Source organism: Oncorhynchus tshawytscha, unplaced genomic scaffold, assembly GCF_018296145.1.
Source record: "Oncorhynchus tshawytscha isolate Ot180627B unplaced genomic scaffold, Otsh_v2.0 Un_contig_11611_pilon_pilon, whole genome shotgun sequence".
In the NCBI taxonomy this organism is placed as follows: Eukaryota; Metazoa; Chordata; class Actinopteri; order Salmoniformes; family Salmonidae; genus Oncorhynchus; species Oncorhynchus tshawytscha.
In genome coordinates this window covers 953-145,131 of record NW_024609344.1, presented here as the reverse complement: position 1 = coordinate 145,131, position 144,179 = coordinate 953, and the positions used below count along the sequence as shown (strand labels likewise).

At 47.1% G+C, this 144,179-nt stretch overlaps 5 protein-coding genes across 10 annotated transcripts; 3 read left to right on the top strand and 2 right to left on the bottom strand.

Annotated features, from left to right (window-relative positions):
• Nucleotides 1-3,062: 3,062 nt before the first annotated feature.
• Nucleotides 3,063-24,485, top strand: LOC121844635 (C-terminal-binding protein 2-like; the record flags this gene model as incomplete). Its single annotated transcript, XM_042314933.1, has 5 exons — nucleotides 3,063-3,313; nucleotides 9,471-9,601; nucleotides 13,269-13,396; nucleotides 15,318-15,435; nucleotides 23,661-24,485. Coding segments are annotated over 5 exons (818 nt in total), but the record flags the coding sequence as incomplete, so codon positions are not given.
• A 17,925-nt stretch (nucleotides 24,486-42,410) lies between these two features.
• LOC112237088 (ubiquitin thioesterase ZRANB1-like) lies at nucleotides 42,411-85,900 on the bottom strand. 5 transcript variants are annotated; one of them, XM_042314936.1, is made up of 10 exons: nucleotides 85,608-85,900; nucleotides 83,387-84,419; nucleotides 63,434-63,621; nucleotides 61,681-61,834; nucleotides 57,259-57,330; nucleotides 53,876-54,074; nucleotides 52,472-52,592; nucleotides 51,753-51,882; nucleotides 45,723-45,952; nucleotides 42,411-43,119 (listed from the first exon to the last, which is right to left on the bottom strand). In XM_042314936.1, the coding sequence occupies exons 2-10, from the start codon at nucleotides 84,354-84,356 to the stop codon at nucleotides 42,904-42,906; spliced, it is 2,280 nt and encodes a 759-aa protein (XP_042170870.1). In that variant the 5' UTR covers nucleotides 84,357-84,419; nucleotides 85,608-85,900; the 3' UTR covers nucleotides 42,411-42,903. The 5 variants fall into 5 exon arrangements, with proteins under 5 accessions (XP_042170870.1, XP_042170869.1, XP_042170873.1 ...); XM_042314935.1 differs by having other exon boundaries at nucleotides 85,679-85,900; XM_042314939.1 differs by having other exon boundaries at nucleotides 85,592-85,671.
• Nucleotides 85,901-92,977: 7,077 nt separating this feature from the next.
• Nucleotides 92,978-102,168, top strand: LOC112241316 (4-hydroxyphenylpyruvate dioxygenase-like protein). Its single transcript, XM_042314934.1, is given in 6 exon segments — nucleotides 92,978-93,487; nucleotides 93,490-93,937; nucleotides 94,328-94,494; nucleotides 99,380-99,531; nucleotides 100,677-100,813; nucleotides 101,783-102,168. Coding segments are annotated over 6 exon segments (1,353 nt in total). The 5' UTR covers nucleotides 92,978-93,231; the 3' UTR covers nucleotides 101,976-102,168.
• Nucleotides 102,169-111,245: 9,077 nt separating this feature from the next.
• LOC112242695 (protein FAM53B-like) lies at nucleotides 111,246-128,651 on the top strand. Of its 2 annotated transcripts, none has more exons than XM_042314931.1 (5): nucleotides 111,246-111,408; nucleotides 120,634-120,849; nucleotides 125,218-125,275; nucleotides 126,271-127,121; nucleotides 127,506-128,651. In XM_042314931.1, the coding sequence occupies exons 2-5, from the start codon at nucleotides 120,745-120,747 to the stop codon at nucleotides 127,845-127,847; spliced, it is 1,356 nt and encodes a 451-aa protein (XP_042170865.1). In that variant the 5' UTR covers nucleotides 111,246-111,408; nucleotides 120,634-120,744; the 3' UTR covers nucleotides 127,848-128,651. The 2 variants fall into 2 exon arrangements, with proteins under 2 accessions (XP_042170865.1, XP_042170864.1); XM_042314930.1 differs by having other exon boundaries at nucleotides 111,246-111,469.
• A 12,995-nt stretch (nucleotides 128,652-141,646) lies between these two features.
• LOC121844634 (fibropellin-1-like) lies at nucleotides 141,647-142,460 on the bottom strand. Its single transcript, XM_042314932.1, has 2 exons — nucleotides 142,048-142,460; nucleotides 141,647-142,003 (listed from the first exon to the last, which is right to left on the bottom strand). The coding sequence occupies exons 1-2, from the start codon at nucleotides 142,231-142,233 to the stop codon at nucleotides 141,647-141,649; spliced, it is 543 nt and encodes a 180-aa protein (XP_042170866.1). The 5' UTR covers nucleotides 142,234-142,460.
• Between the last annotated feature and the right edge of the window lie 1,719 nt (nucleotides 142,461-144,179).

Genomic DNA, 144,179 nt, shown 5'->3' with positions numbered 1-144,179 from the left:
TGTGCTTATACAGAAACCCAGTCTAAAAACCCAAACAAATCAAATCAAATGTATTTATAAAGCCCTTCTTACATCAGCTGATATCTCAAAGTGCTGTACAGAAACCCAGCCTAAAACCCCAAACAGCAAGCAATGCAGGTGTAGAAGCACGGTGGCTAGGAAAAACTCCCTAGAAAGGCCAAAACCTAGGAAGAAACCTAGAGAGGAACCAGGCTATGTGGGGTGGCCAGTCCTCTTCTGGCTGTGCCGGGTGGAGATTAGAAACCTAGAGAGGAACCAGGCTATGTGGGGTGGCCAGTCCTCTTCTGGCTGTGCCGGGTGGAGATTATAACAGAACATGGCCAAGATGTTCAAATGTTCATAGATGACCAGCAGGGTCAAATAATAATAATCACAGTGGATGTCGAGGGAGCAACAGGTCAGCACCTCAGGAGTAAATGTCAGTTGGCTTTTCAACGATGATCGTTCTGAGTTAGGTGCGGTAGAAAGAGAGAGTCCAAAACAGCCGGTCTGGGACAGGTAGCACGTCTGGTGAACAGGTCAGGGTTCCATAGCCGCAGGCAGAACAGTTGAAACTGGAGCAGCAGCACGACCAGTGTCCCTGTCTCTCCCTCCGTCTCTCTATCCTTCGCTTTCTCCATTTGTTGTGGTGTCTGTAGAGTAGAGTCCAGCCCAGCCCAGTCCAGTAGGAGTGATAACATAGATTTTATTTATTTTTATTTCTCCTTTATTTAACCAGGTAGGCTAGTTGAGAACACCTTTATTTAACCAGGTAGGCCAGTTGAGAACAAGTTCTCATTTACATCTGAGACCTGGTCAAGATGAAGCAAAGCAGTTCGACACAAACAACAACACAGAGTTACACATGGAGTAAAACAAACATACAGTCAATAATACAGTAGAAACAAGTCTATATACGATGTGAGCAAATGAGGTAAGGCAATAAATAGGCCATGGTGGTGAAGTAATTACAATATAGCAATTAAACACTGGAATGGTAGATGTGCAGAAGATGAATGTGCAAGTAGAGGTACTGAGATAAAGATAATTAAATAAATACAGTCTGGGGATGAAGTAGTTGGACCACAGACCTTAGGGACAGGGACAGGGACACACACAGACCCTAGGGACAGGGACACACACAGACCCTAGGGACAGGGACACACACAGACCCTAGGGACAGGGACACACACAGACCCTAGGGACAGGGACACACACAGACCCTAGGGACAGGGACACACACAGACCCTAGGGACAGGGACAGGGACACACACAGACCCTAGGGACAGGGACACACAGACCCTAGGGACAGGGACACACACAGACCCTAGGGACAGGGACAGGGACACACACAGACCCTAGGGACAGGGACAGGGACACACACAGACCCTAGGGACAGGGACAGGGACACACACAGACCCTAGGGACAGGGACAGGGACACACACAGACCCTAGGGACAGGGACAGGGACACACACAGACCCTAGGGACAGGGACAGGGACACACACAGACCCTAGGGACAGGGACACACACAGACCCTAGGGACAGGGACAGGGACACACACAGACCCTAGGGACAGGGACACACACAGACCCTAGGGACAGGGACACACACAGACCCTAGGGACAGGGACACACACAGACCCTAGGGACAGGGACAGGGACACACACAGACCCTAGGGACAGGGACACACACAGACCCTAGGGACAGGGACACACACAGACCCTAGGGACAGGGACACACACAGACCCTAGGGACAGGGACAGGGACACACACAGACCCTAGGGACAGGGACACACACAGACCCTAGGGACAGGGACACACACAGACCCTAGGGACAGGGACACACACAGACCCTAGGGACAGGGACACACACAGACCCTAGGGACAGGGACACACACAGACCCTAGGGACAGGGACACACACAGACCCTAGGGACAGGGACACACACAGACCCTAGGGACAGGGACACACACAGACCCTAGGGACAGGGACACACACAGACCCTAGGGACAGGGACACACACAGACCCTAGGGACAGGGACACACACAGACCCTAGGGACAGGGACACACACAGACCCTAGGGACAGGGACACACACAGACCCTAGGGACAGGGACAGGGACACACACAGACCCTAGGGACAGGGACACACACAGACCCTAGGGACAGGGACACACACAGACCCTAGGGACAGGGACACACACAGACCCTAGGGACAGGGACACACACAGACCCTAGGGACAGGGACACACACAGACCCTATGGACAGGGACAGGGACACACACAGACCCTAGGGACAGGGACAGGGACACACAGACCCTATGGACAGGGACAGGGACAGGAACACACAGACCCTATGGACAGGGACACACACAGACCCTATGGACAGGGACACACAGACCCTATGGACAGGGACACACACACAGACCCTATGGACAGGGACAGGGACACACACAGACCGTATGGACAGGGACAGGGACACACACAGACCGTCTGGACAGGGACAGGGACACACACAGACCGTATGGACAGGGACAGGAACACACACAGACCCTATGGACAGGGACAGGGACAGACACAGGCCCTATGGACAGGGACACACACAGACCCTATGGACAGGGACACACACAGACCCTATGGCCAGGGTCAGGGACAGGGACAGACACAGGCCCTATGGCCAGGGACACGGACACACACAGGCCCTATGGCCAGGGACACGGACACACACAGGCCCTATGGCCAGGGACACGGACACACACAGGCCGTGTGACCAGGTCTTTCATTCTCTCTGTCTGCTCCGGCGTCAGTGAGAGCTGCAGCTGTGTCTGTTCCTCTCAGAGAGAACAGAGAGGAGAGAACCGAGAGAGAGGGAACAGAGAGCTCCTCCATCTGGCTGCCCATCCCACACTGAGATGAGACAGGACACACACACTATGGCTTGGCTATTTGTAAGGTGATGTGTGTGTGTGTGTGTGTGTGTGTGTGTGTGTGTGTGTGTGTGTGTGTGTGTGTGTGTGTGTGTGTGTGTGTGTGTGTGTGTGTGATGTTGATGTTGTGACTAAACCATTCTCTCTCCTCTGTCTCTGTGCGTGTAGGTCGTTCGGGTCAGGCGGTGGCTGTGCGAGCCAAGGTGTTTGGCTTCAACGTGATCTTCTACGACCCCTACCTGCAGGACGGCTTGGAGCGTTCCCTGGGCGTCCAGCGCGTCTACACCCTACAAGACCTGCTCTACCAGTCAGACTGCGTGTCTCTGCACTGCAACCTCAACGAACACAACCACCATCTCATCAACGACTTCACCATCAAACAGGTAGAGAGGACAGCTGACCTTTGACCTTTATGGTATAACTCACTGACTCCCAGTCAGTTATTAATATGAGTTATGAATTCATATATGTATTACTGTGTCATTCATTCATATAGTTATTAATATGGGTTATAAATTCATAGAGTTATTAATATGGGTTATTAATTCATACGGTTATTAATATGGGTTATTAATTCATGTAGTTATTAATATGAGTTATTACTTCATACTGTTACTAATGAGTTATTAATTCATATAGTTATTAATACGGGTAATTCATTTGTATAGATTACTATGGGTTATTAATTCATTCATATAGTTATTAATATGAGTTATTAATTAATATAGTTATTAATATGGGTTATTAATTCATATAGTTATTAATGAGTTATTAATTCATATAGTTATTAATGAGTAATTCATTCATATAGTTATTAATATGAGTTATTCATTCATATAGTTATTCCTCAGACTGTCCTGAACACCTCATCATCCTTATATATATTATATATTATCATTATAAACTACCAACTCTGCCTAGAAGGCCAGCATCCCGGAGTCACCTCTTCACTGTTGACGTTGAGACTGGTGTTTTGCGGGTACTATTTCATGAAGACTTGTGAGGCATCTGTTTCTCAAACTAGACACTAATGTACTCGTCCTCTTGCTCAGTTGTGCACCGGGGCCTCCCACTCCTCTTTCTATTCGGGTTAGAGCCAGTTTGCTCTGTTCTGTGAAGGGAGTAGTACACAGCGTTGTACCAGATCTTCAGTTTCTTGGCAATTTCTCACATGGAATAGCCTTCATTTCTCAGAACAAGAAGAGACTGACGGATTTCAGAAGAAAAGTCTTTGTTTCTGGCCAGTTTGAGCCTGACATCGAACCCACAAATGCTGATGCTCCAGATACTCAACTAGTCTAAAGAAGGACAGTTTTATTGCTTCTTTAATCAGAACAACAGTTTTCAGCTGTGCTAATATAATTGCAAAAGTGTTTTCTAATGATCAATTAGCCTTTTAAAATGATAAACTTGTATTAGCTAACACAACGTGCCATTGGAACACAGGAGTGATGGTTGCTGATAATGGGCCTCTGTACACCTATGTAGATATTCCATTAAAAGTCAGCTGTTTCCAGCGACAATAGTCATTTACAACATTAACAATGTCTACACTGTATTTCTGATCAGTTTGATGTTATTTTAATGGACAAACAATGTGCTTTTCTTTCAAAAACAAGGTGACCTCAAACTTTTGAACGGTAGTGTACATATGATATGAGTAATGTAAGACATGTAAACATTATTAAAGTGGCATTTTATAAAGTGACTAGTGATCCATTTATTAAAGTGGCCAGTGATTTGGTCTCAGTGTAGGCAGCAGCCTCTCTGAGTTAGTGATGGTTGTTTATCAGTCTGGTATTTAACAGTCTGATGGCCTTGAGATAGAAGCTGTTTTTCAGTGTCTCGGTCCCAGCTTTGATGCACCTGTACTGACCTCGCCTTCTGGATGACAGCGGGGTGAACAGGCAGTGGCTCGGGTGGTTGTTGTCCTTGATGATCTTTATGGCCTTCCTGTGCATCGGGTGGTGTAGGTGTCCTGGAGGGCAGGTAGTTTGCCCCCGGTGATGCGTTGTGCAGACCTCACTACCCTCTGGAGAGCCTTACGGTTGTGGGAGGAGCAGTTGCCGTACCAGGCGGTGATACAGCCCGCCAGGATGCTCTCGATTGTGCATCTGTAAAAGTTTGTGAGGGTCTTAGGTGACAAGCCATATTTCTTCAGTATCTTGAGGTTGAAGAGGCGCTGCTGCACCTTCTTCACCACACTGTCTCTGTGGATGGACCACTTCAGTTTGTCTGTGATGTGTATGCCCAGGAACTTAAAACTTGCTACCCTCTCCACTACTGTTCCATCGATGTGGATGGGGGTGTTCCCTCTGCTGTTTCCTGAAGTCCACAATCATCTCCTTTGTTTTGTTGACATTGAGTGTGAGGTTATTTTCCTGACACCACACTCCGAGGGCCCTCACCTCCTCCCTGTAGGCCGTCTCGTCGTTGTTGGTAATCAAGCCCACTACTGTAGTGTTGTCTGCAAACTTGATGATTGAGTTGGAGGCGTGCGTGGCCACGCAGTCGTGGGTGAACAGGGAGTACAGGAGAGGGCTCAGAACGCACCCTTGTGGGGCCCCAGTGTTGAGGGTCAGCAAAGTAGAGATGTTGTTTCCTACCTTCACCACCTGGGGGCGGCCCGTCAGGAAGTCCAGTACCCAGTTGCACAGGGCGGGGTCGAGACCCAGGGTCTCGAGCTTGATGATGAGCTTGGAGGGTACTATGGTGTTAAATGCTGAGCTGTAGTCGATGAACAGCATTCTCACATAGGTATTCCTCTTGTCCATATGGGTTAGGGCAGTGTGCAGTGTGGTTGAGATTGCATCGTCTGAGGACCTACTTGGGCGGTAAGCAAATTGGAGTGGGTCTAGGGTGTCAGGTAGGGTGGAGGTGATATGATCCTTGTCTAGTCTCTCAAAGCACTTCATGATGACAGAAGTGAGTGCTACGGGGCGATAACTGAACTAAATGACTATCTTTGCCTTCTTGGGTACAGGAACAATGGTGGCCCTCTTGAAGCATGTGGGAACAGCAGACTGGGATAGGGAGAGATTGAATATGTCCGTAAAACACACCAGCCAGCTGGTCTGTGCATGCTCTGAGGACACGGCTAGGGATGCCGTCTGGGCCGGCAGCCTTGCGAGGGTTAACACGTTTAAATGTTTTCCTCACGTCGGGCCACGGAGAAGGAGAGGAGGGGGGGGCAGTCCTTGTTAGGGTTAGGAGAAGGAGAGGAGGGGGGGGCAGTCCTTGTTAGGGTTAGGAGAAGGAGAGGAGGGGGGGGCAGTCCTTGTTAGGGTTAGGAGAAGGAGAGGAGGGGGGCAGTCCTTGTTAGGGTTAGGAGAAGGAGAGGAGGGGGGGGGCAGTCCTTTTTAGCAGGCCGCGACAGTGGCACTGTATTATCCTCATATGTCGTGATGTAAACGTTGTCAAAAATATCAATAGTAAAGTACAGATCCCCAGAAAACGACTTAAGTAGTACTTTAAAGTATTTTTACTTAAGTACTTACTTAAGGAAATGTTATTGCTGTGTTAATACAATAACACCAGACCCTGTCTAGTCTGCCACCTGGTGGAAGAGAGGAGAATTACACCTCTTATCTCAGTTTACTCTGACTCTCAGGGTGACTTCACTGCTCAGAGCTGCTGTCAAAACAACAATACCCCATCTGGTCTGTCTGGTCTGCCACCTGGTGGAGGAGAGGAGAATTACACCTCTTATCTCAGTTTCCTCTTATTTTCTGTGTTTCTATTCTTTCTGGTTGACTTCACATCTGAGACAGAGAGAGAGACAGAGAGAGAGAGAGACAGAGAGAGAGAGAGAGAGAGACAGAGAGAGAGAGAGAGAGAGCATTGAAGAGCTGTCTGAAGGAGAACAACAGAATAGAGAAGGCTCTATCTCTTAACCCAGTTCTTAACTCCTCTCCTGTGTCTGTGTCTCTTCTTCGTTGTTCTCTCAAGCCTGCATCTTCTTATCGTGTGTGTGTGTGTGTGTGTGTGTGTGTGTGTGTGTGTGTGTGTGTCAAGTGTGTGTGTGTCTGTGTGTGTGTGTGTGTGTGTGTGTGTGTGTGTGTGTGTGTGTGTGTGTGTGTGTGTGTGTGTGTGTAATAAAAGGATGACTGACAGTGCGAGGGCTTTTCATGTCGTGGATTCCGTATTGTGTCTAGATTTAAGGGATTACAGTTTCTTAAAACTTAGTGAGTTTCTTCCAAGAATATTAATTGGATTTTTCTGGAGCTGTTGTTTTTCTCGCTAGCAGTTTTTTATTTATTTTTGTTGTGTCTAGTATAGTTATCAACTGTCATCTTGTCCTCAACGTAGTGCCCTATCAAGGGAATAGGGTCCCATTTGGGACTAGGGTTCATTTGGGATGTCCCCATCTACAGCCAACTCTGTGAGCTGAGTCAAGTAGTGCACTATCAAAGGAAATAGGGTCCCATTTGGGATGTCCCCATCTACAGCCAACTATGTGAGCTGAGCCAAGTAGTGCACTATCAAGGGAATAGGGTCCCATTTGGGATGTCCCCATCTACAGCCAACTATGTGAGCTGAGCCAAGTAGTGCACTATCAAGGGAATAGGGTCCCATTTGGGATGTCCCCATCTACAGCCAACTATGTGAGCTGAGTCAAGTAGTGCACTATCAAGGGAATAGGGTCCCATTTGGGATGTCCCCATCTACAGCCAACTATGTGAGCTGAGCCAAGTAGTGCACTATCAAGGGAATAGGGTCCCATTTGGGATGTCCCCATCTACAGCCAACTATGTGAGCTGAGCCAAGTAGTGCACTATCAAGGGAATAGGGTCCCATTTGGGATGTCCCCATCTACAGCCAACTATGTGAGCTGAGCCAAGTAGTGCACTATCAAGGGAATAGGGTCCCATTTGGGATGTCCCCATCTACAGCCAACTATGTGAGCTGAGCCAAGTAGTGCACTATCAAGGGAATAGGGTCCCATTTGGGATGTCCCCATCTACAGCCAACTATGTGAGCTGAGCCAAGTAGTGCACTATCAAGGGAATAGGGTCCCATTTGGGATGTCCCCATCTACAGCCAACTATGTGAGCTGAGCCAAGTAGTGCACTATCAAGGGAATAGGGTCCCATTTGGGATGTCCCCATCTACAGCCAACTATGTGAGCTGAGCCAAGTAGTGCACTATCAAGGGAATAGGGTCCCATTTGGGATGTCCCCACACACACACAACTCTTAAAGCACTTTTGACAGTCATCCTTCAGAGCTGATTTCCCTCAGGTGTAGATGTGTCTCCATGGGGATGAGACAGACATATTTGCGTGTGCATGTGTCTCCATGGGGATGAGACAGACATATTTGCGTGTGCATGTGTCTCCATGGGGATAAGACAGACATATTTGCGTGTGCATGTGTCTCCATGGGGATGAGACAGACATATTTGCATGTGCATGTGTTGCCCAGGTGCTCGGCTCGTCATGTCTTCAGTAGAGCATTTAGTGGAGCGTCAAATATATTCTAGTCTCTTCTCCAGCTCTATCAGTAGGTCATCTCTATTATAGTCTCTCTTCTCCAGCTCTATCAGTAGGTCATCTCTATTCTAGTCTCTCTTCTCCAGCTCTATCAGTAGGTCATCTCTATTCTAGTCTCTCTTCTCCAGCTCTATCAGTAGGTCATCTCTATTCTAGTCTCTCTTCTCCAGCTCTATCAGTAGGTCATCTCTATTCTAGTCTCTCTTCTCCAGCTCTATCAGTAGGTCATCTCTATTCTAGTCTCTCTTCTCCAGCTCTATCAGTAGGTCATCTATATTCTAGTCTCTCTTCTCCAGCTCTATCAGTAGGTCATCTCTATTCTCTCTTCTCCAGCTCTATCAGTAGGTCATCTCTCTCTCTTCTCCAGCTCTATCAGTTTGTCATCTATATTATAGTCTCTCTTCTCCTGCTCTATCAGTAGGTCATCTCTATTCTAGTCTAGCTCTATCAGTCATCTCTATTCTAGTCTCTCAGCTCTATCAGTTTGTCATCTATATTATAGTCTCTCTTCTCCAGCTCTATCAGTAGGTCATCTCTATTCTAGTCTCTCTTCTCCAGCTCTATCAGTAGGTCATCTCTATTATAGTCTCTCTTCTCCAGCTCTATCAGTAGGTCATCTATATTATAGTCTCTCTTCTCCAGCTCTATCAGTAGGTCATCTCTATTATAGTCTCTCTTCTCCAGCTCTATCAGTAGGTCATCTCTATTCTAGTCTCTCTTCTCCAGCTCTATCAGTAGGTCATCTCTATTCTAGTCTCTCTTCTCCAGCTCTATCAGTAGGTCATCTCTATTCTAGTCTCTCTTCTCCAGCTCTATCAGTAGGTCATCTCTATTCTAGTCTCTCTTCTCCAGCTCTATCAGTAGGTCATCTCTATTCTAGTCTCTCTTCTCCTGCTCTATCAGTAGGTCATCTGTATTAAGATACTTAAAAGAAGGACGCAAACAAATTCTTTGTAAAAACTACATGTTGATGGCGCCCCTCTTTAGACAAAATCAATCCCCCCCCCTCTTCTCTCTCTCTTATCTTTCTCTCCCCCCGATCCTTCTAGATGCGTCAAGGAGCGTTCCTGGTGAATGCAGCGCGGGGAGGGCTGGTGGATGAGAAGGCCCTGGCTCAGGCCCTGAAGGAGGGGAGGATACGTGGTGCTGCCCTGGACGTGCACGAGATAGAACCCTTCAGGTGAGACACAGTGCATGAATGTACGAGCACACACACACACACACACACACACAAGTGGACGTCCTCTCTACAGAACCATTGAAGTGAGACACACAGTGGATGAGGATATAGTTAACCTGATAGTACCACCTCAGTATAGTTTACCTGACAGTAACACCTCAGTATAGTTTACCTGACAGTAACACCTCAGTAAACAAAGTAGAATCTCAATTCAACGGCTCAGACACAAGAGGTATGTGGCAGGGTCTACAGTCAATCACGGACTCAGGAAGAAACCCAGCCCAGTCACGGACCAGGATGTCTTGCTCCCAGGCAGACTAAATAACTTTTTGCCCGATTTGAGGACAATACAGTGCCACTGACACGGCCTGCAACGGAAACATGCGGTCTATCCTTCAGTATGAGTAAGACATTTAAACGTGTTAACCCTCGCAAGGCTGCAGGCCCAGACGGTTTCCCCAGCCGCGCCCTCAGAGCATGCGCAGACCAGCTGGCCGGTGTGTTACGGACATATTCAATCAATCCCTATACCAGTCTGCTGTTCCCACATGCTTCAAGAGGGCCACCATTGTTCCTGTTCCCAAGAAAGCTAAGGTAACTGAGCTAAACGACTATGCCCGTCAGCACTTACATCCGTCATCATGAAGTGCTTTGAGAGACTAGTCAAGGACCATATCACCTCCACCCTACCTGTTGTCACCCTTGACCCACTCCAATTTGCTTACCGCCCAAATAGGTCCACAGACGATGCAATCTCAACCACACTGCACACTGCCCTAACCCATCTGGACAAGAGGAATACCTATGTGAGAATGCTGTTCATCGATACAGCTCGGCATTCAACACCATAGTACCCTCCAAGATATGTCATCAAGCTCGAGACCCTGGGTCTCGACCCCGCCCTGTGCAGGGGTACTGGACTTCAGACGGACCGCCCCCAGGTGGTGAGGGTAGAACATCTCCTCCCCGCTGATCCTCAACACTGGGGCCCCACAAGGGTGCGTTCTGAGCCCTTCCTGTACTCCCTGTTCACCCACGACTGCGTGGCCATGCACGTCCAACTCAATCATCAAGTTTGGTTCGGACGACACAACAGTGGTAGGCTTGATTACCAACAACGACGAGACGGCCTACAGGGAGGGTGAGGAGGTGAGGGCCCTCGGAGTGTGGTGTCAGGAAAATAACCTCACACTCAACGTCAACAAAACTAAGGAGATGATTGTGGACTTCAGGAAACAGCAGAGGGAACACCCCCCATCCACATCGATGGAACAGTAGTGGAGAGGGTAGCAAGTTTTAAGTTCCTCGGCATACACATCACAGACAAACTGAATTGGTCCACTCACACAGACAGCATCGTGAGGAAGGCGCAGCAGCGCCTCTTCAACCTCAGGAGGCTGAAGAAATTTGGCTTGTCACCAAAAGCACTCACAAACTTCTACAGATGCACAATCGAGAGCATCCTGGCGGGCTGTATCACCGCCTGGTATGGCAACTGCACCGCCCTCAACCGTAAGGCTCTCCAGAGGGTAGTGAGGTCTGCACAACGCATCACCGGGGCAAACTACCTGCCCTCCAGGACACCTACACCACCCGATGCTACAGGAAGGTCATAAAGATCATCAGGACATCAACCACCCGAGCCACTGCCTGTTCACCCCGCTGCCATCCAGAAGGAGGTCAGTACAGGTGCATCAAAGCTGGGACCGAGAGACTGAAAAACAGCTTCTATCTCAAGGCCATCAGACTGTTAAACAGCCACCACTAACATTGAGTGGCTACTGCCAACACACTGTCAATGACACTGACTCTACTCCAGCCACTTTAATCATGGGAATTGATGGGAAATGATGTAAATATATCACTACCCACTTTAAACAATGCTACCTTATATAATGTTACTTACCCTACATTGTTCATCTCATATGCATACGTTGATACTGTACTCTATATCATCGACTGCATCCTTATGTAATACATGTATCACTAGCCACTTTAACTATGCCACTTGGTTTACATACTCATCTCATATGTATATACTGTACTCGATATCATCTACTGTATCTTGCCTAGCTGCTCTGTACCATCACTCATTCATATATCCTTATGTACATATTCTTTATCCCCTTACACTGTGTATGACAGTAGTTTTTTTTTGAATTGTTAGTTAGATTACTTGCTCGTTATTACTGCATTGTCGGAACTAGAAGCACAAGCATTTCGCTACACTCGCATTAACATCTGCTAACCATGTGTATGTGACAAATCAAATTTGATTTGATTTCAGTATAGTTTACCTGACAGTAACACCTCAGTATAGTTTACCTGACAGTAACACCTGCTACCACCATATGGTGTCAGGGAGTTCTGGTGTCAGGGAGATATGTTGTCAGGGAGATATGTTGTCAGGGAGATATGGTGTCAGGGAGATATGTTGTCAGGGAGATATCGTGTCAGGGAGATATGGTGTCAGGGAGTTCTGGTGTCAGGGAGATATGGTGTCAGGGAGATATGGTGTCAGGGAGATATGCTGTCAGGGAGATATGTTGTCAGGGAGTTATGTTGTCAGGGAGATGTGGTTTCAGGGAGATGTGGTTTCAGGGAGATATGGTGTCAGGGAGATATGTTGTCAGGGAGTTATGTTGTCAGGGAGATATGTTGTCAGGGAGTTATGTTGTCAGGCGATATGTTGTCAGGGAGATCTGGTGTCAGGGAGATATGTTGTCAGGGAGATATGTTGTCAGGGAGTTATGTTGTCAGGGAGATATGTTGTCAGGGAGTTATGTTGTCAGGGAGATATGTTGTCAGGGAGATATGTTGTCAGGGAGTTATGTTGTCAGGGAGATATGTTGTCAGGGAGATATGTTGTCAGGGAGATATGTTGTCAGGGAGATATGTTGTCAGGGAGATATGTTGTCAGGGAGATATGTTGTCAGGGAGATATGTTGTCAGGGAGATATGTTGTCAGGGAGTTATGTTGTCAGGGAGATATGTGTCAGGGAGATATGTTGTCAGGGAGATATGTTGTCAGGGAGATATGTTGTCAGGGAGTTATGTTGTCAGGCGATATGTTGTCAGGGAGATCTGTTGTCAGGGAGTTATGTTGTCAGGGAGATATGTTGTCAGGGAGTTATGTTGTCAGGGAGATATGTTGTCAGGGAGTTATGTTGTCAGGGAGATATGTTGTCAGGGAGATATGTTGTCAGGGAGATATGTTGTCAGGGAGATATGTTGTCAGGGAGATATGTTGTCAGGGAGTTATGTTGTCAGGGAGATATGTTGTCAGGGAGATATGTTGTCAGGGAGATATGTTGTCAGGGAGATATGGTTCTACTGTGAACACACATCAACAAGACGTCAACAGAGGACCTGTAATCCCACACTACAGTGGCTCATATCAGTGACACCTTCACACACAACCCTAGGACCAGGAGGGTGAGTTGGGAGGACTGAGGGAAGAAGAAGGAGAGGAAGTCTCAGCATCTCAGGGATGGAGAGGAGATGAGGAGATGAGATGAGGAGATGAAGAGAGGAGGAAATGAAGGGAGGAGATGAAAGGAGGAGATGAGGAAAGGAGATTAGATGAAGAGGCCACTGCCTGATTTGGGTCTGATACTTGTTCTCTCTACAACCACCCCTCCACCCCCCAACCTTCCCCTCTCTCTAGTTTTGCTACAGGCCCTCTGAAGGATGCTCCCAACCTGATCTGTACACCACACACAGCCTGGTACAGTGAACAGGCTTCTCTGGAGATGAGAGAGGCAGCTGCCACCGAGATACGAAGAGCCATCAGCGGTACACCTGTTCCCCAGCACCTCACTAGTCAGGAACCCTGTTCCCCAGCACCTCACTAGTCAGGAACCCTGTTCCCCAGCACCTCACTAGTCAGGGACCCTGTTCCCCAGCACCTCACTAGTCAGGAACCCTGTTCCCCAGCACCTCACTAGTCAGGAACCCTGTTCCCCAGCACCTCACTAGTCAGGAACCCTGTTCCCCAGCACCTCACTAGTCAGGAACCCTGTTCCCCAGCACCTCACTAGTCAGGAACCCTGTTCCCCAGCACCTCACTAGTCAGGAACCCTGTTCCCCAGCAGGGTTGTAGTACACAACTTCAAACCAGACTTCATGTCAATAGTAGTGCACTATATAGGGAATAGGGCTGTAGTATAAAGTAGTGCACTATATAGGGAATAGGGCTGCAGTATAAAGTAGTGCACTATATAGGGAATAGGGCTGTAGTATAAAGTAGTGCACTATATAGGGAATAGGGCTGTAGTATAAAGTAGTGCACTATATAGGGAATAGGGCTGTAGTATAAAGTAGTGCACTATATAGGGAATAGGGCTGCAGTATAAATTAGTGCACTATATAGGGAATAGGGCTTCCCAGTAGTATAAAGTATTGTGCACTATATCAGGGAATAGGGCTGTAGTATAAAGTAGTTTTCACTATTGTAGGGAATAGGGCTGTAAACCAGTTTATAAAGTAGTGCACTATATAGGGAATAGGGCTGTAGTATAAATTAGTGCACTATATAGGGAATAGGGCTGTAGTATAAAGTAGTGCACTATATAGGGAATAGGGCTGCAGTATAAATTAGTGCACTATATAGGGAATAGGGCTGTAGTATAAAGTAGTGCACTATATAGGGAATAGGGTGCCATTTGGGATCCAGCCCTTGCTTCCCAGATAACATCCACATTGTGAAATAACAACTTTAATTAGTGATTGTGTTGCCAGGCCACACTACCGGTCAAAGGTTTTACAACACCTTCTCATTCAAGGGTTTTTATTAAATGTTTTACTAATTTTCTACATTGTAGAATAATAGTGAAAACAATAAAACTATGAAATAAACACATATGGAATCATTTAGTAACCAAACGAAAGTGTTAAAAATATATTTTATATTTATTTGAGATTCTTCAAAGTAGCCACCCCTTTGCCTTGATGACAGCTTTGCACACTCTTGGCATTCTCTCAACCAGCTGCATGAGCTAGTCACCTGGAATGCATTTCAATTAACATGTGTGCCTTGTTAAAAGTTAATTTGTGGAATTTCTATCCTTCTTAAGCTAACATCTCTCCATCCCATAGCTAACATCTACCCATCCCATAGCTAACATCTACCCATCCCATAGCTAACATCTACCCATCCCATAGCTAACATCTACCCATCCCATAGCTAACATCTCTCCATCCCATAGCTAACATCTCTCCATCCCATAGCTAACATCTACCCATCCCATAGCTAACATCTACCCATCCCATAGCTAACATCTACCCATCCCATAGCTAACATATCTCCATCCCATAGTTAACATCTAATGTTAAATGTTTAATCCCACTCTATTCCATAGTTATGGCATCTAATCCCATTAACATCTACCCATCCCATAGCTAACATCTACCCATTCCATAGCTAACATATCTCCATCCCATAGTTAACATCTAATGTTAAATGTTTAATCACTCTACAAGTTATGGCTTAATTTTACCTCTCTCTGTCTTTACCTCTCTCTGTCTCTCTCTTTACCTCTCTCTGTCTCTCTCTCTCTTTACCTCTCTCTGTCTTTACCTCTCTCTTTACCTCTCTCTTTACCTCTCTCTGTCTCTGTCTTTACCTCTCTCTCTCTCCACATTTCTTAAATCTATCTCCCTCTCCTCCCTCCATCTCCCCACTTTCTCTCTCTCTCCCTCCCTCTCTTCATCGCAGGCCGCATCCCTGACAGCCTAAGAAACTGTGTGAATAAGGAGTTCTTTGTGACCACAGGACCGTGGGCAGTAATGGACCAGCAAGGTGTCCACCCAGAGCTCAATGGCACCGCCTACAGGTAGGCTGAGGAAGCACAGCGACAAGTGTGACATCTACTGTGTGACACACACACACACACATCATCATCTTATTTTATTGCTCATTTCACCACTTGACATATAGGTTTCTAAAGTTATTTTCATAGTCCTGGATATCTTGACTAGTTCCTTACAGCAGTCAGATACATTTCTGAAATACATGGACATTTACAGGCACATAAAGACGGTTTGAGATAATGAAACTCTCAGTTAAAAAAAAACATGAATAGAGATGTCAATGTTATGTTTTTCTTAGAATGTAGTAGAACCCTGTTCCTGGAGAGATACCCTCCTTCCTGTAGGTTTTAACTCCAACCCTGTTCCCTGTTCCTGGAGAGATACCCTCCTTCCTGTAGGTTTTAACTCCAACCCTGTTCCCTGTTCCTGGAGAGATACCCTCCTTCCTGTAGGTTTTAACTCCAACCCTGTTCCCTGTTCCTGGAGAGATACCCTCCTTCCTGTAGGTTTTAACTCCAACCCTGTTCCCTGTTCCTGGAGAGATACCCTCCTTCCTGTAGGTTTTAACTCCAACCCTGTTCCTGGAGAGATACCCTCCTTCCTGTAGGTTTTAACTCCAACCCTGTTCCCTGTTCCTGGAGAGATACCCTCCTTCCTGTAGGTTTTAACTCCAACCCTGTTCCTGGAGAGATACCCTCCTTCCTGTAGGTTTTAACTCCAACCCTGTTCCCTGTTCCTGGAGAGATACCCTCCTTCCTGTAGGTTTTATTTCCAACCCTGTTCCTGGAGAGAGACCCTCCTGTAGGTTTTAATTCCAACCCTGTTCCTGGAGAGAAACCCTCCTGTAGGTTGTAACTCCAACCCTGTTCCTGGAGAGATACCCTCCTGTAGGTTTTAACTCCAACCCTGTTCCTGGAGAGATACCCTCCTGTAGGTTTTAACTCTAACCCTGTTCCTGGAGTGATACCCTCCTGTAGGTTTTAACTCCAACCCTGTTCCTGGAGAGTGACCCTCCTGTAGGTTGTAACTCCAACCCTGTTCCTGGAGAGAGACCCTCCTGTAGGTTTTAACTCCAACCCTGTTCCTGGAGAGATACCATTTTAACAGGACAGCTCTAGTAACAGGACAGCTGTAGTAACAGGGTCTAGTAACAGGGTAACAGGGTCTAGTAACAGGGTCTAGTAACAGGGTCTAGTAACTGGGTCTAGTAACAGGGTCTAGTAACAGGGTCTAGTAACAGGGTCTAGTAACAGGGTATAGTAACAGGGTCTAGTAACAGGGTCTAGTAACATAGTCTAGTAACAGGGTAACAGGGTCTAGTAACAGGGTAACAGGGTCTAGTAACAGGGTCTAGTAACAGGGTAACAGGGTCTAGTAACAGGGTAACATGGTCTAGTAACAGGGTCTAGTAACAGGGTCTAGTAACAGGACAGCTCTAGTAACAGCGTCTAGTAACATGGTCTAGTAACAGGGTCTAGTAACATGGTCTAGTAACAGGGTAACAGGGTCTAGTAAAAGGGTCTAGTAACAGGGTCTAGTAACAGGGTCAGGTAATAGGGTCTAGTAACAGGTTCGAGTAACAGGGTCTAGTAATAGGGTCTATTAACAGGGTCTTGTAACAGGGTCTAGTAACAGGGTCTAGTAACAGGGTCTAGTAACAGGGTCTAGTAACAGGGTCTAGTAACAGGGTCTAGTAACAGGGTCTAGTAACAGGGTCTAGTAACAGGGTCTAGTAACAGTGTAGAAGGGTCTAGTAACAGGGTCTAGTAACAGGACATCTCTAGTAACAGGGTCTAGTAACAGTATAGAAGGGTCTAGTAACAGGGTCTAGTAACAGGGTAACAGGGTCTAGTAACAGGGTCTAGTAACATGGTCTAGTAACAGGGTAACTGGGTCTAGTAAAAGGGTCTAGTAACAGGGTCTAGTAACAGGGTCTAGTAACAGGGTCTAGTAACAGGGTCTAGTAACAGGGTCTAGTAACAGGGTCTAGTAACAGGGTCTAGTAACAGGGTCTAGTAACAGGGTCTAGTAACAGGGTCTAGTAACAGGGTCTAGTAACAGGGTCTAGTAACAGGGCTCTAGTAACAGGACAGCTCTAGTAACAGGGTCTAGTAACAGGGTCTAGTAACAGGGTCTAGTAACAGGGTCTAGTAACAGTGTAGAAGGGTCTAGTAACAGGGTCTAGTAACAGGGTAACAGGGTCTAGTAACAGGGTAACAGGGTCTAGTAACAGGGTAACAGGGTCTAGTAACAGGGTCTAGTAACAGGGTCTATTAACAGGGTAGTAAGGGGTCTAGTAACAGGGTAAACAGGGTCTAGTAACAGGGTCTAGTAACAGGGTCTAGTAACAGGGTCTAGTAACAGGGTAACAGGGTCTAGTAACAGGGTCTAGTAACAGGGTCTAGTAACAGGGTCTAGTAACAGGGTAACAGGGTCTAGTAACAGGGTAACAGGGTCTAGTAACAGGGTCTAGTAACAGGGTAACAGGGTCTAGTAACAGGGTCTAGTAACAGGGTAACAGGGTCTAGTAACAGGGTCTAGTAACAGGGTAACAGGGTCTAGTAACAGGGTAACAGGGTCTAGTAACAGGGTAACAGGGTCTAGTAACAGGGTAACAGGGTCTAGTAACAGGGTAACAGGGTCTAGTAACAGGGTAACAGGGTCTAGTAACAGGGTAACAGGGTCTAGTAACAGGGTCTAGTAACAGGGTAACAGGGTCTAGTAACAGGGTAACAGGGTCTAGTAACAGGGTCTAGTAACAGGGTAACAGGGTAACAGGGTTGGAGAGCCCTGATACAGCGTTACCTCTTACTCCTTCACCATGTGACCTCCCTGGATGTTGATCTGATCTCAGTCTGTCCACCTCCGTGTGCTTCTCTCACACAGCCAAGCCAACCAAACTCTGCACGCCCTAACAACCGGTGTTCCTCAAGACAAAATGTAGTACCTATTGGCGCTCAGGTAAATACTGTGTGATGATGCGGTGCCTCTTTCTGCCAGGCCTGGATATACTACAACCGTAGAAATATAATCTATAGAACTTGTCTTCCCATTCATTCTACAGAATGTATTTCTATGATTAGAACCTCCCTGTTTCTCACCTTTTTGCTGTGGACTGTGATGTTGTTACGGCCCTCTGGTCTGTTCTCTTAAAACATCCCTTTAGTGTAGAAATAAACCAACTTCTGTGTAGATTTGACTTCGTTCCGCAGGGCTCTATTCAACCATTACTCCTCTGTGACCAACCCCCTCTACCATTAGACAGACCGACCCCCTCTACCATTAACAGGGTCTAACCCCCTCTACCATTAGACAGGGACCCCCTCTACCATTAACAGGGTCTAGTAGACAGACCGACCCCCTCTACCATTAGACAGATCAACCCCTCTACCATTAACAGGGTCTACCATTAGACAGACCTACCCCTCTCTAACATTAGACAGACCGTCTACCATTAGACAGACCGTCTACCATTAACAGACCGTACCCCCTCTTCCATCAGACAGACCAACCCCTCTACCATTAGACAGACCGACCCCCTCTAGTTAACAGACCAACCCCCTCTACCATTAGACAGACCAACCCCCTCTACCATTAGGTCAGACCAACCCCCTCTAGTTAGACAGACCAACCCCTCTACCATTAGACAGATCTACCCACTCTTCCAGTAACAGACCAACCCCTCTACCATTAGACAGACCACAGGGTACCATTAGACAGACCAACAGGGTCTACCATTAGACAGACCGACACCCTCTACCATTAGACAGACCGACCCCCTCTACCATTAGACAGACCGACCCCCTCTACCATTAGACAGACCGACCCCCTCTACCATTAGACAGACCGTAACCATTAGACAGACCGACCCCCCCTCTACCATTAGACAGACCGTACCATTAGACAGACCGACCCCCTCTACCATTAGACAGACCGAACCCCTCTACCATTAGACAGACCGAACCCCTCTAGTTAGACAGACCGTCTACCATTAGACAGACCGACCCCCTCTACCATTAGACAGACCAACCCCCTCTACCATTAGACAGACCAACCCCCTCTACCATTAGACAGACCAACCCCTCTCCATTAGACAGACCGACCCCTCTAACCATCTAGAACAGACCAACCCCCTCTACCATTAGACAGACCAACCCCTCTACCATTAGACAGACCAACCCCTCTACCATTAGACAGACCGACCCCCTCTACCATTAGACAGACCAACCCCTCTACCATTAGACAGACCAACCCCCTCTACCATTAACAGACCATCCCCCTACCATTAGACAGACCAACCCCTCTACCATTAGACAGACCCCCTCTACCCCCCCCTCTACCATTAGACAGACCAACCCCCTCTACCATTAGACAGACCAACCCCCTCTACCATTAGACAGACCAACCCCCTCTACCATTAGACAGACCGACCCCCTCTACCATTAGACAGACCCGACCCCATCTACCATTAGACAGACCAACCCCCTCTACCATTAGACAGACAGACAGACCAACCCCTCTACCATTAGACAGACCGACCCCCTTAACATTAGACAGACCGACCCCCTCTACCATAGTAACATTAGACAGACCCCCTCTTCCATTAGACCCCCCCTCTACCATTAGACAGACCGACCCCTCTTCCATTAGACAGACCGACCCCCTCTACCATTAGACAGACCTACCCCCTCTACCATTAGAACAGAGATAGACCGACCCCCTCTACCATTAGACAGACCTAGAACAGACCGACCCCCTCTTCCATTAGACAGACCTACCCCTACCATCTACAGACCAACCCCTCTACCATTAGACAGACCAACAGACCAACCCCTCTACCATTATACAGACCATCCCCCTCTACCATTAGACAGACCGACCCCCTCTACCATTAGACAGACCAACCCCTCTACCATTAGCCAGTCCAACCCCTCTACCATTAGACAGACCAACCCCTCTACCATTAGACAGACCAACCCCCTCTACCATTAGATAGACCGACCCCCTCTACCATTAGACAGACAGACCGACCCCATCTACCATTAGACAGACCGACCCCCTCTACCATTAGACAGACCGACCCCCTCTTCCATTAGACAGACCAACCCCCTCTACCATTAGACAGACCGACCCCTCTTCCATTAGACAGACCGACCCCCTCTACCATTAGACAGACCGACCCCTACCATTAGACAGACCGACCCCCTCTTCCATTAGACAGACCAACCCCTCTACCATTAGACAGACCGACCCCCTCTTCCATTAGACAGACCGACCCCCTCTACCATTAGACAGACTAACCCCCTCTACCATTAGAGACCGACCCCCTCCACCATTAGATGCCAGGCCCCTCTGGATTAGACAGACCTACCCCCTCTACCATTAGAGAGACTTGTCCCCCTTCCATTAGACAGACCTACCCCTCTACCATTAGACAGACCTCCCCTCTTCCATTAGATAGACCTACCCCCATTAGACTACCATTAGATAGACCTACCCCCTCTACCATTAGATAGACCTCCCCTCTACCATTAGACAGACCGACCCCCTCTACCATTAGATAGACCTACCCCCTCTACCATTAGATAGACCTACCCCTCTACCATTAGACAGACAGACCGACCCCCTCTTCCATTAGATAGACCTACCCCCTCTACCATTAGACAGACAGACCGACCCCCTCTACCATTAGACAGACCAACCCCTCTACCATTAGACAGACCGACCCCCTCTACCATTAGACAGACAGACCGACCCCATCTACCATTAGACAGACCAACCCCTCTACCATTAGACAGACCGACCCCCTCTTCCATTAGACAGACCAACCCCTCTACCATTAGACAGACCGACCCCCTCTTCCATTAGACAGACCGACCCCCTCTACCATTAGACAGACCGACCCCCTCTACCATTAGACAGACCGACCCCCTCTTCCATTAGACAGACCAACCCCCTCTACCATTAGACAGACCGACCCCTCTTCCATTAGACAGACCAACCCCCTCTACCATTAGACAGACCGACCCCCTCTACCATTAGACAGACCGACCCCCTCTACCATTAGACAGACCGACCCCCTCTACCATTAGACAGACCGACCCCTCTACCATTAGACAGACCGACCCCCTCTACCATTAGACAGACCGACCCCCTCTACCATTAGACAGACCGACCCCCTCTACCATTAGACAGACCGACCCCCTCTACCATTAGACAGACCGACCCCCCCCTCTACCATTAGACAGACCGACCCCTCTCTACCATTAGACAGACCGACCCCCTCTACCATTAGACAGACCGACCCCCATCTACCATTAGACAGACCGACCCCCTCTACCATTAGACAGACCTACCCCCTCTACCATTAGACAGACCGACCCCCTCTACCATTAGATAGACCTACCCCCTCTACCATTAGATATACCTACCCCCTCTACCATTAGACAGACAGACCGACCCCCTCTTCCATTAGACAGACCAACCCCTCTACCATTAGACAGACCGACCCACTCTACCATTAGACAGACCGACCCCCTCTACCATTAGACAGACCGACCCCTCTACCATTAGACAGACCTACCCACTCTTCCATTAGACAGACCAACCCCCTCTACCATTAGACAGACCAACCCCTCTACCATTAGACAGACAGACCGACCCCCTCTACCATTAGACAGACCAACCCCATTAGACAGACCGACCCCCTCTACCATTAGACAGACCGACCCACTCTACCATTAGACAGACCGACCCCCTCTACCATTAGACAGACCGACCCCCTCTACCATTAGACAGACCTACCCCTCTTCCATTAGACAGACCAACCCCCTCTACCATTAGACAGACCAACCCCCTCTACCATTAGACAGACCGACCCCCTCTACCATTAGACAGACCGACCCCCTCTACCATTAGACAGACCAACCCCTCTTCCATTAGACAGACCTACCCACTCTTCCATTAGACAGACCAACCCCTCTACCATTAGACAGACCTACCCCCTCTACCATTAGACAGACCGACCCCCTCTACCATTAGACAGACCTACCCTCTCTTCCATTAGACAGACCGACCCCCTCTACCATTATACAGACCAACCCCTCTACCATTAGACAGACCTACCCACTCTTCCATTAGACAGACCAACCCCTCTACCATTAGACAGACCAACCCCTCTACCATTAGACAGACCGACCCCCTCTACCATTAGACAGACCAACCCCCTCTACCATTAGACAGACCGACCCCCTCTACCATTAGATAGACCAACCCCTCTACCATTAGACAGACCAACCCCCTCTACCATTAGACAGACCGACCCCCTCTACCATTAGACAGACCTACCCCTCTTCCATTAGACAGACCAACCCCTCTACCATTAGACAGACCGACCCCCTCTACCATTAGACAGACCAACCCCTCTTCCATTAGACAGACCAACCCCTCTACCATTAGACAGACCGACCCCCTCTACCATTAGACAGACAACCCCCTCTACCATTAGACAGACCAACCCCCTCTACCATTAGACAGACCGACCACCTCTACCATTCGACAGACCGACCCCCTCTACCATTAGACAGACCGACCCCATCTACCATTAGACAGACCAACCCCCTCTACCATTAGACAGACCGACCCCCTCTTCCACTAAGCAGATCTAGATGTTGACACTAGGAGGAGGTGTGTGGTTCAGGAAGCATGACGTCACCTACATGACTTCCAATCGTTCACATGGACAGTCTGCTTCTTGCTTGTTGATCTCCAGACTGATGTGTGTTAGCACTGAACATATTTGTTTCAGTGTTATGTGGTAGAGAGAAGGAGAGGAAGAGAGAGAGAGAGAGAGAGAGAGAGAGAGAGAGAGAGAGAGAGAGAGAGAGAGAGAGAGAGAGAGAGAGAGAGAGAGAGAGAGAGAGAGAGAGGAGGGGGAGGGAGAGAGAGAGAGAGAGAGAGAGAGAGAGAGAGAGAGAGAGAGAGAGAGAGGAGAGAGAGAGGGAGAGAGAGAGAGAGAGAGAGAGAGAGAGAGAGAGAGAGAGAGAGGGAGAGAGACAGAGAGAGAGAGAGAGGGAGAGAGGGAGAGAGAGAGAGAGAGAGAGAGAGAGAGAGAGAGAGAGAGAGAGAGAGAGAGAGAGAGAGAGAGAGAGAGAGAGAGAGACAGAGAGAGAGACAGAGAGAGAGAAGTGTGTCTCTGGGTGAAGTACAGATGACCTTTGACCCTGACTTCTAACCTCCTTCTCCCTAGGTACCCGCCGGGCATGATGGGCATGGCTCCAGGGATGATCCCGGGTGGCTTAGAGGGGATGGTGCCAGGGGGGGTACCAATCGCCCATACCCTGCCCTCTGGTACCCATCTGTCCCAGGCCCCCTCGCCCAACCAGCCAGCCTCCAAACACTGTCACGGAGAGACCAGAGAGCACCTTACCGAGCAATAGCATCCTGACCGCCAGCATAGCAGCCAGCCAACCAGCCAGCAGAGAGGACAATAACAACAGTGCCACAGGAAGAGGAGCTGCTGCCTTGGCAGCAGAGGAAGAGCATCATGCACCTCCTCAAACTCAACCAGTAGAGAGGACAACAACAACAGGAAGAGCAACATGCTCCTCAAACTCAACCAGTAGAGAGGACAACAACAACAACAACAACAGGAAGAGCATCATGCACCTCCTCAAACTCAACCAGTAGAGAGGACAACAACAACAACAACAGGAAGAGCATCATGCTCCTCAAACTCAACCAGTAGAGAGGACAACAACAACAACAACAGGAAGAGCAACATGCTCCTCAAACTCAACCAGTAGAGAGGACAACAACAACAACAACAGGAAGAGCAACATGCTCCTCAAACTCAACCAGTTGAGAGGACAACAACAACAACAACAGGAAGAGCATCATGCTCCTCAACACCTCCTCAAACTCAACCAGTAGAGAGGACAACAACAACAACAACAGGAAGAGCATCATGCTCCTCAACACCTCCTCAAACTCAACCAGTAGAGAGGACAACAACAACAACAACAGGAAGAGCATCATGCTCCTCAAACTCAACCAGTAGAGAGGACAACAACAACAGGAAGAGCAACATGCTCCTCAACACCTCCTCAAACTCAACCAGTAGAGAGGACAACAACAACAGGAAGCTGAAGCTACACTCACAACCAACTCAAGTAAACAAACACACAAACAAAAGCGTCCATCTGAAGTTTGGACCGATCAGACACAGAACACAACGATATTTACCGTCAGTCCTGGGAATAAACCCACCGAACTGTGAATGAAGAAGCAGTTCCTTTACAGATTTGTACTCAACGTTTTAGTTTTGACGGTCCCGTTGGTCGGTACGGTCGGTACGGTCTCTTTAGGTTCACTACCAACTACTACAGTACTCATTTTATTTTGGAACGTGCCCATGTGGTCCGTTGTGAGTCCAGTGTTAGCTGTCTATCTCCGTCGTATGGTGGCAAGCAGAGAGGAGACTGACAGTCCCGTCCACACCTCAGAGCATCATGGGAAGACTTCCTGCACAATGGGAGAACATGAGAGAAACCTTTGACATCACCCCACCCCCTAATCCTTTGACCCCTTGACCCCTTTGACCCCCCTGCCTTCTCCTGCCCTCCTTATGTAACATGTAGCAGGTCTCCTCTGGGTCTTGCTTAGACAACAACAAAAGAAGATAATTAACTATATATATTTATCATCAAACAGAAAGGAAAATACATGACAGATGACTTTATCATCAGTAATTGTAACCTGAGTGAACTTTAACCTCTTTCCCGAACCTATACGTCCTGCTATCATCATCATCATCATCAATGTTCCAAGGTGTTTACCACCGAAGAGCGCCTATTATACTGCAGCGGATTGGTGGAAATGCCCTTTCCTCCCTCAGCCACGGAGTATCATACACCACAAAGTGTTGCGTTACCAAGAGGGCATGTGTTGGCCGAACACTAGCGTAATATATTATAGATGGGGCCCCTGTGAGAACAGAGGACAACTGTAATATATTATAGATGGGGCCCCTGTGAGAACAGAGGACAACTGTAATATATTATAGATGGGGCCCCTGGGAGAACAGAGGACAACTGTAATATATTATAGATGGGGCCCCTGGGAGAACAGAGGACAACTGTAATATATTATAGATGGGGCCCCTGTGAGAACAGAGGACAACTGATGTAATATATTATAGATGGGGCCCCTGTGAGAACAGAGGACAACTGTAATATATTATAGATGGGGCCCCTGTGAGAACAGAGGACAACTGTAATATATTATAGATGGGGCCCCTGGGAGAACAGAGGACAACTGTAATATATTATAGATGGGGCCCCTGGGAGAACAGAGGACAACTGTAATATATTATAGATGGGGCCCCTGTGAGAACAGAGGACAACTGATGTAATATATTATAGATGGGGCCCCTGTGAGAACAGAGGACAACTGTAATATATTATAGATGGAGCCCCTGTGAGAACAGAGGACAACTGTAATATATTATAGATGGGGCCCCTGTGAGAACAGAGGACAACTGTAATATATTATAGATGGGGCCCCTGTGAGAACAGAGGACAACTGATGTAATATATTATAGATGGAGCCCCTGTGAGAACAGAGGACAACTGATGTAATATATTATAGATGGGGCCCCTGTGAGAACAGAGGACAACTGATGTAATATATTATAGATGGGGCCCCTGTGAGAACAGAGGACAACTGTAATATATTATAGATGGGGCCCCTGTGAGAACAGAGGACAACTGTAATATATTATAGATGGGGCCCCTGTGAGAACAGAGGACAACTGATGTAATATATTATAGATGGGGCCCCTGTGAGAACAGAGGACAACCGATGTAATATATTATAGATGGGGCCCCTGTGAGAACAGAGGACAACTGATGTAATATATTACAGATGGAGCCCCTGTGAGAACAGAGGACAAACATAGCTGGTCCAACAGGCCTCACAACCGCAGTCCACGCGTAACCACAGCAGCCCAGGACACCACAGCAGCCCAGGACCTCCACATCTGGCTTCTTCACCTGCGGGATCGTCTGAGACCCCCCATCCAGAGACAGCTGATGAAGCTGAGGAGTATTTCTGTCTTTAATAAAGCCCTTTTGTGGGGAAAAACTCACTCTGATTGGCTGGGCCTGGCTCCCCACTGGGTGGGCCTGGCTCCCCAGTGGCTGGGCCCGGCTCCCCAGTGGGTGGGCCTTTGCCCTCCCATGCCCGACCATGGCTGCGCCCCTGCCTATTCATGTGAAATTATATGAACTGTAACTCAGCAAAATCGTTTAAATTGTTGCGTTTATAGTTTTGTTGGTCAAACCGTTTGTTTTTCTTGAGAAGACCCATTTTCGGGACGTCTCTTGGTCTGACAAACACCCAGCAGCTCGGCCACCTTCCAGATGCAGAAGGCTGCCACAGGTGGATGCTGTGGATTGAGACACAGCCCATGCAAAAATAAATAAATATATATATATATATCTATATATATATATCTCTTAAACAGACAGATTTGATGGGGATATATTTTTATTGATTTTGCAAATTGAATTTCCGTGGGGGTCACGGACATCGACTCAAGGGGTTAAAAATTGCACAGCCGACAGAAGCGCGATGGGATTGAATCCCGAGTCATGGTTAAAAACCGTCAGAGAACATCAGATTTTGAGGTTTAATCCAAAGGGCAGCTAACCCAATAACACATTAAAAACACATTAAAAATACAACTTTAATACATTATTTTGGCAATTGTAGTTAATCGTATCAGACTCATTGAGAGTTGAGTTGCACACGGCGTCCAGAGACAACAGTCTGATTGTAGTTAATCGTATCAGACTCATTGAGAGTTGAGTTGCACACGGCGTCCAGAGACAACAGTCTGATTGTAGGTAATCGTATCAGACTCATTGAGAGTTGAGTTGCACACGGCGCTCCAGAGACAACAGTCTGATTGTAGTTAATCGTATCAGACTCATTGAGAGTTGAGTTGCACACGGCGCTCCAGAGACAACAGTCTGATTGTAGTTAATCGTTATCAGACTCATTGGGAGTTGAGTTGCACACGGCGCTCCAGAGACAACAGTCTGATGGTAGTTAATCGTATCAGACTCATTGAGAGTTGAGTTGCACACGGCGCTCCAGAGACAACAGTCTGATGGTAGTTAATCGTATCAGACTCATTGAGAGTTGAGTTGCACACGGCACTCCAGAGACAACAGGAGTCAGTTCAGTTTTATTACGGAGGGACTCCACTCCTCTCAGAGATTTAGGATTCAATCTGATCGTGAATTATAAGCATTGTGGGTTTTTAAAAGCCATTTCTGAGCCGACACATGCAGCGTTTATATTTATTAACAAGCTGTCAACAGCGTTTATACAGATTGAATCCCAGCCCTACTCTCTCTCTCTCCCTTCATCTGTCTCTCTCTCTCTCTCTCCCTTCATCTGCCTCTCTCTCTCTCCCTGTCTCTCTCTCTCTCTCCCTTCATCTGCCTCTCTCTCTCTCTCTCTCCTTCATCTTCTCTCTCTCTCTCTCTCTCCCTTCATCTGTCTCTGTCTCTCTCTCTCTCTCTCTCTCTCTCCCTTCATCTGTCTCTCTCTCTGTCTCTCTCCCTTCATCTGTCGCTCTCTCTCCCTTCATCTGTCTCTCTGTCTCTCTCTCTCTGTCATTCTCTCCCTTCATCTGCCTCTCTCTCTCTTTCATTTCTCTCTCTCTCTCTCTGAACCTCAACATGAAACTGGACTATTCCCTCAGATAGCCCTGTGTCTATCCTGAAAGACAGTGTGTGTGACACATCTCACTGTCAGCAAAAGGAGAGGATGTCATTTGTTGTTCATTATTGGATAAGAATACATTTTGTGCAGCTGTCAAGATAAACAATGTTTATTATTCACTAAGGAGGATGTTTGTGATTTTAACTGTTTTGCAAGAGGACACCGTGTCTGTTTTTCTCTCTGTTTGGCAAAATAACATTTTTTATGGGTCTCCTTGCAAATGGACAAGCAAGTCTGACTAACTCTCTCTCTACTGACGGCGAAAGGAAACCGCTTGTGACTCTCCCAGCGAGGCGATTTAGTTGTGTCGAGCCCCACTACACATCTCTGATTGATTGATCTCTTGTGATCAGGAAAAGGGTTCAAGCTCAACTTTCATTTCCTTTTATGACTCAGGAAAACACCCTTTTTTTTTTGCAGATATCGTTTCCCCAAAATTGCTTCCAATAATGTGGGTAGTTCAGGATATTCTCTTCTCTTTACTCCATTGTGGTATTTTTATATAATGAGGCACATCCCCCCCCATTTTTTGGTGTTTAAAAGAGTTTTGCTAGATTTGTCCTGTTAGATTTGTATCGCCTAGTTCAATGTTCCTATAACCCATTAGTCCCCATGTGATCCCTCCATCCTTCTCCTCTCTTCTTCGTGCTATTGAAGGACGTTGCTATTTACTCTACTATAAAACGGGTAGTTTGGATCCTGGATGCTGATTGGTTGATAGCCGTTAGTTATTCACGATAATACATAAATGCCTGTTAAAAATTCCATTGGAATTAACTCTGTACTCGGTCAGAGTACTAGGAAACTGTGTCCCAGCAATAGCAAAAGAAGAGACAGTCAGCCAGCAGTAGGTTTTATTTTAGTGTGAATATTTGTTACTTGTGCAAGGTGATCATTTATCATTCAGTGCGGCTCAAATAAAATAAAAATGATTGAGATTTAGCTGTGTGTGTGTGATTGTTTAAAAGCATATGACTCCGTCATCTAACATCTTCCTGGGGTTAGAGTGTTGGGCCAGTAACCGAAAGGTTGCTGGATTGAATCCCCGAGTTGACAAGGTAAAAATCTGTCGTTCTGCCGCTGAACAAGGAAGTTAACCCCACTGTTCCCCAGTAGGCCGTCATTGTAAATAAGAAGAATTTGTTCTGATTTAAATAAAGGTTACACACCATACTGACCCAAAAGTTATTTTGTTGGCATTTCCGTATGTCCCCATTACCAGTAAAATATAATCCAAACCTATTTATTTCACTTACTTGCTGTGCTGTTTCATTGTTCATTTGTTCAGTCGTTTCATTCTCAACCAGGAATTCTATGGAACGCCGTTTGGGTCTTTGCGTATCAAAAAAAGGATGTTTGGATCTTTGCGTGTCAAAAAAAGATACACGTCAAATAACACTATTGGACGTGTCAAATAATCTTGTGGACCGAACAGGACCTGAATATGACCGTCTCAGGGAAGCTCATCTGCGTGTTTGTCCTCCTCACCAGGGTCTTGAACAGACTGCAAAATGCTCACCTCCGATGGCCACTGGCATGCTGGAGAAGTGTGGTCTTCACGAATGAATCCCGTTTTCAACTGTACCGGGCAGAGTGTATATTTAGGAAACGTATTCCTTGCCACCCATTCTAAAATTAACTGCAGCTCTTTGTTAAGCGTGGCAGTAATTTCAGTCGCTGTAGTAGCTGACGTGTATAGTGTTGAGTCACCCACATACATATACACACTGGCTTTACTCAAAGCCAGTGGCATGTCGTTAGTAAAGATTTTAAAAAGTAAAGGGGCCTAGACAGCTGCCCTGGGGAATTCCTGATTCTACCTGGATTATGTTGGAGAGACTTCCATTAAAGAACACTCTCTGTGTTCTGTTAGACAGGTAACTTCTTTATTCACAATATAGCAGGGGGTGAAAAGCCATAACGCATTTTTCCAGCAAGAGACTGGTCGATAATGTCAAAAGCCGCCCTGAAGTCTAACAAAACATCCCCCACATTCCGTCAATTGTGTAAGTGCTGTGCTTGTTGAATGTCCTTCCCTATAAACGTGCTGAAAGTATGTTGTCAATTTGTTTACTGTAAAATAGTAATGTATCTGGTCAAACACAATTTTTTCCAGAGGTTTACTAAGGGTTGGTAACAGGCTGATTGGTTGTCTATTTGAGTCAGTAAAGGGGGCTTTACTATTCTTAGGTAGCGGAATTACTTTTGCTTCCCTCCAGGCCTGAGGGCACAGACTTTCTAGTAGGGTTAGATTGAAGATATCACAAAAAGGAGTGGCAATATCGTCCACTATTATCCTCAGTATTTTTCCATACAAATTGTTAGACCCCGGTGGCTTGTCATTGTTGATAGACAATGGTTTTCACCTCTTCCACATTCACATAACAGAATTCTAAATTACAACTTGTCTTTCATAATTTTGTCAGATATACTTGGATGTGTAGGGTCAGCGTTGGTTGCTGACATGTCATGCCTAAGTTTGCTAATCTTGCCAATGAAAAAATCATTAAAGTAGTTGGCAATATCAGTTGGTTTTGTGATGAATGAGCCATCTGATTCAATGAATGATGGAGCTGAGTTTGCCCTTTTCCCCAAAATGTCATTTAAGGTGCTCCAAATCTTTTTACTATCATTCTTTATATAATTTATCTTTTGTTTCATAGTGTAGTTTCTTCGTTTTATTCAGTTTAATCACATGATTTCAAAATTTGCAATACGTTGTGCCGCCAAACCATACAATTTTTAAATTCCTCATCAATCCACAGTTTTGACAGTTATTTTTTTAATGGGTGCATGCTTATTAGTAACTGAAATAAGCAATTTCAATCAATGTGTCAAGTACAGTGTCAATTTGCTCCTCATTAAGCACCAACAAATTTTCTTTACATCAACAACATAGGAATCACCACAAAACGTGTTGTATGACCTCGTATACACTATATTAGGCCCCGCCTTTGGAACTTTGGTTTTCCTACATATGGCCGCCATATTGTGATCACTACATCCGATGGATCTGGATACTGCTTTCAAGCACATTTGCGTTTGAGTAAAAACATTTACAGGGACAGTGCACATTAAATAAACTTTTCAATAAAAGTGACGGTTTTAGCCAGCTGGCTCATTTCCCTGGGCAGCTTATTAAAAAACAATTACAGTCACAATACAAACAAACAATGAGAAGAGAGCACATGCAGAGCAACATAGGACAAGCAACATGTAGCATGCTGTCAAGACGTTGTATTAGTTAATGTGACGACTGTTGCACATCGAATGATTAAAGGTTTCTAAATTGCGTGATTAACTGAATCAAGCGATTATTAACTCATTAACCTGGGGCACCATGGGAAATTAGTTTTATTGAGTTTCTATTTTCCAAATTAACTCAAAGAATATCAGAATATTGATTTTACAACAGCGGCTAATTAACCAGTTTCCTCTACAGTCTCATTCTGAACGTCGCATAATCCGGGAGCTGCACGGACCCGGGTCTCACCAATGAGTTCGGACCCGGGTCTCACCAATGAGTTCGGACCCGGGTCTCACCAATGAGTTCGGACCCGGATCTCACCAATGAGTTCGGACCCGGATCTCACCAATGAGTTCGGACCCGGGTCTCACCAATGAGTTCGTACCACACCAATCTTAGTTGAGTCTTTATTTACTAGAAAGCTAAAATGATGATAAGAAATATACATACACAAAAACACATTTTAGGCTATTGATTAGAACTTAGTATAACGGACAGACACACTATGGCGCATGTCACCCAAAATGGGGATTTAAAAGAGAGAGAAAAAGAGAAAGTATACATTTGGATGAATTTGTCAGCTATGCTTATTCTAACCCTAGCCTTGCCCCAAACTGCCGCTCTTATGGGTCAGAATATAATTTATTTTACCTTTATTTAACTAGGCAGTTAAGAACAAATTCTTATTTTCAATGACAGCTTAGGAACAGTGGGTTAACTGCCTGTTCAGGGGCAGAACGACAGATTTGTACCTTGTCAGCTCGGGGGTTTGAACTTGCAACCTTCCGGTTACTAGTCCAACAATCTAACCACTAGGCTACCATTACGTGGGGAAAGTCTCCGTTGGTTCTCCATGTGGACCGTTCAGGCTGCTCTATGGCGCACTTCTCCGGCGCAACTCTTTGGTCGTCCTCACGATGTCAGTGTCCTTTTGGCTTAGGAGTCTGTTCCCTCGCCCTTGCTCTGGAAGGGCTCATCTGAGGACAGACAGCTCTGTAGCTCAGAGCTCACAGCGTAAGAATGAAACCGTGTAGATACCCCGATTCGATGAGGAGTGGAGGCTAGGTGGTTCGACTTGAATTCACCCGTAGCTTGGGTAGAAAAATATTTCTTTGTCTTTAAACTTGTGTTGCGTTTTGGGTTTGTTGACTTTTTTAGACCTCGGCTGCAGGCAGCTTGGGTCACGTAGTATGTAAATTCTTCACTCACAGGTTTTATACCCTGTCAGAAGTGGGCGTAACTGCCTTTAGGGCAATTCTCTGGGCGTACCAAGTTAAGAGGTAAGGTCGAGATTTTACTCAAATCCAATTTTAGACAACTAACTTCACATTTCATCTTTACCAAAACATTCTCTTTGATTTGGACATTTTCCATACAACGTACAATGTATAAACATCAAGCATATACTAGGAAAACTCTTAAACGTTACAATATTTTCGTAATAACGTCATCTATTAACCTTTAATAACAAAACAAAAATGACATACATTTTCATATTCCATCTATCATCATGACCACCATTGTGGCTAACGGAAACCATTGTTCCAAAGTCCCTTTAGTTCATGTTTAATGTTCTGATGTTCTCCATAGTAACAAGACAAAAGGAATTTGTCTGTGGCCTAAGACTTACCATGGGCGTGAGGGGTCATAAACCCCCCACATCTTCAGACCCCTGGATCTCTCCTCCTCTGTTGGGGGTTGAGAGATAATCTGTAGAGTTGTGGTCTCCTGTAACCTGACCTGATCAGGACAGTCATGACAATGCAGACAGAGAAACATTGGACAAGCAACACGTAGCAAACAGAGCAATAGCACAAATAGCAACAACAAAGAATACATCAAAGAAACAGTGTTAACAAGCTACAGACAACATGGAAAGTGGCAACACACAGGATTATGTTCACAAGGTCAAACGTTTTGGGTAGCCTTCCACAAGCTTCCCACAATAAGTTGGGTGCATTTTGGCCCAATCCTCCTGACAGAGCTGGTGTAAAAAAGTTAGGTTTGTAGGCCTCCTTGCGCACACACTTTTTCAGTTCTGCCCACACATTTTCTATCGGATTGAGGTCAGGGCTTTGTGATGCCCACTCCAATACCTTGACTTTGTTGTCCTTAAGCCATTTTGCCACAACTTTGGAAGTATGCTTGGGGTCATTGTCCATTTGGAAGGCCCATTTGCAACCAAGCTTTAACTTCCTGACTGATGTCTTGAGATGTTGCTTCAATATATCCACCTAATTTCCCCTTCCTCATGACACCATCTATTTTGTGAAGTGCACCAGTCCCTACTGTAGCAAAGCATCCCCACAACATGATGCTGCCACCCCCGTGCTTCACGGTTGGGATGGTGTTCTTCGGCTTGCAAGCATCCCCTTTTTCCTCCAAACATAACGATGGTCATTATGGCCAAACAGTTCTATTTTTGTTTCATCAGACCAGAGGACATTTCTCCAAAAAGTACGATCTTTGTCCCCATGTGTTCCCATGTGCAAACCGTACTCTGGCTTTTTTATGGCGGCTTTGGAGCAGTGGCTTCTTCCTTGCTGAGCGGCCTTTCAGTTTATGTCGATATAGGACTTGTTTTACTGTGGATATAGATACTTCTGTACCTGTTTCCTCCAGCATCTTGACAAGGTCCTTTGCTGTTGTTCTGGGATTGATTTGCACTTTTCGCACCAAAGTACGTTCATCTCTAGGAGACAGAATGCATCTCCTTCCTGAGCGGTATGTCGGCTGCTTGGTCCCATGGTGTTTATATTTGCATACTATTGTTTGTACAGATGAACGTGGCACATTCAGGCATTTGGAAATTGCTCCCAAGGATGAAACAGACTTTCTGAGGTCTACAATTCTTTTTCTGAGGTCTTGGCTGATTTCTTTGATTTTCCCATCTTTCCATTATTAGTTATGTAGGCCAAACCGTTCAGATGCTACAGATGGTTTTGTGAGAAGACAGGTTCTTTTTTCGGGGCGGGGGCAACATGACTCAATGTCTGACAAACACCACCGTAGTTCTGCCGCTGTGGATGCACAGAGCTAACATCGGCAGATACAGTGGATTGAGATGCAGCCCATGCAGATATCTCTATCTTAAACAGATGGATTTTTGACAGGGGATTTTTCTATTATGCTAATTAGATTTAGCGGACATCGCCTCCTAAAGGTTTTTTTTAAAGTCCATCTCTCCTCTCCAGGTGGCACCACGCTGTTCATCGAGACGTCCCTGAGACGGCCGCGGGACACTGGGGGTAAGGATAAGGACGGCCCCAGGGACGGGTCCCTGGAGGTCACAGGGCAGCTGGGAGATGTGATGAAGGAGAGCTCTAAGATCGCCAGTACCTTCGCCAGGACCTTCCTCATGAAGCAACAGCCGGACAACGACTTTTTCTCTGGCGCCCACCATGATGTCAAGCAAAGAAGTCCACGATCACCTCCTTTTTTTTGTTGATGCGTTATACTTATCTTATAAAAAACAATCAATCTTCACATAATCCCTAGTTAACTACACATGGTTGATGATATTACGAGGTTAACTAGCTTGACCTGCGTTGCATATAATCAATGCGGTGCCTGTTAATTTATCCTCGAATCACAGCCTACTTCAACTTCGCCAAACGGGTGATAATTTAACAAAAACGCATTCGCGAAAAAAGTACAATCGTTGCACGAATATACCTAACCATAAACATCAACACCTTTCTTAAAATCAACACACAGAAGTATATTTTTTTAAACCTGCATATTTAGTGAAAAGAAATTAATGTTTGCAGGCAATATTAACTAGGGAAATTGTGTCACTTCTCTTGCGTTCAGTGCAAGTAGAGTCAGGGAATATGTAACAGTTTGGGTCGCCTGGCTCATTGAACTGTGTGAAGACCATTTATTCCTAACAAAGGCCGTAAATAATTTGCCAGAATTTTACATTGAAGGTTGTGCATGGTAACAGCAATATTTACACTTAGGGTTGCCACCCGTTCGATAACAAACAGAACGGTTCCGTATTTCACTGAAAGAATAAACGTTTTGTTTTCAAAATTATAGTTTCCGGATTTGACCATATTAATGACCAAAGGCTGGTATTTCTGTGTTTATTATATTATAATTAAGTCTATGATTGGATATTTAATAGAGCAGTCTGACTGAGCGGTGGTAGGCAGCAGCAGGCTCGTAAGCATTCATTCAAACAGCACTTTACTGCGTTTGCCAGCAGCTGTTTAAGCCTATCAACTCCCTATCAACTCCTAAGATTAGGCTGGCAATACTAAAGTGCCTATTAGAACATCCAATAGTCAAAGGTCTATGAAATACAAATGGTATAGAGAGAACTAGTCCTATAATTCCTATAATAACTTCAACCTAAAACTTCTTAACTGGGAATATTGAAGACTCATGTTAAAAGGAACCACCAGCTTTCATATGTTCTCATGTTCTGAGCAAGGAACTTAAACGTAAACTTAAGCTTTTTTACATGACACATATTGCACTTTTACTTTCTTCTCCAACACGCATTATTTAAACCAAATTGAGCATGTTTCATTATTTATTTGAGACTAAATTGATTTTATTAATGTATTATATTAAGCTAAAATAAAACTGTTCGTTGTTCCTTAAGCTTGATGATGGGCTTGGAGGGTACTATGGTGTTGAATGCTGAGCTGTAGTCAATGAACAGCCTTCTTACATAGGTATTCCTCTTGTCCAGATGGGATAGGGCAGTGGGCAGTGTGATGGCGTTTACATCGTCTGTGGACCTGTTGGGTGGTTCTAGGGTGGCAGTGATATGATCCTTGACTAGTCTCTCAAAGCACTTCATGATGACAGAAGTGAGAGCTACGGGGCGATAACTGAACTAAATGACTGACTATCTTTGCCTTACAGGAACAATGGTGGTCATCTTGAAGCATGTGGAGATATGCCCGTAAAACACACCAGCCAGCTGTTCTGCTCATGCTCTGAGGACGCGGCTAGGGATGCCGTCTGGGCCAGCAGCCTTGCGAGGGTTAACACGTCTAAATGTCTTACACTCGTCGGCCATGGAGAAGGATAGGGGGGGCCCGCAGTCCTTGGTAGGGGGCCGCGTCGGTGGCACTGAATGATCCTCAAAGCGGGCAAAAAATATTTTTTAATTTTCTGGAAGCAAGATGTCGATTTCCGTAACGTGGCTGGTTTTCTTTTTGTAGTCCGTATTTGCCTGTAGGCCCGGCCACATACGTCTCGTGCCTGGGCTGTTGAATTGCGACTTCATTTTGTCCCTATACCGACATTTCACTTGTTTGATTGCCTTGCGGAGGGAATAAATACACTGTTTATATTCCACCCTGGAGGTTCAATCCCCCTCACTCACCGACACCATACCAGAGGAGGTTCAATCCCCCACACCATACCAGAGGAGGTTCAATCCCCCCCCCACACCATACCAGAGGATCAATCCCCCCACACCATACCAGAGGAGGTTCAATACCCCCACACCATACCAGAGGAGGTTCAATCCCCCACACCATACCAGAGGAGGTTCAATCCCCACACCAGAGGAGGTACCAGAGGAGGTTCAATCCCCCACACCATACAGAGGAGGTTCAATCCCCCACACTACCAGAGGAGGTTCAATCCCCCCAGAGGAGGTTCACCCCCACACTGTACCAGAGGAGGTTCAATCCCCCCACACTGTACCAGAGGAGGTTCAATCCCCCCACACCATACCAGAGGTTCAATCCGCCCACACCGTACCAGAGGAGGTTCAATCCCCCCCACACCGTACCAGAGGAGGTTCAATCCCCCCACACCGTACCAGAGGAGGTACAATAACCCCATTTGGTTTTAATCCAGAGAGGTTAGAAAACGTTTCTAGATCCTCTATGAGGCTGTGGAGAGATTCTAATTGTGGATTGAAAAGAAAACGTGAATCATCAGTGTACAATGACACCTTTGTTTTTAGTCCCTGGATAATCCCTTAATATTATTGTTGGATCTGATTTTAACAGCTGACATTTCGATGGCAATAATAAATAGATATGCTGATAGTGGACAACCTTGTTTTACTCCTCTTGACAGATTAAAACTTTGAGATGTAGCCATTATTTGTTATTTTAAACCTACTATACATAACTTTAAACCATTTTATAAGAGATTATTTTCCAGGCATTTATATATAAACTCGTCGTACTTTATCAAAAGCCTTTTCAAAGTTAACTCTGAAAACCAGACCTGGTGTCCCCGATATTTCATAGTATTCTATTGTTTCCAGTACTTGTCTTATATCATCTCCAATGTATCGTCCATGTAAAAAAAAAACTGTCTGATTAGGATGAATAATATCTGACAAAACCTTTTAAATTTTATGCTCCAAGCATTTTAGCTAGAATTTTTGCATCACAACACTGAAGTGTAAGAGTCCTCCAATTTTTTAAAACGGACTAGAGTTTACAATTGGCTCATTCATCTCCCTCCTTTTCCCTGTAACTATTGCCCAGGTCATTGCTGCAAATGAGAACGCGTTCTCAGTCAACTTACCTGGTAAAATAACGGATAATGAAATAAATCGATCTTTATATATACACCACTTGGATCCCGTTTCAGTAATAATGAAATCAGACCTTATTGAGTGTCTGATAATCTACCATTCATATAGGAGTGGTTAAAACATGCTAATAACGGACCTCCTCAGTATATCAAAAAAAGTTTGGTATACCTCCACTGATATGTCATCCAGCCCTGGAGTTTTCCCTGGCCTTGCCATCCAGCCCTGGAGTTTTCCCTGGCCTCGTCATCCAGCCCTGGAGTTTTCCCAGAATTAAAGGCTTTAATCGCATCAAGAAGTTCCTCCTCCGTAATTTGGCCTTCACATGAGTCTTTCTGTACAGATGTTAATTTCATTAATGGTAAAAAATCCATACAATTAGCTTCGATTAGTGGAGATGGAGGAAACTGAAACGAAAACATTTGCTTAAAGTACTTTACTTCCTCTTTCAAAATATCGTTTGGTGAATCATGGGCAATTACATCATTTGTAGTTTCAGTCAATTATTTTTGGTAGCATTTCTATGTTGAAGATTAAAAAGGAATTTGGTGCATTTTTTGCCCCATATTCCATCCAGTTTGCTTTATTTTTTATAATATATTACACTGGATCTTTCTTCAATAAGTTCCTCCGTTTCTTTGACCTGGCACTGTTTCCCAATGCTAACGTTTTAGCATTTGTGTCACACATCTCATTCGAGTCATGGTACCGATGTTAGCATTACGGTATGTACCAATCATCTAGCAGAAGAGAAGATGCAAAACGAGAGGGTTTACTTCGCCCCGAAATCTCTCAATAAGTGTCGGATTGTAAAACAAAAAAGTGAACTGCTAATTTGCTACGTGAGGTTTATATGCAGACTAGGGCGTGCGTCATCGCCCGCATGTTGATTTGGTACATCCACACCAGACGCAAATCTGGACTCGTAGGTTGAAATACCAAAACAAACTGAACCAACTAACACAGTAATGGACATTTGGCTAGCTAGCTCGCGGTTGCTAGCTAACATTAGTCCTGGGATATAAACATTGGGTTGTTATTTTACCTGAAATGCACAAGCACCTTTTTTTTCCCCCTGGATCTTTCTCGAATTTTGACCCATTGTGTGTTCTCTACTCGGACAATTAATCCACAGATAAAAGGGGAAACCGAGTTGGTTTATAGTGATCATTATCTTCTTCTTCTGTGGACTTTATATGGCGGTTGGTAACCAACTTTAAGGTGCATTACCACCACCAACTGGACTGGAGTGTGGACTTCAGTTCATCTTTCAATCATGGGTATATGCTCCTAAAAAAACAATGAGTAGATGGGAGTGGCGGGACTTGCAGCATGTCATCTAAACTACTTGTGCAAATTAATGAGCGTCTGTTTGGCTACTTGGCTCTATTTCCAAACTGCCAAACGCGCATCTGCATCGGTCTAGTCAGCATGTGAGGTTGTTACAAATGCACTGTTATAAATGGACGCCATGGCAACTGTGAAAAACAACAACAACAACAAAATGTATATGGGAGTTGTGCCTGTTGTTTACACGCATATCTGCCCTCTCATTGGCTAGAATGGTCCCACTCAATTATCTTGTCAATATAATAGAACACCTTTGCTGTAAAGTGACTTTGTTGAGATTCACAATCCATTTGAGATACTTTCCAGATGATTTGGACACGATGCCGGAAAATGCTAACAACGTGAATGGGATTTGTGCCAAAAAATGCTAACAACGTGAATGGGATTTGTGCCAAAAAAATGCTAACAACGTGAATGGGATTTGTGCCAAAAAAATGCTAAAACAGTGTCAGGAAATTAAAACCAAATCATGGAATGCCGTCATACCTTTTTCCATTAGACTGCTTACAGGGTAAGGCAAATCAATTGTGTGATTTTGTCATTTGGGTGAACTGTCCCTTTAATGGACTCCTTTTAGAAAATCAGCTGAGTTATTTAAGGCCCATCTCTTCTCCCACCATGATATCGATCCTCCGCTGGAACATCAATGACTTCACACTAACAAATGGCACCCAACTCGTACAGGTTTTCTCCAATGACTTCACACTAACAAATGGCACCCAACTCGTACAGGTTTTCTCCAATGACTTCACACTAACAAATGGCACCCAACTCGTACAGGTTTTCTCCAATGACTTCACACTAACAAATGGCACCCAACTCGTACAGGTTTTCTCCAATGACTTCACACTAACAAATGGCACCCAACTTTTTTCTCCTCACAGAAAGGATGGAAATAATCAAACAAAAACACAGGAAAAACCAAGAGCAGAATAAAGTATAAAACTGCTCTCTCTCCCCCCCCTCCCCCGCCCTCTCTCTGCCCCCCGCTCTCACTCTGCCCCCCTCTCCCCCTCTGCCCCCCCGACTCTCGCCCCCACTCCCCTCACTCTGCCCTCTCTCTCTGCCCCCACCGCCCTCACTCTGCCCCCCCTCACGCACCCTCGCCCTCTCTCTGCCCCCCCCCCTCTCTGCTGCCCCCTGCCCCCCTCACGCCCTCTCATTGCCTCTCATTGCTCTCCTAAACAAATAAATAGTTTTACGATCCAACTTCTCTCGACTCTCCCTGTGCCCCTCTCTCTCTCTCTCTCTCTCTCTCTGTGCCCCTCTCTCTCTCGCTCTCCCTGTGCCCCTCTCTCTCCCCTCCCTGTGCCCCTCTCTCTCTCTCTCTCCCTGTGCCCCTCTCTCTCTCTCTCTCCCTGTGCCCCTCTCTCTCTCTCTCCCCTGTGCCCCTCTCTCTCTCTCCCTGTGCCCCTCTCTCTCTCTCCCTGTGCCCCTCTCTCTCTCCTCTCTCCCCTGTGCCCCTCTCTCTCTCCCTGTGCCCCTCTCTCTCTCTCCCCTGCTCCCCTCTCTCTCCTCTCTCTCCCTGTGCCCATCTCTCTCACTCTCCCTGTGCTCCTCTCTCTCTCCCTCTGTGCCTCTCTCGCTCTCTCCCTGTGCCCCTCTCTCTCCCTGTGCCCCTCTCTTTCTCTCACTCTCCCTGTGCCCATCTCTCTCTCTCACTCTCCCTGTGCCCATCTCTCTCTCTCTCCCCTGTGCCCCTCTCTCTCTCTCCCTGTGCCCCTCTCTCTCTCTCTCTCTCCCTGTGCCCCCTCTCTCTCTCTCTCCCTGTGCCCCTCTCTCTCTCTCCCTGTGCCCCTCTCTCTGCCCCCCCTCTCCTCGCTCTCCCTGTGCCCCTCTCTCTCTCTCCCTGTGCCCCTCTCTCTCTCTCCCTCCCTGTGCCCCCTCTCTCTCTCCCCTGTGCCCCCTCTCTCTCTCTCCCTGTGCCCCCTCTCTCTCTCACTCTCCCTGTGCCCATCTCTCTCTCTCTCTCTCTCTCTCCCCCCCCGCTCTCCATCGCTCTCCCTGTGCCCCTCTCTCTCCTAAACACAGTTTTAACCATCCAACTTTTTAAAGGATTTTTGCAGAAGGGATAAATGATCCAGAAAAACAGATGCTCTTCCTGGTTAACCTTGTAGACACATTTGTGGGATGAGAAGTCTCTTTAATAACTCTGCTTTAGCTTTAAGCTAAATTCTGTTCGCATTTACAAATCTTCTAAATAGAACAGTTTAATGTCATGAGTGCGGCGTCCTTTAAGTTTCTTTAAATATAACTACGGCTTCCTAAATATAGCGCTTACGTCTCTCCGGTGGATGGGGGATTGAAAACGGCAAGTATTCTCAATAACAAAATAGGCAACGGGAAAACGTTAAGAGAAAAATATGTATTAAGTAATGTGGTTTCGTAGGTAGATGTCCATAGTAGTGATAGTCAATGAGGATTCCTGTCTTCCACTTTTGATGCTGGTAATCACTTTGTTTCCTAGTACATCATTTACACAAATCATGCATTATTATCAATGATGGATAAATAATTACACTGGGGGAAATGGGGAGAAAAAACCCACTAAATATTTTAAAGACGATTAACATTTCACAAACTATAGTTCTTTATTTGAAATAATATGGGTCGCTACTTGGTGGTAGTTGTTTGTCCTTGGGTGCGTTCGTAAAGTCCCTCTGGCTGTCTACTCCCATTTCAGAACAGAATGTCGTCCGTGTGAGAGAGGGCAGAATAACTGATTCATTTATAAACACGCAACACACCCGTTGAATATGACCGATGTCAGTAAACCGCTGCAAAAAGAAAACGTAATTAAATAGTTGCCAGCAGCACAGTTACAGTCACCGACGCTCTGGATAACATGCAAACAGCCTAACCAGCTCTGCTTGGGAGAGTAAAATGGTCAGAGTGAGGTGTTCTCTCATTATGTGTCTGGAAGTAGCTAGCAAGCTAAACCCACTTTAGCCAGTTAGCTTGTGTGCTTGATTGCCGTTGTGAGGTCAGGACGTTCAGATCAACCCTACTCCTCGGCCAGAGCGTTCCAGTGTACGCTCTGAATTTACGAACTGACAACGCATTCCAGAGTGAATTTACGAACTGACAACGCACTCCAGAGTGAATTTACGAACTGACAACGCACTCCAGAGTGAATTTACGAACTGACAACGCACTCCAGAGTGAATTTACGAACTGACAACGCACTCCAGAGTGAATTTACGAACGCACCCATTGTTGTTGCCATGGTTTTGTTGAGGAGATTCTAGAATGTGTTCCAAGAGTTCTTTCAGAACCAGAGCAGGTCTCCTCTCTTCAGTGCTTCTGAGACGGCAGAGTGAAAGACCATCGATCGCTCCGCCTGCATCCCAAATGCCAACCTATTCCCCTATATAGTGCGCACTACTTTTTTGACCAGAACCCTATGTGCTTTGGGATACAGCCTCAGATGGCAGCGCAGAAGACCGTGGATCCTCTCTCTCTTGAGGTGAGGAGGCGTATGGTACCGTATGAAGGATGCTAGTGGTCTCGAGTCCCATCCAGTGACGCCACATCCTCCTCTTGGTCACCCTCTCCTGTGTCTGTGTCACTGTGTCCTTCCCTCCTTCACTCATCTTCCTCCTCCTCCTCCTCCCCGTCGGAGAGAGAGGCGCAGGGACAGATCTGTCGATATCCATCCAGCCAGTTCTCCACCATTTGTGTGACCAGTGGGTGGTTGCGTCGACGGGACGACTTTTGCATTGCGGCCAACATGCCTCCCTCCGTTACACAGCAGTCCAGCCACTCCCTCAACAACTTCTCCTGCTGCTCCTCGTTACCCATCTAGACAGAGAGAGAGAGAGAGAGAGACACACATTGGAAATAATTACAATCTTTGTCTTGCCCATAAACCCTCTGAATGTCACACATACACAATCCATGTCTCAAGGTCTAACAATCCTTATTTAACCACCTGTCTCCTCCTCCTTCATCTACACTGATAGAAGTGGATTTAACAGGTGACATCAATAAGGGATCATAGCTTTCACCTGGATTCACCTGGTCAGTCTGTCATGGAAAGATCAGGTGTTACTAATGTTTAATAGATTTAGTGGATTTTTACCTTCTGATCGCTGGAGACCAATAAGAAACCAGCCACATGGCAGCGAACTGAAGCACGTCACCATTTCCACAGTGACGTTTATGAAATGCTGGCCTTTATAACTTTGCAGGAATGAAATGTGGAGAGCCAAGCTGTAGGCTTCTGTAGCCATGCCCAAATGACAGTACAGCACCAAACCTACCGAGTTAATTTGAGATTTCTAGAATGTTCTCATTATATGTCCAGACTTTTCACTGTATTTTTATATAATTTATATCGTGTTAAATATTAGCCACTATCGGTAGCCACCGTCAGTTATACCCATATATATTAATATCTGTCTCTTTACTGTCAGTTATACCCACAGACATTAATATCTGTCACTTTACTGTCAGTTATACCCACATACATTAATAACTGTCACTTTACTGTCAGTTATACCCACAGACATTAATATCTGTCACTTTACTGTCAGTTATACCCACATACATTAATAACTGTCAGTTATACCCACATACATTAATAACTGTCAGTTATACCCACATACATTAATAACTGTCAGTTATACCCACATTAATAACATTAATAACTGTCAGTTATACCCACATACATTAATAACTGTCAGTTATACCCACATTTAATAACTGTCAGTTATACCCACATACATTAATAACTGTCAGTTTATACCCACATACATTAATAACTGTCAGTTATACCCACATACATTAATAACTGTCAGTTATACCCACATACATTAATAACTGTCAGTTATACCCACATACATTAATAACTGTGTTATACCCACTTTACTGTCAGTTATACCCACATTAATAACTGTCAGTTATATCCACATTAATAACTGTCAGTTATACCCACATACATTAATAACTGTCAGTTATACCCACATACATTAATAACTAATACCCATACATTAATAACTGTCATTTTTACTGTCAGTTATACCCACATACATTAATAACTGTCAGTCAGTTATACCATTACATACATTAATAACTTTACTGTCAGTTATACCCACATACATTAATAACTGTCAGTTATACCCAGTTATACATTAATAACTGTCAGTTATACCCACATACATTAATAACTGTCAGTTATACCCACATACATTAATAACTGTCTCACTGTTTATACCCAGTTATACCCACATACATTAATAACTGTCAGTTATACCCACATACATTAATAACTGTCAGTTATACCCACATACATTAATAACTGTCATTAATAAATAACTGTCAGTTTACTAGTTATATACCCACATACATTAATAACTGTCAGTTATACCCACATACATTAATAACTGCCAGTTATACCCACATACATTAATAACTGTCACTTTACTGTGTTATACCCACATACATTAATAACTGTCAGTTATACCCACATACATTAATAACTGTCACTTTACTGTCAGTTATACCCACATACATTAATAACTGTCAGTTATACCCACATACATTAATAACTGTCAGTTATACCCACATACATTAATAACTGTCAGTTATACCCACATACATTAATAACTGTCAGTTATACCCACATACATTAATAACTGTCAGTTATACCCACATACATTAATAACTGTCAGTTATACCCACATACATTAATAACTGTCAGTTATACCCTTTTAATAACTGTCAGTTATACCCACATACATTAATAACTGTCAGTTTATACCCACATACATTAATAACTGTCAGTTATACCCATTAATAACTGTCAGTTATACCCACATTTAATAACTGTCAGTTATACCCACATACATTAATAACTGTCAGTTATACCCACATACATTAATAACTGTCAGTTATACATTAATAACTGTCAGTTCAGTTATACCCACATACATTAATAACTGTCAGTTATACCCACATACATTAATAACTGTCAGTTATACCCACCATACATTAATAACTGTCAGTTATACATTAATAACTGTCAGTTATACCCACATAATAACTAATTAATAACTGTCAGTTATACCCACATACATTGATAACTGTCAGTTATACCCACATACATTAATAACTGTCAGTTATACCCACATACATTAATAACTGTCAGTTATACCCACATACATTAATAACTGTCAGTTATACCCACATACATTAATAACTGTCACTTTACTGTCAGTTATACCCACATACATTAATAACTGTCACTTTACTGTCCCACTTTTCACTGTAGATGCGGAAGGTCGATATCGGCGGGTTGAGACGGCAAAAAAACAACATCTCTCTAGTTTAAACAGATGGATTTTAATATTATGTAATTAGATTTCCTCTGGGGGGGGGAAATGTAGGCTAAGAGTTAATGTTACCTCTTGTGCAGACAGGAAATGTACGTGCAGCAGTTTTCTCTCGCTGTCCACCAGCGGCAGGAAGGTTACGGTGACGTCATCGTCAGTGTTGAGGTTGGCGCCCGCGCCGCGATTGTCGTAGCCGTCGTTCTCCATGGCGACCAGGGCAGAGAAGTGTCCGCGTGTGTAACCCAGGGCGATGGGACTCTTCCAACAGAAGCTCTGCTCCCACAACAGGGGCAGGTACACACCTGTACAGGTAGAGAGACAGGTCAGTCTCAGACAGGAACACATCTAGAGGTTGAAAAGATTTGTCATGGGCCCTCAGTAAGTTCTACAGCTGCACCCTTGAGAGCATATTGACTGGTTACATCACCGCTTGGTATGCCACCTGCTCGGCATCCGACCGCAAGGCGCTACAGAGGGTAGTGTGTACGTCCCAGTACATCACTGGTACAGAGGTCCCAGTCATCCAGGACCTCTATACCAGGCGGTGTCAAAGACTCCAGCCACCCAAGTCACAGTCTGTTCCCTCTGTTACCGCACGGCAATCGGTACAGAGGCGTCAAGTCTAGGTCCAAAAGGCTCCTGAACAGCTTCTACCCCAAAGCCATTCGACTGCTGAACAGTTAATCAAATGGCTACCTGGACTTTATGCCTTTCTCTCCTACCTATGTACATAGTACTAAAAAATAACCTAACCAAACCTACACGTACATATTACCTCAATCAATCTCCCAACTACCTCGTACCCCAGTACCCCGACTCACGACTACCTCGTACCCCAGTACGCCGACTCACTACTAACTCGTACCCCACTACGCCGACTCAGTACTACCTCGTACCCCAGTACCCCGACTCACTACTACCTCGTACCCCAGTACCCCGACTCACTACTACCTCGTACCCCAGTACCCCGACTCACTACTACCTCGTACCCCAGTACCCCGACTCACTACTACCTCGTACCCCAGTACCCCGACTCACTACTACCTCGTACCCCAGTACCCCGACTCACTACTACCTCGTACCCCAGTACCCCGACTCACTACCTCGTACCCCTCGTCAGTACTCACTACTACCTCGTACCCCAGTACCCCGACTCACTACTACCTCATACCCCACTACGCCGACTCACTACTACCTCGTACCCCACTATGCCGACTCACTACTACCTCGTACCCCAACTCATTACTACCTCGTACCCCAGTACCCCGACTCACTACTACCCCCGTACCCCACTACGCCGACTCACTACTACCTCGTACCCCAGTACGCCGATGCACTACTACCTCGTTCCCCAGGACCCTGACTCACTACTACCTCGTTCCCCAGGACCCTGACCCACTACTACCTCGTTCCCCAGGACCCTGACTCACTACTACCTCGTACCTCAGTACCTTGCCTCGGGAACGGCTACTCCTTGTATATAGACTGTATATCGCCTCGTTGTTATTTTATTGTGTTACAAATGTCTTTTTATCAATTAGCTAATTTTCTTACTTTTTAACTGCACTGTTGGGAAAGGGCTCGTAGGTAAGCATTCCACGGACTCTCTCTCTCTCTACAGGTCTGGGGTCAGACTGACTGGTCTACTTATATAGATGTGGTCTACTTATATAGATGTGAGCTGCCCATTAGTCTCTCTCTCTCTCTCTACAGGTCTGGGGTCAGACTGACTGGTCTACTTATATAGATGTGAGCTGCCCATTAGTCTCTCTCTCTCTCTCTACAGGTCTGGGGTCAGACTGACTGGTCTACTTATATAGATGTGAGCTGCCCATTAGTCTCTCTCTCTCTCTCTCTCTCTCTCTCTCTCTCTACAGGTCTGGGGTCAGACTGACTGGTCTACTTATATAGATGTGAGCTCCCATTAGTCTCTCTCTCTCTTCTACAGGTCTGGGGTCAGACTGACTGGTCTACTTATATAGATGTGAGCTGCCCATTAGTCTCTCTCTCTCTCTCTACAGGTCTGGGGTCAGACTGACTGGTCTACTTATATAGATGTGAGTTCTAGCTAGCCCAGCTGCCCATTAGTCTCTCTCTCTCTCTCTACAGGTCTGGGGTCAGACTGACTGGTCTACTTATATAGATGTGAGCTGCCCATTAGTCTCTCTCTCTCTCTACAGGTCTGGGGTCAGACTGACTGGTCTACTTATATAGATGTGAGTTCTAGCTAGAACCGTTACCTAGCTGCCCATTAGTCTCTATCTCTCTCTCTACAGGTCTGGGGTCAGACTGACTGGTCTACTTATATAGATGTGAGCTGCCCATTAGTCTCTCTCTCTCTCTCTCTCTACAGGTCTGGGGTCAGACTGACTGGTCTACTCATATAGATGTGAGCTGCCCATTAGTCTCTCTCTCTCTCTCTACAGGTCTGGGGTCAGACTGACTGGTCTACTTATATAGATGTGAGCTGCCCATTAGTCTCTCTATCTCTCTCTACAGGTCTGGGGTCAGACTGACTGGTCTACTTATATAGATGTGAGCTGCCCATTAGTCTCTCTCTCTCTCTCTACGGGTCTGGGGTCAGACTGACTGGTCTACTTATATAGATGTGAGCTGCCCATTAGTCTCTCTCTCTCTCTACAGGTCTGGGGTCAGACTGACTGGTCTACTCATATAGATGTGAGCTGCCCATTAGTCTCTCTCTCTCTCTCTACAGGTCTGGGGTCAGACTGACTGGTCTACTTATATAGATGTGAGCTTTAGCATTCCACGGTAAAGTCTACATATAAAATTTGATTTTATTTGATCCCAAAATAATAGCAAATGAAAACACTTATTCCCCCAACGAGGTCCTTGATTGGTCCTTTCATGATCTAGTGTTGCCTGCATTGGTTGCTAGGGCCTTTCTATTCATTGTAGTCGGTTTTGAACATGAAAGGAAATGGATTTACATGGAGAGCTACGTTGTTTTAATGTTACCCAGCGACCATGCATGGCAACCCCACTCCTGGGCCCCTCGCGCCCACAACGCACATACAACTCTGCTATGGGCTGATATGTTGGTCCTATATGGTTTCATATGTAGGCTCAGTTTAGACAGAGACAGAGACAGAGACAGAGACACACCTCATGATACAGCTTCCTCTGGTCTAATAACACACAGTCTCTATCTACAGCTTCCTCTGGTCTAATAACACAGTCTCTATCTACAGCTTCCTCTGGTCTAATAACACACAGTCTCTATCTACAGCTTCCTCTGGTCTAATAACACACAGTCTCTATCTACAGCTTCCTCTGGTCTAATAACACACAGTCTCTATCTACAGCTTCCTCTGGTCTAATAACACACAGTCTCTATCTACAGCTTCCTCTGGTCTAATAACACACAGTCTCTATCTACAGCTTCCTCTGGTCTAATAACACACAGTCTCTATCTACAGCTTCCTCTGGTCTAATAACAACACACACAGTCTCTATCTACAGCTTCCTCTGGTCTGATAACACACAGTCTCTATCTACAGCTTCTTCTGGTCTAATAACAACACACAGTCTCTATCTACAGCTTCCTCTGGTCTAATAACAACACACACAGTCTCTATCTACAGCTTCCTCTGGTCTAATAACAACACACACAGTCTCTATCTACAGCTTCCTCTGGTCTGATAACAACACAGTCTCTATCTACAGCTTCCTCTGGTCTGTAACACACAGTCTCTATCTACAGCTTTCTCTGGTCTAATAACACACAGTCTCTATCTACAGCTTCCTCTGGTCTAATAACACACAGTCTCTATCTACAGCTTCCTCTGGTCTAATAACAACACACACCGTCTCTATCTACAGCTTCCTCTGGTCTAATAACACACAGTCTCTATCTACAGCTTCCTCTGGTCTGATAACACACAGTCTCTATCTACAGCTTCTCTGGTCTAATAACAACACAGTCTCTATCTACAGCTTCCTCTGGTCTAATAACAACACAGTCTCTATCTACAGCTTCCTCTGGTCTAATAACACACACAGTCTCTATCTACAGCTTCCTCTGGTCTAATAACACACAGTCTCTATCTACAGCTTCCTCTGGTCTAATAACACACAGTCTCTATCTACAGCTTCCTCTGGTCTAATAACAACACAGTCTCTATCTACAGCTTCCTCCGGTCTGATAACACACAGTCTCTATCTACAGCTTCCTCCGGTCTGATAACAACACACTATTTCACATGCAGGGTCCAGGTTGTTAAAATCCTGCCACCCACTCTATAATGACATGACGTGTGTGTCTCTCTCTCTCTCTACAGGTCTGGGGTCAGACTGACTGGTCTACTTATATAGATGTGAGCTGCCCATTAGTCTCTCTCTCTCTCTCTACAGGTCTGGGGTCAGACTGACTGGTCTACTTATATAGATGTGAGCTGCCCATTAGTCTCTCTCTCTCTCTCTCTACAGGTCTGGGGTCAGACTGACTGGTCTACTTATATAGATGTGAGTTATAGCTAGAACCCGTTACGTAGCTGCCCATTATGTTTGAAAGACTGAAGTGTTTGGGTCCTTGTTAAACCTGCTTATTATCACAATAGACTCCCGAGATAATAATTCTGCCGTTCCACTCACCTTGGAAACGAGTGTAGCCTAACGTTTCTCCAATCACCTTGGAAACGAGCGTAGCCTAACGTCTCTCCACTCACCTTGGAAACGAGTGTAGCCTAACGTTTCTCCAATCACCTTGGAAACAGCTTCCTCGTGGTCTCCAATCACCTTGGAAACAGTGTCGCCTAACGTTTTCTCCACTCACCTTGGAAACGAGTGTAGCCTAACGTCTCTCCAATCACCTTGGAAACGGTCTAGCCTAACGTTTCTCCAATCACCTTGGAAACGAGCGTAGCCTAACGTCTCTCCAATCACCTTGGAAACGACGTAGCCTAACGTTTCTCCAATCACCTTGAAACGAGCGTAGCCTAACGTCTCTCCAATCACCTTGGAAACAGCCCTAACGTTTCTCCACTCACCTTGGAAACGAGTGTAGCCTAACGTCTCTCCAATCACCTTGGAAACGGGTAGCCTAACGTTTCTCCAATCACCTTGGAAACGAGCGTAGCCTAACGTCTCTCCAATCACCTTGGAAACGAGCGTAGCCTAACGTCTCTCCAATCACCTTGGAAACGAGCGTGCCTAACGTTTCTCCAATCACCTTGAAACGAGTGTCGCCTAACGTTTTCTCCACTCACCTTGGAAACGAGTGTAGCCTAACGTCTCTCCACTCACCTTGGAAACGGGTAGCCTAACGTCTCTCCACTCACCTTGGAAACGAGTGTAGCCTAACGTTTCTCCAATCACCTTGGAAACGAGCGTAGCCTAACGTCTCTCCACTCACCTTGGAAACGAGTGTAGCCTAACGTTTCTCCAATCACCTTGGAAACGAGTGTAGCCTAACGTCTCTCCAATTACCTTGGAAACGAGTGTAGCCTAACATCTCTCCAATCACCTTGGAAACGAGCGTGCCTAACGTTTCTCCAACCTTGAAACGAGTGTGCCTAACGTCTCTTACCTTGGAAACGAGCGTAGCCTAACGTTTCTCCAATCACCTTGGAAACGAGCGTAGCCTAACGTCTCTCAATCACCTTGGAAACGAGCGTAGCCTAACGTCTCTCCAATCACCTTGGAAACGAGCGTAGCCTAACGTTTCTCCAATCACCTTGGAAACGAGTGTAGCCTAACGTCTCTCCAATCACCTTGGAAACGAGCGTAGCCTAACGTTTCTCCACTCACCTTGAAACGAGCGTAGCCTAACGTCTCTCCACTCACCTTGGAAACGAGCGTAGCCTAACGTCTCTCCAATCACCTTGGAAACGAGTGTAGCCTAACGTCTCTCCAATCACCTTGGAAACGAGTGTAGCCTAACGTCTCTCCAATCACCTTGGAAACGAGCGTAGCCTAACGTCTCTCCACTCACCTTGGAAACGAGTGTAGCCTAACGTCTCTCCAATCACCTTGGAAACGAGTGTAGCCTAACGTTTTCTCCACTCACCTTGGAAACGAGTGTAGCCTAACGTCTCTCCAATCACCTTGGAAACGAGCGTAGCCTAACGTCTCTCCACTCACCTTGGAAACGAGTGTAGCCTAACGTTTCTCCACGGAAACTCTTGTAATACTTCACTCCGTACACAATGATTGGTCGACGAAGAATGTGTGCTAGAACAAAGATGTGAGTCTGTTCCAGGCTGGCACCAGGCTGTGGGGAAGACAGACAGACAGACAGACAGACAGACAGACAGACAGGCAGACAGACAGACAGGCAAACAGGCAGACAGGTAGACAGATAGTTAGACAGACAGGCAAACAGGCAGACAGGCATGAGATTGGCGATTAGGAGATATTCAATGTACTACAGTACTTCAGTCTCCTCACAATGGAAGGCTTAAAGGGATAGTCTACCCAAATTACACTGGTTTCCTTATCTTGTCAGCAGTCCATGGACAAGGTACGACAGCAATCCGTGCTGCGGTTTAGTTTCCATGGCACTTTTCACACATGCTAATGTTTTTAGCATTGGTGGCACAAATCCCATTCAAGTCACTGGACTGCCATTAGCATTTCAATCCATTTGAGGTGCTTTCACATGATTTGGTCATGATAGTGACAGCTGCATATTGTAGAACTCTGATCAGATAAACCAAGTACCTCAAATAATAATATTGCATTTTATAATACAGGGGATAGAAAGACTGGTGTGTGTGTGTGTGTGTGTGTGTGTGTGTGTGTGTGTGAGTGAGTGAGTGAGTGAGTGAGTGAGTGAGTGAGTGAGTGAGTGAGTGAGTTACCTGGCTGGCCAGAGAGAGTATGAAGGCCCAGTCCTCCTGCCACTGTTCTTCTCGGAGGGAGAAGTGGAGACCAAAGCTCTGAGAATACCACGACTCCCACTCCTTCCATCGTGTGTAGAACCTGGAACACAGAACAAACACCTCAATACCACGACTCCCACTCGGGGCCAGAGCCCAGCCAGTGTGTGGATAGGGGGCCAGAGCCCAGCCACAGTGTGTGGAGACGGGGCCAGAGCCCAGCCACAGTGTGTGGATAGGGGCCAGAGCCCAGCGTGTGTGGATAGGGGCCAGAGCCCAGCCAGTGTGTGGATAGGGGCCAGAGCCCAGCCACAGTGTGTGGATAGGGGCCAGAGCCCAGCCACAGTGTGTGGATAGGGGGCCAGAGCCCAGCCACAGTGTGTGGAGAGGGGCCAGAGCCCAGCCACAGTGTGTGGATAGGGGGCCAGAGCCCAGCCACAGTGTGTGGATAGGGGGCCAGAGCCAGCCACAGTGTGTGGATAGGGGGCCAGAGCTGGCCACAGTGTGTGGATAGGGGCCAGAGCCCAGGCCAGTGTGTGGATAGGGGCCAGAGCCCAGCCACAGTGTGTGGATAGGGGGCCAGAGCCCAGCCACAGTGTGTGGATAGGGGGCCAGAGCCCAGCCACAGTGTGTGGATAGGGGCCAGAGCCCAGCCACAGTGTGTGGATAGGGGGCCAGAGCCCAGCCACAGTGTGTGGATAGGGGGCCAGAGCCCAGCCACAGTGTGTGGATAGGGGCCAGAGCCCAGCCACAGTGTGTGGATAGGGGCCAGAGCCCAGCCACAGTGTGTGGATAGGGGGCCAGAGCCCGGCCACAGTGTGTGGAGACGGGGCCAGAGCCCGGCCACAGTGTGTGGAGAGGGGGCCAGAGCTGGCCACAGTGTGTGGATAGGGGGCAGAGCCCGGCCACAGTGTGTGGAGACGGGGCCAGAGCCCAGCCACAGTGTGTGGAGACGGGGCCAGAGCCCGGCCACAGTGTGTGGAGAGGGGGCCAGAGCTGGCCACAGTGTGTGGATAGGGGGCCAGAGCCCGGCCACAGTGTGTGGATAGGGGGCCAGAGCCCAGCCACAGTGTGTGGAGACGGGGCCAGAGCCCAGCCACAGTGTGTGGAGACGGGGCCAGAGCCCAGCCACAGTGTGTGGAGGGGCCAGAGCCCAGTCACAGTGTGGGGATACGGGGCCAGAGCCCAGTCACAGTGTGTGGATAGGGGGCCAGAGCCCAGCCACAGTGTGTGGATAGGGGGCCAGAGCCCACACTGTGTCTCAACAGGGAGAGCAGTCGTGCAGTCTGTCCTGTAAATCTGCAGGGGACAGTGTGTGTGTGTGTGTGTGTGTGTGTGTGTGTGTGTGTGTGTATGTGTGTGTGTCCATATCCGTGTGTTTCTTACCAGTGAGAGCAGTCATGCAGGCTGTCGTGGAGGGTCTTGCGGAGGACTGAGTCCTTGTCATATATCCCCCAGGTAGCCTGCAGTACTGAGTCTAACAGGCAGTCTCCCTGTGTACGGTTCCACAGGGCATACAGTCTGCTGTCCAGCCTGGTACCCAGCTCCAAGGACCAGTTGATGATGGGAGACTCCTCCTCTAGCTCTGTAGAGACACACACAGAGAGAGAAAGGACACACACACCCAGACAGAGAGAAAGGACACACACACAGACAGAGAGAAAGGACACACACACAGACAGAGAGAAAGGACACACACACAGAGAGAGAAAGGACACACACACACACACACACACACAGAGAAAGGACACACACACACACAGAGAGAGAAAGGACACAAGGACACTGACACACACAGAGAAAGGACACACACACAGACAGAGAGAAAGGACACACACACACACACACACACAAGGAGAGAAAGGACACACACACACACACACAGAGAAAGGACACACACACAGACAGAGAAAGGACACACACACACACACAAAGAGAAAGGACACACACACACACACACACACAGAGAGAAAGGACACACACACACACAGAGAAAGGACACACACACACACACAGAGAAAGGACACACACACACACACACAGAGAAAGGACACACACACACACAGAGAGAAAGGACACACACACACACAGAGAGAAAGGACACACACACACACACACACACAGAGAAAGGACACACACACACACAGAAAGGACACACACAGACAGAGAGAAAGGACACACACACACACACACACACAGACAGAGAGAAAGGACACACACACACACAGAGAGAAAGGACACACACACACACACAGAGAGAAAGGACACACACACACACAGAGAAAGGACACAAACACACACAGAGAGGGACACACACCACACACAGGGAGAGAGAGGACACACACACACACACTTCCCTCAGAGAAAGGACACACACACACACAGGGAGAAAGGACACACACACACACAGAGAAAGGACACACACACACACACAGGGAGAAAGGACACACACACACAGACAGAGAAAGGACACAGCTGGGGACACACACACACACACACAGACAGCAGAGAGAAAGGACACACACACACACACACAGACAGAGAGAAAGGACACACACACACAGAGAGAGGGCGGTGAGGACACAAACAGACACAGAGAGGACACATACATTGTTATCCATTTAGAGAGGGAGGGAGAGAGAGGACACAGCAACTCAATTACTTAATTCTTCCCTCATCTCCCCTTGGCCCTGCAACAACCAACTGGAGCATCCTATTTCTCCCATGTAACCCAATTACACGACTAGCTGAAATAGGTCACAAGACACCTCCGAGACCTAGACACAACTGGGAGAATCATTGGGGTGAGTGAACAGTCAATAAGAATGTAGAGCTGAAACGTCTGTGTACCCTGATGGTAACTAGCTAGCTGGGGAGAGAGCAGTGAGGTATCTAGCTAGCTGGTGAGAAGAGAGGGCGGTAAGGTAACTAGCTAGATGGGGAGAGAGCGGTGAGGTAACGAGCTAGCTGGGGAGAAGAGAGGGCGGTGAGGTAACTAGCTAGCTGGGGAGAGGGCGGTGAGGTAACTAGCTAGCTGGTGAGAGGAGAGGGCGGTGAGGTAACTAGCTAGCTGGGGAGAGGGCGGTGAGGTAACTAGCTAGCTGGGGAGAGGAGAGGGCGGTGAGGTAACTAGCTAGCTGGGGAGAGGGGAGGTGAGGTAACTAGCTAGCTGAGGAGAGGGTGGTGAGGTAACTAGCTAGCTGGGGAGAGGGTAGGGCGGTGAGGTAACTAGCTAGCTGGGGAGAGCTGAGAGGGCGGTGAGGTAACTAGCTAGCTGGGGAGAGGGGGCGGTGAGGTAACTAGCTAGCTGAGGAGAGGGGCGGTGAGGTAACTAGCTAGCTGAGGAGAGGGTAGTGAGGTAACTAGCTAGCTGAGGAGAGGGTAGTGAGGTAACTAGCTAGCTGGGGAGAGGGTAGAGCTAGCTGGGAGAGGTGAGGTAACTAGCTAGCTGGGGAGAGGAGAGGGCGGTGAGGTAACTAGCTAGCTGGGGAGAGGAGAGGGCGGTGAGGTAACTAGCTAGCTGGGGAGAGGAGGGCTGAGGTAACTAGCTAGCTGGTGAGAGGAGAGGGCGGTGAGGTAACTAGCTAGCTGGGGAGAGGAGAGGGCGGTGAGGTAACTAGCTAGCTGGGGAGGCGGTGAGGTAACTAGCTAGCTGGGGAGAGGGCGGTGAGGTAACTAGCTAGCTGGGGAGAGGAGAGGGCGGGGAGATAACTAGCTAGCTGGGGAGAGGAGGTAACTAGGCTGGTGAGAGTAACTAGCTAGCTGGGGAGAGGAGAGGGCGGTGAGGTAACTAGCTAGCTGGGGAGAGAGGGCGGTGAGGTAACAGTGAGGTAACTAGCTAGCTGGGGAGAGTGAGGTAACTAGCTAGCTGGTGAGGTAACTAGCTAGCTGGGGAGAGGAGAGGGCGGTGAGGTAACTAGCTAGCTGGGGAGAGGGAGAGGGAGGGGCGAGGTAACTAGCTAGCTGGGGAGAGGAGAGGGCTAGCTAGTGAGGTAACTAGCTAGCTGGGGAGAGGAGGGGTGGTGAGGTAACTAGCTAGCTGGGGAGAGACAGGTGAGGTAACTAGCTAGCTGGGGAGAGGGGGGGTGAGGTAACTAGGTGAGGTAACTAGCTAGCTGGGGAGAGGAGAGGGCGGTGAGGTAACTAGCTAGCTGGGGAGAGGGCGGTGAGGTAACTAGCTAGCTGGGGAGAGGAGAGGGCGGTGAGGTAACTAGCTAGCTGGTGAGAGAGCAGTGAGGTAACTAGCTAGCTGGTGAGAGGGTAGTGAGGTAACTAGCTAGCTGGTGAGAGGGTAGTGAGGTAACTAGCTAGCTGGTGAGAGGAGAGGGCGGTGAGGTAACTAGCTAGCTGGGGAGAGGAGGGGTGGTGAGGTAACTAGCTAGCTGGGGAGAGGAGAGGGCAGTGAGGTAACTAGCTAGCTGAGGAGAGGTAAATAGCTAGCTGAGGAGAGGTAAATAACTAGCTGAGGAGAGGAGCAGATTGGGGCTCCTAAAAGGAGGACTCTTCGCTTTTCTACCTGCTCATCTGAGACGGACGCAAAAGGATCAAAACACACACACACACACACACACACACACACACACACACACACACACACACACACACACACACACACACACACACACACACACACACACACACACACACACACACACACACGCGATTCTAATTGTAAATCTACAACATGCAGTACGCACCCCTGGCATGGGGTTGATGGGAGATATTGAGAAATATCCAGAGATATCAATAATCCTCTGAGATCTTTTTACCTTTCTGTACATCTCGATCTAACACCTCATCAAACAGCTTCTCCTGGACTGCAGTGGGCAGGTCTTCGATGTCTGCAGAAACACACAACGAGAGAGCGAGAGAGAGCGAGAGAGAGAGAGAGAGAGAGAGAGAGAGAGAGAGAGACAGAGAGAGACAGAGAGAGAGAGAGAGAGAGGAATTAGGTGACTTTTAAAAAAACTGCAAATATTATTATCAGCTAGATTACAAAATTCCCCCTGTTCACATTTGCCTATACTGACTGCCTAACACCCCCCACAAATCAAAATGGTCATAGTGAAAACAGAAAACAACACGGAGAAAAGATGCTTGTAATAAACCTTCATAAAATGATCTACATTTTGCCAATTGGTGACTGAACAGTAAACATGCTGTTCATAAACTGCTGCCTTCACATATAATTCATAACCCCTTGACCTATGACCTATTGTGTTGGTGTTACAGCCAAAATTCTAAAAGGATTAAATAAATAAAAAAACGTCACCCGTCGACACACAAAACACCATAATGACAAACATGTTTTTAGACATTTTTTACTAATTTAGTGAAAATGAAATACAGAAATATCACATTTTCCAAAAGTATTCACATCCCATAGTCAATACTAATCTGTTTCAGCTTTGAGTCGTCTTGGGTACGTCTGTTTCAGCTTTGAGTCGTCTTGGGTACGTCTGTTTCAGCTTAGAGTCGTCTTGGGTACGTCTGTTTCAGCTTAGAGTCGTCTTGGGTACGTCTGTTTCAGCTTAGAGTCATCTTGGGTACGTCTGTAACAGCTTAGAGTCATCTTGGGTATGTCTGTATCAGCTTTGAGTCATCTTGCGTACGTCTGTTTCAGCTTAGAGTCGTCTTGGGTACGTCTGTTTCAGCTTAGAGTCATCTTGGGTACGTCTGTAACAGCTTAGAGTCATCTTGGGTACGTCTATAACAGCTTAGAGTCATCTTGGGTATGTCTGTATCAGCTTTGCAAATCAGGATTTGGGGATTTTCTCCAATTCTTCCTTGCAGATTTTCTCAAGCTCTGTTAAATTAGATGGGGAGTGGCAGTGAACAGCAATCTTCAAGTCTTTCCACAGATTTTCAATTGGGATTCAGGTCGGGGATTTGTCTGGACCACTCAAGGACTTTCACATTCTTGTTCTGGAGTCATTTCAGCATTGCTTTGGCTGTATGCTTGGGGTCATTGTCCTGTTGAAATGTAAATCTCCAGTTTAAGGTTGTTTGCACTCTGGAGCAGGTTCTCATTAAGGCTCTGCCTGTATTTGGCTCTATTCATTGTTCCCTCCATCCTTACCAGTCTCCCAGTCCCCTCGCCGCTGAAAAGCATCCCCCATAGCATGATGCTGCCACCTCCATCCTTACCAGTCTCCCAGTCCCTACTGCTGAAAACCATCCCCATAGCATTAAAAAACCCACTTTTGTCCTGTTTGTCCTTCTGGAAGGTTTTCCCATCTCAGCCAAGGAACTCTGTAGTCATTGGTGGTCATTGGGATCTTGTTCACCTCCTTGACCAAGGTCCTTCTCGCCCGATAGCTCAGTTTGGTCAGACAGCCAGCTCTAGGCAGAGTCTGGGTAGTTCAAAATGTTTTCCATTTCCCAATGATGGAAGCTTCCAAGACTCTAGTAATGGTTTTATACCCTTCCCCAGATATAGGCCTCGTCACATATCTCAGGGATCTACGGAGAGTTCCTTGGACTTCCCGGTATAGGTTCTACACAAACATGCGCTGTCACCTGTGGGACCCTGTACAGACAGATGTGTTTCTTTCTAAATCATGTCCAAACCATTTCAAATTGGCCACAGGTGGACTCCAAAACAAGCTGCAGTGACATCAAGAACGACGAAAGGAAACTGGAAGAACCCGAGCTCAATTTGGAGTGTCATAGCAAAGGGGTGTGAATACATATGTAAATGAGATTTCATTTTTCAATATATTAGCACAATTTGGTTTTTTAAACATGTCTTCACTTTGTCATTATGGAGTATTGTGTTTAGATGGTTGGGGGGGACCAATCCATTCTGAATTCAGGCTGTAACAACAATAGATGGAATAAATCAAGGGGGTGTGAATACATTCTGAAGGCACAGTAGCTGCACGGCTAACTGCATACACGGAAGAGAACACTGGTGACCATTCTCTGGCTCAATAGTGAATACACTGGGGGAGAGAGAGAGAGAGAGAGACAGAGAGAGCGAGAGAGACAGAGAGAGAGAGAGAGAGAGAGGGAGAGAGAGAGAGAGAGAGAGAGAGAGAGAGAGAGCGAGAGAGACCTCTCACTGTAATGGCCTGAAGCCAAGCTCTGCCTGCACAGAAATACTAGCCTGTTCTGTGTGTACAGTTAAGTGCACATCTCTGAAATCTCAATGACGATATTATGCAGGCGGGAAAAGACTGGATACAGTCTCTCTCTCCCTCAATAACACTAGCTACTGTACTACAAGACTGGATGCAGTCTCTCCCTCACTAAGACTAGCTACTGTACTACAAGACTGGATGCAGTCTCTCCCTCACTAAGACTAGCTACTGTTCTATAAGACTGGATGCAGTCTCTCCCTCACTAAGACTAGCTACTGTACTACAAGACTGGATACAGTCTCTCTCTCCCTCACTAAGACTAGCTACTGTTCTATAAGACTGGATGCAGTCTCTCTCTCCCTCACTAAGACTAGCTACTGTTCTATAAGACTGGATGCAGTCTCTCTCTCCCTCACTAAGACTAGCTACTGTACTACAAGACTGGATGCAGTCTCTCCCTCAATAACACTAGCTACTGTACTACAAGACTGGATGCAGTCTCTCTCTCCCTCTCTCCCTCACTAAGGCTAGCTACTGTACTACAAGACTGGATGCAGTCTCTCTCTCCCTCAATAACACTAGCTACTGTACTACAAGACTGGATGCGGTCTCTCCCTCAATAACACTAGCTACTGTACTACAAGACTGGATGCAGTCTCTCTCTCCCTCTCTCCCTCACTAAGGCTAGCTACTGTACTACAAGACTGGATGCAGTCTCTCTCTCCCTCTCTCCCTCACTAAGGCTAGCTACTGTACTACAAGACTGGATGCAGTCTCTCTCTCCCTCACTAAGACTATCTACTGTACTACAAGACTGGATGCAGTCTCTCTCTCCCTCACTAAGACTAGCTACTGTACTACAAGACTGGATACAGTCTCTCTCTCCCTCACTAAGACTAGCTACTGTTCTATAAGACTGGATGCAGTCTCTCTCTCCCTCACTAAGACTAGCTACTGTTCTATAAGACTGGATGCAGTCTCTCTCTCCCTCACTAAGACTAGCTACTGTACTACAAGACTGGATGCAGTCTCTCCCTCAATAACACTAGCTACTGTACTACAAGACTGGATGCAGTCTCTCTCTCCCTCTCTCCCTCACTAAGGCTAGCTACTGTACTACAAGACTGGATGCAGTCTCTCTCTCCCTCAATAACACTAGCTACTGTACTACAAGACTGGATGCGGTCTCTCCCTCAATAACACTAGCTACTGTACTACAAGACTGGATGCAGTCTCTCTCTCCCTCACTAAGACTAGCTACTGTACTACAAGACTGGATGCAGTCTCTCTCACCCTCACTAAGACTAGCTACTGTACTACAAGACTGGATGCAGTCTCTCTCTCCCTCACTAAGGCCAGCTACTGTACTACAAGACTGGATGCAGTCTCTCTCTCCCTCACTAAGACTAGCTACTGTACTACAAGACTGGATGCAGTCTCTCTCTCCCTCTCTCCCTCACTAAGGCTAGCTACTGTACTACAAGACTGGATGCAGTCTCTCCCTCACTAAGGCTAGCTACTGTACTACAAGACTGGATGCAGTCTCTCTCTCCCTCTCTCCCTCACTAAGGCTAGCTACTGTACTACAAGGATAGATGCAGTCTCTCTCTCCCTCACAAAGACTAGCTACTGTACTACAAGACTGGATGCAGTCTCTCCCTCACTAAGGCTAGCTACTGCACTACAAGACTGGATGCAGTCTCTCCCTCACTAAGACTAGCTACTGTACTACAAGACTGGATGCAGTCTCTCTCTCCCTCACTAAGACTAGCTACTGTTCTACAAGACTGGATGCAGTCTCTCCCTCACTAAGACTAGCTACTGTACTACAAGACTGGATACAGTCTCTCTCTCCCTCACTAAGGCTAGCTACTTTACTACAAGGATAACCTACATTGTTAATTCATACACTTAAACATACTTCCTAAATGTATTTTATATACAGAACAACTTGAAATTGGATGAAACATTTCAGTCATTTTGCAAATTTTTATCATGATGAACAAATCTCCCTCGGACATTTAGCTTGTTAACCATCCATTCATCATCCCTGGGGAACACTGAGGACAAAGAGCAAGATGTACAGTAAGGACAGGGAAGGTTGGTCACCTGCGGGCAGTGTGAAGGTCACCAGGTCAGAGAGGAAGTAGCAGTTGAAGTCTCCTTTACGTTGGTGCAGAGAGGCAGCGATCTCCCTGCGGATCTGTTCTGTCAGCTCACCACACACCATGGCAGGGATACACTTAGCTGCCTGCTGGGACACCTGCACGGGGATGGAGGGAGGACAGACTCATTATGACAAGACAGCTTTTCATTTCAGTAATTTCAGTCGCTGTAGTAGCTGAAGTGTATAGTGTTGAGTCATTACTCAAAGCCAGTGGCATGTCATTAGTAAAAATTGAAAAAGGTAAGGGGCCTAGACAGCTGCCCTGGGGAATTCCTGATTCTACCTGGACTTTGTTGAGAGGCTTCCATTAAAGAACACTTCCACTGTACACACACTTACACAAGGGTTTTGTGTTGTAGATATGTGGTAGTAGAGTAGGGGCTTGAGGGCACACACTTAATGCATTTTGAAATATGTTGTGAATGTATTGTAATGTTTTTAAAATTGTATAACTGCATTAATTTTGCTACACCCCAGGATCAGTAGCTGCTGCTTTTGGCAGGAACTAATAGGGATCCATAATAAACCCCAGGGAGAGTAGCTGCTGCCTTGGCAGGAACTAATAGGGATCCATAATAAACCCCAGGATCAGTAGCTGCTGCTTTTGGCAGGAACTAATAGGGATCCATAATAAACCCCAGGGAGAGTAGCTGCTGCCTTGGCAGGAACTAATGGGGATCCATAATAAACCCCAGGAAGAGTAGCTGCCATGGAAGAGTAGCTGCTGCCTTGGCAGGAACTAATGGGGATCCATAATAAACCCCAGGAAGAGTAGCTGCTGCCTTGGCAGGAACTAATGGGGATCCATAATAAACCCCAGGAAGAGTAGCTGCTGCCTTGGCAGGAACTAATGGGGATCCACAATAAACCCCAGGAAGAGTAGCTGCTGCCTTGACAGGAACTAATGGGGATCCATAATAAACCCCAGGAAGAGTAGCTGCTGCCTTGGCAGGAACTAATGGGGATCCACAATAAACCCCAGGAAGAGTAGCTGCTGCCTTGGCAGGAACTAATGGGGACCCATAATAAATACAAACCAAAATGGTTCTCATATTCTATGCTAGTTGTACCCATGATATCATCTTTAGATCTCCCCTTCCTTCATTTCTAACAGATATTTTCATCTGTCACATGAAACCGCTCACACATGCGGTGCGCTTTAGAGAACAATGTTTCCCCGCTAATTGCAAATTTAGAAGATTCGCTCATACAGCCATGTGCATATTGTTGAGCTTATAATATGAATAAATAAAACTTGATCAACATTTTAAGCTAAACGATCTGATATGTTGCATCAGCCTCATTGCTTTAAAAAATATATATATATAAGAGTACTTGGATTAGTAAAAAAATACAAATAAATCTGTCCTACTTGCAAAAAAATATTAAATGTGACACGTTTCAGGAAACTTGTGTTGGATTTCAAGATGTCTGATTCGGGAAACGAATGAGTACAGTTGCTTGCTTATATGTGAATTACTGTTGTGATAAGTCTGACTGTGAGTCAGACGCCATTTTGTTTTTTTCCCTTTCTGGATTCTTTGTCTCCCTGACTTGTAATCACTTTACGTTCGAGCCATTCGGATAATTGGTACTGTTCCAAATAGCTAGGCGGTCCATGCGAGGGACAAAATTGATTCGAATCTGGACATTCACCCTAACTCTTATGTATTTCAAAAACAAATGTAACTTTACCTCAGTGAGAAGGATAGCCAACATGTCTTGTCTCTGGAAGCGGATGGCCAGGTGAACTAGTGTAAAGCCATCGTTGAAGGCAGTGGCACGGTTCAGGAGACGGACCTCGTCTGAAGTCAGCTGACGGGCGATGTCACCGCCGGACGACTTGTAGGCCTCGACAGCAGCCATGTTCCCCTCCACCACACCTGCAGCACAGACATTTTTTTTTTTTACCATTTAGGCTACATTTTTTAAATCATAAGCAGACACCTAGGCTACATTTAGACAGAATTCTGATTTAAAAAATATATATATACAGTGGGGCAAAAACATATTTTCTTTGCAAATAAATTCATTAAAAATCCTACAATGTGATTTTCTGGAGAAAAAAAAATCTCATTTTGTCTGTCATAGTTGAAGTGTACCTATGATGAAAATTACAGGCCTCTCTCATCTTTTTAAGTGGGAGAACTTGCACAATTGGTGGCTGACTAAATACTTTTTTGCCCCACTGTATGTTTTGCTTTGAAAAGAGCTGATGTGATTGGTCAAAAGAAGATCAGAATTGGGCTGCCAGGGGGCCTCCCGGGTGGCACAGTGGTTTAGGGCGCTGTACTGCAGCGCCAGCTGTGCCATCAGAGACTCTGGGTTCGCGCCCAGGCTCTGTCGTAACCGGCCGCGACCGGGAGGTCCGTGGGGCGACGCACAATTGGCCTAGCGTCTCCCGGGTTAGGGAGGGGTTGGCCGGTAGGGATGTCCTTGTCTCATCGCGCACCAGCGACTCCTGTGGCGGGCTGGGCACAGTGCACGCTAACCAAGGTCGCCAGGTGCACGGTGTTTCCTCTGACACATTGGTGCGGCTGGCTTCCGGGTTGGATGCGCGCGCTGTTAAAGAAGCAGTGCGGCTTGGTTGGGTTGTGTATCGGAGGACGCATGACTTTCAACCTTCGTCTCTCCCGAGCCCGTACAGGTGTTGTAGCGATGAGATAAGCTAGTAGCTACTAAAAACAATTGGAAACCACGAAATTGGGGAGAAAACAGGGTAAAAAAAAAATAATAATAATAATTGGGCTGCCTGTCTAAAGGTAGCCAGATAGACAGAGACAGGGAGGGAGGAACTCATTACTGGGGATGACCCGTAACACGTTATATTAAATTGAAACTTTACTTGTCTCTGCAGAGAAATTGATTGTACAGCCAGGAGACACAAAACAACAAATAGTACTAAAGTTTACACGTTTAAAACAAAACAACAAAACAAACAAATCCACTGAACACAACACACTGTGTATCTGCCACTGTGAGACTGTCAAGATAAATACAAATGCTGTACAGACATTGTGTTCCTCCCTCGCTTCTACAAACACTGTTCTACTGTCAGATCCTCTCTCTCCCTACTCTTGTCATCCACAGAAAGGGAAATATTAGAGCTGGCAGTGAACAGTCAAGCTGTCAGGCTGGTCATTGTTCAGAGATATACTGTAGGTCGAGGCCTGTGGAGCTGGCAGTGAACAGTCAGGCTGGTCATTGTTCAGAGATATATTGTAGGTCGAGGCCTGTGGAGCTGGCAGTGAACAGTCAGGCTGGTCATTGTTCAGAGATATACTGTAGGTCGAGGCCTGTAGAGCTGGCAGTGAACAGTCAGGCTGGTCATTGTTAAGAGATATACGTTAAGAGATATACTGTAGGTCGAGGCCTGTGGAGCTGGCAGTGAACAGTCAGGCTGGTCATTGTTCAGAGATATATTGTAGGTCGAGGCCTGTGGAGCTGGCAGTGAACAGTCAGGCTGGTCATTGTTCAGAGATATACTGTAGGTCGAGGCCTGTAGAGCTGGCAGTGAACAGTCAGGCTGGTCATTGTTAAGAGATATACCGTAGGTCGAGGCCTGTATGCTTGCTTCGCTTTGTGTAGGCCTTAAGCCAAGATAACGTCCCTCAATGTACTTTGACATACATCCAACCCGTGAACCAAGTTTCTATCAACAACATTCATGTCATTACAGACAGATACATGAGCTTTCCATTTGAAATATGATGTCTAACGTGGCCATTAAAGAACCGATATTGTACATGGACAGTGTTAAGAGATACAGTCCTACTACCTTGCTTTGTGTGTAGCCTAGGTAATAAAAAAAAAATATATATCCCTTGATGTTGAAATACCATCTGTAAGGAAAGTTTAAAATCGTCAAACATTCATATCATTGCTGACAGGATGTCGAAGCGTTCCCATTTTAAATAGTATATCCCAAATGTGCTGCTTCTTCAACTGTATCTGAATGGATTAAAGCTCAGATCGGCTCCAGAGGTACGTCCCCATACAGACAGCTGGTTATAAAACGCTAGACGTAATGGACCGGCTGTGGTGTTCATTAAAAGACCTCCACATCATTATCCATCACATACTGAATGGGCTCCATGCTGTTCCTACTCACTGCTAATGAATCTACAGCCCCCACGGGGCATTGGGCATTATGTAGGTTAGTATGCATTATGAAGTCATTATGTAGGTTAGTATGCATTATGAAGTCATTAAGTAGGTTATAAGGCATTATGAAGCCATTATGTAGGTTAGTAGGCATTATGAAGCCATTATGTAGGTTAGTATGCATTATGAAGTCATTAAGTAGGTTATAAGGCATTATGAAGCCATTATGTAGGTTAGTATGCATTATGAAGCCATTATGTAGGTTAGTATGCATTATGAAGCCATTATGTAGGTTAGTATGCATTATGAAGCCATTATGTAGCTTAGTAGGCATTATGAAACCATTATGTAGGTTAGTATGCACTATGAAGCCATTATGTAGGTTAGTATGCATTATGAAGCCATTATGTAGGTTAGTATGCATTATGAAGTCATTAAGTAGGTTAGTGTTCCTAGTCCCCCGTAGGACTTTTGTTGTAAGTCATTATGTAGGTTAGTAGGCTTTATGAAGCCATTATGTAGGTTACTGTTCCTAGTCCCCCATAGGGCTTTGGTCAAGAGTAGTGCACTATATAGAGAGTCGTTTGGGAGGTATCCTTAATCTCATTTGAGTAAGGAGGAAGAGGAGGAGGACGAAGACAACTCTGATATGACAGCAGGGGTGGAAAAGGACCTCAATTATCATACTTGAGTCAAAGTAAAAAGATACCTTACTAGAAAATGACTCAGTAAAATACTACTTAAGTAAAAGTCTACAAGTTTTTGGTTTTAAAGATACTTAAGGATCAAAAGTATAAAACCATTTCAAATTTCTTATATGAAGCAAATCAGACGGCACAATTTTATTTTTATTGACGGATAGCCAGAGGCGCACTCCAACACCCAGACATAATTTACAAACAAAGCATTTGTGTTTAGTGAGTCCTCCAGATCAGAGGCAGTAGGGATGACCAGGGATGTTCTCTGTTTAGTGAGTCCTCCAGATCAGAGGCAGTAGGGATGATCAGGGATGTTCTCTGTTTAGTGAGTCCTCCAGATCAGAGGCAGTAGGGATGACCAGGGATGTTCTCTGTTTAGTGAGTCCTCCAGATCAGAGGCAGTAGGGATGACCAGGGATGTTCTCTGTTTAGTGAGTCCTCCAGATCAGAGGCAGTAGGGATGACCAGGGATGTTCTCTGTTTAGTGAGTCCTCCAGATCAGAGGCAGTAGGGATGACCAGGGATGTTCTCTGTTTAGTGAGTCCTCCAGATCAGAGGCAGTAGGGATGACCAGGGATGTTCTCTGTTTAGTGAGTCCAGATCAGAGGCAGTGAGTCCTCAGATCAGAGGCCTCCAGATCAGTAGGGATGACCAGGGATGTTCTCTGTTTAGTGAGTCCTCCAGATCAGAGGCAGTAGGGATGACCAGGGATGTTCTCTGTTTAGTGAGTCCTCCAGATCAGAGGCAGTAGGGATGACCAGGGATGTTCTCTGTTTAGTGAGTCCTCCAGATCAGAGGCAGTAGGGATGACCAGGGATGTTCTCTGTTTAGTGAGTCCTCCAGATCAGAGGCAGTAGGGATGACCAGGGATGTTCTGTTTAGTGAGTCCTCCAGATCAGAGGCAGTAGGGATGTCCAGGGATGTTCTCTGTTTAGTGAGTCCTCCAGATCAGAGGCAGTAGGGATGTCCAGGGATGTTCTCTGTTTAGTGAGTCCTCCAGATCAGAGGCAGCCAAGCATATCCCAAATGTTTATGAAGTGATAAAAAGTAGGGATGACCAGGGATTTTCTGTTTAAATAAACTGACAGGGATGTTCTCTGTTTAGTGTTGTTGGGTTATGAGTAAAATAGGGATGACCAGATTTAACAGATGAGGCAGTAAACCAGGGATGTTCTCTGTTTAGTGAGTCCCTAGGGATGACCAGGCTGTGAGTCCTACAGGCTGGGATGACCAGGGATGTTCTCTGTTTGTGAGTCCTCCAGATCAGAGGCAGTAGGGATGACCAGGGATGTTCTCTGTTTACCTCTAGAGGCAGTAGGGATGACCAGGGATGTTCTCTGTTTAGTGAGTCCTCTGTTGAGTCCTCCAGATCAGAGGCAGTAGGGATGACCAGGGATGTTCTCTGTTTAGTGAGTCCATCAGATCAGAGGCAGTAGGGATGACCAGGGATGTTCTCTGTTTAGTGAGTCCTCCAGATCAGAGGCAGTAGGGATGACCAGGGATGTTCTCTGTTTAGTGAGTCCTCCAGATCAGAGGCAGTAGGGATGACCAGGGATGTTCTCTGTTTAGTGAGTCCTCAGATCAGAGGCAGTAGGGATGACCAGGGATGTTCTCTGTTTAGTGAGTCCTCAGATCAGAGGCAGTAGGGATGACCAGGGATGTTCTCTGTTTAGTGAGTCCATCAGATCAGAGGCTAGGGATGACCAGGGATGTTCTCTGTTTAGGAGTCCTGATCAGAGGCAGTAGAGATGACCAGGGATGTTCTCTGTTTAGTGAGTCTGTAGGGATGTTCTCTGTTTAGTGAGTCCCAAGCATATCCCAAATGTTTATAGAACTAAAAATGTTTTTAAATAAACTACCCGTTGTTGGGTTATGAGTAAAATAGGCGGGGAGTGTGTACCCTATGGCTGTACCCTACGGCTGTACCCTACGGCTGTACCCTACGGCTGTACCCTACTCGGGGGTGTGGTCACGTTAAGCCACGCCTCACCGTGTACATCCATCGGTTCAGTATGAATAAATGTATTACGCTCAGTGCCATGTTAAATCCTATTTCCCCATCCTCTCTATTCAGTTGACAAACAGGCTAATAGTATTGTATTATACTCAGTGCCATGTTGAATCCTATTTCCCCATCCTCTCTATTCAGTTGACAAACAGGCTAATAGTATTGTATTATACTCAGTGCCATGTTGAATCCTATTTCCCCATCCTCTCTATTCAGTTGACAAACAGGCTAATAGTATTGTATTATACTCAGTGCCATGTTGACCCCATCCTCTCTATTCAGTTGACAAACAGGCTAATAGTATTGTATTATACTCAGTGCCATGTTGAATCCTATTTCCCCATCCTCTCTATTCAGTTGACAAACAGGCTAATAGTATTGTATTATACTCAGTGCCATGTTGAATCCTATTTCCCCATCCTCTCTATTCAGTTGACAAACAGGCTAATAGTATTGTATTATACTCAGTGCCATGTTGAATCCTATTTCCCCATCCTCTCTATTCAGTTGACAAACAGGCTAATAGTATTGTATTACGCTGCATTGTATAACATTGTTTTCCCAACTTCACTCAATTCAACACATCAACGTGTTCAAATGTAATGACTTGACACAATGGACTCGTTCTTTCCAACAGGAAAACATGAACAAAAGTTACTGTTGTTGGCTTTACTGAAACGGAGCAATATTACACAAACACCGTCTGCTTCCTGCTATGGAAAACCAATGAGATCCTCCGATCAGCTTCCTTCAGAATAACCAGTACTGAAACTAAAACCAATGAGATCCTCCGATCAGCTTCCTTCAGAATAACCAGTACTGAAACTAAAACCAATGAGATCCTCCGATCAGCTTCCTTCAGAATAACCAGTACTGAAACTAAAACCAATGAGATCCTCCGATCAGCTTCCTTCAGAATAACCAGTACTGAAACTAAAACCAATGAGATCCTCCGATCAGCTTCCTTCAGAATAACCAGTACTGAAACTAAAACCAATGAGATCCTCCGAGAATCAGCTTCCTTCAGAATAACCAGTACTGAAACTAAAACCAATGAGATCCTCCGATCAGCTTCCTTCAGAATAACCAGTACTGAAACTAAAACCAATGAGATCCTCCGATCAGCTTCCTTCAGAATAACCAGTACTGAAACTAAAACCAATGAGATCCTCCGATCAGCTTCCTTCAGAATAACCAGTACTGAAACTAAAACCAATGAGATCCTCCGATCAGCTTCCTTCAGAATAACCAGTACTGAAACTAAAACCAATGAGATCCTCCGATCAGCTTCCTTCAGAATAACCAGTACTGAAACTAAAACCAATGAGATCCTCCGATCAGCTTCCTTCAGAATAACCAGTACTGAAACTAAAACCAATGAGATCATTGGATCAGAGTTTTTCTTCAACCTGTGCTCTAATATTAGTCACTAAGTCAGATAATAAACTGTAAAGTGATGTCTGGTGTTTGGTTGGCCTCATTTGCACCTGAGTGGCGCAGTGGTCTAAGACACTACATCTCAGTGCAAGACTCGTCACTGCAGTACCTGGTTCGAATCCAGGCTGCATCACACCTGGCCGTAGTTGGGAGTCCCCACACAAACGGCTCAGGTTTGGGTAGGCCGTCATCGTAAAAAAAAAAATTTGTTCTTAACTGACTTGCCTAGTTAAATAAATACAAAAAGAAACCCTAACCTAATAACCCAAACAATATCACATTCATTGGTCAATATGCATGTCCCAAGACAATATTGTGTCTCAACAAACTCTCTGGCCAGACTTATGACAGTATTGTATCTCAACAACAAACTCTCTAGCCAGACATTATGTAGGCTATTATGAAGTCATTATGTAGGTTAGTAGGTGTTATGAAGTCATTATGTAGGCTATTATGAAGTCATTATGTAGGTTAGTAGGTGTTATGAAGTCATTATGTAGGTTAGTAGGTGTTATGAAGTCATTATGTAGGTTAGTAGGTGGTATGAAGTCATTATGTAGGTTAGTAGGTGTTATGAAGTCATTATGTAGGTTAGCAGGTGGTATGATAGGGCAGTCAAATGATTGTGGTCACCGTAATAGCTGTTCGAATAGCATTTTATTGTATTAAAAAAAAAGGTTTTATTGATGTACATTTTATCCAATCCCCTGCCTCCTCTCATTTTATTGATGTACATTTTATCCAATCCCCCGCCTCCTCTCATTTTATTGATGTACATTTTCTCCAATCCCCCGCCTCCTCTCATTTTATCCAATCCCCCGCCTCCTCTCATTTTATTGATGCACATTTCTCCAATCCCCCGCCTCCTCTCATTTTATCCAATCCCCCTCCTCTCATTTTATTGATGCACATTTTCTCCAATCCCCCTCCTCTCATTTTATTGATGCACATTTCTCCTCCTCATTTTATTGATGTACATTTTCTCCAATCCCCCGCCTCCTCTCATTTTCTCCAATCCCCTGCCTCCTCTCATTTTATTGATGTACATTTTCTCCAATCCCCCGCCTCTGACTGCATGTGCTGCCATAGAAATATAATGAATAGAATGGGAATCCTCATTCAGGAGCAAAAAGCAGGAAGTAAAATACGAGCCATGTGATTTGTTGATTCAACTCAACTGACATTACAAAAAAAACTCCATGAGGGTGGTACGAGGGCCCGACGTCCACAGGTGGGGGTTGTGCTTACAGCCCAACACCGTGCAGGACGTTTGGTATTTGCCAGAGAACACCAAGATTGGCAAATTCGCCACTGGCGCCCTGTGCTCTTCACAGATGAAAGCAGGTTCACACTGAGCACATGTGACAGACGTGACAGTCTGGAGACGCCGTGGAGAACGTTCTGCTGCCTGCAACATCCTCCAGCATGACCGGTTTGGCGGTGGGTCAGTCATGGTGTGGGGTGGCATTTCTTTGGGGGGCCGCACAGCCCTCCATGTGCTCGCCAGAGGTAGCCTGACTGCCATTAGGTACCAAGATGAGATCCTCAGACCCCTTGTGAGACCATATGCTGGTGCGGTTGGCCCTGGGTTCCTCCTAATGCTAGACAATGCTAGACCTCATGTGGCTGGAGTGTGTCAGCAGTTCCTGCAAGAGGAAGGCATTGATGCTATGGACTGGCACGCCCGTTCCCCAGACCTGAATCCAATTGAGCACATCTGGGACATCATGTCTCGCTCCATCCACCAACGCCACGTTGCACCACAGACTGTCCAGGAGTTGGCGGATGCTTTAGTCCAGCTCTGGGAGGAGATCCCTCAGGAGACCATCCGCCACCTCATCAGGAGCATGCCCAGGCGTTGTCGGGAGGTCATACAGGCACGTGGAGGCCACACACACTACTGAGCCTCATTTTGACTTGTTTTAAGGACATTACATCAAAGTTGGATCGGCCTGTAGTGTGGTTTTCCACTTTAATTTTGAGTGTATTTCTGTTTATGACGTTATTTTATTTCATGACAGTCTTCATCCATAACTGTCAGTTAGTAGGTAATGGTACCAGCCCCTAGCCATTAGGTCAGTTAGTAGGTAATAGTACCAGCCCCTAGTCATGAAGTCATTAGGTCAGTTAGTAGGTAATAGTACCGGCCCCTAGTCATGAAGTCATTAGGTCAGTTAGTAGGTAATAGTACCGGCCCCTAGTCATGAAGTCATTAGGTCAGTTAGTAGGTAATAGTACCAGCCCCTAGTCATGAAGTCATTAGGTCAGTTAGTAGGTAATAGTACCAGCCCCTAGTCATTAGGTCAGTTAGTAGGTAATTGTACCAGCCCCTAGTCATGAAGTCATTAGGTCAGTCATGAAGTCATTAGGTCAGTTAGTAGGTAATAGTACCAGCCCCTAGTCATGAAGTCATTAGGTCAGTTAGTAGGTAATAGTACCAGCCCCTAGTCATGAAGTCATTAGGTCAGTTAGTAGGTAATAGTACCAGCCCCTAGTCATGAAGTCATTAGGTCAGTTATACGGTAATTGAACCAGCCCCTAGTCATGAAGTCATTAGGTCAGTTAGTAGGTAATTATACCAGCTCCTAGTCATGAAGACATTAGGTCAGTTAGTAGGTAATAGTACCAGCCCCTAGTCATGAAGTCATTAGGTCAGTTAGTAGGTAATAGTACCAGCCCCTAGTCATGAAGTCATTAGGTCAGTTAGTAGGTAATTGTACCAGCCCCTAGTCATGAAGTCATTAGGTCAGTTAGTAGGTAATAGTACCAGCCCCTAGTCATGAAGTCATTAGGTCAGTTAGTAGGTAATAGTACCAGCCCCTAGTCATGAAGTCATTAGGTCAGTTAGTAGCTAATAGTACCAGTCCCTAGTCATTAGGTCAGTTAGTAGGTAATAGTACCAGTCCCTAGTCATGAAGTCATTAGGTCAGTTATACGGTAATTGAAACAGCCCCTAGTCATGAAGTCATTAGGTCAGTTAGTAGGTAATAGTACCAGCCCCTAGTCATGAAGTCATTAGGTCAGTTAGTAGGTAATAGTACCAGTCCCTAGTCATGAAGTCATTAGGTCAGTTAGTAGGTAATAGTACCAGCCCCTAGTCATGAAGTCATTAGGTCAGTTAGTAGGTAATAGTACCGGCCCCTAGTCATGAAGTCATTAGGTCAGTTAGTAGGTAATAGTACCAGCCCCTAGTCATGAAGTCATTAGGTCAGTTAGTAGGTAATAGTACCAGACCCTAGTCATGAAGTCATTAGGTCAGTTAGTAGGTCATTGAACCAGCCCCTAGTCATTAGGTCAATTAGTAGGTAATTGAACCAGCCCCTAGTCATGAAGTCATTAGGTCAGTTAGTAGGTAATAGTACCAGCCCCTAGTCATGAAGTCATTAGGTCAGTTATACGGTAATTGAACCAGCCCCTAGTCATGAAGTCATTAGGTCAGTTAGTAGGTAATTGAACCAGTCCCTAGTCATGAAGTCATTAGGTCAGTTAGTAGGTAATAGTACCAGCCCCTCGTCATGAAGTCATTAGGTCAGTTATACGGTAATTGAACCAGTCCCTAGTCATGAAGTCATTAGGTCAGTTAGTAGGTACCCCTTCAAGGTGTTAGCCAACTTTGTCTCAACAACGACTCAAGACATTATTGTATCTGAACAACAACAAACTCCCTAGCCGGACAGAGACAGACATCGGACCATAGAGGGGAAGGGGAGAGGTTAGCCAACCTAATGTTCACCAGCAAGGTCAAATTATAAACTGTGATCTGATGTCAAAGGCCTGATTCATATTTTATTTTGATATATATTGACTGTGTCTCAGAGAGGACAGTAAATGTATTTATCACAGAGCCCTCAACCAGTCAACATCAGTCATGGGTCAATATGCACGTCCCAAGACATTATTATTTGTGTCTCAATAACAAACTCCATAACCGGACAGAGACATTGCCGTAGAGAGAGAGAGAGAGAGAGAGAGAGAGAGAGAGAGAGAGAGAGAGAGAGAGAGAGGACAATAAATGTATTCATCACTAAGTTAGATGAGCTGTGAGGTGGTGAGAGAGTTGACAGCCCTCACAGAGCCCTCACCCAGTCAACATCAGTCATTGGTCAATATGCACGTCCCAAGACGATATTATTTGTGTCTCAACAACAGACCGTCTGACTGTGGACAGAGGGGAGTAATCAGAGCCAAGGTCAGACTGTCACAGTGTTGTCATGTGTTGTGCTCATGTTATGTCAAGGCTATTTTTAACTTCCTGCTAGGATGTATGGGTGACTGCTTGGTCCAGCAGAGCAGTCAGCACTAACCAGGTTTAAAGAAGCATCAGTGAGTTATGTTTACATGAATATTAATCATTTATTTTATTAAAAATATATATTTGACCTTTATTTAACTAGGCAAGTCAGTTAAGAACAAATTATTATTTTCAATGATGGCCTAGGAACAGTGGGTTAACTGCCTGTTCAGGGCCAGAACGACAGATTTGTACCTTGTCAGCTCAGGGATTTGAACTTGCAACCTTCCGGTTACTAGTCCAACGCTCTAACCACTAGGCTACCCTGCCGCCTCTACACTCTAACCACTAGGCTACCTTGCCGCCTCTACACTCTAACCACTAGGCTACCCTGCCTCCTCTACACTCTTAACCAGTCTAGGCTACCCTGCCGCCTTTACACTCTAACCATTAGGCTACATGCCGTCCCTACACTCTAACCACTAGGCTACCCTGCCGTCCCTACACTCTAACCACTAGGCTACCCTGCCGCCTCTACACTCTAACCACTAGGCTACCCTGCCGCCTCTACACTCTAACCACTAGGCTAACCTGCCGCCTCTACACTCTAACCACTAGGCTACCCTGCCGCCTCCACACTCTAACCACTAGGCTACCCTGCCGCCTCCACACTCTAACCACTAGGCTACCAGCCGCCTCCACACTCTAACCACTAGGCTACCCTGCCGCCTCCACACTCTAACCACTAGGCTACCAGCCGCCTCCACACTCTAACCACTAGGCTACCTGCCGCCACTACACTCTAACCCATGGGAGTCAAACTCTGGCCCGTGGGCCAAATTTGGCCCGCGGGGTAATTATATTTGGCCCGCGAGACAATACCAAATTACTACTAGAGCTGGCCCGCCGGTATTATACAGCGCATTCACCACTAATACTACGAATCCCATAATGCTCTGCTGTTTTCGCGCGCCAATCAGGACAGGACCCAGAAACGCTCTCTCCTCTGTGACAGTAGTCATAGCAACATAGACTGCTACAACTGTCAGCGAGCTAACCCTTCCCAAAAATGGCGAAAAGAAAGGCAGAAAACAGGAGCTTTCTGGACAAGTGGGAGGCAGAATATCTGTTTACATATGTAAAAGACAAACCTGTTTGTCTTGTTTGTGGAGTCAACGTGGCTGTAAGTAAGGAGTACAACATTAGACGACACTATGAAACGAAACACCATGACAAATACAAGGACCTGGACATGACTCAAAGGTGCCAGAAAGTAGAGGAGATGAAAAGAAGTTTGGTTTCACAACAGAATATGTTTAAAAAAGCCACATCACAAAGCGAGGCTGCTGTAAAGGCTAGTTATATAGTGGCAGCAGAGATCGCAAAATCAGCCCGGCCCTTTAATGAGGGAGAGTTCATGAAAAAGTGCATGATGAAGGTTTGTGACCTCGTATGCCCAGAGAAAAAACAAGCATTTTCAAACGTGAGCCTGAGCAGGAACACAGTAGCAGATCGCACATGTGATCTTGCCACCAATCTGTATGACCAGCTGATGGAAAAGGGAAAAGATTTTGTTGCGTTCTCCCTCGCTGTGGATGAGAGCTGCGACGCATCTGATACTGCTCAGCTGTCAGTCTTCATCCGTGGAGTGGACTCAAATCTGTGTGTTACGGAGGAGCTATTAGGATTCAAATCAATGCATGGCACAACCACAGGAAAGGAAATCTTTGAGGAGGTTTTACTGTTTTACTCATCAACAGAGAGGTTAGCATGTTCCAGAGATTTCTGTAAGTCTTTAGCTGACACTCTAGGATTCTTCTGAACCTCATTGAACATTCTGCTCTGTGCTCTTGCAGTCATCTTTGCAGGACGGCCACTCAGGGAGAGTAGCAACAGTGCTGACCTTTCTCCATTTATAGACAATTTGTCTTAGTGGACTGATGAACATCAAGGCTTTTAGAGATACTTTTGTAACCCTTTCCAGCTTTATGAAGGTCAACAATTCTTCATCTTAGGTTTTCTGAGGTCTCTTCTGTTTGAGGCCTGGGTCACATCAGGCAATGCTTCTTGTGAACAGCAAACTAACATTTTGTGAGTGTTTTTTATACTTCTAGGCAGCTCTAACCAACATCTCCAATCTCATCTCATTGATTGGACTCCAGGTTAACTGACTCCTGACTCCAGGTTAACTGACTCCTGACTCCAGGTTAACTGACTCCTGACTCCAGGTTAACTGACTCCTGACTCCAGGTTAACTGACTCCTGACTCCAGGTTAACTGACTCCTGACTCCAGGTTAACTGACTCCTGACTCCAGGTTAACTGACTCCTGACTCCAGGTTAACTGACTCCTGACTCCAGGTTAACTGACTCCTGACTCCAGGTTAACTGACTCCTGACTCCAGGTTAACTGACTCCTGACTCCAGGTTAACTGACTCCTGACTCCAGGTTAACTGACTCCTGACTCCAGGTTAACTGACTCCTGACTCCAATTATCTTTTGGAGAAGTCATTAGCCTTGGGGGGTTCACATACTTTTTACAACCTACACTGAATGTTTAAATGATGTATTCAATATAGACAAGAGAAATACAATAATTTGTGTGTTATTGTATTTAAGCACACTGTGTTTGTCTATTGTTGTGACAGATCAAATGTGATGACAAATTCACACAGAAATACAATTCCAAAGGGTTCATATACAGTACTGTATGCAGAAATCCAGGTCATTCCAGAGGGTTCATATACAGTACTGTATGCAGAAATCCAGGTCATTCCAGAGGGTTCATATACAGTACTGTATGCAGAAATCCAGGTTATTCCAGAGGGTTCATATACAGTACTGTATGCAGAAATCCAGGTCATTCCAGAGGGTTCATATACAGTACGGTATGCAGAAATCCAGGTCATTCCAGAGGGTTCATATACAGTACGGTATGCAGAAATCCAGGTCATTCCAGAGGGTTCATATACTTTTCCTTGCCGCTGTATAAAACACCTTAATGGGCGTTCCAGAGGTGTATTTATATAATAATAATATATAATAATATAATATAATAATCAGCGTTCCAGAGGTGTATTTGATATGAGAACGTTCTAGCACTAGCCGAGCGAGCCTCCCTCTTCAGCGCGAGTGAAGTGTTTAGATATGCCGGAACTCTTTCCAGAAATACCATGTTGGCTGTGGTAGATCGGGGATTTTGATTGGTGGCTTTCACTCTGTGTTTATAGGCCATGTTGACAAGGAGTCAGCTAAGGAGAGCCAGCTAGAGGAGGCTGTCCCTCTAGAACACACTCTGTCCCCAAGGAGAGACAGGAGTTTCTGGACACACAGCCAGGGGAGGGAGGGAGACAGCTTCTCTGCATCTCCCCGTCCGTCTCTTTCTCCCCGTCCGTCTCTTTCTCCCCACGTCCGTCTCTTTCCCCACGTCCGTCTCTTTCTCCCCACGTCCGTCTCTTTCCCCACGTCCGTCTCTTTCTCCCCACGTCCGTCTCTTTCCCCACGAAAGTCCGTCTCTTTCCCCACGTCCGTCTCTCTTCTCCCCGTCCGTCTCTTTCTCTTTCTCCCCGTCCGTCTCTTTCTCCCCGTCCGTCTCTTTCCCCAGTCCGTCTCTCTTCTCCCCGTCCGTCTCCCGGCCCGTCTTTTCTCCCCGTCCGTCTCTTTCTCTTTCTCCCGTCCGTCTTTTCTCCCCCATCCGTCTCTTTCAAAGTCCGTCTCTTTCCCCAGTCCGTCTCTTTCCCCACGTCCGTTCTTTTCCCCACTTCCGTCTCTTTCCCCAGTCCGTCTCTTCTGTCCCCAGTCCGTCTCCTTCTCCCCGTCCGTCTCCTTTCTCCCGTCCGAGTCCGTCTCTTTCTCCACGTCCGTCTCTTTCCCCACAGTCCAGTCTCTTTCCCCACGTCCGTCTCTTTCCCCACGTCCGATCCTTCTCCCCGTCCGTCTCCTTCTCCCCGTCCGTCTCCTTCTCCCCGTCCGTCTCTTTCTCCCCCGTCCGTCTCTTTCTCTTTCTCCCCGTCCGTCTCTTTCTCCCGTCCGTCTCTTTCTCCCCGTCCGTCTCTTTCTCCCCGTCCGTCTCTTTCTCCCCGTCCGTCTCTTTCTCCCCGTCCGTCTCTTTCTCCCCGTCCGTCTCTTTCTCCCCGTCCGTCTCTTTCCCCCGTCCGTCTCCTTCTCCCCAAACTCCGTCTCTTTCTCTTTCCCCCGTCTCTCTTTCTCCCCGTCCGTCTCTTTCTTTCCCCGTCCGTCTCCTTCTCCGTCTCCTTCCCCCGTCCGTCTCCTTCTCCCCGTCCGTCTCTTTCTCCCCGTCCGTCTCTTTCTCTTTCTCCCCGTCCGTCTCTTTCTCCCCGTCCGTCTCTTTCTCCCCGTCCGTCTCTTTCTCCCCGTCCGTCTCTTTCTCCCTGTCTCCTGCTCACTCTGTTCCTCCCTCGGTCGCCACTCTCCCACTGGACCCAGACAGAGAGCAGACCTCTCCACCTCTCTGTCACAGTCTGCTCCCCAGCCTTCCTCCTCTCTGCCACAGTCTGCTCCCCAAGCCTAGCCAAAGTAGCTGTTCATCCCTACAGACCTGAGGGAATACTTTCACTATCAGAGATTCTGCCAGAACAGCAAAGGACAAACAGTCAGGGATTGAATGGGTCCAAGATTCCCTTCTAACTAAGCCCTTCCTTAATAATACTGTAGTTCTGTGTGTGTTCATTATGTAACAATGCAGCTGTGGAGCCACTAACCGTAACACATCTATTTTCATTCTAGATAGTCATTCCTCCAACAAACACCGTGTGTGTCCACAAAACATGTATATCTGTACTCAAGTGCATTCAATCTAGCCAAGGCCTAGTCGTGCTTAGAGATAAACGCTCACAGCTTATATATCAAATGGTAGACCTATAGGCTACCTGGCTCTCTCCTCTGGAAACAGCCTGATTCATACTGGCACATGACGTGTACACAGAGGCCCATGTGGGTCGCTCTCCAGGCGTGCGACCAGACGTGTACACAGAGGCCCATGTGGGTCGCTCTCCAGGCGTGCGACCAGACGTGTACACAGAGGCCCATGTGGGTCGCTCTCCAGGCGTGCGACCAGACGTGTACACAGAGGCCCATGTGGGTCGCTCTCCAGGCGTGCGACCAGACGTGTACACAGAGGCCCATGTGGGTCGCTCTCCAGGCGTGCGACCAGACGTGTACACAGAGGCCCATGTGGGTCGCTCTCCAGGCGTGCGACCAGACATGACGTGTACACAGAGGCCCATGTGGGTCGCTCTCCAGGTGTGCGACCAGACGTGTACACAGAGGCCCATGTGGGTCGCTCTCCAGGCGTGCGACCAGACATGACGTGTACACAGAGGCCCATGTGGGTCGCTCTCCAGGCGTGCGACCAGACGTGACGTGTACACAGAGGCCCATGTGGGTCGCTCTCCAGGCGTGCGACCAGACGTGACGTGTCCACAGAGGCCCAATGTGGGTCGCTCTCCAGGCGTGCGACCAGACGTGACGTGTCCACAGAGGCCCAATGTGGGTCGCTCTCAAGGCGTGCGACCAGACGTGACGTGTACACAGAGGCCCAATGTGGGTCGCTCTCCAGGCGTGCGACCAGACGTGACGTGTACACAGAGGCCCATGTGGGTCGCTCTCCAGGCGTGCGACCAGACGTGACGTGTACACAGAGGCCCATGTGGGTCGCTCTCCAGGCGTGCGACCAGACGTGACGTGTACACAGAGGCCCATGTGGGTCGCTCTCCAGGCGTGCGACCAGACGTGACGTGTACACAGAGGCCCATGTGGGTCGCTCTCCAGGCGTGCGACCAGACGTGACGTGTACACAGAGGCCCATGTGGGTCGCTCTCCAGGCGTGCGACCAGACGTGACGTGTACACAGAGGCCCATGTGGGTCGCTCTCCAGGCGTGCGACCAGACGTGACGTGTACACAGAGGCCCATGTGGGTCGCTCTCCAGGCGTGCGACCAGACGTGACGTGTACACAGAGGCCCATGTGGGTCGCTCTCCAGGCGTGCGACCAGACGTGACGTGTACACAGAGGCCCATGTGGGTCGCTCTCCAGGCGTGCGACCAGACGTGACGTGTACACAGAGGCCCATGTGGGTCGCTCTCCAGGCGTGCGACCAGACGTGACGTGTACACAGAGGCCCATGTGGGTCGCTCTCCAGGCGTGCGACCAGACGTGACGTGTACACAGAGGCCCATGTGGGTCGCTCTCCAGGCGTGCGACCAGACGTGACGTGTACACAGAGGCCCATGTGGGTCGCTCTCCAGGCGTGCGACCAGACGTGACGTGTACACAGAGGCCCATGTGGGTCGCTCTCCAGGCGTGCGACCAGACGTGACGTGTACACAGAGGCCCATGTGGGTCGCTCTCCAGGCGTGCGACCAGACATGACGTGTACACAGAGGCCCATGTGGGTCGCTCTCCAGGCGTGCGACCAGACATGTGTACACAGAGGCCCATGTGGGTCGCTCTCCAGGCGTGCAACCAGACGTGTACACAGAGGCCCATGTGGGTCGCTCTCCAGGCGTGCGACCAGACATGACGTGTACACAGAGGCCCATGTGGGTCGCTCTCCAGGCGTGCGACCAGACGTGTACACAGAGGCCCATGTGGGTTGCTCTCCAGGCGTGCGACCAGACGTGTACACAGAGGCCCAATGTGGGTCGCTCTCCAGGCGTGCGACCAGACGTGTACACAGAGGCCCATGTGGGTCGCTCTCCAGGCGTGCGACCAGACGTGTACACAGAGGCCCATGTGGGTCGCTCTCCAGGCGTGCGACCGGACGTGTACACAGAGGCCCATGTGGGTCGCTCTCCAGGCGTGCGACCAGACGTGTACATAGAGGCCCATGTGGGTCGCTCTCAGGCGTGCGACCAGACGTGTACACAGAGGCCCATGTGGGTCGCTCTCCAGGCGTGCGACCAGACATGACGTGTACACAGAGGCCCATGTGGGTCGCTCTCCAGGCGTGCGACCAGACGTGTACACAGAGGCCCAATGTGGGTCGCTCTCCAGGCGTGCGACCAGACGTGTACACAGAGGCCCAATGTGGGTCGCTCTACATCATCATATGCGGCTTGAGTATTTTTCTTAACGTTTAATCATTTATTTAATTTTTTTCCTCACGTAGCATCAATTAAGCATCGGCACAATATAACAGAACCACGGTAGTCACTCCGTCACTATTAAGACCCGAGAAAACTGAATTTTAGACATTTTGAGACTAAGGACCCACGCGGACACCCTGAGAACACCATCGTGAGAGTCTCATCTTTCCATAGAGTTCGTAGACCAAAACAATTGGGACACTACAAATGTTTTCCTGAGAAAAATCAAATTTTCTGGATGTCTCGTGTCAGACAAACACCGCTGTAGCTCGGCCGCCTCCCACCGCAGAGATGGAGGGCCATCATTGGTGGATGCTGTGGATTGAGAGACAGCCCATACAACAACAACAAACCACTTAACACACAGACAGATTTATGTATTATGTTAATTAGGTTAAAATGAATAACCTATAGGATTAAAAAATACCAGAGTTTGGCGCAGGTACAGCCGACTAGTGCTAGCTAACAACACAAAATGGATACACGAGAGTCAAAGTATCTATATAATATCTTACTAAATAATATTGTGATATTTAACTATAGACCTCCCCCCCTTCATCACTTTGTAACTTGGCCAGTTAGTGACAACCAGGGTGAACTACTACAGCGTGGCCAGTTAGTGACAACCAGGGTGAACTCCTGCAGCGTGGCCAGTTAGTGACAACCAGGGTGAACTCCTGCAGCGTGGCCAGTTAGTGCCAACCAGGGTGAACTACTACAGCGTGGCCAGTTAGTGACAACCAGGGTGAACTCCTGCAGCGTGGCCAGTTAGTGACAACCAGGGTGAACTAGTGCAGCTTGGCCAGTTAGTGACAACCAGGGTGAACTCCTGCAGCGTGGCCAGTTAGTGACAACCAGGGTGAACTACTACAGCGTGGCCAGTTAGTGACAACCAGGGTGAACTACTAAGCGTGGCCAGTTAGTGCCAACCAGGGTGAACTACTGCAGCGTGGCCAGTTAGTGACAACCAGGGTGAACTACTGCAGCGTGGCCAGTTAGTGACAACCAGGGTGAACTCCTGCAGCGTGGCCAGTTAGTGACAACCAGGGTGAACTAGTGCAGCTTGGCCAGTTAGTGACAACCAGGGTGAACTCCTGCAGCGTGGCCAGTTAGTGACAACCAGGGTGAACTACTACAGCGTGGCCAGTTAGTGACAACCAGGGTGAACTACTAAAGCGTGGCCAGTTAGTGCCAACCAGGGTGAACTACTGCAGCGTGGCCAGTTAGTGACAACCAGGGTGAACTACTGCAGCGTGGCCAGTTAGTGACAACCAGGGTGAACTACTGCAGCGTGGCCAGTTAGTGACAACCAGGGTGAACTACTGCAGCGTGGCCAGTTAGTGACAACCAGGGTGAACTACTGCAGCGTGGCCAGTTAGTGCCAACCAGGGTGAACTACTGCAGCGTGGCCAGTTAGTGACAACCAGGGTGAACTACTGCAGCGTGGCCAGTTAGTGCCAACCAGGGTGAACTACTGCAGCGTGGCCAGTTAGTGACAACCAGGGTGAACTACTGCAGCGTGGCCAGTTAGTGACAACCAGGGTGAACTAGTGCAGCGTGGCCAGTTAGTGACAACCAGGGTGAACTACTGCAGCGTGGCCAGTTAGTGACAACCAGGGTGAACTACTGCAGCGTGGCCAGTTAGTGACAACCAGGGTGAACTCCTGCAGCGTGGCCAGTTAGTGACAACCAGGGTGAACTACTACAGCGTGGCCAGTTAGTGACAACCAGGGTGAACTACTACAGCGTGGCCAGTTAGTGACAACCAGGGTGAACTCCTGCAGCGTGGCCAGTTAGTGACAACCAGGGTGAACTCCTGCAGCGTGGCCAGTTAGTGCCAACCAGGGTGAACTACTACAGCGTGGCCAGTTAGTGACAACCAGGGTGAACTCCTGCAGCGTGGCCAGTTAGTGACAACCAGGGTGAACTCCTGCAGCGTGGCCAGGAACGAGAGTGTTCCATTCATTTTCACCTCATCTTGTGTCTGTAACGTCCATTCACAGACAGGAAGACTTTATGTACAGTAAACAATAACTTAGATCCTATAATAGCCACTCACTCACCTGCACAAGCATTAAGGAACAGCCAGTCAGTTTTCCTCATCCTGTTTTTAATCTGTTTAGTCTTCTTGAAATCAATGTTCTCCGGATGGCGATGCTGCTCCTCTCCACTGCCCATCGCCCCGGCCGCCAGCTCAATCCTCTGGAAGTCCATCTTTACCTCCGCCTCCTTCTTAGAGGTGGGTGGAGAAGTCATCCTCTGTCCCAGTCCCTGTCTCTGTCCCCCACTCAGCCCTCTACTGCAGCTCCCCCCACTCCCTCTCCACCTGGCCCCGTCTCTGTCCTGTTCATTGATGATTGAGGATGTGGAGGAGGGAGCCTCCTCGGACTGCCCAGCCAGCTCTATAGGAATAGCCTCCCGGTTGTTAGGTTGAGGCTGTGGGTGGTCGCAGACAATGCACTTCCGGGTCTTGGGATAGTTCTGGTAAGTACAGGCCGTGCAAGTCCAGTGCTGCCCACTGCTAGTGCCGCCACCACCACCTCGGGTGTTGAGTCTGTTGAGTCTGTTCCGGTCGTTGTACTCCTCTGTACTAGGGTCCATGGGGGGAGGGGCTGGGCGGTGGCCCACATTGGACCCTGATGTCTGGGGGGCCTCTGTGGGGCTGCATGGGGTCCTCTGGTGGCGCTGACACAGACACTGGGTACAGCGGATGGCACGGGGCCAGTTCAAGTAGGTGCACATCTGACAGGACCATTTGGAGCTATTCTCAGCCATGCTGGGGGGCTTGACACGGGGCCTGGCACTGGAGTCTGGGTAGATGAGGAGGCTACCACAGCTTCCCTCGGGGCTTGGAGGGTCCTGCCAGCCACAACTAGGCTCCGTACTAAGACTGCTGGGGCTGCTATTGTAGGTCTCCTTTGTGATTATGGGGCTGCTGGGACACTGTGCACGACACATGGTGCACTTCACAGTGGACGGCCAGTTCTCATAGGTGCAGTAGTCGCAGGCCCACTTCACTCCCACCTCGGTCATCACGGATGAGGTAGAAAGAAAACGGTTCTGTTCCCGTTACCAAGGGGATCAGTATGGCACTGTCTGCGGAGACATAAATGCACAGAAATGTAAGGGATACTTCAGCAAAAAAATAGTTTGCATACCATAAAAAAATATATAAAATGGGTAGATACTTAATATGGATAGGGTAAACCTTTTTAGCTGAACAGACAATAAGATAATAATAATAATAATAATAAGTGTTTGGAAAGTGTCACGTAGAGTAGGCCAGATGGCTAAACTGGATAACCTAACCTCTATAAAAATAAAAAGATGGCGGAACCGCAAAAGTTCTTCTGTGCAAAGGTGTTTATTTACAAGTGATTCCGGAACAGAAAATAACAGTACTGCCATCAACGTCTACCTTATGGGACAGCTTAACAACAATGCTGCCCCATCCACAGCTCAATCCAAAAAATCCCCCTTAGAGACTGGAGAGAGGCTCCTTTTGTAGGGCTAGCCCCTCCCCTCAGAACAATTAACCCTAATTAATTAATCAATTAACAATACAAACCTACATTTTCCATGAACTAAACATACTAAAGGATATAACATTGCAACACGGTTTTAAACAATATCACAACATAACATTTACAACATTACTGACAATATCTTTCAATATGCCCATATGCATTAATGAGCCATTTGGCACACACGACACATTTATCTGCATTTTATTCAGGTTTTTTTTTTTTAAAGCTTACCGAGGACAATTTCATGTTCTGTACACTCCCAACTCAGGACATACTGTCTAGCTAGTAGCTAAGGGCCCCACCACAGACTTCAGTACCTGAACTAAACACTGTAGCTCTGCCAAGCAACTCAAACCACCACCATTAGCGTCAGCTAGCGCGAAATGCTAACTAATGCTAACTTTTTGTTACGGAGACACCACCTGTCAAGGGGTGTAAAAACACCGACAGCCATGTTGTTTTACCGTCTGTGACCAGGGTGAAATATTGAAATAAAAACACCCCCGTTTTTAAAAGGATATTGTTCGACGTTAAACTAGTTATGTTAGCTCCGCTAGCTAGTTAGCGGACGGTTAGCTTGCTAGCTAGCTTTGCCACTCTATTAACATTAGCTAACGTTAGCCACGAGCTAAGCTAATCCTATTATACTCAATAATGAACAACATTTTTTTTTTTTTTTTTTGTTGTCGTCGATCAATCGGTCGTTGTCATTAGCTACTGAAACTATAGTTACCTAGTTACCTAGTTACCTAGCTACCTAGCTCATTGATGAATCGTATCTTTCCCTGTGTACTTTTCCTCCTCCTCGGTTCAGACAACATCACCAACCTGAATGCCTTTCTAGTCCGTTCTTCCAGTGGATTTCTTTACCCTCTTTTTTTCTCTCTCTCTCACATGTTTATCTTTGCCCACTGTAAAACTATAATGGGAGAAAAAAAATATATATATATATATAAAAAGGGGACTGTGTTATAGTGTAAAGCTCCCTTCCGTTTCGCTCTTTTATATCATCATGTTGTGAATCCGGACTCCATGGTTAGTGGGGATGAATCGTTCGCGAACAACAATGATCGGTTCTTTTTGTTGTTGTGAACGGTTCCTTTTTTGATGAACGACGGGAATCGAATTGCATTTGTGAAATGAAAGGTCGGTTCATTTGACTCTCTCATTTGCTTACTGTTATTAACGACGATTGAACTGCAGATAAATTATACAACAACAAAAAAGTATCTGAAGATAAGTAATTTTTCACCACAAGAACAATCGTTTGTGAGGATACTCGTTCTGTTCCACACGCATTTTTTTTTTGCCGTGCTTTTTAATATGTTTCTCCATTTATTTTGCAGGGCATCTACATCATTTTGGTCAGGTGAAATGTATTTGAAGTCATATGTCAGGATCAACTTTTTGGGCTTTACATTGGATATTTGTACTTTTTTTAAAGGTTTTAGGTAGCTTCATTTTTAAGCACTATACCTACTGAACGAAGTACCGTTTATGAGCCAAATGAACGGTTATTTTAGCTGAACGTAGCCAAATGAACCGCATCTCGGAAAAGACCCCTCGGTAATATCACAATTGCAATTCCTTTGGAGAGTCTCAATATCGTTCTAAAGTAATCCTCCCTCTCCTCACCCATTGGAGGACAAGGTCAGAGGGGCGGGACCTCTGGTTTTGTCATCCAATGGGTTTCGAGAATGGGGTGAGAAGTGAAGATCCCGTGTGCAGTTGGTAGAGCGTTCAGGGTTGTGGGTTCAATTCCCACGGGGCCCAGTACGAAAAAATATATTTATATAATGAAAATGTATGCGCTCACGACTGTAAGTCGCTCTGGAAAAGAGCGTCTGCTAACTGACATAAATGTAGAAGAGAGAGGACGCGAGGATCAAGCAATTGATGTACTCCCCTTGCGTCATTTCTCCTCGCCACCTCAAAACCATTGGCTGAGAAGCTCAGAGGTCTCTCCTCTCGGAATGCCGAGCCATAAGAAAAAATCGCCTGTGTTTTTATTGGCTGCGACGAAGATAGAAGGGAAAGACGTTTTAATCTGACGGAAGGAGTAGTACCACTGATTCTTTGGTAGTACATAGATATTTTGGGGATGTTTTTCACCTTTCCCCCAGTCCCCATTCTGCGTTAAAGTGTTTGTTTTCACCCCACCCAGTAGGTGGCGGCAATACACATTTTTTTGGTTGTAGTCAGGCAGAGATGAAGAAGAAGATTGAGGGGGGGGAAATGCAAAGATCAATTCAATTCAATTCAAGGGCTTTATCATATAAGATAGTTAAGTGACCGCTCTAACGATGGAAATACATGTCCTCAAAGCAGGAAGGAAGGCAGGCAGGAGGCGAGATCAGGTGGGACGATTCTAGCCAATGAGAGTGCAGATACACAAAGGTGTGTAAAGTAATTAAGTAAATCAACTTTAAAGTAGTACTTAAGTATTTTTGGGGTGTATCTGTAATTTAATTTACTATTTATATTTTTTACAACTTTTACTTTCACTCCACTACATTCCTAAAGAAAATAATGTACTTTTTACTCCATACAATTTCCCTGACACTTAAAAAGTATTTGTTACATTTCAAATGCTCAGTCAGGACAGCAATATGGTTCAATTCACACACCTATCAATATAACATTGTCATCCCTACTGCCTCTGATCTGGCAGACTCACTAAATACAAAATACTGCGTTAGTAAATTATGTTTGGAGTGTTGGAGTGCCTGTCTGTCTAGTTTTCTTAATATCAGGAATTTGATGTGTAGCATTTACATTATCTTTGTACTTTTACTCCAATATAGAGTACTTTTACTCCAATATAGAGTACTTTTACTCCAATATAGAGTACTTTTACTCCAATATAGAGTACTTTTACTCCAATATAGAGTACTTTTACTCCAATATAGAGTACTTTTACTCCAATATAGAGTACTTTTACTCCAATATAGAGTACTTTTACTCCAATATAGAGTACTTTTACTCCATTATAGAGTACTTTTACTCCAATATAGAGTACTTTTACTCCAATATAGAGTACTTTTACTCCAATATAGAGTACTTGTACTCCAATATAGAGTACTTTTTCCACCGCTGTACCTAAGTACATTTAAAACCAGATACTTTTTTTGGGGACTTTTACTCAAGTAGTATTTTACTGGGTGACTTTCACTTTTACTTGAGTCATTTTCTATTAAGGTATCTTTACTTTTACTCCAGTATGACAGCTGGGTACTTTTTCCACCAGTGGGTACGTGTGTAAACGACAGTCACAACTAAGGCCTTTTATCAATTAGATCTGCTCACCTCCTGCTGGATACACATCGAGTATCCTCGATGAAAGGTGGCTACCGAGAAGGGGAGGACAATTTTCCATTTGCCTACGAATTTACACACTCCTCAACCACTCAAACACTTATCGGTTTCAGGATCACAGAGGAGAGAGGATGGAGGAGAGAGGACGGAGGACGGTCTTTTGCCCAAACTAGATAACCCCTAAATCATTTTTCTCAAAGTTGCCATAATGTCACGTGCAACCTAAACATTACAAAACCTTAATTAGATCGTATAATCCTCAGGTAATAATCCTCAGGTAATAATCCTCATGTAATTCGACACTCTCTTCTAGACCTCCATATAAAAAAGGGACTTAACTGGCACGGGCAGACAAATCTTCTCGCTTCGTCACTTCCTTTCTGGGAAAATGTCCATATTCTTGCAAGTTACATTTTTTCTAAAAGAACCACTGTGACACTTCAAAATGCTCAGCTGTTTAGATAAAAGAACCACTGTGACACTTCAAAATGCTCAGCTGTTTAGCTAAAAGAACCACTGTGACACTTCAAAATGCTCACCTGTTTAGCTATATATATATATATATATATATATATATATATATATATATATAAACAGCACCAGTCAAAAGTTTGAACACACCTACTCATTCAAAGGTTTTTCTTTTTTTAAATATATTTTCTACATTGTAGAATAATTGTGAAGACATCAAAAATATGAAATAACACATATGGAATCACGTAGTAACCAAAAAAAGTGTTAATCGAATCAAAATATATTTTATATTTATTTGAGATTCTTCAAAGTAGCCACCCTTTGTCTTGATGCCAGCTTTGCAACACTCTTGGCATTCTCTCAACCAGCTTCAGGAGATAATCACCTGGAATGCATTTCAATTAACAGGTGTGCCTTGTTAAACGTTCATTTGTGGACTTTCTTTCCTTCTTAATGCGTTTGAGCCAATCAGTTATGTTGTGACAAGGTAGGGGTGGTATACAGAAGATATCCCTATTTGGTAAAAGACCAAGTCCATATTATGGCAAGAACAGCTCAAATAATCAAAGAGAAACAACAGTCCATCATTACTTTAAGACATGAAGGCCAGTCAATATGGAACATTTCAAGAACTTTTAAAGTTTCTTCAAGTGCAGTCACAAAAACCATCAAGCGCTATGATGAAACTGTCTCTCATCACCGCCACAGGAAAGGAACACCCAGAGTTACCTTGGTTGTGAAGGATAAGTTCATTACAGATACCAGCCTCTGTAATTGCTGCCCAAATAAATGCTTCACAGAGTTCAAGTAACAGACATCTCAACATCAACTGTTCAGAGGAGACTGTGTGAATCAGGCCTTCATGTTCCAATTGCTGCAAAGAAACCGCTACTAAATAGGAGACCAATGAGAAGAAGAGACTTGCTTGGGCCAAGAAACACGAGCAATGAACATTAGACCGGTGGAAATCTGTCTTTTCGTCTGATGAGTCCAAATGTGAGATTTTTGTTCCAACCGCCGTGTCTTTGTGAGACACAGAGTAGGTGAACGGATGATCTCTGCATGTGTGGTTCCCACCGTGAAGCATGGAGGAGGAGGTGTGATGGTGCTATGCTGGTGACACTGTCTGTGATTGATTTAGAATTCAAGGCACACTTAACCAGCATGGCTACTACAGCATTCTGCAGCGATACGCCATCCCATCTGGTTTGCACTGTTTTGCATGTTATTTTGGCATTAATACGTGTCACATTTGCAAACAATGTAAAAAAAAAATGCATCATTGAGTTAATAAAGCCACATATGAACATGGTCTCTCGTTTGCTTTCTTGAGTAAGGCAGCTCCAAAATGCAGGTGTTTCAGCCAAGCTCAGTGCTTTCTGTGGTGGTGGGGCAGCGGGTGGAAAATACAGCGCATAGGGGTTGGTAATGTTCTCTAGTTGCGCCGTGATTGGCTCAGTGTTCTGTCACTCATAGGGACACTACGTCACCGCCAAATCCACAGGGAGAGCTCAAAAATTCAAGCCCCTTTGATGCTGCTATAGATTTACATTAGAAGTGCCCGTCCAAGAAGGCTCAAGGTCATTGGCCACAGATAAAATGATGTCAAATCACGTTATATCTACCGTAGCTTTGATTGGACTGATCATGTCAACATCATACTTTCAAAATCTTAGCTAGCAGTCATCATCCTGAATCAAGTCAACTATATACTGGCACATCCTTTTCAATCTTTGTCATATGAAGAGAAAGTCTAGATAAAACCTAATCGGTGCTCATCGGACATTGGACATAAACATTACACAACAAGTTTGAAATCACAAATTCAACATTGAGTGGTTTGGAAGGAATCCGTGGCTAACAGCAAGCGTTACAAAGCAATCACTAGCCTGCTATTCAGTGGAAAGGGTGTGTGGTCTAAGTCTGGGATTAAGAGTCTCTTTTCCAATCTTAAAAGGATAAACATTCACGTGCAACACCCATGGGCCAGAAAAGGTTGACTACATTGACCACGCTGTCAATCCAGTTTGACTTCTGCCGCATTCAAAACAACTGGAAACTCGGAACTGGGAAATCTCAGACTTTAGTGAGTTCAAGACAACTGGGAACTCTGAAAAAAACGAGCTCCCACTGTGAAAATACGATTTGGACGGTCATTCAAATCGGAAGTCCAAGTCGAGAACTCAAGCCTCCTTCTAGAACTCCGACCTGAAGATCACTGACGTCATAATAGAGTTCCCAGTTGTCTTGAAAGAACTATACATCCAGAGAATGCCAGACTTTGATGACAAGGTCCGATGGCAAAAAGAAGGGCCGCCGCGACCACCTTCCTGTAAAAGTGAACACAGCACAACAATTGGAGGATTGGAGGAATGAGGGAGAGAGTGAAGAGAAGAGAGGAGAGGAGGAGCGAGGGAGAGTGTGAAGAGAGGAGAAGAGGAACGAGAGATGAGAGGAGAAGAGGAATGAGGGAGAGAGTGAAGAGAAGAGAGGAGAGGAGGAGCGAGGGAGAGTGTGAAGAGAGGAGAAGAGGAACGAGAGATGAGAGGAGAAGAGGAATGAGGGAGAGTGTGAAGAGAGGAGATGAGGAACAAGAGATGAGAGGAGAGGAGGAACGAGGGGTGAGAGTGAAGAGAGGAGAGGAGAAGAAATGTGAGAGTGAATACAGACAGATGCCCTGTCCAAAATCAGTCCATTGAAGGGTGAAAGGGCTGTTTTAAAGGGCATAAAACCTTGACGGCTTTGTGGATTAATTAGTAGAATGGTTTTGGTTCAGTTTGAACTAAACATTTTCTCTTTCTCCCTCTGCTTTCCCAGGAAACACATCACATGACTAGACTAGGGACCTGCATGCTCCAAGAATGGGGTAGAGCTCTAGGGCTGTTTTGGGAGGAAGTGGTGGTCGAGATCCTGCCCAAATAGATGTGCAGGCATTGCATTGCATCAACCAATGGTTGCGTGCCACCTCATTGACTGTGCAGTTGGGCATCAGTTTACCATATTACAGTATATGATCTGGTCACTGGTCAGCTGATCTGTAACATACCTATCTAGGAGCTGTAAGATCTGATCACTGGTCAGCTGATATGTAACATACCTATCTAGGAGCTGTAAGATCTGATCACTGGTCAGCTGATATGTAACATACCTATCTAGGAGCTGTAAGATCTGATCACTGGTCAGCTGATATGTAACATACCTGTCTAGGAGCTGTAAGATCTGGTCACTGGTCAGCAACATACCTATCTAGGAGCTGTAAGATCTGGTCACTGGTCAGCTGATATGTAACATACCTATCTAGGAGCTGTAAGATCCTCTGGTCACTGGTCAGCTGATATGTAACATACCTATCTAGGAGCTGTAAGATCTGGTCACTGGTCAGCTGATCTGTAACATACCTACCTATCTAGGAGCTGTAAGATCTGGTCACTGGTCAGCTGATATGTAACATACCTATCTAGGAGCTGTAAGATCTGGTCACTGGTCAGCTGATATGTAACATACCTATCTAGGAGCTGTAAGATCTGGTCACTGGTCAGCTGATATGTAACATACCTATCTAGGAGCTGTAAGATCTGGTCACTGGTCAGCTGATATGTAACATACCTGTCTAGGAGCTGTAAGATTTTATATTTGCTTTATTTAGTATAATAACCTTTATTTAACCTTTATTTAACCAGGCAAGTCAGTTAAGAACAAATTCTTATTTTCAATGACGGCCTAGGAACAGTGGGTTAACTGCCTGTTAAGTAGTAGTAGTAATGTAGTCGGGGGTTTGAACTTGCAACCTTCCAGTTACTAGTCCAACACTCTAACCACTAGGCTAATATCCTCACCCTGGATGAGTAGTTCATATAAATGAGTATAATATTATGACATTAAATACAAAGTATAATGTTAATATAATAGTATAATATTAGTATGATATGAATATATTCATTATATAATGTTAGTATAATATTAATATATTCATTATATAATGTTAGTATAATATTAATATATTCATTTTATAATGTTAGTATAATATGAATATATTCATTATATAATGTTAGTATGTTCATATAATAGGACACCACTAGAATTATATTAATTCCAATTGGACAATGCAGCAGTTTAAGAAATACACAACCAACATTTTTAATTTTTCGTAGGTTTTGTTTCCGTCATTAAATCCTTGCGCAAGACAAATGGTCTACATCAGTGGTTCGTCTCCAGTTTGTTAATGCTAAGTACTAACTAGTCAGTTATCTTAACTATTCATGCATAACAATGAGTTCAACGTTTGAATAATTTGTTATTTTTATATACATCCAGATGTCACCACGAATCAGAGATGGGAAGCTGGGGGGCCCAGGGGACGTTCGAACGGACTGGACCAAATGTCATTGGCTGGGAGAGAGACTGACAGATGTAATGCCCAACGGAAGTGACACTCGCCTGGCCCAGTCAGACACACAGTGATTGGTTCTTTTTATTTAAACTGGGGTTATTTATATTTAGCATTGTATCAGCCCTAATTGTCAAACTGGATCCTGTTATAAAATATTTTACTTTTCGGTGACACACACGCGCCAGCCTACCATCATAACAAGATGGCAGCCTCCTTGAGCCGGTTGCACCACATTTCACTTCACGTTACAAACGTGGATAAAATAGCGTATGAACTTGTTTCTAAATTTAAGTTTAATTTATTTGTTGCGAGGTTGACGGAGAAGTCAAAACAGTTGGCTTTCAGGAAAGGAGCGGCAGTTTTCGTCGTCAATGAAAGACCATTGAATGGAGTAACACTATCGAGCAAGAGAGGGATTTCTCCTTCAGAACGGAACCGGGATGGACGAACAACATTCAAACCGGGATAAAGAACGACAAGGATCCGAAATGTCTCTACGATGTCAACCCACACTATTCCGTCGACACCGCGTCTAACGTCTGTTTCGAAGTAGAAAACGTGGAAAGGTCATTCAAGTCCCTTCGCAACCTTGGCTGCGATTTCTTGGTGCCTCCGACAGAGGTGTGTGACGAGAAAGGGATTGTCACCTATTCAGTCGTCAAATCAATCATGGGAAATGTCAACCACACGCTCATTGACACGAGTAAATACAAGGGGAGTTTCTTACCCGGGTTTCAGGAGGTTGAAAACGTGACGGAAAACGGCACACCGGTGTCTAAGAGTACGGAGTCTTCTTGTCCAGTCACTCATTTTGATCACATCACCTATGCTTGTCCGAGACGGTGCACACCGCAAGTGATGAGCTGGTATGAGAGGCACTTTGGCTTCCACAGGTTCTTCATTGACAGGTTAAGTGGCTTTAAAAAAAAATGTATGTAATGATTCTGCAATTTGAAAATAATGAATTGTTAGATGATGATTATTGATCATGTGATATGAATGGAAGTTTATTGTGAGTATAGAACATTTTTTGTTTGGGTTGGGCACCAGACCTGTTAGACTCTGTGCCATAAGCCAAACATGTGGAATGATAGCACAAACTGGGTTTGGTACCCAGGCTACGCTATAAGGATAAACTCTATAATTAGGCATTTTAATACTGATTAAATAGCATGTCTATGGGATTAACAATGAAGACAAATAGATGCTCTTTCTGTAAGTGTTGGGGTTTTTTTCCATCTTTTTACAAATGTCTCACCTGGGACAATAAATAAATGGATTCTGTCTGTTTCCCTTAGTAATGAGGATGTGGATGAGGGCTATGTTCTGAACACGGAGGGCATTGGACTGCGTCTCACAGCCATGGAGTACTGGAAATGCAGCCAAACCGGAATCAAGCTTCCCTTCACAGATGACAAGCAACCGGACTGCAAGTTTGTCATCGCGGAGTCGCTGCCTGACCAAGGTCATCACTTTCAGAGAGTTATACCGCTCATTTCTTAAAATGTTTTTCCGTGCTTCCTCAAATCCTCTCTTCTCCTCTTTCTCACCTATTTTGGAAGGTCAAAGGTCCCTCATATTTAATAGGATTTGAGGAGGTTAGGAGTAGAGTTTTGGAATTGTTAGTTAGATGTTCGTTATTACTGCATTGTCGGAACTAGAAGCACAAGCATTTCGCTACACTCGCATTAACATCTGCTAACCATGTGTATGTGACAAATAAAATTTGATTTGATTTAGAGGTTGACATGGGAATGAAAATTGAGTTAAATTCAATATGTGGTTGTATTGCCTAATTTTAGTTAAATGTTCTGACTGAAGTTCTAAGTCTCTCTGGATGAGAATCTATTCTAAATGACTTAAATAGATGGATGAGGGCTGGAGGATGAGGACAGCGCCCCCTGCAGGATGGTCTGTTCACTACTAGTGTGACTCTGTAGCCTACATCTGAGCACTGTGCATGTTTTTCAACAGATTAACATTTACAACGTCAACCTAAATAAATACAAGAACCCCTAAAGTGGCAGTACAGCACAAGTTGGGGGGGTTTAGCTATGCTGCTTCAGGCTGCTTGGGCTTGATGGTAAAGTTGTTGGGGGTTTAGCTATGCTGCTTCAGGCTGCTTGGGCTTGATGGTAAAGTTGTCGGGGGTTTAGCTATGCTGCTTCAGGCTGCTTGGGCTTGATGGTAAAGTTGTCGGGGGTTTAGCTATGCCGCTTGTCCAGCTCTCCTGTTGGTAGACTATTTGATTAAACCTCAGCATTTAAAAAAAGTCGTGTTTTCTGAGTTGTCTTTGACAACAAAGGCTTGGCTGTGATGTTAGTGATGGGACCTTGGCTGTAATGTTAGTGATGGGACCTTGGCTGTAATGTTAGTGATGGGTCCTTGGCTGTGATGTTAGTGATGGGTCCTTGGCTGTAATGTTAGTGATGGGACCTTGGCTGTAATGTTAGTGATGGGACCTTGGCTGTGATGTTAGTGATGGGACCTTGGCTGTGATGTTAGTGATGGGACCTTGGCTGTGATGTTAGTGATGGGACCTTGGCTGTGATGTTAGTGATGGGACCTTGGCTGTGATGTTAGTGATGGGACCTTGGCTGTATGTTAGTGATGGGTCCTTGGCTGTGATGTTAGTGATGGGTCCTTGGCTGTAATGTTAGTGATGGGTCCTTGGCTGTAATGTTAGTGATGGGATGGGTCCTTGGCTGTGATGATGGGTCCTTGGCTGTGATGTTAGTGATGGGTCCTTGGCTGTAATGTTAGTGATGGGTCCTTGGCTGTAATGTTAGTGATGGGTCCTGTGGCTGTAATGTTATGGGTCCTTGATGGGTCCTTGGCTGTAATGTTAGCGATGGGTCCTTGGCTGTAATGTTAGCGATGGGTCCTTGGCTGTAATGTTAGCGATGGGTCCTTGGCTGTAATGTTAGCGATGGGTCCTTGGCTGTAATGTTAGCGATGGGACCTTGGCTGTAATGTTAGTGATGGGTCCTTGGCTGTAATGTTAGTGATGGGTCCTTGGCTGTAATGTTAGTGATGGGTCATTGGCTGTAATGTTAGTGATGGGTCATTGGCTGTAATGTTAGTGATGGGTCCTTGGCTGTAATGTTAGTGATGGGTCCTTGGCTGTAATGTTAGTGATGGGTCCTTGGCTGTAATGTTAGCGATGGGTCCTTGGCTGTAATGTTAGCGATGGGTCCTTGGCTGTAATGTTAGCGATGGGTCCTTGGTCCTTGGCTGTAATGTTAGTGATGGGTCCTTGGCTGTGATGGGTCCTTGGCTGTGATGTTAGTGATGGGTCCTTGGCTGTGATGGGTCCTTGGCTGTGATGTTAGTGATGGGTCCTTGGCTGTGATGGGTCCTTGGCTGTGATGTTAGTGATGGGTCCTTGGCTGTAATGTTAGTGATGGGTCCTTGGCTGTAATGTTAGTGATGGGTCCTTGGCTGTGATGGGTCCTTGGCTGTAATGTTAGTGATGGGTCCTTGGCTGTAATGTTAGTGATGGGTCCTTGGCTGTAATGTTAGTGATGGGTCCTTGGCTGTAATGTTAGTGATGGGTCCTAGGCTGATGTTAGGGGTCCTTGGCTGTGATGTTAGTGATGGGTCCTTGGCTGTGATGTTAGTGATGGGTCCTTGGCTGTGATGTTAGGCTGATGGGATCCTTGGCTGTGATGGGTCCTTGGCTGTGATGTTAGTGATGGGTCCTTGGCTGTAATGTTAGTGATGGGTCCTTGGCTGTGATGGGTCCTTGGCTGTAATGTTAGTGATGGGTCCTTGGCTGTAATGTTAGTGATGGGTCCTTGGCTGTGATGGGTCCTTGGCTGTGTTAGTGATGGGTGTTAATGTTAGATGGGTCCTTGGCTGTAATGTTAGTGATGGGTCCTTGGCTGTAATGTTAGTGATGGGTCCTTGGCTGTAATGTTAGTGATGGGTCCTTGGCTGTAATGTTAGCGATGGGTCCTTGGCTGTAATGTTAGCGATGGGTCCTTGGCTGTAATGTTAGTGATGGGTCCTTGGCTGTGATGGGTCCTTGGCTGTAATGTTAGCGATGGGTCCTTGGCTGTAATGTTAGTGATGGGTCCTTGGCTGTATGGGTCCTTGGCTGTAATGTTAGTGATGGGTCCTTGGCTGTATGGGATCCTTGGCTGTAATGTTAGTGATGGGTCCTTGGCTGTAATGTTAGTGATGGGTCCTTGGCTGTAATGTTATGGGTCCTTGGCTGTAATGTTAGTGATGGGTCCTTGGCTGTAATGTTAGTGATGGGTCCTTGGCTGTGATGGGTCCTTGGCTGTAATGTTAGTGATGGGTCCTTGGCTGTGATGGGTCCTTGGCTGTAATGTTAGTGATGGGTCCTTGGCTGTGATGGGTCCTTGGCTGTGATGTTAGTGATGGGTCCTTGGCTGTAATGTTAGTGATGGGTCCTTGGCTGTAATGTTAGTGATGGGTCCTTGGCTGTAATGTTAGTTAGATGGGTCCTTGGCTGTAATGTTAGTGATGGGTCCTTGGCTGTGATGGGTCCTTGGCTGTAATGTTAGTGATGGGTCCTTGGCTGTGATGGGGTCCTTGGCTGTGATGTTAGTGATGGATCCTTGGCTGTAATGTTAGTGATGGGTCCTTGGCTGTAATGTTAGTGATGGGTCCTTGGCTGTAATGTCCTTGGCTGTAATGTTAGTCCTTGGCTGTGATGGGTCCTTGGCTGTAATGTTAGTGATGGGTCCTTGGCTGTGATGGGTCCTTGGCTGTAATGTTAGTGATGGGTCCTTGGCTGTGATGTTAGTGATGGGTCCTTGGCTGTGATGGGTCCTTGGCTGTGATGTTAGTGATGGGTCCTTGGCTGTGATGGGTCCTTGGCTGTAATGTTAGTGATGGGTCCTTGGCTGTAATGTTAGTGATGGGTCCTTGGCTGTAATGTTAGTGATGGGTCCTTGGCTGTGATGTTAGGATGGGATGGGTCCTTGGCTGTAATGTTAGTGATGGGTCCTTGGCTGTAATGTTAGTGATGGGTCCTTGGCTGTAATGTTAGTGATGGGTCCTTGGCTGTAATGTTAGTGATGGGTCCTTGGCTGTAATGTTAGTGATGGGACCTTGGCTGTAATGTTAGTGATGGGTAATGTTAGTGATGGGACCTTGGCTGTAATGTTAGTGATGGGACCTTGGCTGTAATGTTAGTGATGGCTGTAATGTTAGTGATGGGACCTTGGCTGTAATGTTAGTGATGGGTCCTTGGCTGTAATGTTAGTGATGGGTCCTTGGCTGTATTGTGTGATGGGTCCTTGGCTGTATTGTTAGTGATGGGTCCTTGGCTGTATTGTTAGTGATGGGTCCTTGGCTGTATGATGTTAGTGATGGGTCCTTGGCTGTGATGGGTCCTTGGCTGTGATGTTTGTGATGGGTCCTTGGCTGTGATGTTAGTGATGGGTCCTTGGCTGTGATGGGTCCTTGGCTGTGATGTTAGTGATGGGTCCTTGGCTGTGATGGGACCTTGGCTGTAATGTAGTGATGGGTCCTTGGCTGTAATGATAGTGATGGGTCCTTGGCTGTATGTTAGTGATGGGTCCTTGTAATGTTAGTGATGGGTCCTGTGATGGGTCCTTGGCTGTGATGTTAGTGATGGGTCCTTGGCTGTGATGGGACCTTGGCTGTAATGTTAGTGATGGGTCCTTGGCTGTAATGATAGTGATGGGTCCTTGGCTGTAATGATAGTGATGGGTCCTTGGCTGTAATGATAGTGATGGGTCCTTGGCTGTGATGATAGTGATGGGTCCTTGGCTGTGATGATAGTGATGGGTCCTTGGCTGTGATGATAGTGATGGGTCCTTGGCTGTAATGATAGTGATGGGTCCTTGGCAGTGATGGGTCCTTGGCTGTGATGGGACCTTGGCTGCAACAAGACCTTGTTATTCCTCCATTTAAGACTTCATAATGTAGCCTGGTAATGTCGGTTAGCATCTGAAGTAACCTAATGACTGACGCCAGAGTGAGCCGAGGGGGAAATGACCTTTTATTTTCTTTACTCAAATTGCTACACTGTTGTTTTGAAGAAATGCTCCACACATGACATAAATCTGCACCTAAAAACTCAGTTTATAACTATTAGTATAGACTGTTGATCCTGTCCCGAGATGGACTCTAGAACTTCACTCCCATTCCTACCAGAACCGGGTGGGACCGGTAACATCCTGCGGGTGTCCTGTTTCCGGTGTCAACCTCTAGTTAGGAGAGACGGTGTGAGGAATAGATGGCTTGAGAGAAAGAGCCAATGCATTTACCCATGACCAATTTTCATTATAATGAATTACCACCTGCCGAGACCTGAATCTTGTCTATCTCGGTCTGAATGGTGTCTGTTTCAGGCAGGAACCAGGTGGACACCTTTCTGGAGCAGCACGGAGGCCCAGGGATCCAGCACATTGGATTGTACACACAGGACATAGTGTCCACAGCACAGACCATGGGCCAGGCAGGAGTCCACTTCTTCTCTCCTCCTCCTGCCTACTACACGGAGGTTTGTCTCACTCAGTCACCATGGCACCCAATGGCTCATCCCAAATGGAAAGACCTAGAGGATTTGATTGGCATAAGCAATATGGTGAAACTTCCACTTAGCCAATCAGAGAGCAGGGTGGAGCTACTACCATATTGATTGCACCTAATAATTATACATTTATTTAACTTTTTATAGCACTTTTCATAATCTACAATCTCCTTCACTCATGTCCGTCCGCCCGTCTCTCACGCATGTCCGCCCGCCCGTCTCTCACGCATGTCCGCCCGCCCGTCTCTCACGCATGTCCGCCCGCCCGTCTCTCACGCATGTCCGCCCGCCCCGTCTCTCACGCATGTCCGCCCGCCCGTCTCTCACGCATGTCCGCCCGCCCGTCTCTCACGCATGTCCGCCCGCCCGTCTCTCACGCATGTCCGCCCGCCCGTCTCTCACGCATGTCCGCCCGCCCGTCTCTCACGCATGTCCGCCCGCCCGTCTCTCACGCATGTCCGCCCGCCCGTCTCTCACGCATGTCCGCCCGCCCGTCTCTCACTCATGTCCGTCCGCCCGTCTCTCACTCATGTCCGTCCGCCCGTCTCTCACTCATGTCCGTCCGTCTCTCACTTGTGACTGAAACAGGTGTGTGAGATGCCCCAATGCATTGTGGTTCCAGTACATGTATCATTTAAAGGAACCCAAACCGTCCTCTGTAGCTCTACATGCGTCTACAAGTTGTTTACCGGAAGTGGGAAGTTGTAGCGTGATTGAACACGACAGGAAGTTGTTTACCGGAAGTGGGAAGTTGTAGCGTGATTGAACACGACAGGAAGTTGTTTACCGGAAGTGGGAAGTTGTAGCGTGATTGAACACGACAGGAAGTTGTTTACCGGAAGTGGGAAGTTGTAGCGTGATTGAACACGACAGGAAGTTGTTTACCGGAAGTGGGAAGTTGTAGCGTGATTGAACACTGTTAGTGTTGTTGGTTGATTTCCTCTCCACTACGTTGAGGACGCATCCCAGGTCTTACAGCTCCTTGGGAGACACCCAGTGTCCTTTTACTGACTGAGGCTCCTTATGTCTACTACCACTGTGTCTGTCCTGTGGCAGGAAGTCGAACTACCACTGTGCTCGTGTGCTCGTTGACCCCTGTGTCTGTCCTGTGGCAGGTGGGTAAGCAGCAGGAGATGGAGGACGCAGGTTACGACCCCCAGATGCTGTCTCAGCACAGCATCCTCCTGGACACAGACCTGCGCCAGGTCCAGACTGACCCGTCCTGTCAGACTACGGACACGCAGAAGAAAAGGTACCAGATTCATTAGCCTGTAGGTATCAAATGCTAGTGTTCCTTAAAGACTGTTGTGGGTTTTCAATACAGTACTTTATTTCAGCTCTGAGACCGCAGTATGTCTACTGCTCTGCTTCATCACAACACAGAGTGTAGAGGTCAGCGTGTAGAGGTCAGCGTGTAGAGGTCAGCGTGTAGAGGTCAGCGTGTAGAGGTCAGCGTGTAGAGGTCAGCGTGTAGAGGTCAGCGTGTAGAGGTCAGCGTGTAGAGGTCAGCGTGTAGAGGTCAGCGTGTAGAGGTCAGCGTGTAGAGGTCAGCAGTGTAGGTCAGGTCAGCGTGTAGAGGTCAGCGTGTAGAGGTCAGCGTGTAGAGGTCAGCGTGTAGAGGTCAGCGTGTAGAGGTTGGTCAGTCAGAGTATAAATGTTTTCTAATGATGATCAGAAACCACCTTCAAGGAAGTGAGACACCCAGTGTCCTTTTACTGACTGACTGAGGTCGAAGCTACCCGATATATCTAACCTATGTTTTCCTCTCTTCTCATTCCCTCTAAACAGATACCTGCTCCAGACGTTGACCAAGCCCATCTTCTCATTCCCTCTAAACAGATACCTGCTCCAGGCGTTCACCAAGCCCATCTTCTCATTCCCTCTAAACAGAGACCTGCTCCAGACGTTCACCCATCATCTCATTCCCTCTAAACAGATACCTGCTCCAGACGTTGACCCATCTTCTCATTCCCTCTTCTCAAACAGATACCTGCTCCAGACGTTCACCCATCTTCTCATTCCCTCTTAAACAGATACCTGCTCCAGACGTTCACCCATCTTCTCATTCCCTCTTAAACAGATACCTGCTCCAGACGTTCACCCATCTTCTCATTCCCTCTTAAACAGATACCTGCTCCAGACGTTCACCCATCTTCTCATTCCCTCTTAAACAGATACCTGCTCCAGACGTTCACCCATCTTCTCATTCCCTCTTAAACAGATACCTGCTCCAGGTGTTCACCAAGCCCATCTTCTCAGAGGACACCTTCTTCCTGGAGCTGATAGAGAGGAGAGGTGCGTCAGGGTTCGGAGAGGGGAACATCCAAGCCCTGTGGAGGTCTGTCCAGGCATACATGGACGCAGAGAGGGCAGAGACTGAGGCACAAGGAGAGAACACGATTCACAGAACATAACCCCAGAACCGAAGCACTGCCACAACGTGTAACATTTTACAGCGAACTCTGCAGCGAACTCCTTCCTCTGCTACTCTTTCGTCTGTGTGAGGCTAAAATACATGGACTTTCCCGGGGAAGCTGTGGAGCGCCGGGGAAGGGGAAGCTGTGGAGCGCCGGGGAAGGGGAAGCTGTGGAGGGAAGGGGAAGCGCTGTGGAGGGAAGGGGAAGCTGGGGAAGGGGAAGCTGTGGAGCGCCGGGGAAGGGGAAGCTGTGGAGCGCTGGGGAAGCATTGAATGATTGTGTTTATGAGTCTGTTATTAAATGTGTATGTTTAATGATTTTTCATTAAATCATGTATGACTACAAATAAAAAACATTGGCCTATATAAATGAATTCATGTGGGCAGAATATTATACCCCAAGTCTACAGTTCTGGTCAGAGGTTGAGTTTTCTTTAGTTTTACTATGTTCTACGTTGTAGAATAATAGTGAAGACATCACAACTATAAAATAACACATATGGAATCATGTAGTAACCAACAAAAAGTGTTAAACAACATGAAAATATATTTTAGATTCTTCAAAGGAGCCTCCATTTGCTTTTACAGTTTTCCACACTCTTGGCGTTCACTCAACCAGATTCATGAGGATCTCTTGTCCAATCGTCTTGAAGGAGGTCTTTGGTGGTGGAAAACCAGCTAGTTGCTGCTCCCATTCTCATTTCACCTCTTCGCTGCTGTCGTTGCGATGCCTCAGTGAACTTCCAACCGGTGGGTTATAGGGCTGTTACGGTGACCAAATTACCTCCACACCGGCGGTCAAGTTCAACATGACCGTTTAGCTGATGGTCATTAGTAGCCTACCAAACTTGCTAACTGTGGTACTCAGCATTCTGTCTCTAATCTCTCTGACATCAATTCTAATCAAACATTAAAGTTCATGTTGCGCAAGATTTTTATAGGCTATGCAATTGTGTGAGAACAGAGTGATGGCCTCTACTAAAAAGAGGAGGATGCCATCAGCTTTCTATAGGCTAGGCCTACTATATTTATTCCTCAACTTTCCTAATATTAAGCACATTGCTTCTCTTTATAACAGGAGTATTGCCTACCTGGCTGGCATGAAAATTAACCATGGGAAAAGGGTCCTCCATTCGCTAGTTAAGTGCCAGATGACATGTATTTTAATATCTAATTTCACATGATCATGGCTCACATCAACACCATCATGCCGGAAACCCGAGACCCACTCCAATTCGCATACCGCCCCAACAGATCCACACGGATGATGCAATCTGAATCGCACTCCACACTGCCCTTGCTTCAGGTCCTGAGCTACATTTAGATTTGGGTATGTCATTTTAGGCAAAAATGGAATCCAAAAGGGTACGATCCTTGGGTAAGCACACCTAATACCTGTTGTATTTGGCGCATGTGACAAATAACATTTGATTTGAGAGTGCAGACACAACAGGGACATGTTACACGGCAAATTAGTCAATATTATCTATATCTGCAAAGTCTTTTAACTTAAAAAAATGATACTATTTTATCTAGTTACCCGATGAACTCATGATTCCATTTGTATGTCTTTACATGAAGGAAGCTACAGGTAGTTTCGCTCTCCAATGTTCACAAGCCTCACAACAATGACAGGAAGTCTACCGGGACAGAGAAGGCAGAGACACAACAAGGACAGGAAGTCTACCGGTACAGAGACACAACAATGACAGGAAGTCTACCGGGACAGAGACACAACAATGACAGGAAGTCTACCGGTACAGAGAAGGCAGGGACACAACAAGGACAGGAAGTCTACCGGTACAGAGAAGGCAGGGACACAACAAGGACAGGAAGTCTAACGGTACAGAGAAGGCAGGGACACAACAATGACAGGAAGTCTACCGGGACAGAGAAGGCAGAGACACAACAAGGACAGGAAGTCTACCGGGACAGAGAAGGCAGAGACACAACAAGGACAGGAAGTCTACCGGGACAGAGAAGGCAGAGACACAACAAGGACAGGAAGTCTACCGGGACAGAGAAGGCAGGGACACAACAAGGACAGGAAGTCTACCGGGACAGAGACACAACAAGGACAGGAAGTCTACCGGTACAGAGAAGGCAGGGACACAACAAGGACAGGAAGTCTACCGGTACAGAGAAGGCAGGGACACAACAAGGACAGGAAGTCTACCGGTACAGAGACACAACAAGGACAGGAAGTCTACAAGGACAGGAAGGATCTGGACAGTTCCTGGATGCTGAAAATATCCCAGTTCTTCCATGGCCTGCATGCCCACCAGACATGTTACCCATTGAGCATGTTTGGGATGCTCTGGATCGACGTGTATGACAGCATCTTCCAGTATCCAGCAACTTCGGACAGCCGTTAAAGAGGACTGGGACAACATTCTGTACATTCTGGGAAACTACACTTCTGGACAACACACTGAATATTACTATCAAGCATAGACACTACACTTCTGGACAACACACTGAATATTACTGTCAAGCATAGACACTACACTTCTGGACAACACACTGAATATTACTATCAAGCATAGACACTACACTTCTGGACAACACACTGAATATTACTGTCAAGCATAGACACTACACTTCTGGACAACACACTGAATATTACTGTCAAGCATAGACACTACACTTCTGGACAACACACTGAATATTACTGTCAAGCATAGACACTACACTTCTGTACAACACACTGAATATTACACTTTGTTTTACAACACACTGACTATTACTGTCAACATTGACAACACACTGAATATTACTATCAAGCATAGACACTACACTTCTGTACAACACACTGACTATTACTGTCAAGCATAGACACTACACTTCTGTACAACACACTGAATATTACTATCAAGCATAGACACTACACTTCTGGACAACACACTGAATGTTACTGTCAAGCATAGACACTACACTTCTTCTGTACACTTTGTTTTACACAACCAACAACATTGATGGGCATTGCTCCAGAACCCCCCTCCCGTTGACACGCTGTCCCATCCCCCAAAATGGCCTCCACCTCTACTCCTGAGTCATGGGCACCCAGAGCCAAAGACAAGGCCCAATCCCAGATGGACTCCTATGTCCTGTGGTCCTTTGCCCCCCTCCCAATTATTACATTATCCTGGAGGGGCGTTAAGGTTGAATGATCTCATCTCTCTGCTATGAGCTGTGGATGAACTAAATGTCTGACCGGTGGTTGTGTCAATAACTGGGTATCTATGGCGACCAGATGGTCCTTTCATGTTTTTCTGGTCTCATATTAGTTTCCAAAGGTCACCCTGTATTCCCTATGTAGTGCACTACTTTTGACCAGGGCTCATAGGGCTCTGGTGAAAAGTAGTGCACTACGTAGGGAATAGGGTGCCATTTGGGAAGACACCTCTGTTGAACTGGGCTCCCGAGTGGCGCAGAGGTCTAAGACACTGCATCTCAGTGCAATTGGCGTCACTACAGTCCCTGGTTCGAATTCAGGCTGAATCACATACGGCTGTGATTGGGAGTCCCGGGCCAAACCCAGTGTTGTCCGGGTTTGGCTGAGGTAAGCCGTCATTGTAAATAAGCATTTGTTTCTTAACTGACTTGCTTAGTGAAATAAAGGTTAAATAATAAAAATAATCACCTGCTTGGATTTGGTCAACTGTTTCCATGACAACAGTCGGACGCTAGTACATTTCCCGTTTGATCAATCGTCAAAACTACTAATTGGTGATTCCACTCAGCTTAAAGAGCTGCTCAACAGAAGTGAAATGGATGTAGTTCTGCAACTCTGTCAGTTGGTGTCCCTGTTTTCCTTTCACGTAAATGTTGTCTTGTCTGTAGCAGCCTGCCTTGTCTCGATTGGTAATAAAAGAGATTATACTTAGCTTTGATGGTCTACTAGGGGAAAGGGCCCTTTATTGGTAGATGGCTAACTGCAACACACAATCCTCAGTTAGCACCTCTACACCTGGCTACGGTAGTGAACATTAGTGACAGTTTGTGCATTTCAAAGTTCGTAACTTGGATCGCAAATTACTTACAGTGCACTAAAATGTTTGTTACAAGCAAAGACAGACATGAAATGGTTTGAATGACCATGAAATAAATTGTGTAGAAATGTATGAATTTATTTTAAATTGTTTTTTTTTGCTTTTGTTTTATTGATGAGAGGTGGGTTGTCTTTTTTTGAGAGCTTTTAGATTTAAAAAAATAGGCTACTGTATGTTTCAAATAATGATCATGTTAATTAGAAACCCATATGGCAGGCATACAGTCTCCTGGCTGCACACATCCCCTGCATGGGGTTCTGGAACTAGGACCATTACTTCCTGCATGGGGTTCTGGAGCTAGGACCTTTACTTCCTGCATGATGTTCTGGAGCTAGGACCATTACTTCCTGCATGATGTTCTGGAGCTAGGACCATTACTTCCTGCATGATGTTCTGGAGCTAGGACCATTACTTCCTGCATGATGTTCTGGAGCTAGGACCATTACTTCCTGCATGATGTTCTGGAGCTAGGACCATTACTTCCTGCATGAGGTTCTGGAACTAGGACCATTACTTCCTGCATGGGGTTCTGGAGCTAGGACCTTTACTTCCTGCATGGGGTTCTGGAACTAGGACCATTACTTCCTGCATGATGTTCTGGAGCTAGGACCATTACTTCCTGCATGATGTTCTGGAGCTAGGACCATTACTTCCTGCATGAGGTTCTGGAACTAGGACCATTACATCCTGCATGGGGTTCTGGAGCTAGGACCATTACTTCCTGCATGAGGTTCTGGAACTAGGACCATTACTTCCTGCATGGGGTTCTGGAGCTAGGACCTTTACTTCCTGCATGGGGTCCTGGAACTAGGACCTTTACTTCCTGCATGGGGTTCTGGAACGAGGACCACTACTTCCTGCATGGGGTTCTGGAACTAGGACCATTGCTTCCTGCATGGGGTTCTGGAGCTAGGACCATTACTTCCTACATGAGGTTTTGGAGCTAGGACCTTTACTTCCTGCATGGGGTTCTGGAGCTAGGACCATTACTTCCTGCATGGTGTTCTGGAGCTAGGACCTTTACATCCTGCATGAGGTTTTGGAGCTAGGACCTTTACTTCCTGCATGAGGTTCTGGAGCTAGGACCTTTACTTCCTGCATGGAGTTCTGGAACTAGGACCTTTACTTCCTGCATGGGGTTCTGGAGCTAGGACCATTGCTTCCTGCATGAGGTTCTGGAGCTAGGACCATTACTTCCTGCATGATGTTCTGGAGCTAGGACCATTACTTCCTGCATGATGTTTCTGGAGCCATTACTTCATTACTTCCTGCATGATGTTCTGGAGCTAGGACCATTACTTCCTGCATGAGGTTCTGGAACTAGGACCATTACTTCCTGCATGGGGTTCTGGAACTAGGACCATTACTTCCTGCATGGGGTTCTGGAGCTAGGACCATTACTTCCTGCATGGGGTTCTGGAGCTAGGACCACTTCCTGCATGGGGTTCTTCCTGCATGAGGTTCTGGAGCTAGGACCATTACTTCCTGCATGAGGTTCTGGAGCTAGGACCATTACTTCCTGCATGATGTTCTGGAGCTAGGACCATTACTTCCTGCATGATGTTCTGGAGCTAGGACCATTACTTCCTGCATGAGGTTCTGGAACTAGGACCATTACTTCCTGCATGGGGTTCTGGAGCTAGGACCTTTACTTCCTGCATGGGGTTCTGGAACTAGGACCATTACTTCCTGCATGATGTTCTGGAGCTAGGACCATTACTTCCTGCATGATGTTCTGGAGCTAGGACCATTACTTCCTGCATGAGGTTCTGGAACTAGGACCATTACTTCCTGCATGGGGTTCTGGAGCTAGGACCATTACTTCCTGCATGGGGTTCTGGAGCTAGGACCTTTACTTCCTGCATGATGTTCTGGAGCTAGGACCATTACTTCCTGCATGATGTTCTGGAGCTAGGACCATTACTTCCTGCATGAGGTTCTGGAACTAGGACCATTACTTCCTGCATGGGGTTCTGGAGCTAGGACCTTTACTTCCTGCATGGGGTTCTGGAACTAGGACCTTTACTTCCTGCATGAGGTTTTGGAGCTAGGACCTTTACTTCCTGCATGAGGTTTTGGAGCTAGGAAAATTACTTCCTGCATGAGGTTCTGGAACTAGGACCATTACTTCCTGCATGGGGTTCTGGAGCTAGGACCTTTACTTCCTGCATAGAGTTCTGGAACTAGGACCTTTACTTCCTGCATGGGGTTCTGGAACGAGGACCATTACTTCCTGCATGGGGTTCTGGAACTAGGACCATTGCTTCCTGCATGGGGTTCTGGAGCTAGGACCATTACTTCCTACATGAGGTTTTGGAGCTAGGACCTTTACTTCCTGCATGGGGTTCTGGAGCTAGGACCATTACTTCCTGCATGGGGTTCTGGAGCTAGGACCTTTACATCCTACATGAGGTTTTGGAGCTAGGACCATTACTTCCTGCATGAGGTTCTGGAGCTAGGACCTTTACTTCCTGCATGGGGTTCTGGAGCTAGGACCATTACTTCCTGCATGGGGTTCTGCATGGGGTTCTGGAACTAGGACCTTTTCCTGCTGGGGTTCTGGAACCTGCATGGGGTTCTGGAGCTAGGACCATTACTTCCTGCATGGGGTTCTGGAGCTAGGACCATTAATTCCTGCATGGGGATCTGGAGCTAGGACCTTTACTTCCTGCATGAGGTTCTGGAGCTAGGACCATTAATTCCTGCATGGGGTTCTGGAGCTAGGACCATTACTTCCTGCATGAGGTTCTGACATTAACCACTACTGATAAGTGAAAGGTGACCTCAGCGATCAGGTTGGTTCCAGCAGGCCTATCATAACCACTACTGATAATGTCATGGGTGTGACCAACCAGTATCTTTGATGAATGGGCCAAGAGCTGATCTACTCTGCCAATGCCCATCAATGGGGCACTGGCAAAGACCTCACCTCCAATCCTTACCTCTTGCCTGCTCACCGACGGTTGTCGATGGGGAGAACAGAATTAGGAATTAGGTGGGTTTAGTCTGATTTGTTCAAACTTCAACATGTTTGTGTGTCAGATATTACCTATACTAACTGTCATTGTTGTTTTTAAACAGTCACTATTTGTTCCCAGAAACATGTATGGAGCCAGCACATGGAGACTAGCATGATGATGTGATGGAGTCCAGACTGACAGACGGGCTTGATACTGATGTCGCTGAATGGACAGAGACCTGGCACTCTGACAGACAGGGTTGATACTGATGTCTCTGAATGGAGAGAGACCTGGCACTCTGACAGACAGGCTTGATACTGATGTCTCTGAACCAGGATCAGTCAATAAGGGAGGGAGAAACCCTGGGTATTCTGAACCAGGATCAGTCAATATGGGAGGGAGAAACCCTGTGTATTCTGGACCAGGATCAGGTATCAGTCAATATGAGGAGGGAGAAACCCTGTGTATTCTGCACCAGCATCAGTCAATATGAGGAGGGAGAAACCCTGTGTATTCTGGACCAGGATCAGTTAATATGAGGAGGGAGAAACCCTGTGTAATATAGGAGGGAGAAACCCTGTGTATTCTGGACCAGGATCAGGTATCAGTCAATATGGGGAGGGAGAAACCCTGTGTATTCTGGACCAGGATCAGTCAATATGAGGAGGGAGAAACCCTGTGTATTCTGGACCAGGATCAGTCAATATGAGGAGGGAGAAACCCTGTGTATTCTGGACCAGGTATCAGTCAATATGAGGAGGGAGAAACCCTGTGTATTCTGAACCAGGATCAGTCAATATGGGGAGGGAGAAACCCTGTGTGTTCTGGACCAGGATCAGTCAATATGAGGAGGGAGAAACCCTGTGTATTCTGAACCAGGATCAGTCAATATGGGGAGGGAGAAACCCTGTGTATTCTGGACCAGGATCAGTCAATATGAGGAGGGAGAAACCCTGTGTATTCTGAACCAGGATCAGTCAATATGGGGAGGGAGAAACCCTGTGTATTCTGAACCAGGGTATCAGTCAATATGGGGAGGGAGGAACCCTGTGTGTTCTGGACCAGGATCAGAGAACTCCTGTTGTACATGGGACACCAGACAGGAAGGTATGCCCACGCTGACATGTTACCACAGTAACCCCATTACCACCACACAGGAAGGTATGAACACTCTCATATGTTACCACGGTAACCCCATTACCAGCACACAGGAAGGTATGAACGCTCTCATATGTTACCATGGTAACCCAATTACCACCACACAGGACGGTATGAACATGCGGGTATGTTACCATGGTAACCCCATTACCACCACACAGGAAGGTATAAACACTCTGATATGTTACCACGGTAACCCCATTACCACCAGACAGGAAGGTATGAACACTGCTGTGTTACCATGGTAACCCCATTACCACCAGACAGGAAGGTATGAATACTCTGACGTGTTACCATGGTAACGCCATTACCACCAGACAGGAATAAGCAAATAGTCCTCAAGAGTCTTATGGCTTGGGGGTAGAAGCTGTTAGGAAGTATTTTTTTGATTTAGAATTGGCGTTCCGGTACTCCTCTAATCAAGGATAAATAATGAAACATGACTAGTGGTGAAATGCAGTTAACCCTCAAATAAATTGGACCACATTTGCAACTTTTCCTGGACTAAAAACAAGTGTTCTATTGACATACTGCATAACATTATGCAAATATCTGGTGGTATTCTAGTGACATCATCCCAACCCATAATGCTTTTAGGTAATTTGAAAACACTTTACAAAAACACTTCCACTGTGAGACAAGTCACTCAAATAAAATATCCAACACTTTTCAGTAGTTTTGGCAATATAACAATGGTTATTAACCAATCCTTTATCGTGGTTGACACATACATGTGCATTGTGTAATCCTTGTACATATGACCTACTTTTTCACAAAGTTGTTTACGGTCAGTCAACAACTATTACAAACCTTTAAATCTGATTAATTTTTTTATGTGCTTTCGATTACTGCGGTGCGGATGAGACCATCGTTTAGGTGAGGCGGCCGCTATGTGATCGGTAAAGTCTGATACAGTATCTCTCACTATCTTGACATACTTTTCATTATTGACCGTATCAAAACAGTCATAACCACATAATGTATATCTAAATACGCGACAGCCTTGATATCATGATTTTTAATGAGTAAACCCGACCACCCCTACGACTAATAAATGGTTCGCTCCAAAGTGCATGTCGTCACAGCGTGTAAATTCAGACTCTGGCTCAATGTCTGGTAGTTGTGAGAGTTCAGTTCCCTGGGTGTGTGTCCATGCAGCACGGGAAGTTTGAACTCAATGCTTTGTCTTGTTTTTGTTTGTTGCAGTAGCTATGTTTTTTGCAACCAAAAACATTTGGAGGATGATTCTGCATTTCAAACTGTAAGTTGGTGTGGGAGTCAGACAGACATTGGGACCCATCGAGATGTGCAGCTTGATTCTCGTGAGTTGTAACACTGTTTAGCTACTATAGTTATACATTTTAGCTAGGAGATTCTAGGTTAGCAAGCCAGGTAGCTGACTGTACAGCTGACTACCAAGCCATCTAGCTGACTGTACAGCTGACTACCAAGCCATCTAGCTGACTGTGCAGCTAACTACCAAGCCATCTAGCTGACTGTGCAGCTAACTACCAAGCCATCTAGCTGACTGTGCAGCTAACTACCAAGCCATCTAGCTGACTGTGCAGCTAACTACCAAGCCATCTAGCTGACTGTGCAGCTAACTACCAAGCCATCTAGCTGACTGTGCAGCTAACTACCAAGCCATCTAGCTGACTGTGCAGCTAACTACCAAGCCATCTAGCTGACTGTGCAGCTAACTACCCAAGCCATCTAGCTGACTGTGCAGCTAACTACCAAGCCATCTAGCTGACTGTGCAGCTAACTACAAGCCATCTAGCTGACTGTGCAGCTGACTACCAAGCCATCTAGCTGACTGTGCAGCTAACTACCAAGCCATCTAGCTGACTGTGCAGCTAACTACCAAGCCATCTAGCTGACTGTGCAGCTAACTACCAAGCCATCTAGCTGACTGTGCAGCTAACTACCAAGCCATCTAGCTGACTGTGCAGCTAACTCTAGCTGACCAAGCCATCTAGCTGACTGTGCAGCTAACTACCAAGCCATCTAGCTGACTGTGCTGCTAGCTAACTACCAAGCCATCTAGCTGACTGCAGCTAACTACCAAGCCATCTAGCTGACTGCTGCAGCTAACTACCAAGCCATCTAGCTGACTGCGCAGCTGACTGTGCAGCTAACTACCAAGCCATCTAGCTGGCTGTGCAGCTAACTACCAAGCCATCTAGCTGACTGTGCAGCTAACTACCAAGCCATCTAGCTGACTGTGCAGCTAACTACCAAGCCATCTAGCTGACTGTGCTGCTAACTACCAAGCCATCTAGCTGACTGTGCAGCTAACTACCAAACCATCTAGCTGACTGTGCAGCTAACTACCAAGCCATCTAGCTGACTGTGCAGCTAACTACCAAGCCATCTAGCTGACTGTGCAGCTAACTACCAAGCCATCTAGCTGACTGTGCAGCTAACTACCATCTAGCTGACTGTGCAGCTAACCATCTAGCTGACTGTGCAGCTAACTACCAAGCCATCTAGCTGACTGTGCAGCTAACTACCAAGCCATCTAGCTGACTGTGCAGCTAACTACCAAGCCATCTAGCTGACTGTGCAGCTAACTACCAAGCCATCTAGCTGACTGTGCAGCTAACTACCAAGCCATCTAGCTGACTGCATAAAAAGCCAGCTAGTTGTAAACATGCCTACCCCGATGTGGGCTTATGTCAAAGCAATAATTGTGTTTGTCTGATTTAACAAGTCATTTTATTGTCAGTTAGCTTGCTGTGTAACTATGTCTGATAGGAAGGAAACTGTGATTATGTAAGAAAGTTAGCTACAACGTTTTCTACTTTGCTCTACTCTGTCCAGCCGGTTGTGCAGCCTAGTTAGTAAGCATAGAAAAACAACCAGCATACTAGTGAAGATGTTCATGAGGTGGTTGTTTGATTAAAATTGTAACATTTTAATTAGCAATTGATGTGATGAAATGGAGGTTGAATGCTCTTTATTGTACTGCGAATAACACCTTTCTGTAACAAAAAACCAAACATGTCTAACTAATGTGTTTACTGCCTCTGCCTTTGAGGAACTTGGCTTGGACTCAGTAGTAGCTAGTGTTTATGGGCTGCTCATGACACCTAGGGCATCTACTACTACCAACGAGCCTCTACTATAGCAGTCTGCTAGCTAGGGGTGTTCTGTTGGAAAGTCCTGCTCTGTGAGATGCCTTTCTGTTTTCAAAACCATGTCATTGTGTTTACACGAGTTTATCCAGGAGAGATTTGTCAGGGTCTGAACTTTGGCTTCTGTACTGCTGCTTAAATCAAAATCAACCCAGAATGAACTGTAGGAAATACAAGAGTTGTTGTTTTTTAAACTTTTGAATAGTTGTTGTAATTAATCGGTTGCATTGTTTAGGATCATTTTCATCCCGTGAGTTTGACAAGCAGATCCCGTGGGACAGGAACATATATCTTTGGGCCATAAAGTATCAAGTAGCATTTTATAGATGTTAACATTTCAACTTATTTTACCATAAGAGAATGTTCATAATGAATAATGTTCCTCTCAGGTAGGTCGGGTTGACATGCTATCCAATATAACGTGGAGCTGTAATGTGGTCAACGACAGGATGTTGTCTTGCTATTCAACTTTCTCTATAACAATGATGTGTGAGGACCATGATATTTAGCTTGTATCTCAATACTGTACTTTTTTGCTCATTAACATCAAAGTTGTCGAGAGAGAGAGAGAGAGAGAGATCCAATGAGGTAGTCTGTGATTGCTATGCCAACTAGATTTTAGAAGCAGGGCTCTTCATATTGTGTTATTACAGTATATAGCAGTTTGTGTTCCTTGTCCCCTTCAAGGTTAAAATGTGTGCGTGCTCTGTAGCCTCATTGTAACATTCGGTGGGCTTCTGCAACACCAACCTGCCTGCCAAACTCCTTTCCTTTATCAGAGGGACTTTGGAAACAACCAGACCTAGATAATTTATATGGGTTGCTTGGACTGTAATTTAGCTAGTTAAGCCTTGTCATATTCACTGAGGAAGTGGAGCCGGGGGGGTCGTTCATGGTAAACAGTCAGGCGTTTTGAGTCGTACATTAACATGTGGTCTTACACCTCTCGATCTTTATCACAGCTGGATGGTAGAATATGTTGTCAGTTGTGGTTTAGTTGTTAGTCACAAGGCTCCGTTTTTAGCTGAGACAGCAGGAACTGTACGTTGAGATGACTCTAGCAGGTTATTGTCCATGTACTGCTATTTAAATACGTCAGTGACAATGCAGTTACACTTTTTTATTTTTAAAGGTTGTTTGGGAGTGTCTCTAGATTGCTCACAGTACCTCATCTTCCCATGGATCAGATATTTGGCCTAATGCCGACAAGTCACTTTTCTAAAATGTTAGGCTTAAGGCCTGTGTCCTAAATGGTGCCCTGTTCCCTTTTATAGTGCACTACTTTTGGGCCCATAGGGTTCAAAGTAGTGGACGATATAGGGGAATAGGATGCAGCCTTCCCATGTTATCAATATGATGTATAATAGGCCTGCCCTACCTGCAGTGTAGGTTGGCCCTGTTACTTTAATGGGCATGAATAGGCCTGCCCTACCTGCAGTGTAGGTTGGCCCTGTTACTTTAATGGGCATGAATAGGCCTGCCCTACCTGCAGTGTAGGTTGGACCTGTTACTTTAATGGGCATAAATAGTTTCCTGACCCACCCGTTGTTTCCTGACCCCACCCGGTGTTTCCTGACCCCACCCGGTGCTGTTTCCTGACCCCACCTGGTGTTTCCTGAACCCACCCGGTGCTGTTTCCTAACCCACCCGGTGCTGTTTCCTAACCCACCTGGTGCCGTTGTTGTTTCCTGACCCACCCGGTGCCGTTGTTTCCTGACCCACGTACAGTGATGCTGTTGCAGGCTGTAGGCCTTCTTTATATAAAGTAAACCCAAAAAGCAGGCCTCTCTGCCTTGGCTGCCATGCATAGGCCTGCTGGGTGGGTCTTTGTGTTTATGGTAAGTGGCTGGGGCAGCTGAATGCTTATGAAACCATTACTGTGTTCCACTGGTCTCTGACACGGCTCAGGGCCTCCTCAACCATTACTGTGTTCCACTGGTCTCTGACACGGCTCAGGGCCTCCTCAACCCTAAACCATTACTGTGTTCCACTGGTCTCTGACACGGGTCAGGGCCTCCTCAACCCTAAACCATTACTGTGTTCCACTGGTCTCTGACACGGCTCAGGGCCTCCTAAACCATTACTGTGTTCCACTAGTCTCTGACACGGCTCAGGGTCTCCTAAACCATTACGTGTTCCACTAGTCTCTGACACGGCTCAGGGCCTCCTCAACCATTACTGTGTCCCACTAGTCTCGCAGACACAGCTCAAATTGTTTTTGACGCACAAAACAATTTGGGCAAGAGGGGAACTTGCTCCAGAGGGGGGGTTGAATATCTCTGCTGTAACCAAGAAGCTTGATGTTGACATCTAGCCGCTTAGCAAGTTAGAAAACCTGATGCATAGCTGGTGCCCTCTTAGTCCTTATAGTTTTATAAGCAGTAGTGTAGCTCGCAGCACTGCGAGGTGAGGGTGCACCCAACCTAGATGTTTCGGTATGGTAGAATGGCCTTCGAATGGGAGAATTATAGTGTCGTGTCCCCAAGTCAACTTCAGGGAAACCCAAGACGATGCCTAGTCGTCTCCTCTCTGTAATGTGGTTTGGTAAGCCTATAGCATTTAGCCTTTAGCATTTAGCCTATAGCATTTAGCCTGCCAAACAATAGGACTAATTGATGTACTGTTATCTCCAGAGCACTGTAACCACCAAAAATCCTGCTTTGACAAATTTTACTCCAACACGTTCACCGACCCCCAGGCCTAACTGTCAAGGTTCTGTATCCTCCAACACGTTCACCGACCCAGGCCTAACTGTCAAGGTTCTGTATCCTACACCACGTTCACCGACCCAGGCCTAACTGTCAAGGTTCTGTATCCTACAACACGTTCACCGACCCAGGCCTAACTGTCAAGGTTCTGTATCCTCCAACACGTTCACCGACCCAGGCCTAACTGTCAAGGTTCTGTATCCTACACCACGTTCACCGACCCAGGCCTAACTGTCAAGGTTCTGTATCCTACAACACGTTCACCGACCCAGGCCTAACTGTCAAGGTTCTGTATCGTATGGGTATTGTCATTTCACAACAGTGCTGATGCAGCAACAAGCGGTCTGAACCGGTTTTCTTTCCTCAGTCTTTTCATTGTTCCTGTACTACATACCATCTCAACATAGATCATCAGGACATAGGAAGACGTCTAGGGCCTATGAACCAATGGGCATGAGATGGACGTGTGGATCCTTTTTCAAGCTGAATGCAGCGCTGAAAAAAATGTACCAGCAGCCAATAGGAACAGAGTTAGCTAGTAGAGACATTTCAGGAAACATGACTGGTTCTTCTCAAGCACTAGCCTCTAGTCTGGTCACAGATCTGTTTTGCCAACTCCTATGGTCATTCTCACACTTATGACAATGACCATAGAGGATGGCAGAAACTGATCTGGAACCAGGCTACTTGATCACCAGCTAGCAGTAGCATAAATGGGTGTTTTTGGGCTAGACTTCATCACCTGGGGTGGAGTTGTTGGGCCTTCCTCAGGTGCGCACTGCCTAGCTAGCATACACTAGGATTAGGCTAGAGTACAGACGAGGGCTACAATCCTGAGACTGTTTGACCCAGTCCCCGGGGCTCTGGAGGGACACTTACCTGGCGTCAGATGAACTAGTGGGTAGCGTTTGTATATGTCTCTGTGTGCAGTATGAAGGAAGTAAGGGGTGGTTTTGAGAGCCAACGTTAACTAGCCAGATTCTCACATTATCCCTTTTTAAAAGTTGTACATTAGATCTGATGCTTACAGCTTCTGGTCACCAGTTTGCTTCCTACTAATGACCAGTAGAGTTTTATTTTACCTGTATTTAACCAGGTAGGCTAGTTGAGAACACCTTTATTTAACCAGGTAGGCTAGTTGAGAACACCTTTATTTAACCAGGTAGGCTAGTTGAGAACACCTTTATTTAACCAGGTAGGCTAGTTGAGAACACCTTTATTTAACCAGGTAGGCTAGTTGAGAACACCTTTTATTTAACCAGGTAGGCCAGTTGAGAACACCTGTTATTTAACCAGGTAGGTTAGTTGAGAACACCTTTATGTAACCAGGTAGGCTAGTTGAGAACAAGTTCTCATTTACAACTGCGACCTGGTCAAGATGAAGCATAGCAGTTTGACACATACAACAACACAGAGTTACATATGGAATAAACAAAATATACAGTAGAAAACAAAAAGTCTATATACAGCGAGTGACCCGGCTCTCCTCTTATCAGCCCAGGGTGACCCGGCTCAGAGTATTCTACACTGTTGTGTATATCCATCCTCCTGTCCTCATTTGGCACTGTGGTTTCCTCTAGACCCAGTTGTGTCTCTCTGGTGTTTTCAGTGCGATGGCCTTTGCCGTTTCAGCAACTTCATACACCTCAGAAAGGCCACTGTTTGTTTGTAAGGCTGACTGTGACCACAGAGGAAGAAGTCTTGGTCACCGTTCTCCATCGCTCATCAAGCCCAGTGCTGCAGAGAGACGTCACAACTTCTAACGCCCCCGTCTACCGCTATCGAGAGGCTCGCTGGTTAAAACTGGCACGTTGACAGACCTGTTTATTAATGTGCCCTGTCCCTTGTAAAAACTAAATAACCAGTCTGCTGGCAGACCATTCCAGTGTTTAATCGCTAAATTGTAATTATTTTGCCACTACGGCCTATTTATTGCCTTACCTCCCTAATCTTACCTCATTTGCATCACCTTTTCTATTGCGTTATTGACTGTATGTTTGTTTACTCCATGTGTAACTCTGTTGTTTGTGTCGAACTGCTTTGCTTTATCTTGACCAGGTCACAGTTGTAAATGAGAACTTGTTCTCAACTGGCCAACCTGGTTAAAGAAAGGTGAATTTAAAAAAATAACTAGCAGTGTGTATGTCTAGGGACTCCTGAGACAGACAGACCTGGTGTCCAGTCCACGTACTGAGGGCCCATGTTACCAGCTGGTGTCCAGTCCACGTACTGAGGGCCCATGTTACCAGCTGGTGTCCAGTCTACGTACTGAGGGCCCATGTTACCAGCTGGTGTCCAGTCTACTTACTGAGGGCCCATGTTACCAGCTGGTGTCCAGTCTACGTACTGAGGGCCCATGTTACCAGCTGGTGTCCAGTCTACTTACTGAGGGCCCATGTTACCAGCTGGTGTCCAGTCTACTCACTGAGGGCCCATGTTACCAGCTGGTGTCCAGTCCACCCATGTTACTGAGGGCCCATGTTACCAGCTGGTGTCCAGTCTACTTACTGAGGGCCCATGTTACCAGCTGGTGTCCAGTCTACTTACTGAGGGCCCATGTTACCAGCTGGTGTCCAGTCTACTTACTGAGGGCCCATGTTACCAGCTGGTGTCCAGTCCACTTACTGAGGGCCCATGTTACCAGCTGGTGTCCAGTCCACGTACTGAGGGCCCATGTTACCAGCTGGTGTCCAGTCTACTTACTGAGGGCCCATGTTACCAGCTGGTGTCCAGTCTACTTACTGAGGGCCCATGTTACCAGCTGGTGTCCAGTCCACGTACTGAGGGCCCATGTTACCAGCTGGTGTCCAGTCCACGTACTGAGGGCCCATGTTACCAGCTGGTGTCCAGTCCAGAGTCAATTTAGCTCTTTTTAAAAGCATTTACAATATTTAAAGCTGCAATATGTAAAAAAAAATAATAATAATCTGACCTGATCAAATTCTCATAGAAATGAGTTATAGATCTGTCGTTCTTATTGAAAGCCAGTCTAAGAAGCAGTTAAGATCTGTTCTATGTGCACGATTTCTAGGCTTCACGTTCTTAAATTTCCTTTTTTTTTTGCATCTTTCGGTTTTGTACACCAGTTTCAAACGGAGGAAAACAAAAATATTCTAATTTATTTATTTGACGAGATATTTCCCAGCGGTTTAGATGGTACACTCCCTAACCCGGACGCCGCTGGGCCAATTGTGCGCCGCCCTGTGGGACTCCCGATCACGGCCCGGTTGTGATACAGTCCACTGCATCACTCGGGAGACCAATTTGGCAACCTAGTAGAATGTTATCAACCAGGAAATGGTGTGATGTCCTGTCTCAAGTTGCTGTGACTTGATGTGATCACTGTTAGGCCTAGTGATGGAGATCACACAGTCACCATGGTCAGTCGGCCCCCTGCAGTCTTGTGATGAGTTTATATTCTGACTTCTCTCCTCTCTTGTCAGCTCGTATTGTGTCCCCTCTCTGTTCATTATGATCAAGACAACGTGCCTTTTTGTTCCACAGACAACAGGTCTCTCCCTGCTCTCTACTCCCTCTCTCCCAGCGCTCTCCTCTCTCCAGTTCTGTCATTCATCTGACCCTCTCTTCACCCAACCCCTCTGTGCAGTCATCTCATCTCCTACTATCTTCAGGCCCCTCTGTGCAGTCCTCCTTCTCCTCAGACCCCTCTGTGCAGTCCTCCTTCTCCTCAGACCCCTCTGTGCAGTCCTCCTTCTCCTCAGACCCCTCTGTGCAGTCCTCCTTCTCCTCAGACCAGCCCCTCTGAGTCCTCCTTCTCCTCAGACCCCTGTGCAGTCCTCCTTCTCCTCAGACCCCTCTGTGCAGTCCTCCTTCTCCTCAGACCCCTCTGTGCAGTCCTCCTCCCTCAGACCCCTCTGTGCAGTCCTTCTCCTCAGACCCCTCTGTGCAGTCCTCCTTCTCCTCAGGCCCCTCTGTGCAGTCCTCCTTCTCCTCAGACTCCTCTGTGCAGTCATCTCATCTCCTACTATCTTCAGGCCCCTCTGTGCAGTCCTCCTCCTCCTCAGACCCCTCTGTGCAGTCCTCATCTCATCTTCTACTGTGGTTCTGGAATGAATGGATCTTGTCCAACCACTGCCGTTCTCCTTTTTGGTATCTACAAGAGTGTGTCGTTGGAGACCTCAAATTCTGATGAGACTGACTGTGTCTGTCTGAGCTGAGCTGCCAGAGAGTTTTTAAATCAGTACCGGAGAGATTCAGTAGTCTGGTCCCAGATCTGTTTGTACGGTGTCACCAACTCCCATGATCACTGTCATTTCCATTGCAAACAGATCCTAGATCAGGCTTATCAGAGAGCCCCTTGAGAGGAAGCCCCTTGAGAGGAAGCCCCTTGAGAGGAAGCCCCTTGAGAGGAAGCCCCTTGAGAGGAAGCCCCTTGAGAGGAAGCCCCTTGAGAGGAAGCCCCTTGAGAGGAAGCCCCTTGAGAGGAAGCCCCTTGAGAGGAAGCCCCTTGAGAGGAAGCCCCTTGAGAGGAAGCCCCTTGAGAGGAAGCCCCTTCAGGGATTCTTACTGACCGCCCCACAGTTCAGCTGGGTCATGAGGTCAGGGTTGAGGGTTGTTGAGAAACAAGGTCCTGAACTGCAGAAACGGACAGGATTCTAATCCCTTTGTCTCCTGCGACAGAGGAGGGACAGGAAGTAGACATTCCAGGAGGTGCTGAGGATCGTCAAGATGGCCTCCATCGCCAAACCCGTTCACAGCCAAAATGCCCTGGAATAGAGTGTGGCAGCGGAGATGTGGGGCGGCGTTGCCATGGTGATCATTTACACAACATTACTGGAAAAGAAGCCGGGTGTCGACGATGTAAAGTCCAAAGTCAAAGAGACCGATTTGGAGCTGGTGAGAAGTTCTACACACACACACACACACACACACACCTTTGTATATGACTTTGTTATTTGCATATCCTTTTGTTATTGTATGTTTGTACTGTGTTTTAGTCAGTATGATGTCAACCATCCTGTCAGTCGGTAGGAAACACCAAGCCCAGTGTTTAGTCAGTATGTGGATGTCAACCATCCTGTCAGTAGGAAACACCAAGCCCAGTGTTTAGTCAGTATGTGGATGTCAACCATCCTGTCAGTAGGAAACACCAAGCCCAGTGTTTAGTCAGTATGTTGATGTCAACCATCCTGTCAGTCGGTAGGAAACACCAAGCCCAGTGTTTAGTCAGTATGATGATGTCAACCATCCTGTCAGTTGGTAGGAAACACCAAGCCCAGTGTCAACCATCCTGTCAGTAGGAGACCCCAAGCCCAGTGTCAACCATCCTGTCAGTAGGAGACCCCAAGCCCAGTGTCAACCATCCTGTCAGTCGGTAGGAAACACCAAGCCCAGTGTCAACCATCCTGTCAGTCGGTAGGAAACACCAAGCCCAGTGTCAACCATCCTGTCAGTCGGTAGGAAACACCAAGCCCAGTGTCAACCATCCTGTCAGTCGGTAGGAAACACCAAGCCCAGTGTCAACCATCCTGTCAGTCGGTAGGAAACACCAAGCCCAGTGTCAACCATCCTGTCAGTCGGTAGGAAACACCAAGCCCAGTGTCAACCATCCTGTCAGTCGGTAGGAAACACCAAGCCCAGTGTCAACCATCCTGTCAGTCGGTAGGAAACACCAAGCCCAGTGTTTAGTCAGTATGTTGTCAACCATCCTGTCAGTCGGTAGGAAACACCAAGCCCAGTGTCAACCATCCTGTCAGTCGGTAGGAAACACCAAGCCCAGTGTCAACCATCCTGTCAGTCGGTAGGAAACACCAAGCCCAGTGTCAACCATCCTGTCAGTCGGTAGGAAACACCAAGCCCAGTGTCAACCATCCTGTCAGTCGGTAGGAAACACCAAGCCCAGTGTCAACCATCCTGTCAGTCTGGTAGGAAACACCAAGCCCAGTGTCAACCATCCTGTCAGTCGGTAGGAAACACCAAGCCCAGTGTCAACCATCCTGTCAGTCGGTAGGAAACACCAAGCCCAGTGTCAACCATCCTGTCAGTAGGAAACACCAAGCCCAGTGTCAACCATCCTGTCAGTCGGTAGGAAACACCAAGCCCAGTGTCAACCATCCTGTCAGTCGGTAGGAAACACCAAGCCCAGTGTCAACCATCCTGTCAGTCCAGTATGAAACACCAAGCCCAGTGTCAACCATCCATCTGTCAGTCGGTAGGAAACACCAAGCCCAGTGTCAACCATCCTGTCAGTCGGTAGGAAACACCAAGCCCATGTCAACCATCCTGTCAGTCTAGGAAACACCAAGCCCAGTGTCAACCATCCTGTCAGTCGGTAGGAAACACCAAGCCCAGTGTTTAGTCAGTATGTTGATGTCAACCATCCTGTCAGTCGGTAGGAAACACCAAGCCCAGTGTAGAATAACGTCTTGACGCCGTCTAATCTCACTGCCACGTTCTTCACCATCCCAATGATGGAACAGTTTACGGCCTTACAGTATTATAAATGATACATTTGTCCTGTTCACTATACACACTATCAACCTATTCCACTATACAGACCATCAACCTATTCCACTATACAGACCATCAACCTATTCCACTATACAGACCATCAACCTATTCCACTATACAGACCATCAACCTATTCCACTATACAGACCATCTACCTATTCCACTTATTCCACTATACAGACCATCGACCATCGATTCCACTAAATACAGACCATACAGACCATCGACCTATTCCACTATACAGACCATCAACCTATTCCACTATACAGACCATCAACCTATTCCACTATACAGACCATCAACCTATTCCACTATACAGACCATCAACCTATTCCACTATACAGACCATCTACCTATTCCACTATACAGACCATCTACCGATTCCACTATACAGACCATCTACCGATTCCACTATACAGACCATCTACCGATTCCACTATACAGACCATCTACCGATTCCACTATACAGACCATCGACCTATTCCACTATACAGACCATCGACCTATTCCACTATACAGACCATCGACCTATTCCACTATACAGACCATCGACCTATTCCACTATACAGACCATCGACCTATTCCACTATACAGACCATCGACCTATTCCACTATACAGACCATCGACCTATTCCACTATACAGACCATCGACCTATTCCACTATACAGACCATCGACCTATTCCACTATAAATGGAATTAATTTACTCTTCTGAAAAACAAAGGGCCGTTATCTATAAAGTCCACTACTTTTGACCCGGGCCCATAGGGTTCTGGTCAACAGTAGTGGACTATATCACCCATTAGAAACAACAAGGCTGGTCAACTCTGACTCGTGTTTTCTCACCGGAGAAGAGAAATGTTCCGAGTGAAAATTCTCCCTGTAACGTGGACATGAGTTTGCCCTCTGTCCACGTGAAACGTCATCGTCATGCCCAGTCTCAGGAGACTGATCCTCAGTTTAAAGTGGAGACTAGACTGACTAGGACTGTGTCTTTAAAGGGCACCCTATTTCTAATACAGTCACATGGGCCAATATGTAGTGGATAAGACGCCATTTTAGATGTGCCCAGGGGGAATCCATTCCACAGCTGCAGTCTCTAACGTCCTCTTTCATGCCACATTTACATAGACCTACAAAAACACCACACACACACACACACACACACACACACACACACACTGGTAGACACTATTGTTTCTGTGGTTTGCAGTAGACTCATCTTTGCATTACATTTCTAGGGGGTAGGTGATGCTAGCTTACACTTCCTGTTTCATTGTGTAGAGTGCTGTGTATGTACAGACAGCATGTTAAGCTCCAGTGGTGAGGTGACTTGGTGACAGAACGTTAAGCTCCAGTGTTGAGGAGAGGTGACTTGGTGACAGAACGTTAAGCTCCAGTGGTGAGGGGAGGTGACTTGGTGACAGAACGTTAAGCCCAGTGGTGAGGGGAGGTGACTTGGTGACAGAACGTTAAGCTCCAGTAGTGAGGTGACTTGGTGACAGAACGTTAAGCCCCAGTGGTGAGGGAGGTGACTTGGTGACAGAACGTTAAGCTCCAGTATTGAGGAGAGGTGACTTGGTGACAGAACGTTAAGCTCCAGTGTTGAGGGAGGTGACTTGGTGACAGAACGTTAAGCTCCAGTATTGAGGTGAGGTGACTTGGTGACAGAACGTTAAGCTCCAGTGGTGAGGTGACTTGGTGACAGAACGTTAAGCCCCAGTGTTGAGGTGACTTGGTGACAGAACGTTAAGCTCCAGTGGTGAGGTGACTTGGTGACTTGGTGACAGAACGTTAAGCCCCATTGGTGAGGTGACTTGGTGACAGAACGTTAAGCTCCAGTAGGTGAGGTGACTTGGTGACAGAACGTTAAGCTCCAGTGGTGAGGTGAGGTGACTTGGTGACAGAACGTTAAGCTCCAGTGGTGAGGTGACTTGGTGACAGAACGTTAAGCTCCAGTGTTGAGGTGAGGTGACTTGGTGACAGAACGTTAAGCTCCATTGTTGAGGTGACTTGGTGACAGAACGTTAAGCTCCATTGTTGAGGTGACTTGGTGACAGAACGTTAAGCTCCAGTGTTGAGGTGACTTGGTGACAGAACGTTAAGCCCCAGTGTTGAGGAGAGGTGACTTGGTGACAGAACGTTAAGCCCCAGTGGTGAGGTGACTTGGTGACAGAACGTTAAGCTCCAGTGGTGAGGTGACTTGGTGACTTGGTGACAGAACGTTAAGCCCCAGTGGTGAGGTGACTTGGTGACAGAACGTTAAGCCCCAGAGGTGAGGTGACTTGGTGACAGAACGTTAAGCTCCAGTATTGAGGTGAGGTGACTTGGTGACAGAACGTTAAGCTCCAGTGGTGAGGTGACTTGGTGACAGAACGTTAAGCGCCAGTGGTGAGATGACTTGGTGACAGAACGTTAAGCTCCAGTGGTGAGAGTGACTTGGTGACTTGGTGACAGAACGTTAAGCTCCAGTGGTGAGGTGACTTGGTGACTTGGTGACAGAACGTTAAGCCCCAGTGTTGAGGTGAGGTGACTTGGTGACAGAACGTTAAGCCCCAGTGTTGAGGTGACTTGGTGACAGAACGTTAAGCCCCAGTGGTTGTGAGGTGACTTGGTGACAGAAACGTTAAGCCCCAGAGGTGAGGTGACTTGGTGACAGAACGTTAAGCCCCAGTGTTGAGGTGACTTGGCGAAGGGGCTTTCCAACCCAAAGGCAGGTGTTGTTTCCTAATGTGATGTCTTGTGTTTCCACAGATCAAGGCAGAGACCATGAGCCTTCAGGGGACAGCACTCTTCTCTTGTGGAGTCATGGGTGAGTCTGGATATAATGGCTGTAGGAGTGGCTGGCTTACTGAGAATGAGATGTTTCTGATTTACCCGAGACCAAGTAACAGCTCTGAATTTAGCCTAATAATGGATTTAGTTTGAATTAAGAGTAGCTGCTGCCTTGGCAGGATCTAATGGGGATCCATAATAAACCCCAGGAAGAGTAGCTGCTGCCTTGACAGGAACTAATAGGGATCCATAATAAACCCCAGGAAGAGTAGCTGCTGCCTTGGCAGGAACTAATGGGGATCCATAATAAACCCCAGGAAGAGTAGCTGTTGCCTTGCAGCTAATAGGGATCCATAGTAAACCCCAGGAACTAATGGGGATCCATAGTAAACCCCAGGAACTAATGGGGATCCATAGTAAATGCATATAACAGCCACGTAAAACAGTCTTGTTTGGCAACCAATCTTTCCAATTTAGCTGTTAGGTTTCGCTACACCGACTGGGTGTTGTTCATCCCACTGGTTTCACAACGCCCATTTTCAGATAGTCCACGTATGCATTTCCTCATTCATTGCTAGAGCTGTCTGGCTGCGTTGTTAGTTCCCCGCTCGCGCTGCGCAGATGTTGACACGCATGTAGAAATGCAAAGCAGCATGTAGAAATGTTGAAACTGTTCATTACTGTTCACAGAACAATGTCCACACAGGCTACAACGCTATTTTGAAATGCAAAACCATACCGTTAGCTTCCAGTCGGCTAACTTCTACCAGGCTAACTTTCCTTGCTAGCTTATTTTTTTGTAATAAAAAAAATAAAGATTGAACCTTTTTTTTATTTAATAAGTAATGTCAGTTAAGAACAAATTCTTATTTATAATGACGGCCAAACCCGGATGACACTGGGCCGATTGTGCGCCACCCTATGGGTGACTATTACCATGTTGTGTTGTAGGCTATATGTCCCCCCCCCCTGACTATTACCGTGTTGTAGGCTATATGTCCCCCCCTTGACTATTACCATGTTGTGTTTCAGAAACCAGCAGCAGGTGGGGTGACGTGGGTCTGGGCCGGGGGTGTTGTGGAGCCCTGCATCACCAGGGACCCTCAGTGGAGTCCTGTTGCCTGGAGACCCTGTGGGATGTCCTGCCCTCCGAGGTTCTACCCCCCCGCTACTACCCGAGCCCAGTCAGAGACGCAGGACTGGGTCCCACCAGCACCACCTCCATCCCGGGCGCCATCACCAGCCTGCTACAGGACCTGAGCCTGGGTGAGACGTCAGCCGCCGTAGCCTCCTCACCCTCCACCGCTCCACCCTCCAAACGCCAGTGCCGCTCCGTCTCCTGCTCAGAGGACCTGGTCGTCGGCCGGTCGTCGGCCTGGAGGCCCCAGGGGTCCAGGGTGTGGACGGCTGTGGCGAAGAGGCGATCCCACAGCGGAGGAAGTGTCCAGAGAGGATTTGCAACAGGAGGAGAGACACGCTCTCAGCAGCTAGGGTTCCCTGCCATGCAGCGTAGCTTCAGCTTCAGCCTGCCAGCTCGCTCCAACACCCTCTCCCTGGATCTCACTGGCTTCACCCCCTGCCCTTCCTACTTCAGCGGTTTAGCCCCTCCCTCTTACTCCTCCCGGTCCTCAGAGCCCCGCAGGCCCTTCCTCTACCTCTCTCATGAACAGATCTGCCTCCCAGAGATCCAGGGAGTGCCGGCGTCACCCCTGAGCTCCCCAGACTCCACCCCAGAGATGAAGCGCCGTGCTGGGCAGGGGGGGCTGTCCCGGAGTCGCTCTCAGCCCTGCGTCCTCAGCGACAAGAAGGTGGGGATGAAGCGGAGGAGACCAGCCGACTCACACAAACAGAGGCCTTCTCTGGACCTGACCAAGATGACACAGGTTAGAAGGGGATGAATATAATGGGTTTACCTGTGGTGTAATTCAGGAGGATCTGGTCTGCCAGCTAGCTCAAATCTTTCCTGCACTGTTGGGTAAAGCAAACAATTAAAAAGGTCAAGTTGTGTGTTTCTTCAATCGCTATTATTGAACAAGTCCAATAGTGTCCCGTCTAGCCAGCGAAATATTGCATCTCCATGGAAACCAACTGTAGAGTATCTGCCAATGCTGTTCATGGGGACTGACTATGTCTGTTCAGTATCCTGCATGCTGTGTAGTTCTCTCTCCTCTTTATCCCAGTCCAGTCACGGTTTGCTTTAGTTTCTTTTTCCTGTGTGACCAAATAAATATTCATAACAAAAACATATAAAAATTTTTTATCCACAGAAACTTCGGAATTTCCAAAGCCTCAGCTGCCCTGGGATCACTGGGGACAACAGCTATCAATCAACCCAGGGCCCGCCCCCTCTGAGGACCACTGACCAATGTGAGACTGACTTTACCTCTGCAGGCGATCAGGGATTGGACGAGCCAACCGCCAGATCCAAAGATGGCGGCGTTGTCACAAGTGTCTCTAGGGAGGAGGATCTAGCCATCTCCATCGAGGAGCTGGATTGGCTGAGCTCCCCGGTCTGCGATGACGTGACAGAAGGGGCAGCCACTGGCACCAGGAAGGATGTGTATCAGCTGGGAGGAGATTTGGACATCGATCAGATCGAGAGGAACTGAACCTGGGTCGTTTTCATTAGGCACAAAACGGAACAAAACAGACTGAAACGAGGAGCAGGAACCTGGATATGTCCAATGAGAAGTGCTGCAAGATGTTAATGCATTTTTTTCTCATGTTCCCGAATGAACATGACCCTGAACTATTCTTACCACCCTCAGGGGAATGGGACTGCATGACCCTGAACTATTCTTACCACCCTCAGGGTAATGGGACTGCATGACCCTGAACTATTCTTACCACCCTCAGGGTAATGGGACTAAATGACCCTGAACTATTCTTACCACCCTCAGGGTAATGGGACTGAATGAACATGACCCTGAACTATTCTTACCACCCTCAGGAGAATGGGACTGAATGAACATGACCCTGAATTATGCTTACCACCCTCAGGGGAATGGGACTGAATGACCCTGAACTATTCTTACCACCCTCAGGAGAATGACCCTGAACTATTCTTACCACCCTCAGGAGAATGACCCTGAACTATTCTTACCACCCTCAGGGGAATGGGACTGAATGACCCTGAACTATTCTTACCACCCTCAGGGGAATGGGACTGAATGAACATGACCCTGAACTATTCTTACCACCCTCAGGAGGATGGGACTGAATGACCCTGAATTATGCTTACCACCCTCAAGAGGATGGGACTGAATGAACATGACCCTGAATTATGCTTACCACCCTCAGGGGAATGGGACTGAATGACCCTGAACTATTCTTACCACCCTCAGGAGAATGGGACTGAACTATGCTTACCACCCTCAGGAGAATGACCCTGAACTATTCTTACCACCCTCAGGGGAATGGGACTGAATGACCCTGAACTATTCTTACCACCCTCAGGAGAATGGGACTGAATGAACATGACCCTGAACTATGCTTACCACCCTCAGGAGAATGGGACTGTGAAAGGAAAGAGGGTGTTGGGTGGTACAGTAGGTAAACCCTGCTGACAGGCTTAAAGGACAAAGACAAGTAGAGTACAGCAGTCCATGTGAAGAGGCCAGACTCCTGCTCTGACTAAACCCTGTACACTACAGTAATCCATGAGAATGGGACTGAGAACATGACCTGAACTATGACTAAACCCTCAGGAGAATGGGACAGTAGGAAATGTGAAGAGACCAGGCTCCTGCTGACTGGCTAAACCCTGTAGAGTACAGCAGTCCATGTGAAGAGGCCAGACTCCTGCTCTGACTAAACCCTGTACACTACAGTAATCCATGTGAAGAGACCAGACTCCTGCTCTGACTAAACCCTGTAGACTACAGTAGTCCATGTGAAGAGACCAGGCTCCTGCTCTGACTAAACCCTGTAGACTACAGTAGTCCATGTGAAGAGACCAGGCTCCTGCTCTGACTAAACCCTGTAGACTACAGTAATCCATGTGAAGAGACCAGGCTCCTGCTCTGACTAAACCCTGTAGACTACAGTAGTCCATGTGAAGAGACCAGGCTCCTGCTCTGACTAAACCCTGTACACTACAGTAATCCATGTGAAGAGACCAGACTCCTGCTCTGACTAAACCCTGTAGACTACAGTAGTCCATGAGAAGAGACCAGGCTCCTGCTCTGACTAAACCCTGTAGACTACAGTAGTCCATGTGAAGAGACCAGGCTCCTGCTCTGACTAAACCCTGTAGACTACAGTAGTCCATGAGAAGAGACCAGGCTCCTGCTCTGACTAAACCCTGTAGACTACAGTAGTCCATGAGAAGAGACCAGGCTCCTGCTCTGACTAAACCCTGTAGACTACAGTAGTCCATGAGAAGAGACCAGGCTCCTGCTCTGACTAAACCCTGTAGACTACAGTAGTCCATGTGAAGAGACCAGGCTTCTGCTCTGACTAAACCCTGTAGACTACAGTAGTCCATGTGAAGAGACCAGGCCAGGCTCCTGCTCTGACTAAACCTTGTAGACTACAGTAGTCCATGTGAAGAGACCAGGCCAGGCTCCTGCTCTGACTAAACCCTGTAGACTACAGTAGTCCATGTGAAGAGACCAGACTCCTGCTCTGACTAAACCCTGTAGACTACAGTAGTCCATGAGAAGAGACCAGACCAGACTCCTGCTCTGACTAAACCCTGTAGACTACAGTAGTCCATGAGAAGAGACCAGACCAGACTCCTGCTCTGACTAAACCCTGTAGACTACAGTAGTCCATGAGAAGAGACCAGACCAGACTCCTGCTCTGACTAAACCCTGTAGACTACAGTAGTCCATGTGAAGAGACCAGACTCCTGCTCTGACTAAACCCTGGGAGTGAAAGGTGAAGGAGGGTCTGTCGTCTGTCTGGGCTATCAGCATTTCTCTCTTAGCCTGAATGCCTTATCTATAACGATGTACTGGGTATGAACAGAATAAACAGCTGGTTTGTATAACGATGTACTGGGTATGAACAGGACACACAGCTGGTTTGTATAACGATGTACTGGGTATGAACAGAACACACAGCTGGTTTGTACTGGTATGAACAGAACACACAGCTGGTTTGTACTGGGTATGAACAGAACACACAGCTGGTTTGTACTGGGTATGAACAGAACACACAGCTGGTTTGTACTGGGTATGAACAGAACACACAGCTGGTTTGTACTGGGTATGAACAGAACACACAGCTGGTTTGTACTGGGTATGAACAGAACACACAGCTGGTTTGTATAATGATGTACTGGGTATGAACAGAACACACAGCTGGTTTGTACTGGGTATGAACAGAACACACAGCTGGTTTGTACTGGGTATGAACAGAACACACAGCTGGTTTGTACTGGGTATGAACAGAACACACAGCTGGTTTGTACTGGGTATGAACAGAACACACAGCTGGTTTGTATTAATTCTCTGCACTTGGACTAGTGGATGTCGTCCCAATCGATCACCTAAACCTGACGCACGTGGGGATCTGAGATGATTTGACCCGTGTCAATCAATAAATTATTTATAATTATTAGGTCAATCAATATTGCCGTAGCTCCCCCGCCTTTCCCTCTGATAGGCTAGGGGGAAGTTTCACCCTATTGCTTACACCAATCAAATCCACTTGTAGGGCGCTAGGGGTCCGTCTGGGATAGGGGTCCGTCTGGGATAGGGGTCCGTCTGGGATAGGGGTCCGTCTGGGATAGGGGTCCGTCTGGGATAGGGGTCTGTCTGGGATAGGGGTCCGTCTGGGATTGGGCTGTTTCTCAGCACCGCTTCCTCCCACAGTACGTTAACAGGGACGTAGGCCTGGAGTGCTTTAGGCCTGGAGTGCTTTAGGCCTGGAGTGCTTTAGGCCTGGAGTGCTTTAGGCCTGGAGTGCTTTAGGCCTGGAGTGCTTTAGGCCTGGAGTGCTTTAGGCCTGGAGTGCTTTAGGCCTGGAGTGCTTTAGGCCTGGAGTGCTTTAGGCCTGGAGTGCTTTAGGCCTGGAGTGCTTTAGGCCTGGAGTGCTTTAGGCCTGGAGTGCTTTAGGCCTGGAGTGCTTTAGGCCTGGAGTGCTTTAGGCCTGGAGTGCTTTAGGCCTGGAGTGCTTTAGGCCTGGAGTGCTTTAGGCCTGGAGTGCTTTAGGCCTGGAGTGCTTTAGGCCTGGAGTGCTTTAGGCCTGGAGTGCTTTAGGCCTGGAGTGCTTTAGGCCTGGAGTGCTTTAGGCCTGGAGTGCTTTGGGCCTGGGAGTGCTTTGGGCCGGGAGTGCTTTAGGCCTGGAGTGCTTTGGGCCGGCCTGGAGTGCTTTGGGCCGGCCTGGAGTGCTTTGGGCCGGCCTGGAGTGCTTTCCGGCCTGGAGTGCTTTGGGCCGGCCTGGAGTGCTTTGGGCCGGCCTGGAGTGCTTTGGGCCGGCCTGGAGTGCTTTGGGCCGGCCTGGAGTGCTTTGGGCCGTCCTGGAGTGCTTTGGGCCGGCCTGGAGTGCTTTGGGCCGGCCTGGAGTGCTTTGGGCCGGCCTGGAGTGCTTTGGGCCGGCCTGGAGTGCTTTGGGCCGGCCTGGAGTGCTTTGGGCCGGCCTGGAGTGCTTTGGGCCGGCCTGGAGTGCTTTGGGCCGGCCTGGAGTGCTTTGGGCCGGCCTGGAGTGCTTTGGGCCGGCCTGGAGTGCTTTGGGCCGGCCTGGAGTGCTTTGGGCCGGCCTGGAGTGCTTTGGGCCGGCCTGGAGTGCTTTGGGCCGGCCTGGAGTGCTTTGGGCCGGCCTGGAGTGCCTGGAGTGCTTTGGGCCGGCCTGGAGTGCCTGGAGTGCTTTGGGCCGGCCTGGAGTGCCTGGAGTGCTTTGGGCCGGCCTGGAGTGCCTGGAGTGCTTTGGGCCGGCCTGGAGTGCCTGGAGTGCTTTGGGCCGGCCTGGAGTGCCTGGAGTGCTTTGGGCCGGCCTGGAGTGCTTTGGGCCTGCCTGGAGTGCCTTGGGCCTGCCTGGAGTGCCTGGAGTGCTTTGGGCCGGCCTGGAGTGCCTGGAGTGCTTTGGGCCGGCCTGGAGTGCCTGGAGTGCTTTGGGCCGGCCTGGAGTGCCTGGAGTGCTTTGGGCCGGCCTGGAGTGCCTGGAGTGCTTTGGGCCGGCCTGGAGTGCCTGGAGTGCTTTGGGCCGGCCTGGAGTGCCTGGAGTGCTTTGGGCCGGCCTGGAGTGCTTTAGGCCGGCCTGGAGTGCTTTAGGCCGGCCTGGAGTGCTTTGGGCCGGCCTGGAGTGCCTGGAGTGCTTTAGGCCGGCCTGGAGTGCTTTAGGCCTGGAGTGTCTGGAGTGCTTTAGGCCTGGAGTGCTTTAGGCCTGGAGTGCTTGGAGTGCTGGAGTGCTTTAGTGCTTTAGGCCTGGAGTGCCTGGAGTGCTTTAGGCCTGGAGTGCCTGGAGTGCTTTAGGCCTGGAGTGCTTTAGGCCTGGAGTGCCTGGAGTGCTTTAGGCCTGGAGTGCCTGGAGTGCTTTAGGCCTGGAGTGCCTGGAGTGCTTTAGGCCTGGAGTGCCTGGAGTGCTTTAGGCCTGGAGTGCCTGGAGTGCCTGGAGTGCTTTAGGCCTGCCTGGAGTGCCTGGAGTGCTTTAGGCCTGCCTGGAGTGCCTGGAGTGCTTTAGGCCTGCCTGGAGTGCCTGGAGTGCTTTAGGCCTGCCTGGAGTGCCTGGAGTGCTTTAGGCCTGCCTGGAGTGCTTTAGGCCTGGAGTGCTTTAGGCCTGGAGTGTCTGGAGTGCTTTAGGCCTGCCTGGAGTGCTTTAGGCCTGCCTGGAGTGCTTTAGGCCTGGCCTGCCTGGAGTGCTTTAGGCCTGGAGTGTCTGGAGTGCTTTAGGCCTGCCTGGAGTGCTTTAGGCCTGGAGTGTCTGGAGTGCTTTAGGCCTGTCTGGAGTGCTTTAGGCCTGCCTGGAGTGCCAGATGGCACTATTATTCTGGTTAAACAGACCAGATCAGTCAAGCCCAGTTAAAATATTGAAATGATTTCAAATAGTATTTGAACCCAGGTCTGACACACACACACACACACACACACACAGCCTATACAGAGTATATCAATGAACATTTCACACAATAACAACATTGAAATGAAATCTACTTTCCTCATTCGTCTGAGGAAAACCTAGTGATGATGCTAATGGCGTTTTTTAGTATTCTTTATTTTTAACAAGTTGTTACTACAACGCTATGTAAGGTAAAAACATGAACATATTTCTATTGGAATAAACATGGTGGTTTTACATGTTCAGCTACCGTCTTCAGATATATGAATATAAACTCGGCAACAAAAAAACAGAAACGTCCTCTCACTGTCAACAGTGTTTATTTTCAGCAAACTTAACATGTAAATGTTTGTATGAACATAAGATTCAACAACTGAGACATAAACTGAACAAGTTCCACAGACATGTGACTAACAGAAATGGAATAATGTGTCCCTGAACAAAGGGGGGGTCAAAATCAAAAGTAACAGTCAGTATCTGATGTGGCCACCAGCTGCATTAAGTACTGCAGTGCATCTCCTCCTCATGGACTGCACCAGATTTGCCAGTTCTTGCTGTGAGATGTTACCCCACTCTTCCTCCAAGGCACCTGCAAGTTCCCGGGCGCTTCTCCGGGGGGAATGGGCCTAGCCCTCACCCTCTGATCCAACAGGTCCCAGACGTGCTCAATGGGATTGAGATCCGGGCTCTTCGCTGGCCATGGCGGAACACTGACATTCCTGTCTTGCAGGAAATCACACACAGAATGAGCAGTATGGCTGGTGGCATTGTCATGCTGGAGGTCATGTCAGGATGAGCCTGCAGGAAGGGTACCACATGAGGGAGGAGGATGTCTTCCCTGCACAGCGTTGAGATTGCCTGCAATGACAACAAGCCCAGTCCGATGATGCTGTGACACACCGCCCCAGACCATGATGGACCCTCCACCTCCAAATCGATCCCACTCCAGAGTACAGGCCTCGGTGTAACGCTCATTCCATCGACCATAAACGTGAATCCGACCATCACCCCTGTTGAGACAAAACCGCGACTCGTCAGTAAAGAGCGCTTTTTGCCAGTCCTGTCTGGTCCAGCGACGGTGGGTTTGTGCCCATAGGTGAGGTTGTTGCCGGTGATGTCTGGTGAGGACCTGCAATACAACAGGCCTACAAGCCCTCAGTCCAGCCTCTCTCAGCCTATTGCAGACAGTCTGAGCACTGATGGAGGGATTGTGCGTTCCTGGTGTAACTCGGGCAGTTGTTGCTATCCATGTGTGATGTTCGGATGTAGCGATCTTGTGCAGGTGTTGTTACACGTGGTCTGCCACTGCGAGGATGATCAGCTGTCCGTCTTGTCTCCCTGTAGCGCTGTCTCCGGTGTCTCACAGTACGGACATTGAAATATATTGCCCTGGCCACATCTGCAGTCCTCAAGCCTCCTTGCAGCATGCCTAAGGCACGTTCACGCAGGTGAGCAGGGAGCCTTTCTTTTGGTGTTTTTCCAGAGTCAATCGGAAGTCCTCTTTTAGTGTCCTAAGTTTTCATAACTGTGACCTTAATTGCCTGCCGTCTGTAAGCTGTTAGTGTCTTAACGACTGTTCCACAGGTGCATGTTCATTAACTGTTTATGGTTCATTGAACAAGCATGGGAAACCGTGTTAAAACCCTTAATTAACAATGAAGATCTGTGAAGTTATTTGGATTTTTACTAATTATCTTTGTAAGAGAGGGTCCTGAAAATGGGTTTATTTTTTTTGTTGCTGAGTTTACATATTGATCAGCACTTTGAAGCCTTCTTCATTGATGGGGGGTATTTTTATATTTTTTTTATAGAAGTTCTAAAAGTCAAGAACTACTTAAATTAATTTATTATATTATATTGCTATTCAAAACAAAGACATCTCTCCTTCATAAATGTCTACCTTGTCCTGGACACACATATTGACCCAGTAGTGTAGAAGGAAGTGTTGCCTAAACGGATAACACAGAGACACACCCCCAAGGTGTGTATATACATACACACACACACACACACAGTTGAAGTCAGAGGTTTACAGACACTTAGGTTGGAGTCATTAAAACTCGTTTTTCAACCACTCCACGAATTTCTTGTTAACAAACTATAGTTTTGTAAAGTTGGTTAGGACATCTACTTTGCATGACAAGTCATTTTGACAACTATTGTTTACAGATTATTTAACTTATAATTCCAGTGGGTCAGAAGTTTACATACACTAAGTTGACTGCCTTTTAAACAGCTTGGAAAATTCCAGAAAATTATGTCATAGCTTTAGAAGCCTCTGATAGGCTAATTGACATAATTTGAGTCAATTGGAGGTGTTCCTGTGGATGTATTTCAAGGCCTACCTTCAAACTCAGTGCCTCTTTGCTTGACATCATGGGAAAATCAAAAGAAATCAGCCCCCCAAAAAATGGTAGACCTCCACAAGTCTGGTTCATCCTTGGGAGCAATTTCCAATACACCTGAAGGTACCACGTTCATCTGTATAAAAAATAGTACGCAAGTATAAACACCATGGGACCAGGCAGCCGTCATACCGCTCAGGAGGGAGACGTGTTCTGTCTCCCAGAGATGAACGTACTTTGGTGCAAAAAGTGCAAATCAATCCCAGAACAACAGCAAAGGACCTTGTGAAGATGCTGGAGGAAACGGGTACAAAAGTATCTATATCCACAGTAAAACGAGTCCTATATCGACATAACCTGAAAGGCAGCTCCGCAAGGAAGAAGCCACTGGTCCAAAACCGCCATAAAAAAGCCAGACTAGGGTTTGCAACTGCACATGGGGACAAAGATCGTACTTTTTGGAGAAATGTCCTCTGGTCTGATGAAACGAAAATAGAACTGTTTGGCCATAATGACCATCGTTATGTTTGGAGGAAAAAGGGGGAGTCTTGCAAGCCGAAGAACACCATCCCAACCGTGAAGCATGGGGGTGGCAGCATCATGTTGTGGGGGTGCTTTGTTGCAGGAGGGACTGGTGCACTTCACAAAATAGATGTCATCATGAGGTTGGAAAATTATGTGGATATATTGAAGCAACTTCTCAAGACATCAGTCAGGAAGTTAAATCTTGGTCACAAATAGGTCTTCCAAATGGAGAATGACCCCAAGCATACTTGCAAAATGACTTAAGGACAACAAAATCAAGGTATTGGAGTGGCCATCACAAATCCCTGACCTCAATTTTATAGAACATTTGTGGGCAGAACTGAAAAAGCGTGTGCGAGCAAGGAGGCCTACAAACCTGACTCCGTTATACTAGCTCTGTCAGGAGGAATGGGCCAAAATTCACCTAACTTATTGTGGAAGGCTACTCAAAACGTTTGGTACAAATTTTAAAGGCAATGCTACCAAATACTAATTGAGTGTATTTAAACTTCTATTATGTAAACTTCTGACCCACTGGGAATGTGATGTAAGAAATAAAAGCTGAAATAAATCATTCTCTCTACTATTATTTTGACATTTCGCATTCTTAAAATAAAGGGGTGATCCTAACTAACCTAAAACAGGGAATTTTTACTGGGATTAAATGTCAGGAATTGTGACAAACTGAGTTGAAATGTTTCCAGCTCAGCTATTATTAGACAGCCACTGTTCTAGAACGCGGTCCAACCTGTGTTCTTCACGTGTCACAGTTGAAGGACTGTGATGTCATCAGTGTGAATTGGGACAAACTGAGTTGAAATGTTTCCAGCTTAGGTGTATGTAAACTTCTGATTTCAACTGTGTGTATATATATATATGGCACAGACACTGTAGTGGACTACACAGACACTGTAGTGGACTACACAGACACTGTAGTGGACTACACAGACACGCTCACTGTAGTGGACTCCGATGACCCTGTGTTTGAGCACTGAAGCAAAGCCAGGCCAGGGGGAGATGACAGGCCAGGGGGAGATGACATGTTAAATGATGGGTTGCATCGTGGCAGTGCAACCAAGAGACCTCCCTTCCCCTCTCACTCCCTTCCTTTCTCCCTCCCTCCTGGGAAACAAAGGGGCTTTTTATCTGAAGAGCAGCAGTGACATGGGAGGAGAGGAGAGGGAAGGAGAAGCGAGGGGATGAGAGGACAGGGAGGAGAGGAGAGGGCAGGCAGGCGGGCGGGCGGGCGGACGGCTGTGAATGTGGGCCATGTGTCAGGACTGCTGGTGCTGCTTCTCTCCGTTGCTCTCTAGTCCTGTCTCCCCCTCCCTCCCTCCCCACTCCCTCCCTCCCCACTAGGCTCTCTAGTACTGCCTCCCCACTGGGCTCTCTAGTCCTGTCCCCCCATCCCTCCCCACTGGGCTCTCTAGTACTGCCTCCCTCCCTCCCCACTGGGCTCTCTAGTCCCATCCCTCCCCCCACTGGGCTCTCTAGTCCCCACTGGGCTCCCCCCCCCCATCCCTCCCCACTGGGCTCTCTAGTCCTGTCCCCCCCCCTCCCCATCCCTCCCCTAGTCTGTCCCCCATCCCTCCCCCCCATCCCTCCCCACTGGGCTCTCTAGTCCCCCCATCCCTCCCCACTGGGCTCTCTAGTCCTGTCCCCCATCCCTCCCCACTGGGCCCATCCCTCCCCACTGGGCTCTCTAGTCCTGTCCCCCCCCATCCCTCCCCACTGGGCTCTCTAGTCCTGTCCCCCCCCCCCTCCCCACTGGGCCTTAGTCCTGTCCCCCTCCCTCCCCACTGGGTTCTCTAGTCCTGTCCCCCCCCTCCCTCCCCACTGGGTTCTCTATTCCTGTTTCACCTCCCTCCCCCCCACTGGGTTCTCTATTCCTGTTTCACCTCCCCCCACTGGGTTCTCTATTCCTGTTTCCCTCCCTCCCCACTGGGTTCTCTATTCCTGTTTCACCTCCCTCCCCACTGGGTTCTCTATTCCTGTTCACCTCCCTCCCCACTGGGTTCTCTATTCCTGTTTCACCCCCTCCCTCCCTCCCCACTGGGCTCTCTAGTCCTGTCCCCTCCTCCCTCCCCCTCTACTGGGTTCTCTAGACCTGCCCCCATCCCTCCCCACTGTCTCTTCCTCCCCCTCCCCACTGGTTCTCTAGACCTCCCCTCCCCACTTCCTGTCCCCCCCATCCCTCCCCACTGACCTCTACCCTGCAACGTCCCCACTCCTTCCCCACTGGGTTCTCTATTCCTGTTTCACCTCCCTCCCCACTGGGTTCTCTTTCCTGTTTCACCTCCCTCCCCACTGGGTTCTCTCCCTCCCCCTGGGTTCTCTATTCCTGTTTCACCTCCCTCCCCACTGGGTTCTCTATTCCTGTTTCCCCTCCCTCCCTCCCCCCTGGGTTCTCTAGTCCTGTCTCTCCTCCCTCCCCACTTCCCTCGTAGTTCAGACCTGCTACCGCAACGTCCTTCACTCCTTCCCTCGTAGTTCAGACCTGCTACCGCAACGTCCTTCACTCCTTCCCTCGTAGTTCAGACCTGCTACCGCAACGTCCTTCACTCCTTCCCTCGTAGTTCGGACCTGCTACCGCAACGTCCTTCACTCCTTCCCTCGTAGTTCGGACCTGCTACCGCAACGTCCTTCACTCCTTCCCTCGTAGTTCGGACCTGCTACCGCAACGTCCTTCACTCCTTCCCTCGTAGTTCGGACCTGCTACCGCAACGTCCTTCACTCATTCTTGTTATGAAATACACGAGTCTCAGCCTGCTGGGTAAGTGGAACAACTCTCCTCCTCTAATAGGCCAAGCAGATAACCACCCCACCGGTTGACACGCTACACACCGGCCATGTCACATACAACACAGAATAATTGGAGACTTCAACTACCCTAAAAAGGGACTAATGGTATTTATTTAATGGATTGGATTATGTTAGGTTGTCGCCTGAGAGGAATCTGTCCGCTTGCACAATGACCTTTTAAAAAAAAAAAAACTTGGCCTTGTCAGCGAGAGAGAGAGAGCTTGGCTGTTCTGTACAAGGAGGCTTGTTTTGGCTGAGTCGACCTCGTTGGGGTAGTGAGTTCAGAAGGAAACGAGTGGAGCCAACAGGGCCTTGTAAAGAGAGGAGACTCACACGCCCTCTCCGACCTCCACAGCCTTTAATCTGACTAGTGACAGAAATTAAAGGAGGGACTGTTCTGGGGTCAGATGGGACTACAGGAGGGACTGTTCTTGGGGTCAGATGGGACTGTTCTGGGGTTAGATGGGACTACAGGAGGGACTGTTATGGGGTTAGATGGGACTACAGGAGGGACTGTTATGGGGTTAGATGGGACTACAGGAGGGACTGTTTTGGGGTTAGATGGGACTACAGGAGGGACTGTTCTGGGGTCAGATGGGACTGTTCTGGGGTTAGATGGACTACAGGAGGGACTGTTCTGGGGTTAGATGGGACTACAGGAGGGACTGTTCTGGGGTTAGATGGGACTACAGGAGGGACTGTTATGGGGTTAGATGGGACTACAGGAGGGACTGTTCTGGGGTCAGATGGGACTGTTCTGGGGTCAGATGGGACTGTTTTGGGGTCAGATGGGACTGTTTTCTGGGGTCAGATGGGACTGTTTTGGGGTCAGATGGGACTACAGGAAGGACTGTTCTGGGGTTAGATGGGACTGTTTTGGGGTCAGATGGGACTACAGGAGGGACTGTTCTGGGGTCAGATGGGACTGTTCTGGGGTCAGATGGGACTACAGGAGGGACTGTTCTGGGGTCAGATGGGACTGGAGGGACTGTTTGGGGTCAGATGGGACTGTTTTGGGGTCAGATGGGACTGGAGGGACTTTTGGGGTCAGATGGGACTACAGGAAGGACTGTTCTGGAGTCAGATGGGACTGTTTTGGGGTCAGATGGGACTACAGGAGGGACTGTTCTGGGGTCAGATGGACTGTTCTGGGGTCAGATGGGACTACAGGAGGGACTGTTTTGGGGTCAGATGGGACTGTTTTGGGGTCAGATGGGACTGTTTTGGGGTCAGATGGGACTGTTTTGGGGTCAGATGGGACTACAGGAGGGACTGTTTTGGGGTCAGATGGGACTGGAGGGACTTTTGGGGTCAGATGGGACTGTTTTGGGGTCAGATGGGACTGTTTTGGGGTCAGATGGGACTGTTTTGGGACTGTCAGGGGACTCAGATGGGACTGTTTTGGGGTCAGATGGGACTACAGGAGGGACTGTTCTGGCGTCAGATGGGACTGTTCTGGCGTCAGATGGGACTGTTTTGGCGTCAGATGGGACTACAGGAAGGACTGTTCTGGGGTCAGATGGGACTGTTTTGGGGTCAGATGGGACTGTTTTGGGGTCAGATGGGACTACAGGAGGGACTGTTCTGGAGTCAGATGGGACTGTTTTGGGGTCAGATGGGACTACAGGAGGGACTGTTCTGGGGTCAGATGGGACTGTTCTGGGGTCAGATGGGACTGTTTTGGGGTCAGATGGGACTACAGGAGGGACTGTTCTGGGGTTAGATGGGACTGTTCTGGAGTCAGATGGGACTACAGGAGGGACTGTTCTGGAGTCAGATGGGACTGTTTTGGAGATGGGACTAGATGGGACTACAGGAGGGACTGTTCTGGGGTCAGATGGGACTACAGGAGGGACTGTTCTGGAGTCAGATGGGACTACAGGAGGGACTGTTCTGGAGTCAGATGGGACTACAGGAGGGACTGTTCTGGGTCAGATGGGACTAGTCAGATGGGACTACAGGAGGGACTGTTCTGGGGTCAGATGGGACTACAGGAGGGACTGTTCTGGGGTCAGATGGGACTACAGGAGGGACTGTTCTGGAGTCAGATGGGACTACAGGAGGGACTGTTCTGGGGTCAGATGGGACTACAGGAGGGACTGTTCTGGGGTCAGATGGGACTACAGGAGGGACTGTTCTGGGGTTAGATGGGACTACAGGAGGGACTGTTCTGGGGTCAGATGGGACTACAGGAGGGACTGTTCTGGGGTCAGATGGGACTGTTTTGGGGTCAGATGGGACTACAGGAGGGACTGTTCTGGGGTCAGATGGGACTACAGGAGGGACTGTTCTGGGGTCAGATGGGACTACAGGAGGGACTGTTCTGGGGTCAGATGGGACTACAGGAGGGACTGTTCTGGGGTCAGATGGGACTTTGTTCTGGGGTCAGATGGGACTACAGGACTGTTCTGGGGTCAGATGGGACTACAGGAGGGACTGTTCTGGGGTCAGATGGGACTACAGGAGGGACTGTTCTGGGGTCAGATGGGACTACAGGAGGGACTGTTCTGGGGTCAGATGGGACTACAGGAGGGACTGTTCTGGAGTCAGATGGGACTACAAGAGGGACTGTTCTGGGGTCAGATGGGACTACAGGAGGGACTGTTCTGGGGTCAGATGGGACTACAGGGGGGACTGTTCTGGGGTCAGATGGGACTGTTCTGGGGTCAGATGGGACGTGTTGTGTCCCTGAACAGGGCTGAGACCTCTAACCAGCTCAGACAGAAACATGTTCATTAAGTTTTCATTTCAGCACCGTTCTCCTCAACCTGACACACAGCACCGTTCTCCTCAACCTGACACACAGCACCGTTCTCCTCAACCTGACACACAGCACCGTTCTCCTCAACCTGACACACAGCACCGTTCTCCTCAACCTGACACACAGCACCGTTCTCCTCAACCTGACACACAGCACCGTTCTCCTCAACCTGACACACAGCACCGTTCTCCTCAACCTGACACACAGCACCGTTCTCCTCAACCTGACACACAGCACCGTTCTCCTCAACCTGACACACAGCACCGTTCTCCTCAACCTGACACACAGCACCGTTCTCCTCAACCTGACACACAGCACCGTTCTCCTCAACCTGACACTTCTCTCAACCTGACACACAGCACCGTTCTCCTCAACCTGACACACAGCACCGTTCTCCTCAACCTGACACACATCACCGTTCTCCTCAACCTGACACACAGCACCGTTCTCCTCAACCTGACACACAGCACCGTTCTCCTCAACCTGACACACAGCACCGTTCTCCTCAACCTGACACACAGCACCGTTCTCCTCAACCTGACACACAAAAATGTAAGACATTTGAAGCTTAAAGCATTCCCTGGTTGGTCTCACTAACTAGACAGGCAGACAGGCAGGCAGGCAGACAGACAGCACACCACAAACAAACAGCATTTGAGTCTGAAAGCAACAGGCCCTGTTAGGCACAGCTCCCCTGGAAGTAAGAGAGAAACCTAAGTAACAAATGTATATACACTGCTCAACAAAATAAAGGGAACACTTAAACAACACAATGTAACTCCAAGTCAATCACACTTCTGTGAAATCAAACTGTCCACTTAGGAAGCAACACTGATTGACACTAAATTTCACATGCTGTTGTGCAAATGGAATAGACAACAGGTGGAAATTATAGGCAATTAGCAAGACACCCCCAATAAAGGAGTGGTTCTGCAGGTGGGGACCACAGACCACTTCTCAGTTCCTATGCTTTCTGGCTGATATTTTGGTCACTTTTGAATGCTGGCGGTGCTTTCACTCTAGTGGTAGCATGAGACGGAGTCTACAACACACACAAGTGGCTCAGGTAGTGCAGCTCATCCAGGATGGCACATCAATGCGATCTGTGGCAAGAAGGTTTGCTGTGTCTGTCAGCGTAGTGTCCAGAGCATGGAGGCGCTACCAGGAGAGAGTACATCAGGAGACGTGGAGGAGGCCGTAGGAGGGCAACAACCCAGCAGCAGGACCGCTACCTCCGCCTTTGTGCAAGGAGGAGCACTGCCAGAGCCCTGCAAAATGACCTCCAGCAGGCCACAAATGTGCATGTGTCTGCTCAAACGGTCAGAAACAGACTCCATGAGGGTGGTATGAGGGCCCGACGTCCACAGGTGGGGGTTGTGCTTACAGCCCAACACCTTGCAGGACGTTTGGCATTTGCCAGAAAACACCAAGATTGGCAAATTCGCCACTGGCGCCCTGTGCTCTTCACAGATGAAAGCAGGTTCACACTGAGCACATATGACAGACGTGACAGTCTGGAGACGCCGTGGAGAACGTTCTGCTGCCTGCAACATCCTCCAACATGACCGGTTTGGCGGTGGGTCAGTCATGGTGTGAGGTGGCATTTCTTTGGGGGGCCGCACAGCCCTCCAAGTGCTCGCCAGAGGTAGCCTGACTGCCATTAGGTACCGAGAAGAGATCCTCAGACCCCTTGTGAGACCATATGCTGGTGCGGTTGGCCCTGGGTTCCTCCTAATGCAAGACAATGCTAGACCTCATGTGGCTGGAGTGTGTCAGCAGTTCCTGCAAGAGGAAGGCATTGATGCTATGGACTGGCCCGCCCGTTCCCCAGACCTGAATCCAATTGAGCACATCTGGGACATCATGTCTCGCTCCATCCACCAACGCCACGTTGCACCACAGACTGTCCAGGAGTTGGAGGATGCTTTGGTCCAGGTCTGGGAGGAGATCCCTCAGGAGACCATCCGCCACCTCATCAGGAGCATGCCCAGGCATTGTAGGGAGGTCATACAGGCACGTGGAGGCCACACACACTACTGAGCCTCATTTTGACTTGTTTTAAGGACATTACATCAAAGTTGGATCAGCCTGTAGTGTGGTTTTCCACTTTAATTTTGAGTGACTCCAAATCCAGACCTCCATGGGTTGATAAATTTGATTTCCATTGATAATTTTTGCGTGATTTTTGTTGTCAGCACATTCAACTATATAAAGAAAAAAGTATTTAATAAGAATATTTCGTTCATACAGATTTAGGATGTGTTATTTTAGTGTTCCCTTTTTTTGAGCAGTGTGTATACACACACACACACCACAGAGCTGAGCTGTGCCTCCAGGCTAGTACTACCCTCTACCTCTAAAGAGGCAGTTCATGTGGTTGAATCTGAGAAACCCTCTCTTGGTCTGAGCTAAAGCCACAGAACATTTCCACTTGAATAAATGCAACACTAAAGGCTTGGTCTCGTGAAACTTCACTCCAGGGTGTGGCTTGTTTCCTAGGTTACCGG

Bases quoted from the DNA above. Each gene is read 5' to 3' on its own strand.
- LOC112242695 (XM_042314931.1), top strand. From the start codon at position 120,745: ATGTGGGGCGGCGTTGCCATGGTGATCATTTACACAACATTACTGGAA. The intron at 120,850-125,217 runs GTGAGAAGTTCT...GTGTTTCCACAG, and splicing joins AAGAGACCGATTTGGAGCTG to ATCAAGGCAGAGACCATGAG. The intron at 127,122-127,505 runs GTTAGAAGGGGA...TTTTATCCACAG, and splicing joins ACCTGACCAAGATGACACAG to AAACTTCGGAATTTCCAAAG.
- LOC121844634 (XM_042314932.1), bottom strand. From the start codon at position 142,233: ATGTCTTACATTTTTGTGTGTCAGGTTGAGGAGAACGGTGCTGTGTGT. The intron at 142,004-142,047 runs GTTGAGGAGAAC...GAGAAGTGTCAG, and splicing joins AGAACGGTGCTGTGTGTCAG to GTTGAGGAGAACGGTGCTGT.
- LOC112237088 (XM_042314936.1), bottom strand. From the start codon at position 84,356: ATGACCGAGGTGGGAGTGAAGTGGGCCTGCGACTACTGCACCTATGAG. The intron at 63,622-83,386 runs GTGAGTGAGTGG...TCTGTGCTGCAG, and splicing joins GTTCCTTAATGCTTGTGCAG to GTGTGGTGGAGGGGAACATG. The intron at 51,883-52,471 runs GTAACTCACTCA...TCTTCCCCACAG, and splicing joins TACTCTCTCTGGCCAGCCAG to CCTGGTGCCAGCCTGGAACA.